The sequence below is a fragment of the Polypterus senegalus genome, chromosome 8, assembly GCF_016835505.1.
Source record: "Polypterus senegalus isolate Bchr_013 chromosome 8, ASM1683550v1, whole genome shotgun sequence".
Lineage (NCBI taxonomy): Eukaryota > Metazoa > Chordata > Cladistia > Polypteriformes > Polypteridae > Polypterus > Polypterus senegalus.
The window spans coordinates 170,168,794-170,312,972 of NC_053161.1; the positions used below are offsets into that span (position 1 = coordinate 170,168,794).

Consider the following 144,179-nt stretch of genomic DNA (forward strand, 5'->3'; position numbering starts at 1 on the left):
TATTGACTCTTTGCATAAATGTAATGTAATTGACGATAAAAGCCATTGCAACTCATGAACTGCTTGTAATTATACTTAAGTATACCATAGAAACATCTGACAAAAAGATCTAAACACTTATAGCAGTGATTTGGGACTCTCTGACCATAAAGCAGTGCTTGTCACTGTCTCATTACCTCTCCATCTTCTTACCTGTAAATGTCAAATTTCTTTCCGAAACCTTAAAAATATCTGTCCCTCTGTTCTTGCTGGATTCTCTCGGGCAAAAAGGAGCAGAGTGATTTAGAAAGTCACTGATGTAGTCCGGTGCAAGGCCATTTAAAGCTTTGTAGGTTATTAATAGAATTTTATATTCAATCCTGTAAGACACAGGGAGCCAGTGAAGGCGAAGCAGGATGGCTGAGATGTGCTCGCTGCTGCTGGTTCCTGTAAGGACTCTTGCAGCAGAGTTTTGAATCAACTGGAGCTGTGATAGAAGATTAAAAGGGGCACCTGCCAGTAAGGAATTACAATAATCGATGTGGGATGTGATAAAAGCATGGACAAGTTTCTTAGCATTAGAAAAAGGAGAGGAGAGAGCGAACACGGTAAATGTCACGGAGGTGAAACTCAGAAAGTTTCTTAATGTGGTTTATGTGGGCAGAATAAGAATGGGAGGAATCAAAAATGACACCAAGATTCCTTGAATCAGAAGAAGGTCTGATGAGATCATGTCAAGAGATACTGAGAAGGAGCTCATTTTCTTAAGTAGCGCTTTAGTGCCAATTTGCAGGAGTTCAGTTTTGTTGCAGTTTAATTTTAAAGAGTTCTGCTCCATCCAGGTTTTAATTTCACTGAGGCAAACTGTGAGCTGAGAAAACTCTGATGAAGTTGCACTTTTGACGTTGAAATAGAGTTGAGTATCATCTGCATAAAAATGATATCCCAGTCCATAGCTATGAATAATATGGCGAAGGGGAAGCATATAAATACAGAAGAGAATTGTGCCGAGGACAGAGCCTTGAGGAGCTCCCTCTGTGTCTGGTGCTGAGCTGGATCTGCTGTTGCCAAGACTAACAAAGTCTTGCCTATCAGTCAGATAGGACTTGAACCACTGGAGGGCAGTGCCAGAGATACCCAGCATGTTCTCCATTCTGAACAGTAGAATGTCATGTCTGACCTGAGTGTCAAATGCTGCAGAGGTCTAATAGAATGAATATGCTGGTTTGTCCAGAGTCTGCTGACATAAGCAAATCATTGGTTACACGTAGCAGAGCAGTTTCACAGCTGTGCTGCACCCTGAAACCAGACTGAAAGGGTTCCATCAAATTATTAGAGGTTAAGTAGTTGGTGAGCTGAGAGGCAACAACATACTGAAGCTGAAGAACTTTTGAATTTATGGCCTATTTCCCACTTACCTTTTCTGTCAACAACAACAACATTTATTTATATAACACATTTTCATACAAAAAGTAGCTCAAAGTGCTTTACATAATGAAGAATAGAAAAATAAAAGACACAGTAAGAAAATAAAATAAGTCAACATTAATTAACATAGAATAAGAGTAAGGTCCAATGGCCAGGGTGGACAGAAAAAACAAAAAAAAACTCCAGACGGCTGGAGAAAAAAATAAAATCTGTAGGGTTTCCAGACCATTAGACCGCCCAGTTCCCTCTGGGCATTCTACCTAACATAAATGAAACAGTCCACTTTGGATTTAGGGTTCTCACGGAAGGTCTTGATGATGATGATGGTCACGTAGACTTCTGGCTTTTAATTCATCAATTTAGGAACATCATGATGCTTTGAGTAGGCGGTGGTGGCGCAGGTCTCCACCACAAAAAAACGGAAAAAGAAACAGAAGAGAGAGTGTGTGTTAGTAACGGATTTTAGAGCCACCATGAATAGTTATTATGACGAATTGAACATACAGAGTATCAGGATTAAATTAAAGTGAAGTTATGAGAAGGCCATGTTAAAGTAATGTGTTTTTTAGCAGTGTTTTAAACTGCTCTACTGTATTAGCCTGGCGAATTCCTATTGGCAGGCTATTCCAGATTTTAAGTGCATAGCAGCAGAAGGCCACCTCACCACTTCTTGTAAGTTTTGTTCTTGGAATTCTAAGGAGACACTCATTTGAGGATCTGAGGTTACTATTTGGAATATAAGGTGTCAGACATGCCGATATATAAGATGGAGCGAGATTATTTAAGGCTTTATAAACCATAAGCAGAATTTTAAAGTCAATCCTGAATGACACAGGTAACCAGTGTAGTGACATCAAAACTGGAGAAATGTGTTTGGATTTTCTTTTCCTAGTTAGGATTCTAGCAGCTGCATTCTGCACTCGTTGCAAGCGATTTATGTCTTTTTTGGGTAGTCCTGAGAGGAGTGTGTTACAGTAATCTAGTCGACTGAAAACAAAAGCGTGAATTAATTTCTCAGCATCTTTCAATGATATAAGAGGTCTAACTTTACTTATGTTTCTTAAGTGAAAAAATGCTGTCCTAGTGATCTGATTAATATGCGATTTAAAATTCAGGTCTCAGTCAACAGTTACCCCTAAGCTTTTTACCTCCGTCTTGACTTTTAATTCTAATGTATCCAGTTTATTTCTAATAGCCTCATTATATCCATTATTGCTAATCACTAAGATTTCAGTTTACTCTTTATTTAACTTGAGAAAGACCCCCGTGAACCTGTGTTCAGATTCAGCAGGTTGGAAAATGGATGGATGGATGGAAGTTACTATTCATCCATTCTGAGATACTAGTCAGACATTCTGTTAGTGAATCAAGAGAATCGGGGTCATCAGGTGCTATTGATAAGTACAGCTGTGTGTCATCAGCATAGCTGTGGTAGTTCACGTTGTGCCCTGAGATAATCTGACCTAACAGAAGCATGTAGATTGAGAAGAGCAGCGGACCCAGGATAGAGCCTTGTGGAACACCATATCGGATATCATGTGTCTTTGAGATTTGATTACCACAACTCACAAAGAATTTTCTCCCTGTCAAGTAGGATTCAAACCAATTTAAGACACTGCCAGAGAGGCCCACCCATTGACTAAGGCGATTTCTAAGAATGTTGTGATCAATGGTGTCAAATGCAGCACTCAGATCTAAGAGGATAAGAACAGATAAATGGCCTCTGTCTGCATTCACCCGCAAGTCATTTACTACTTTAACGAGTGCCGTTTCTGTGCTGTGATTTGTTCTAAAACCCGACTGAAATTTATCAAGAATAGCAGGTTTATTGAGGTGGTCATTTAACTGCATAATGACTGCCTTCTCTAGAATTTTACTTAAGAAAAGGCAGGTTAGAGATGGGTCTAAAATTTTCAAGAGCCGAGGGGTCAAGATTATGTTTCTTAACTAGGGGTTTAACTACAGCAGTCTTAAGACAGTCTGGGAAGACCCCCGTATCACACCAGGAAGTGCTTCTGGGTGCTTGTGCGGCACTTCCGCCACACCAGGAAGTGCCGACGGAGGCTCATCAAGGGGCACTTGGAGCATATCCGGGTGAGCATAAAAGGAGCCGCCTTCCAACAGTCGAGGAGCAAGAGTTGGGAGGAAGAGGACAAGTCTTCAGAGGAAGGGGAGAAGGGGGCCCGAAGATGACCATTGAGAGGCCTGAGAGATAAAGGGTGTTTGGTACTGCGGCACTGAGTGCTGTGCGGGACTTATGAACTTTTAAATATTTTAAATAAACTGTGTGTGGTGGACTTCAGAAAGGTGTCTGTCTGTCTGTGGTTGGGCTGTCTCTCAAAGAGGTAATTTGGCCAGATACAGGTTGAAGTAATTTATTAACTACAGAGAACAAAACCCTTGGGTTATTGTGGCCACTTTCTTTTATTATTCTGTCATAGTGTGTGGTCTTGGCTGCAGTTAGTGCATCCCTGTAAGCCCTTTGATGGTCAGCCTGGATGTGAACTGTGAGGCCAGTCTTACATGACATTCTTTCCAGGTGTGGGCCAGTTGCTTTCATAGATCGTAGCTCTGAATTATACCTTGGAGCTGAATGCTTAAAGGAAACCTCCTTGTGTTTTAAAGGAGCTGTTTTATCGAGTGCTGAATGAAGGACTGAGTTATAGTGGTCAACAAGATCATCTAGTGTTAATGGAATAGGTGAAGACTGAAAAAGATCAGAAATGGATCCAGAAAGAACAGAGGGTGTTATAATCAGTTTGTTATAATATTAGGGTTAATGTCACTGTCTCTGTGCACACAGTTATGGATTCATTCATACAGGCAGACCAAGTATGGTACACAGGGGCTAGGCTGCATTTAGAAACCATTAGCCTAGCAGTTTGGAGAATGAGACAAACTGCAGTGTGAGCATTGTGCTACTCTTGTTGGAGGTGGGTTTGAGCTTTTACTGTCCTTGTTTGGAGACCAGAGAGGACCAGCACGTGGAGAAGACAGTATATAAGGCTTGGACTGCTGCCAAACCCTTTGAAGCCTATGGATAGATGATGTCATCCGTCCAGAAAATGCTTTCAGTGCAATGATGAAACGACTCTATAGATCAAGATCTTACCTTGATTGTCTTGCTAGGGCTTCCTTTCGTCTGTTATACCACGTAAAATCGCCATTAAAGCAAGCTAAGTATAATTCTCTCACGTGATTCTTTGTTTGTACCGCTGTAATCACTATGGGAGGGATATCGCCCTTTAATATCATATCTCTATATTTTTGATTACATAAAATGCCGCAATTTAAAAGAACTTATTCCAACAAGGGAGCTTTTGTTTCTAAAGGAAACAGAGGGACAGATATTTTTAAGGTTTCGGAAAGAAATTGGATGTTTACAGGTAAGAGGAGGGAAAGGTAATGAGACAGTGAAAAGCACTGCTTTATGGTCAGAGAGTCTCAAATCACCCTCTATAAGTGTTGCAGACAGATAATCCAGATGTGCAGATCAGGTCCATGCTGCACCAAGTCGAAACTGTCCAGTAAGGATAGGAATTCATTTCTCAGTTTACCTGTAGTAAAGTCAATATGGATGTTGAAATCACTAAGAAGAATGACTCTCTGGGAAAGTGAACTGAAGTGGGTGAATAATTCAGTCAGATCAGATAAAAAAGATGCATTGTATTTCAGGGGACAACAGACAACAATAAGTAAGACAGGACCAGATTTTGTTATCAGCTGGATTCTCTCAGGCGAACAGGAGCATGGTGATTTAGATGGTCACTGATGTAGTCCGGTGCAAGGCCATTTAAAGCTTTGTAGGTTATTAATAGAATTTTACTAACTTTTATGGTTCAGTTCAATCCTTTTTAAGAACAATTAGAAAGTGTACAATGTGACTTTTTTGTCCTTGACCCAGATATGATACACACCTGACAAAGTATAACAGCCATTATGACACAAATTAACAAAATGGCAACAACCATAAAGAAATTAACACTAGATAATCTTGTTGACCACTATAACTTGGCCCTTCATTCAGCACTCGATAAAACAGCTCCTTTAAAACATAAGGAGGTTTTCTTTAAGCGTTCAGCTCCAAGGTATAATTCAGAGCTACAATCTATGAAAGCAACTGGCCGACACCTTCAGAGAATGTCACATGAGACTGGCCTAACCGTACACATCCAGGCTTTCTCTGACCATCAAAGAGCTTACAGAGAAGCACTAACTGCTGCCAAGAACACCCATTATGGCAGAATAATAGAAAGTGGCCATGATAATCCAAAGGGTTTTGATCTCTGTAGTTAATAAATTACTTCAACCTGCATCTGGCCCAGTTACCTCTGTGAGAGCCAGCCCAAGCACAGACAGACAGACACCGTTTTTAAGTCCACCACACATGGTTTATTATCATTACAATATTTATAAGTTCATAAGTCCAGCACAGCACACAGTGCTCCAGCACCAAACAGATTTTGTTTTTAGCTTAAGAGCCAGACACTCAAAAGACATCTGGAGTGCCACACACCCCTTTCCAGTGACCTCATGACCCCTCGTGGTCTCCCAATCCGTCTACTGACATCATAGGAAGAGTCACCAGAGACATGAATGTCACTGTTTTCATGTGAACTGTTTTATCTTTGAGATTTGCTAAAACCTTTAAAATGAAAACACTCGGAGTGTGAAATTGTTTGTATACAGTACATGTCACACTCTTTTCCTGAATCTCCCAAAGAAGCAGAAGCTGCAGAAACCCTGAACAAAACCAGCTAGAATCAGGTAATATAAAATGTGTTTTTTTTTTTCAACACATCAACAAAAACACCAACTTAGACAACTAAATATTGTGACCTGATAGGGTGACCCTGGACCCAGAAAGACCCTGAAACAGCATAAGAAAAAGAAAAGAGAATAATAATTATAAGTTGACACAATACAAATTGATATAAGAAGAACAAAGTTTCCAGTACTCTTTTGGGGTGATTTACCTGAGTATCAAACCAAAATGCACCTTTCTTGTAAGAAAGGAGAGGATACTGTTTAAGGTACGGTAAGTGTTGTGAACTTTATTTGAACTAGTGTTAGGTAACACTGTGATGTCCCAGTGCCTGTCCAGAACTTGACACCAATGCCGGGACTGTCCAAACTCTCCAGCACCCTACTACAACAACAACAACAACAGCATTTATTTATATTGCACATTTTCATACAAATAATGTAGCTCAAAGTGCTACTGGAATGTCCACTCGAGTTTGCTTCTGCTGCTCCCCTCAGTGGACTTTGTGACCCCAGCTGGTTTCACAGGGCAAATCTCACTGTGGTTCTCTGACTGGAGATGTGGAATATCCGGCCACTCACTTCTTTATTGCATTACAAAAGCTCTCTAGGGAGGCATGGTGGCGCAGTGGTAGCACTGCTGCCTCGCTGTTAGGTGGCCCGGGTTTGCTTCCCAGGTCCTCCCTGCGTGGAGTTTGCATGTTCTCCCCGTGTCTGCGTGGGTTTCCTTTGGGTACTCCAGTTTTCACAGTCCAAAGACATGCAGGTTAGGTGGATTGGCGATTCTAAATTGGCCCTAGTGTGTCCTGCGGTGGGTTGGCACCCTGCCCGGGATTGGTTCCTGCCTTGCGCCCTGTGTTGGTTGGGATTGGCTCCAGCAGACCCCCGTGACCCTGTATTTGGATTCAGCGGGTTGGAAAATGGATGGATGGATCGTGCAACATGTAGTTTAATATTTAGTTTAATACAATACATAACATATCTCCTCCCTGCTAAGATAGATTGTCAATAACACAAGGATGTTTTCCATAACGCAATATAATACAAAAAATGGTCCCTTAATATGGTATAGAGATGAACTTCTCTCTTTTTTTTCAAATGATAACAAATATATCTCAGAACTCTGAAAAACAATATGTCTCTGAACTCGAACAGTCACACACTTTTATGTTCTCTATCTCAGTGGGTGTTCACTCATCACGGTAGCATAGTGGTGGTTTAGTGATCCTCACAGGATAACGTCTGACAGTCTCTGTTACCAGAGTATGCTCTATACCTGTATGTTGTGATTCAGTGGACTGTGGTGTTTTCGGTGGTGTAGCTATCTCTGGAACTTGATCATTCTTGTCATGGTGAGATATACTAGGGTTATGTGTGGTTCCACTATCACTCTGGGGTAGTAACACCAGAGGATCCACAGGAGGGTTCACTGCAGCCTGCTGAAGCTCTGGATCGGGACATGTCAGTATCTGGTCCACATGGCATTTTCATACCCCTTGTTGTCCCACATTTATCTTGTATGACGCTGGTCCAGTGTTCTCCATAACAACACCTTGGGTCCACTTCTTCTCCCCCTTCCTTTAATCACGCACGAGGACAGGCTCTCCTACATCAAACTGTCTGTTCTTGGAGCGTGGTTGGTGGCGTTCTTGTTGAGCATCTTGTGACCTGTACACTACACCAGCAACACTTAGTTTCAGGAAATCCAGCCGTGATCGCAGCTTGCATCTGATGACCAACATAGCTGGCATCTCCTTTGTTGTTGCATGAGGGGTATTGCGGTAAGGTTAACAGAAATGTATCCAGGCTTTGTTGCACAAGTTCTGCACCTCTAGAAGATTTTGAGGAATGTTTGAATGTCTGCACGAAACACTCAGCCAAGACATTGGTGGCAGGATGGTACGGTGCTGAGCAGATGTGTTTTACTCTGTTGGACTTGAAGAATGCACTGAACTCTTCAGAACAGAACTGAGGTCCGTTGTCACTCACAGCCTCTGAAAAGGCTCCTGAGCACTTGTATGGTCTTACAGGCTGTGGTGTTGTTCATAATATGCACCTCCGGGCACTTGGAATGTGCCTCCATCATGACTAGGTACATATGTCCTTCAAATGGACCTGCAAAGTCCACATGTATCCTTTCCCAGGGACTGGAGGTCCACATCTCAGGGTGTAAAGGTGCTAGCCCAGGCTCTTTTTGCATACTCTGATAAGAGTCTCAATTTGAGAGTCGATGTCAGGCCACCAGACATAACTGTGTGCCAAGCTCTTCATTCGCACTATACCTGGATGTGCTATATGGACCTCTTTCAGAACCCGGGCCAGTTTTGGAGGAATAATCACTCTCACACCCCACATAAGGCACTAAAGTTGTATTGTGAGATCATCCCGGAGCAGTAGGTAGGGTGCCAGCTCTTCATCTGCATCCCTTGCAGCTGGAAAATGCCCAGTGGTGACCATTTCTACAACACAAGATAAAATGGGGTCAGACATGGTGTGCTGTCTGATCTCGGTGTTACTGAGACGTGTAAAATACATCTACTGCACTTAGTTTCTCTTCGTGAGCATAGAGGAGTGGTAAGTGTGAAAGGCCGTCAGCATTTGCATGTAATTCACCTGGAGTTGGTCTCGTCCGATGCGAGAGATGGACGTCTGAAGTGGAGCTCCGCTAGCAGTGGTGTTATTTTTCATATTATTTGCTTATTATTCTGAGATATCCTGTATTTATTCAACTCGAGAGGGACTGCTACAGTATATGTAAGCACATATAAACATGGCCAGCAAGAAGGGGGGTTCGAAAGAATCGAAAACTAAACTACATCCAAGCTGCGATCAGCAAGCCCCAGTTCAAGATATGGCCTATCAGAGACAGACCTGGATCAGATGGGCGAAAGCACAGACTCCTCGGGACCACGGTCCGCTACATCGTCGCCGGCTGAGAGCGAAAAGGGGAGCGAAGGTGCGATCGTGAGTGCAGATGTGGGTAGCTCGCCGATTGGAGAAGATTACCTCAAACTGGAAAGGGCCGGGAAGTCCGCGGCTTCAGTTACGCAATTACGCGGGCCTGGAGCAGCGGGGGCACCGGCTTCAGCAAAGTCTGCTGCTTCATCTACGACACAAGAAGGCACAATTGAGCTATCTGAATTGAAAGTGTTGCTCGCTGAGCTCACGCAAGATATAAAGAAAAGTGAGAAGGCGAATGAGAAAGCAACGGCAAAGGCACTTGAGAGACTGAAACGAATTGAAACAGGAGATGAAACAGGCCAATGAATGGCTACGTCAAGAGATGCAACTTGAACTTCGACAGGTGCTGGGTAAACTTGAAGAGCGTATTCAGGAAAACTCGGTTAAACTGAGCACGCTTGCTGATCAATTGGAGCATCTTAAGGAGACATTCACGAATCGGATCGATAAGGCCAAACATTTAGCTGCCAGTGCCGAGGAAAGAGCAGTAAATGTCAGTTCCGAATGTAAAAAACTCGGAGAAAAACTTGGAGACAGACTGGCTGCTTTAGAAGATGGGAGTAGAAGGTATAATGTCAGAATTGAAGGCCTGCCGGAGAATCGAGAAAGTTCAAACCCTGTGAAATTCGCAGCTGAACTTTTTTCTAAAATAATCGATAATCGGGGCGACTTTAAAGCAGAATCTGAGATAGCAGCGGCTTACCGCGTACGTGGATCAAACACCGTCAGACCCCGACCAAGATCTTTTATAGTTCGTTTTGAACGATTATCATTTAAGCTAGAGATGATGGCACTCCTCAGAAACAAGGAAGATATTATATATGAAAATAACCACATTCGTATCTTCCCTGACTTCTCTCCAGCAACAGCTATTAAACACACAGCCTTCTATAACATTAAACAGTGGCTTCGGCAAGCCAGTGTCAAATACACCCTCTTGTATCCGGCAAAACTGAAAGTGGAATGGCAAGGTCATTTCTATGTCTTCACTAGCAAGGAAGGAGCAGAAAATGAATTAAGAAAGCTGATCCCGGGACTATTCTGATACATAATAGTGAGTCATGGCGGTAAATGATAATGCTAGGATTAATAATCTACTGTCTGATCTATTCGTTTTAAAATACGGGTTTTTTATCAGCATATATTCTCATATATTTTTATTATTACTTAGTATTACTAGGGCGCTATATGTTTATGTTTTATTGTGCTTAATTACTTTTTCCTCCCTTTTTTTTTTCTCATTTTTTCTTTTCTAATTATTTTATCTTTACCCTAAACGAGACTGTTCAATATCATACCCTTGGTTTACTGTTATTGCTATTACTGCATTAAGACTTGTTATGCTTATTTTGGACACATCTTTAACACCATCACCCGGGTTTATTATCTGGGGGTATCATCTTAATTTACTAAAATTGCTGAAGACTATATATATATCTTAAGTGCAAACATTTTTTTTTTTTTCCTCTTTTAAAGACTATATTGGTAACAGATATCTCTATCTTTTAACCCTAAAGCGCCACTGCATGGGGGCTTGTTGTGCTTTGGACGTGCTCTGTCTCTGGGTATGTCAGAGGACTGGGACTGTGTGAAGTGGGTTTTAGCCTCACTTGGGGAGGCAAAAAGGGAGGATGGAGGGTTAAGGGGGGAAGAGAAAGAGTGCATGTAATGCACCTTTCCCATATTGAATGGTGCAATCATGTGCGGACAGGAAGAGTGCCCAACGCTGCACTCAGGCTACAGCCATTGATGGTGAAAGCGGTAAGGGGTAAGCGATTTAAACAGAATAGCCCTCTCAGCAGCTTCCTAGACTTCTCTTCCACTTCCATCTGTAGATACTCATTTGACAAGTCTAACTTACTAAAGCGTTGACCACCTGCTAGAGACACAAAAAGGTCCTCAATGCGTGGAATTGGGTACTTATTCACACAGAGAGCTAGGATGAGTGTGACCTTGAAATCCCCACAAACTCTCATTGTGCCATCCTTTTTGCTTATGGGCACTACGGGTGTGGCCCAGTCCCTGTGCTCCACTGGAGAGATCACCCCAAGCTCAGTCAGGCGTTTTAGCTCGGCCTCCACTCGATGTCGAAGAGCATAAGGGACGTTCTGTGGTGGACAGAATTTAGGTACACTGTTGGTTCTGAGAGTCAGTCTGGCTTTAATTCCTTTCATTGTGCCTAACATTTTAGAGAAAACAGCTGAGTGTCTCTTTAACACAGACTCTAAGTTTTCTTTTTTTCTTTGCTCAATGGAATGCACTATCTTTAAGTATTTCCAGTTCAGTTTAATAACTCTCAGCCATTCTCTACGAAACAGTAGGGGTGTGTCTACTTTCACTACATACAAAGGCAACTTAGCACACTGATTATTTAATTTAACCTGCACTTGGATAACCCCTTCAGGTGCCAGCGGCTGCCCAGTGTATGTCTTTAGCATGACATCCGTGGGTTGCAGAGCCATTTGGCTCAGTGTGCTTCTGTACTGCTCCCAGGGAATCAAAGACACTGCAGCCCCTGTATCTAATTCTATTTCCATTTTCTTCCCGTTTACTATAGGCAGCGCGGAAATTCGTGAATATTTGCCTTTTTGAGACAAAGAATACAGTCCTAACTCATTGTCAGTATCAGATTTATTTTCCTCACTCTCACTTTCATTTTTCCCTGCTTCGACATGATGAATTTTCTTATTATTATTTTGCATATTTCGCTTAATGGCATTTTCCTTCTGAGTAAGATTTCCCTCTTTCCATTTCCTTTCTCTGTCCTGATTGCTTTTGGTTTTGTTCCTACACATGTTCTTAGTGTGGCCTTTTTTTCCACACTGGTGGCAGTCACGATCTTTACACCAGCAGTCATCATCAGTATGATTTAATTTTCCCGCAATGGTGGCATTTGTCACAGTTTTTAGAAAGCACCACGTTCACTTTAACAGAACCCCTTAACTGCTGCACATCGCTCGCTGCCATCTCTGCGTAATCAACTACTTTCTGAAGTGTGAGATCTTTCTCAGTCAACAGGCGCTTCTGAACAGTTTCACACTTTAGTCCAAAAACAAACCTGTCTCGTAGTGCATCTTCCAAATAATTACCAAACTCACAATGTTCCGAAAAACGTTTCAGCACTGCTACGTACTTTGCTATTGTTTCCCCTTCCCCCTGATTATGCTTGTGGAACTGGTATCTTTCCGCTATCACGAGTGGTTTTGGGGCAAAATGGGCTTGCAAAACTTACACAACACGGTTATACTCCATCTCCCCTGGCTTCATAGGCGCTACCAAACTGTGTAGTAGTCCATACGTTTTAGGTCCCATTACACTACACAACAGTAGTGCTATTCCTTCTTCTTCTGTTTTTTTATTGTTGTTTGGTAGTAGAGCAGGGAAATATGGCAAAAGAATTAAACCTCCATTTATTTTTTAAATTTATTGACGATTTATTTAGATATGTCATGATATGTCACTTCCAAGTATTCTTGAGAAAAAAAAAATACAAAATGAGAAGATATATATATATTGTGGATGCTGGGCCAGACACAGACAGGCAGACACGTTCATGTCACCCACAAACACGTTTATTTACAATACTGTATATACAATAGTCCAGTGCACCACAAAACCCCCAAAGTCCCCAAAGTCCTGGCCTCACAACGTCTTCACTTTCCTCTTCAGGCTGCCTCCTTGCCTCCTTCAGCTCAGTCCACTGCCTCCGACTCTCGCCTCGAATGAAGGGAGGCGGCCGATTTTATTATCACCCGGATGTGCTCCAGGTGGGTTCCGGCAATCACCCGCCGACACGCCCCTGTGTGGCGGAAGTGCCGGCTGCATCCCCGGAAGCACTCCGGGTGTCCCTGCTGTTCTTTCCTCCAGCACTTCCTGGTGTGGTGGAAGTGCAGAGGTCTAGGGCTCCAAAGGCATGGGGGGGCCCCCTGGCAGTGACAATGGGCCCCTACAGGGTGGAGCTACAAAGCTGTTTACCCGTGGCCCTCAAAGCAACCAGAGTGGCGGCCCCCACGTGATCCAAGGTGGGCGCATGCCCTCTTCCAGTCCTTCATGGTGCCCCTGGCACCTCTGACAGTATATATATATATATATATATATATATATATATATATATATATATATATATATATATATATATATATTGTGAGACTTGCCCGGACACCACCAGTCGGAAACCACATCTTTCAAAAAGTCACACATTTATTTAACATCAAATAAACACAGTCCCAAACATGACACACAATGCTCACAGCAATAATCAACCCTCTTTGGGCTTCCTTCTCTCTCTCTCAGTCCTTGGCCCCCTGTCTCTTCTAGGGGAGAATCGTCCTGCTCCTTCTCCTGACTATAGCTCCTAGAATGCTGGGAGGCAGTGCCTTTTATTCCCACCCGAATGTGCTCCAGGTGGTTGGTGACGATCTACCGTCAGCACTTCCTAGTGTGGCGGAAGTGCTGCCCTTTGCTCCAGAAGCACTCCTAGCATCCCTGGCAAGCACCTCCGCCATCTTGCCAAGTTTGGCGGACATAATGTTCTCCAGGGTTCTAGGAGGCTTTAAGGTGCCCCCTGGCAGTGGCCACCGGTCCCAACAAGTTGGAAAGTCTCTCCTCCTCTCCTGTGGTCTTCTCCTGCTCCAGGGCGGTTGTGTCCTCCTGACCCGGAAGCTTTTACTGCCACCTTCCGGACCTTCTAGGTGTCCCGGCCGGGTAAGAACCCCAGCCGTCTGTGACAATATATATCTAAATATACAGTATATATACTATATATATATACAGTATATATATATATATATATATATATATATATATATATATATATATATATATATATACTGCTCAAAATAATTAAAAAGATGCTTTTTTTAATCAGAGTATAGCATCAAGTCAATGAAACTTCTGGGAAATTTTTCTGGTCAGTTACATAGCAGGGGTTTATTGATCAGTTTTAGCTGCTTCGTTGCACTAGAGGGGCAACAATGAGATGACCCCCCCAAAACAGGAATGGTTTAACAGGTGGTGGCCACTAACATTTTACTTTCCTCATCTGTTTTGTCACTTGTTTTACATTTGGCTACAGTCAGTGTCACTACTGGTAGCATGAGGAGACCCTACAGAGTTTGTTGGCACAGGTAACCAACTTCTCCAGGATGGCAGGCACATCAATATGTGCCTCCCATTGCCAGAAGGTTTGCTGTGTCTCCCAGCACAGTCTCAACGGCATGGAGGAGATTCCAGGAGAGAGGCAGTTACTCTAGGAGAGCTGGACATTTCCTAGACCTTCTACCAACCACCAATAAAAAACAGAAGAAGAAGAAGGAAGCCCCACAGCATCCCTGACTTTGGCTCGCCTTTCCATTCCAATGAGTAGTTTGTGTTTGAGTGGATGACATGATGTTCTGCTGATTCTAAAGGTGGCCGAGGAGTTTGTGAGAAGCGGCTGCTGCTGAACTCTGACCTCTGCAGTCTCCTCTGAGAGTCTTCATGGGGCACTTGGAGAAGCACACTTTATATTTTCATGGAGGTTCTTTGTTATTGAGATGTTTTCATCTGCTTGAGATATCCAGTAAAAGATTACTGCCTGGCCAGGTTTGATTCCTTCTTTTTTCCCAGTAATGCAATTGCAGGTACTAGCAACCCTAAATTGGATGAGTGGGTTAGAAATTGGTTGGATGGCCAATTGAACTCTGTAGGCTTATTTTATGTGGGTCTCATCTTATGTAGAAATGACAAAGAGCTGTTTTGTGGGGACAAACACTCGATTAGAGACGAGGAGGATCAGACATGGAGGGAGCGGTAAGTGAGGCAGAAGATAAAGAGTTTGTGAATTGTGGGGTTCAGTATCTGTGGTGTGGAGTCTGAGGTCATGAGAAGAATGGAGAAAGAAAAAGAAAAAACAAAGGGAAAAAATACCAGTCAACGTGACACAAAAACATATTATCACAAAAATTCAATTAATAAAAAGAGATTTAATGATTTAAATAAAGGTGAAATTTGCATTGCTTGTATTTGCACATTCTGAAGTAGTCTGGAAATCATCTTTTAAAAATTTCAAGCACATTAATTTTGTGTATATAATAACATGATAATATAATTATGTGAATTAAAAATAAAATTTGTATCTTTTATTGTGCTTGTAGTTTACCATGCGGATGTTTTTCTTCGAAACCCACTTCAACATTTGTCTGTTTTGTAATAGAAGTTTGTAACTCAGAAAAAATGTTGAACAGTTTTAGGATGAAACATCACAAAAATCATAAGGATTAATTTGAAATCCTTGGAGCACATCTCTGGTCTTTATATTTAACTAGCTGAAATACCCAGCGTCGCCCGGGAGGGGCTCCAGTTCACCCTCTGGTGGTTGTTCTGAGTGTCAACTGAATGATAACATGCATACAAGATCCTAATTTCACCCTACACCCTACCCAGAAGGGGGTGGGTTAGGGCTTATTTCACCCTGCAGTATTTTTAGTTGACCTCTGAGAAACATGTGTACCAAGTTTCATTAAAATCGCTCCAGTCGTTCGGACGTCATCCTGGAACATACATACACATCTTGACTTTTATGTATATAGATAAATGTGATGAATTTCCTGCATAGTTATGTCCTCTTTTCCTTTATTTTATTCAGTTTGTATTTATTATGCATCTTTCATGTTTTTTATTTTTTATTTTTCAGTCTCCTTGTTTTACAAATGAAGAACTCCACTGTAAAAGTGAGGATGTGCTCATCTAGCATTAAAGATCTTAAAAATCACTCAATACATCCACAACTCCAAATGTCCTCTGTGTTTGTTTGGCCGACTGTACATTTCTTGAGTGTTTCTACTGGACAGTCACCACAACTCCTTCAAAGTGTCCACATGTCCACAGGGGTCCCTCTTATTACAGCCAAACATGCCTTAAGATTAACAAAAATATTATATTTCCTGACAAACTCCTTATAATTATATATGCATGTTTGTAATCTGTATATTATTTCATCCAGTTGCTGCCTTTTTTACCCAATGTTCAGAAATCAGCTTTTTTTATTTATAGACATCCATTATTCCAAAGAGTAAATCTATGAGATGCGCCCTGCGGTGGGCTGGCGCCCTGCCCGAGGTTTGTTTCCTGCCTTGCGCCCTGTGTTGGCTGGGATTGGCTCCAGCAGACCCCCGTGACCTTGTAGTTAGGATACAGCGGGTTGGATAATGGATGGATGGGTGAAATCTATGAGATGAATAGTCCTCCCTAAATAACTCATCTCATGGACCTGGGCTTTGTAGGCCTGTGCTGATGTCCAGTCTGTGAGGTCCAGCAGGAATGGACTGGTGGACTGTTTGCACTTCACAGATGTGTCTTTTAGTTTCTGAAGTCTGCTGTACTTTCTGGACATATCAGACTTTTCACAATTACAAACTTGTCACTGATAGGCCTGTTTGTAAGACCATAGTAGAGCAGGAGCCAATGAATGTGAAGAAGTGGACATCAGAGGGTATTTAGTCTGACATGTGCAATCTGTCATAACAGGAGGACATTGATGACCTTACTGTGTAACAGACGTGTGTGTCGACAGCACGGTTATCACCAAGAGAGTGAAGTGCACTCCTGTTAACAAACTTGGTAACACATCACAAACAAAGTCTTTACATCTGAGCAGCAGAATAAAGTGAGAGATTTGTGGAGTTGCATTGGTAGGGTGACTGGGTATAAGCAGTTAGGTGGACCATCAGTACAAGGGTCTGGCTAGTGAGCTGGTTTGATTTGGGGTCTTCTTCACACCTCCTCATCAGCTCCTCAATACTCACCTGTCTTATGGCTAAAAGACCCCCACTTCTCAATTACCCAGCTCAGCTGGCTGTCACCATGATACCCACTCTCAACACTCCCAATCCTGAGCACTCAGACTTAATCATATGGAGGAATTCAATCAAAGCCCTGTTCTCAGAGGGTCCTGTAGCAGCCTAAAAGGAGCACATCTGTGAACATTGTAGTCAAACTGTCACTCACAGCCTGGAGAAAATAGAATGAGTCTCTTCACGTTGGACATTTAATTTATGAGAGTCAGCATCATCTTTTGAGAGGAAGCTTTACCTAAAATCCTCACTCATTATGGTGGTCCAACATCATTCCAATCAGTCTTCAGTGAAATAATCAAGTCCAAAATCTGTGACTCTTCATGACGTTTACATTGCTGTCACTTTCTGTCATATTTACTGTCAGCCCCTCACTTCTTCATCCTTGTACCTTCATTATCTTATTCACTTTGCCCCTCTTTCTAGCAGAGGATGGCATCCACCGTCACATCTTTACATTCTTACATGCCATGGATCCCCTTGAACCAAAACTGAGGCAGGGCAGAGTGAAAGTCTTCTGGTCTTCTTGTCCAAAAAGATCTTGACTTCTCAGCACAGAAGGGAATGCAAATGGCTATCATGTCTCCTTGAAGGATGCTGACATTGAAAATCAAACTGTCTCCTCCATTCTAACATGATTCAGGTTATCCACTGTTTCACTTTTAAATGGCCACTTCCATCTCTCCTCCTTTTATTGTCTCCAACTTTCCTATCTTGACTCTCCTCTTTGGTCACCATCTGTCTCCTATCTCTCCAACCATCTTTCTCTTGTAACGCTTCTTCTTGAATCCTTGTTTGTCTCTCCATCTCTTCTCCTATGTCCTATTCTAAGTCCATCTGTCCACAATCTGTTCCTTGTCCAGCTGTCCTGGAGAAGACCACCTTCAAGCTGAGGTCTCACACTCCATCATCCAGGCCATCAGTAATTTGACTCTCAAATCCCTCTTATTTCCTAGTTTCTTTGTTAATTCCCAGTTGTGTTTGGTCTCCTCCATCCCTCCATTTTCTGAACCCATTCAGTCAATTTAAGGTAGCTGGGCACTGCAGCCATTCGACATCGGATTCAATGCATGAGATCCAACCACGGATGGGGTGGCAGTCCCTCACACTTTCTACACCAGCAGGCCTGAGTTCTGGCCATCTTTACATTTTGCTCTCATTTCTTTTTAAATGACTCACCTTTTCAGGCCACTGCTGTCTAAAGAGACAACGAGTGGAGGATACGGTGAAGTGGAAATGAGGGAGTGAAAGAAGACCCGAGCCTTGTGTGTGTTAAAGTGTCACATAAGTCCAAATTAGAGTCTGTTCAGTCACAAACAGAAGATGACATGAATTTTGTGCAAATGAGGCAGTGAACAAGAAATGGAGCACACACAAGTGATGTTGAGGAGCAGTAGTTTTATGAAGTTTCTGCTCAGAACACCATCAGCTTGACATCTGATGACCTGGTGCCTGTCCAGAATTTGTCACCATTGCCAGGATTGGCCTCACTCTCCATCACCCTACAACTGGACTGTCCACCCGCATTTGCTTCTGCTGCTCCCCTCAGTGGACTTTGTGACGCCAGCTGGTTTCAGAAGACAATTCGCAATGTGGTTCTCTAGTGAAACTCAGGGGTCTCTGGTCTGAACTTGTGGAGTTTGGTGAGCAGTTCAGGGTGACAGGGTGGGGAAAGATAAGTGAGTTTAAAGAAGAAGCACATAGACTGAGAAGAACACATGGAGAGTTTGTTATATGTGGACAATAGCTGAGGAGATTATAAAAGAACAAATAGAAGAATTTTATAGGGAATGGACAGGGGACACCATCACAGGGACCAGTTGATTAGCACGTTCAGTCATGCTGATAACCACCTGCTGTCCAGTCTTGTTCAGCTCCTCCTGTAGTAACCTCAGCTGAGTTTGCTCCTTCTCACTGATGTCATTAAACTGCAGCCTGTGATGAGAAACAAGTGTGAGTTACAAACACATAAGAGGACGCCACCTCACACACTGTACTATCCCAGTGATGTGGCCACTGAGGTCAACTTCCTAGAATTCTCCTCAGTGTCCCTAAGTCACATAACATGTGTGTTGACCTGCTGGTCACTCTATTCACTGTCCAGTCACCATCCTCTGAAAGCCTTTTGGTTTCATTTTATTTTAGTGAAGGTGTGCTAGTCAGACCAGGGCTCCTCCTGCTGACAATTTCTTTTTTTTAATTTTCTTTGTTCTTTTTCATTTTTCTTGTTTTTCCCAATGTTTTTATAACATTGCTCTGTTCATTTATTATTTGTTAAATTCTATATTATCTGTCATTTGTATTCAATTTAAGTTATTATTTAGTATATATGTGTGTGTCTTACAGTTTTCTCAAATTCCTGGTATTTTGTAGTTTGGTCTCAAGAGGCAGAACCACCTGTGCTCTAGTGATTGGTGATCTTTGTGAGCAATTTGCTCTTTTGTTTTTAATTATAATTATTGGGTTTAGACCTTTTGCTCTTAAATTCGGAATCTCTTACAGATTGTGCTCTTTTCAATGTTCTTAGCCTTTGGCAGCCCCTTTGGCTCTTTTGTTAATAAACCTGGTCTTTTATAAAAAAAACACTTGTGGACTTGTCTCTGCTTTAGCCAAAGTTTTCATGGTTTTCCCTCTAGTCAGACACACTTCACATCTTTTAGAGTCTTTTTTACTTTTACCTTGAATTTAAAAGCCTGGCCTCCTTTCTGAGGCCTAGTCAGGGCTGATGCCTCCTGCTTGCCTAGGGCTGGGGCTGCCTTGGGTGACATTTGTTTGGTACACTTTTCTAGAAGTATCACCCCTTCGTTATATTGTACTGTTTGAGTAATCACAACAGAAGGTGGTCTTTTCAGGTGAGATGGTGTTGACCACTCTGTATACCTGTGGTCACTTCCTGTGTTATTATTATTTTCTTTCCCACTCCTATTCACTCTAATGTCATCTTTAATTTTCTGTCCTCTGGTTTCTTCTTGCTGTCCCCTCACCACCCTGTCAACTGACATTGGCTAATCTCTTTTTTGTTAGTTCAAAATTACACCCATAACCCTGTCCACCCTCTCCTCCTGTCCACTCTGCCTGCCATCCTGAACCTCTCCTCCTTGTATCCTTGTCCCTCTGTCTGTTATTTCTACAGCTCCTGTCCACCTTTTCTGATGTTCTTTTTCTCAGGTCATCTCACACTCATCTTCTTTGTTGTTCTTCTGTCATCTCTCATTGTCTTTGTTATTATCCCTGTCAGTCACCACCGTCCAGCTCCACTTGTTCACTGCTCTTTGTCCTTCCTGTTCTAATGCCTGTACTTCCCCTATCTTCAGTCAGTCCATACGGTGCCCTCTAATCAGCTAGTCCATCAGGCCATCAGCTGTGACTTCATAACCCCACACACCTCACCCTGTTTACTTACTCCAGTGTCTGTAATTTACAGTTTGGGTTCCACAGCCCCTCACACAGCTGAGAAGCCCCTGAATCTCCCAGTTTGTTGTTGTTAAGCCAGAGATCAGTCAGTCGTGAGTGTGAAGAAGAGAGGACCGTGGAAAAAAATGAGGAACATCTGGAGGTGAGACCACAATCAGACAGGCTGTGGAGATAAAGAAAAAGACATGAGGAGGGACAAGGAGCTATGTCATTTAGGGCTCAGGATGTGTAGACATTTGTCTAATTTTGTTAGACATTCTGGTCACTGCGGAGCTTAATATACTGCTGTTTGTTAGGATGGACTCTCTTCATGTTACAATAATTAGAGGATTATGATACTTTTTCTTTTACAAACACAGGATGTGACTTTAGGAGTGGTGAAATAATGGACATAGAGGACAAGACTGACATGTGACACCTCTGCCCTTGGCTATTTAGACTTGACATACTGACCGGTGCCATTGACCAGCTGACTTCCATCCACTAAACACCTCAGTGGTGTTGAGCTCACTTTTCTTATTCTTTCTGTTAATTTGTAATAAAGCAGGAGGACGAACTTCAAATGGACTGCCAGCATCCCAGAGTCCAGTCCACTGGGCAAAGAGGTAGTCTGAGGGCCTCTTTGTCTGAGTGGACTGTGAAGAGACCCACATAACTGCTGACCACTGCTTTCTATTCTCAGCTCTGCCCATAAGTGATCTGATCGAAATTATGGCAATGGAAACCCACGGCACTTTATCAGCTGACTTCATAGGACGTTTGGGGTGACTGTGGTGTTATGGGTCCACAGCTCGTTGAGAAAAGGCCATTCGTTTTAAATAAATAATCTCCGAACCCGAGGCGGCTTCGTGAGGGGGGCGTTGTTGTAGCGAGCCGCGGGGCAGTCGTCGATGTGGGTGTTTCTCACCGTGTGCACAGGTGAGGAACCGCCCACATTCGTGATTGCTCCTGTGGCTAATGCTACAGCTGTGATGGCCCCTCACGTTTTAAAAAGAAGCGCGAGTCGGTTGTGGGAAGGAAAAAAATGGAGAGAGAAAGGAAAGGAGAGGACGGAGGTTACCGGGAGCAGGAGAGGAAGCAGGTCGGTGAAAGAGAGAGAGAGAGAGAGAGAGAGAGAGAGAGAGCCGCGAAGAGCGACGGACGGGCAGCGAATGAGCTCATGGACAGCTGCGTGGAAGCTGGGTGTTAGGCCGACACCCAGGTGTTTGTGTTGATGTCGCTCCCGCTGAGCGATCAGGTAGCGGGAGTGACCAAGGGAAGGAGACTGGCGCAGAGAGGCCATGGAAAGGCAGCGGAAGTCGGGAGACTTGGTGCTGGAATCCCCAACGTGGGCGACCTGGCCGTTGTGGGAAACCAAGTTCTCGGGGACTGGGATGAGTGCCATACCGGAGCCAGGGTTCGGGAGGTCTCCAGTCTCGTGTGTGTGTGTAGAGGAGGGCAGCTGCAGAGAGCGTCTTGCCTGCTGCTTGGCCCAAACGGGATAAGCAGGTGAGACGCTAACAGAGACGCTACCAGAAAAGCACCGGATTTGTTAGTGTTTTAAAGACTGCTTCCTAAAGAAGATTTTAACCTCTCGTTTTAAAGGATTGTTTTTTTCTATTTATTGTTATATTAACCTCCACGTTCTTATATTGGATTATTTAATGAAGAACTTTTGGAGCACTGCACTTTACATGAACACTGTTTATTTTGTTGACTGTTTTTAAATAAAAGCACTGTTTTCACTTTTAACCATCCCCTTGTTCAGATGCTCAATTATTGCCTTCACTGACTAGCTCACTCGGTTTCATTATCGACGGTGTTGGGTTCAAGGGTTCCCAAAATCAGATGGGAGCGTGGAGCCAGAACCCACATCGTCACAGTGACATGACTGACATATTTGTGTCCTCACAGTGTGAATTTGTCACAACATCAGCTCATTTCTTTATGTCCTGCCTTTTCAGTGATGTCTGTTTTATAATAGCCAGGACAGACCAGTGGACAGTAAGGAGGTGGACTAAAGATGGTGGGGTCTTTACAAGCTTTTACAAATAATACCAGAAATATTCATACGAAATGTTAAAAATGATAACATCAATGGATGTGGGTTCAAATTATGAATGCATACCAATTTCTATCAGTAACACGGACATTGGTAAGGCGTGATGTCATTTGACAAAGACAGGAGACAAATGAAGAGCAAGAGCAGCAGAGTTTCAATGTCAAGTGCCAGATGCATCAGCAGTTATTATTATTATTATTATTAATACTACTACTAACAATAATAATATTACTTGTGGTCTTGTGATCGAAAAAGTTTTTTCTAAGGTGACTAGGGATGCTCCAATCAGATTTTTTAAAGCCTATACCTATCACCAATTTTCATGCTTGCTGATCGGCCAATTCCCATACTGATTCCATTATTTTTTATCTTTATCACTTTAAAAAACTTTTTATATTAATCACCTGCATAACCATACACATAGACTACTTATGTCCTATATTAAACTGTATTTCTATAATTAAACTATAGACCACAGGTGCTAAATGTTCATTTTCTATTAACAAAATGAAATTCTGTAGGCTTATTGTTCAGTGACCATATGTAATAAGAGTATAAGTTTAATATGTCACTGTACTCTGTATAAATATACTGTATCTTATAAATCTGTCTTTTTCTACTCACATGCACAATTGACACAGAGTCAGATTTAGCACAGGGGTTCACCATATAGAAAGGCTAGTCAAGCAGTATAAGACAAGACAGACAGACACAACTACGTAATGGGCAGTCAGACTGAGGACCATTGCATACTATTTCTATGTGTCAAAGTCAACATAAAACTGTACCCTCTCTTGCCTTGTTTGGAATGGCATGATTCACCTATATTGGGGCCTGCACATGAAGAAAGAGTGTAAAGCCTTGGCACACCATTGAAGATGCTGATAGATGGATGGGAGATAATGTCATCTGATCCTGAAAGTCCCTCCACTGCAATGGTGAAAATGGCAGACTCTACACATTGGGCCCCCACTCCTGAACTGAATTCTTGCCATTGGCTTCCTTTGTCTGTTATGCAGTATAAGCCATCATTAAACAAACTGTTACTTCTCCTTTGTGATTTCTTACCGCAGTATCACTAAGGGAGGAGTATCGCCTTTTTATATTATATCTATACCAGTAACAGTGCACTGCACTGAATACACTTGATTTGAGCATTCATACTCTTTCTCTGTACGTTTAGCATTCATTTGCTCAGAGGTTGATGCGCCTGCTGCTTCCTGAACATCTCCTCTTTTCTCCACCCTAGCGGCCCGCTTCTCATCTTCTTTCGTCGGCATCTTTTCATGTTAAAACTGATTAAGTCATTGTTTGTGTTGCAATTCCTTAGTATGTTTTCCTTAATTTTTCACTTAAGCTGGCACTTAAGTCTTCAATCTGCCCCAAGAATGATTTAAGAAATGAAGAGGTAGGGGAAGTGATGGAAAATGTGGTAGGTATAAGAATGGCGTCCCTAAGCATAGTCGCATGGCCGCCCTGCTGGCCGATGCAGGGAGTTGATTCTACACTAAAATAAAATGAAAATAAAAACAGGAATAACCTTGGAGGTCAATCATCACCCGTAAAGTGGATAGTGGACGTCACGTAGTATATGTGGACCAAATTTCAGGTCAATTGGGCAAACGGTTTGTGAGCTACAGGTGATTTAAAATCCTAGACAGACAAACAAACAGACACTGTAGCGTATAGTTTTGGGTTATGTAATATGCTGCAATTACAAAAGAATTCATTCTGGGGAGCTAACGTCCCCTGGTTGGATACACCATAAAATACTAAAATAAATAAAATGTCCTTAAAACACATGTGTATTAACTAATAAAATATATACAAAAATATTTATCCATAATATATATGGCATAAAACAAAATAAAATGCTTCTTGTAATTACAAGCCGTTGTATATTCTCAAACAATCAATTAATTGATATTGGCAATTAAACATGCTTAAATGTAAATATACCAGCACTTAAAAGTTTTAATCATTTTAAATCATCAATTGCACTAGAGCTTTTTGCTGTTAAAATGTACATTTACTATAGTTATATAGGTGTTTTTTTTTCCTTCCGTGTATCAGCTAGACATTCAGCATTCTTGAGGTGTAATTATAAAATATGGATTACCATTTTAAATATGTAGTATTTATTTCTTACCAAAACTCATGACACACAACAACAAATAATAAACACAGTACAAATCTTAAAAAAACATGTTTTTTAATAAGCAGCAAAATCAAATGTGTCTTTTCTTTTTCCAATTAAAAGACTACATTTGTGTATTTTAAATAAGCATGCTGTCCAAACACAAGAAGCGTCCATTTTAATTTAAAGGACAAAATAAAGGTGTGAATTCCTTAAAGTAGCTTTTCTCGTCGTTTCTCTGTTTGCACAAGATGACTCCTCTGATGAATTTTTTTTCATTTTATTACTCCACTTTCTTTAATGTAAAGGCTAATATACCAATCACTTCTCGTTCAATGATAAAACAAGCCTCCACTGCTGCTGTTTGTTTACACTGCAGGAAGTTTGCTCCAAAAGAAATTAAAAAAAGAGACACGTAAAGGACCTCACGTAAGGGAGCACTACAACTAAATTACTAGAAAACTCAGGGGCTGAAAATATCAGTTTTGGTGATGGGACATTTTACCTTCACTGATGAAGTCTTTTTTTAGTGAAAATCGGCAGATTCTGTTCAGTGGCTAATCAATTGGGGCATCTGGAAAGGTGACAGATTAAATGCTTTCATCTCCCACTCACACACTCACATCTTATAAGACATCTGAGTGTCTGCCAAGTCATCATCATCCAAACCTTCACATCGCCAAGTCCTCTGCTTTGCCCAGCTCTGCCCTCTAGTGGTGAAGCCCTGTCACTGTCCTCCTATTTATTTGAAGCTCTCAGTTTTTCTCCCTTTTTCTTCTCCACTTTCCCTGATTCCTCCATTCCCAGCTCCTTTTCTTTCTAGATCACTACTTTTTTCCCCAAAATGCCGTGTGTTTCTGCTGACCAGTCAGTAATTTATTCATGCAGGTGAGTGAAATTTCTGATGTTTGTTTAACTGAAATCTCTGATTGCGGACTCACATTCAATCATCTGTCACACCTGCTTATTCTGAATCATAGGGTAACTGGAAGCCAAACCAGCAAGCAGTGAGCACCCCATCAAACGCCATGTCAGCCTTTCCTTATGAGCTCCAAATTCTTGTTTACATATTTTATTCACTTCAAAGCATCATCTTAGGTATATTATCTAACATTAACACATCACACCAATAGTCTTATGACTACGTAATGGACCAACCATTATTGTAAAATGTAGTTGTGTCCCCAATTATATATGTTTTTTGTTGTATTATTTTTATTTAATGTAATTATTACTCTTTAATTTTAATATGCTAGAAGCATGTGTTATCATTTATCATCACATATTATTACCATATTTCCCCTTGTGTTATATTCAATCGTTTCCTCTATTCTCATCACATATATTAAGTCAGTCATAGCTTGTTTCTGGTTTTTCTTTGCTTCTATTTATACTGTAATCGTGCACTCCAACAACAATGCACAATGTTAGCTTATTTTATTTCTGCTGGTTTTGATGTAACACATTTAAGGTGTTTTTTTGGGTCATCACTGACATCTTGGGCAGCCTAAAAGCACAATGTGGCATCCAGGAGCAGCATGGAGTCGATCATCTAACTGAGAAAAGCCTGAACTTGAATTACAGCCACAAGTAAACAAATCATTTTATGTATTTTAGAAAAATAAAAAGCCTTTTCCCTCACTGACCACCATAAGGAGTTTGATAGTGTTTCCCATTGGTTTAATGACAAAGGCAGTAACAGTCATGGAAGCACATCTGTATTACTTTCAATTTTTTTTGTTATATTTAGCATAGATTAACTAGAACTCAGTGTAACTCAGCTCTGCTCCTGGTATCCTGTGCCAAGGACGGGCTAGCAAAGAATCAGGAAAAAACTGAAATTGGCAGAATTTAGTTTATACATCTTGCCTGAAGAAGGGGCCTGAGTTGCCTCGAAAGCTTGCATATTGTAATCTTTTTAGTTAGCCAATAAAAGGTGTCATTTTGCTTGACTTATCTCTACATTCATAATGGCTAACACGGTACAACACACTAGTACTTTTGTACAATAAGTAGGGGAAAGGAGCACCATGCAAGAGTTGGGGCACCCCAAGTTATCTGAGATGTGGACTTAGACCTTCATTAGCTCCAGAGGATTACGGCTTGTTCACAGTCATCATTAGGAAACCTCAGGTGATGCAAATTGCAAACCTTTAGAAATTCTCACAATCTACAAACCATGTTCCAACAATCAGTAGTCATGTTCTCCTCTAAGCACCTGCCTAGCACTCTGAAAAATAAAAGAAAAGCTAATGCTCACAAAGCAGACCAAGGCAACTAGAAGATAGCAAAGCATTTTTAGGTATATGTTATTAAGAAATGGCAGTTAACAGGAATGGTGGAGGTCAAGTTGAGGTCTGGAAGATCAAGAAAACCTGAAAGAACTGCTTGTTGGATTGCTAGAAAGGGTAAAATTAAAAAAAAATAAACTTGTTTGACTGTAAAAGACCTTCAGGAAGGTTTAGCAGACTCTGGAGTGGTGGTGCTGTGACTGTTCTACGATGTGTAGTGATACCTGAACAAATATGACCTTCATGGTAGAGTCAGCAGAAGAAAACCTTTAATGCATCCTGGCCACAAAATTCAGTACATGAAGTTTGCAAATGAGTATCTAATCAAGCCTGATGCATTTTGGAAACAAGTCTTTTTAGACTGATGAAGTCAAACTAGAACTTTTGGCCACAATGTGCAAAGGTGTGTTTAGAGAAAAAAAAAAAAATTCCTGGAAAAGAGCACATTTTCAACTTCCTCCTAATAACTGATTGCCCAACAACCACTACCTGTCTCTTTCTGGGAACTGCTTTTGAGGTGGCACTTTGAGGATCCTCATACCTACCTACCACCTCAGAATCTTGAGAGACCCCATCCAGGTCAGCAAGGACCTGAAAATGCTTTGACATTTCCAATTCTGGGGTTGATTCCTCTCGGACAGTATACACCCTTTACCTTGCACCTTATGACTGTGATCTACCTATCTCAACCTGTCTGATTTCGAGTTTCTGCAGCATCTTAGGGGTGCACATTATCTCTCTAATGTACCCTTGGGCCAGGTTTGACAACTCTCTACTACAACGCAGGCCAAGCAACTCCTCCTCCAGTCCAATGACCCTGAGCTTGAGAAGCTGGATCAGCTGGCATTTCCTGCACATGTAGCCCTCATAGAAGAACGGCTCCTCCAAGCTGTCCTCTAAAAAGTCCAATATCCAACAGGACTTGTATTGCATTAGCCTTGTTATTAAAAGTTGACTTTGGATTACTGAAACTGTTCTTTTTTTAATTAAAATTGAATTATTTAAATGAAATAGTCAAACTAAAAAATAAACCAAACAAATAGATTAAAGAACTGCTACAGTTATTTTACACCTTCTGACCCTTTAAGCTCCTGTAATAATTTCCCCCTCAACTGCCTGCTGTTTGTCATGTGAGGTTAACTTTACTTTTCTGTCAGCTCTCCAAACTTTGTTCCCTTTCTTATTCCTTACTTAACAGCTTTCTGCTCACACCATTTGTATTCCTTCCTATTAATGAACCCTTATGCTGTTGCCCTGCTTTACTCTCCTGACTGCTAAGAACTGTAAAGTGTAGTATATTTTATTTCACACTTTTTCCTTCTTACTACGAGAAACTCGCTTACTGAATATCCGCTGCTACATACAGTAATTTCTCATTGTCTTGTCTGCTCCTACAGCAGTTTGTACCTGATCATTGTCTTAATGCTAATCGCCTGTTTACTTACTACTGAGCCCTTCTTTTTACCACTTTGAAGTCAGCCATTTGCCTGCCTTTTTTCCCCACTAATGAATCTTTGCTTCAGTTAGGTTTAACTATTGGTTACTACGATACTGGATATTTACTTACATAGATGCCGTTGTCAACTACTGCAGCTTACTGCCCTGCCTCACCAACACTAGTGTGAATATAAATAACAAGAACAACAACAAGTAGCAAGTACAAGTAACTTTTCCAAATGCTTTCCCAAACATTCAGTTGCTATTACTCATGTGCAGGCAAAAAAAAGCTTTAAAAATTCCAGCATGGTTCCTTAGCAACAACCAAAACAAAAGTTTTTAGGAGCAAAATGTATTTTTTTAATTACGTTTCACACTAAAGAAAACAAAACTCTCAGCAATTTCTCTTCTTTTCACAAGGATGACGTCAGCACATCAGTACATTTGAGTCTCAGCAATACGCCTAGTCCAAATGTCATGTAATGTTGTGTACATCTGTGATACAGAGTTGACATAATTGTGAAATTCAATGTCTTCTCTGCTGGCGTGACAACAGAATACAAATGACACCTACAGGCCCTCCAGTTCTTTAGAGTCAGTCAAGTCAGATCACTGCCAGTCATCATTCCTCTTGCCAAGCATTACCAGACTTTCTTTACATTTTCACCACTCTCTGCAACTGATGTTTCCAACCTCCTCTCCAGTCACCCCACTACTTGAACACTCAACCCCATCCTCTCAAATCTTCTTCAGGCTATCTCTCCCTCACCTATTTCTGAAATTGCACTCATCCATTAGCACTTCACTCAGCTCAAGTTCCTTTCCTACCTTGTTTAGACATGCTCTGATAACCCCACTCCTCAAATAAACAACAATCAATCTATCCTAAGTTAGCCATTACAGGCCTGTCTCTCTCCTTACCTTTCCTTCCAAAACACTTCAATGTGCTGTGTCTAACCAAGTCTCTTCTTTCCTTGTTTGCTCAATCCAAAGCAATCTGGTTTCAAAAGTAATCATTCTACTGAGATTGCTCGACTGATTGCTGTCAACCAGCTATGGTTAGCTAGAGCTAACAACATGTTGTCAGTCCTGATCCTTCTAGATCTCCCCTCTGCCTTTGACACAGTTAAGAACGAGATTCTTTGCACCACCCTCTCTGAACTTGGCATCACCAGGACTGCTGATAGATAGATTGAGTTCTAAAACTTGGGCAGATCCCACCATCTGTCCTGGCAAGGAGAGAGTTCAAGGGTGCATCAGACATGCACAGAGCTTCCACAAGGACCCGTGCTGTGTCCTGTACTCTTCTCTCTCTACATCATCTCAATTGACCCCATTATCCAATCTAATGGTTTCTCATATCTGTGTTCTGCTGACGATGCACCGGTGGACCATTCGTTGCTTCCTGAAGACAACATGGTATCGGCTAGAGTCTCTGTATGTCTTATTGGTGTTTTAACTTACATGAAGGACCACCATCTACAGGTCAACCTGGGAAAGATGGACCTTCTTGTTATCCTGGCCAGACAGACTGTTAAACTCCCCAACTCTGTACAACTCATTGTCAATAGGTGATAAGCAGCTATTTTTCTCTGACCACATTTCAACTTTCATGCAGATTCACTCTTCAAGTTCAGACCTTATCTGACTGAATACACAACACTACTTCTAGTCCAGGCTTTGATCTTGTCATGCCTGGATTACTGCAACTCACTAATAGCATATAGACAGACAAGTGTCTCTCTGCGAAGGGAATGTCAACCTTCACAAGAGGTTGACTTACCTTGGCAGCGACATTCATGTTTCTGGTGACTCTTCCTATTAACTCAGTAGATGAATTGAGAGAGCATGGTGGGTCATAAGGTTGCTGGAACGGGGTATGTGGTGCTTCGGATAACTGTGAAAAAGTCTTTAGAATCCTGTTGCTCCCTGTTTGTGAGACATGGATGCTATCCAGTGACCTGAGACGAAGACTGGACATCTTCAGTACTGTGTCTCTTCAGAGAGTCCTTGGGTACCACTGGATTGACTTTGTATCGAACAAGCAGTTTCTCATGGGATCCCAAATGAGGCACATTACCTGTATTGTGAGAGATCATCAGCTATGGGACTATGGCCATGTGGAGCAATTTCCCAAAGGTAAAGCGGCTCACAGGATCTTTCATTGCTAAGAAACCAAGCGGCGGGACCAGGCCAAGGAGACACCAAAGTAACACCTGGTTACAGCAGATAGATGATCATTTCCAGAGAGTGGGACTGAACTGTGTCTGCTTGAGGGGTTGCTAACCGGGATCCGAGCTGCTTTGTCTTGTGGTGGGTGCAGGATCACTCTACCAGTGTGTGCTTCCCAAACTGACCTGGCCTAACTACTAGCAGGACCACCCAAATATGCTATGAAGCTATTTCAGATGGTCAAAAACGCAATGGTCTGTCTTGTATTCAACAAGCCAAGACAGGCACATGTCACTCCTTTCTTCAGATTCCTAGTTTGGCTCTCTATAGCAGCACACATTAAGTTCAAATCCTTGATGCGTGGGTCAACACTTGTGTACATGGAGACACTTGCTGAGGTGCTATGCTTCTTCTTGCCCACTTAGGTCTACCAGTGAACAACATCTGGCAATGCCACTTCTGCATGGTATCAAATCTCAATTCAGACTCTTTAAGACGTCATGATGAAAAATGAAATAAAAGTACAGTCACATTGTGTCACTTTGTCCTGAGTCACCCCTTAATATGGTATAGAAGAATTGAACAGCAGCTTCTTCTGCCATTAGACTGGCCCAGCTGGTCTGTCAGGCTGGGTTGAGCATCTTTATGTTTGATTTTTGTTGTGGGTTACTAGTTGATCACTTGTTCGCACAGTGACATGCACAGCATTGTCCCCCAAGTTTGTCTCAGCTCTTCCTCTTTTCCTCTCTCCTCCTTTTCTTCAGGCTGTGCTCAGCCTTTTTCTAGTCCTCCCAGTTCTTTCTCTTGGACCAGCCATTTGAGGTCAGGCTTCAACCTGAGTTTGTCCTTGTTGTACCTAGTAGATGCTTTGCGCTAACACCCACTTGTCCATTTTAAAGACATTGAAATATGTTGACTCAAAGCCATTCTGTGACTGCTCTGTGGCCTCTTTGATGCACATGCTCTTAACCAGCCTTGACTGTCCACAGCTGGAACACTCCCTTGAAACTGGGACATCAATAGTCTTGTCAGAGAATGAGCCGAGGAATAAGGACACAAATGAGCAAGAGCAGTGCTTAATGGTTTTATTATACAACAAAGCAAAGTGTACTAAACCCAAATAAAGTGCAGTACTTCTTCAATAAATACATTGATAAAAAATAAAGTTGACCATTTGATTGTCTGCTGGCATTGAGGAAACCCCTGACTGAGGCGTGTAGGTTTGAAATGAGAAAAGAAGGATTTGTGAGGTAGGTGGTTTGGAACTCTGATGACATCAGTGAAGAACGTGTGTTAAAAGATCTAAAAAAGGCTTTACATACTAGATTATTCAGAAAGTCATGTGATAGCCTACACTTATTTTGTGATGAGATTTTTGTTTTAAATGTCCCACAAGAAACACAAGTGTGAGTTACAAACACAAGAGTGTGCTACTCCCTACACTGGAGTATCTCACTGATATGCCCAAAGAGGTCACCTTCCTAAAATCCACTCAGTGTTTCTGGATGTCTAATGCGCACGATGTGTGTGTCCACCTTTTGGTCACTAAACACACTGACAGATTTATGTCGATGTCCAGTGTAGACCTGGGGTTATGTCTTGAACAATGACGTTGGCCTGTTCAGTTACTCTTGGGTATAATAATGGTCACTTCCTGTGTCTCACACCTTACTGTCCACACTGTCTTCAATCCTAATCTTCTCCTTTCTGTGACCTTCTATTTCTGTGTATGGCTGGTTGGTCATTTCTCCTGCTGCTGTCCACCTATCCTCCTGTTTCTCTTTCAATCCCGCTTCTCCTTATCCTCTGCCTTGACCTCCTCTTTTATACATCCCTTCTTCCATCTGTTTGTCTGCTTCTCTTGTCTCTCCTTATCTTTGCTATGCTATTTTCCTTATTTCTATCCATTACTTGAGTCCAGCTCCAGCTCTCCAATCCTCTTTGTCTTCTCTCACTTTAGTCATCTCTTCTACTCCAACTGAGCATGTTTCTCCTCCTTATTCTATTTTAGTGATTTTAACAAACTTTAGCGAGGACATCAGGGGAGTGTACGAGATTAAAATAAAGAATCGACAGCACGTGAGACAAGAAATAAAACAACATTTGAGGGGCTCAGGGTAACAATGCTGTCTTTATGAATTTATTTATTAAAGGGAAATCTGTAGTTGTGTTCACCTCAAGTCCATCTGTCTGTCCACAAGGGACATTGCAGTCTGTCCTGATTAAACACAGTGTTTGTATTATGGGCAAAAGAAAAAGTCAGAGCCATAATGTGATAAGAAATAAAATTCATGAGACACATACCCACACAAACAAAGTCATGCAAAAACACACACACACATTCTCACACACACTTGTTCACTCACCTCAGTTTCTCTAATTTGCAGTTTTCACTCCTTAGCCCTTCACACAGCTGATCCACTCCTGAATCCTCCATGTTGTTGTTGAAGCTGAGGTCCAGTTCAGTCAGTCGTGAGTGTGGAGCAGAAAGAGCTGAAGAGAGAGCTGAGCAGCATTTGGAAATGAGACCACAATTAGTAAGGCTGTGGAGGAGAAGGAAAAGTAGTGAGGACATAAGGAGAGACATAGAAAGACAGAAGGACAAACAACAGAAAGGTTCAATGCCCACTTGTATTCTGACCTTTCATTGAAATGCAGAGTGAACATAAGTCACTGTCGTTCTTCACAGCCGGGGCCCTTGCAAAAAACAGTATTGTATTGTGCTTGGAACTGTGTTATGTACTCATGGGAACGGGTAAGATGTTCTCCATGAGGGAAGAAAAAGAAAATAAAATCCCTGTGTTCTTTGAACTTGTGTCCTACGTCTGTCTGTGGCAGTGCTGGCCTTTACACACTATATACCTGACAGTGTCTCCTGCCTTAATGCTGTACTGACTGATGCTAAGTCATTCAAACTGACATGTGGACATCAACACTGGATAAGAACATCAAAGAAATGAGACTGACGGCATCCTCCACTCATGTGACAAGATGGACTTGTCAATGATGTCCATGAGGTAAGGATGAAAAATCGGAAGTTTTGTCTGCCATGTACCACCCAGGACATGGCAGCTCTAGTGGTGACCAGCAGAAGGTCTGTTTGTCATTTTCCTTCTTCTTCTTTTGTCTGCTCCTGTTAGGGTTTGCCACAGCAGATCATCTTCTTCCATATCTTTCTTTCCTCTGCATCTTGTTCTGTTACACCCATCACCTGCATGTCCTCTCTCACCACATCCATAAACCTTCTCTTAGGACTTTCTCTTTTTCTCTTCCCTGGCAGTTCTATCCTTAGCATCCTTCTCCCAATATACCCATCTCTCCTCTGCACGTGTCCAAACCAATGCAATCTCGCCTTTCTGACTTTGTCTCCCAACCTCTTTGTTGTGATTAATTTTTAATCATAGGTTAATTTTGTGAAGGGAAAAAAGGAATATATGTATCACTGAAGTGTCATGGAGTCTCGGCTTTTATTTATTTTTTTCTTTATTAATTTGGTGATACTTTTTCACTTTACTTTCTGTTATACAGATGAGTTTTATATTCAACCTGAATGATTCAATACAACCAGGAGTTTCTGTTGCGTCGGTACCTGTTGAGTGCAGACACAGCACCAGAGCTCCTTCTGGATCTTTCTGCTTTGAAGAGACACAATGAGTTTGATCAAAGCTACAAGCGTAGGATGTCAAAATGGGGTGGAGGCGGAAATGATCATTTGAGGCAACAGGTAACTCAATGCATTCCACTTCCGACTGTAATAATGACAAATGTGCAGTCCTTATGTAATCAGCTTGGTGAATTACAAACCAAAGCTTGTTTTCAGAAAGAATATTGAGTCTGTCTGTGTTTATGCATTGTTAGCCTAGCTCTGGAAATCTTAATGTCAAAAATAAAGAATAAACCAAATTGTAAAATGGAGCAGTAAAATAACAAGGTCTGAGTAGTCCAATCTCTCAGTCCTCTTTAACAAGCAAGTATTGCAGAAATCAGAGGATCTTCTGTTAGATACGACTCATCCATTACATTCTCAATTCCAGGTTTTGACATTAGGCCATTGGTTCCAGGTTCCAGGTTCCAAGGATAAAAAGCAGCCAGTTCAATTTCTGTTTCATTCCAACTGATATTAATCTTCTAAATAAATTTGATTTTAATAAACACCCAAAAGGCTTAAATCATGAGATGCACAGTAGCATTTGCATCATTTATCAGTTAAGCCTAAATGTTGGTTTAATTTTTATGTCTAATATGTTCTACCAGAAGAAGTATGCTCATTGCTATATTTTATTTACAGTATTTGTACTAAATTTATATTTGATGGCTGTGTACTTTGTTATGTGTCCTTAACATCATATCATGGCCTCTTCTGTAAAACCTGATGAAAACTACATTTCCCTCTTGGAACAATAACATTTAATTGAATTGAAGACACTATGTATGATTTCTAGGATGCCATGTAACTTGCGGATCATTGCTGGACACTGGAGATCTTGATACTTAACTGTTTAGGCTGATGGACATAATGATGACATAATGGACAGTGAGGACAAGACTGACAGGTGACACTTTTGTCCTTAGTCACCCAGACCTTACATACTGACCTGTGCCATTGACCAGCTGACCCTACATCTACTAAAGGCCTCAGGAGTTTTGAGCTCATTTTTTGTAGTCCTTCTACAAATTTGTAATAGCGCAGGAGAAAAAGCTTCCTTGCAGACACAATAATCAATATAAAACACCAGGTAGAGAAAAGGTTTAAATTTTAATCCTTAAAACTAGTATTAATAATGATCACAGTGACTCATACTAAGCATGACGTTACATACACAAGAACCTCAGAAGTTGCGGCACTTCATTTGTTCATTTGATCGCAGACAGTTTGTCACATATGTTGAAGAGTCTGGTTACATGGGCAGAGAAACTGTTCTTAGATCATTGACTCATGTTCAAAATCATTCACCATTAATCCTGTCCAAGTTATCAGTTAGTGTCTGGTACAAGGCAGGAACAACACCTGGACACGTGGCAAGTTCATTGAAGGGTGGACACACACACACACACACAGACCAATTTGTCATCGCCGATCAAAGCTAACCTGAAGATCTTTGGACTGTGCAAGGAAACCAGAGAAGCTGGAGAAACCCATACAAACATTGAGAGAACATGCAAACTCCATTCTGTGGTTGGCTGTTAATTCCTACTGCTGCTGTCCACCATTCTTTCTGTTCATTTGTATGTCCAACTCTCATTACCTCTCCTAATCCTTTGACACATCCTCTTGTTTTTATTTCTTCCTTTTCTTCTGTTTTCACTTCTCTCTATTGTCTCTCCTTATCTCTAATGTCCTACACTCATTGTTCCTGTCTCTTATCTCAGTCATGCTCCAGTTTTTCCATGGCCACTCTGGCCAGCTCTTCTGCCCCCATTCAATGTTTCTCTTTCTTATTCTATTTTAGTGACTTTTAACAAACTTTATTGTTTGAAAGTGACAATGGAGGATGGGGGACAAAATAAAGTTTGAGATTGTGGGACAAGAAAGAAAGTTAAATACTGAAGAGAGAGAATGATGACAGTAGACACTTTGGTGGAGGGGCTCAGGGTAACAATGCTGTCTTAATTTATTTAATTTGAGTCCATCTCATGTCCATCTGTCTGTCTGTCCAAATCTGACACTGAAGTCTGTGCTGATTAAACAAAGAGTTTGTGTTGTGGGTGTAAAACAGTCACAGCCATAAAAAGTCAGAAGATACACAAAATAACAAACACAGTCACACACACACACACACACAGTTGCTCATACTTGTTGTTCACCTACCTCAGTTTCTTTAATTTGAAGTTTTCACTGCTCAGCCACTCACACAGCTGAGTCCATTCTGAATCCTTTAGGTTATTGTTCTTTACCCCAATTAAATTGTTAAAACCAAGATTGAGCTCAATCAGTTTTGAGTTTGGAGATGAAAGGACTGAGGAGAGAGCTGAGAAACATCTCGAGGTGAGACCACATGTTCTGAAGCTGTGGAGATAAACACAGAATTGTAAGAAACAGAAGTTTGGTCTCACTGGGCACACATGCAGGATGGGAGAGGAGAGGCCGTCCACAATGATGATAGAGAAAAAAAATTGGAAATAGAGAGTTGGAAGACCAGCAACAGGATGGGTTGATGACATCAGACAATAACTGGGAGTAGGAGAATGGGCAGCGATAAAAATGGCTAAGTAAAGAAAAGGATTTCAGAAACTAGAAAAATCTGAAAAGCACGATATGTCTCCACAGTCCCTAGATGTACTACAAAGGGTCTCTGGGTCTGGAGGACATGAGAATGAACAGACAGACTAACACAGAAGCCACACAACACAAAAGTAACCCAAACAAATTTCCCAACAGTTGTCACTGACTGGTGAAAAGTGGTCTCCTAAACTTATATTGTTCTCCACATGAATGTCCAGATAGAGCTGTTACAGTTGGTGACAACAGAGTGAGAAACTCAGAATTCTGTTTGTCATTCACCAATCAGGACATGTGGACACTTTGTCTGACTTGCAAGATGCCATCCAGAGTAGACAATGAGGACAAACTGTCGGGTTTATTGTGACACCTTGGAGTAGACTAGTCAAGACCAGACATACTGTATACTTTATAAATCAAGGACATAATGTATAGGGAGAACACTTCTGCCCTTGGCCATTTCAGATTTCACATAGTGACAAGTGTCACTGATCAGCTGACTTCTGTAAAATAAAGGCCTCAGTGGTATTGAGCTTAGTTTTCTTACACTTTCTACAAATAGTCAGCATCCCAAAGTTCAGTCCACTGGGCACAGAGATGGTACAAGTCTCTTTGTCTGAGCAGACTCTGAAGTGAACCCCGTGGCTGCTGACCACTGCTGTGCATTCCCAGCTTCGGCTATTTAGTTCAATGAATGGATGACGTGCTGACATCACCATCTGCTGGCAGAGGCAGACATGACTAGGCAAGATGTTTGGGGGGTCACATGACTGCCATTTTTGTGTATTTACAGTTTAACGCAGATTGTTTCCTTAGGACTGATTTTTCTGTTTCCTCACATATTTGTCTTTTTGCAAACGAGGCAGGTAAGGCCAGAGGACAGAAAGTGGATGGGAGAGGCTTTACAAACTTTTACAAATAATATCATAAATATTCAGATAAACCGTTAAAAAACAAAACACATTCTCAGTGTACAGTAAAGGCCATCAGTCACAGAGGCTCCACACATTTGGAGGACGTGATCTCATTTGACAAAGACAGGAGACAAATGAAGAACGAGAGTGGCCTGAGTATGAAGGAGCAGCACAGTCACAATGTGAAGGGCCAGTCATGTCAGTAATCATCATCATCATTATTATTATTATTACACTTGGCACTGTGATGGAGGACATTCCTTCCAAGATGGCAGATCAAGTGTATTTGTCCAGGACATTTTATAAGACCCCTGATTATCTGACAACACATTATCAGACAGACTTGCAGGTGGTACTACATAAAGCGCATTTATGAAATTGAGACTTAGCCGATTATGTCTTGTTTGAATAGGCAAAATTTTCTAATTGTGGCTCAATCGGTTCCACAAATGCCAAATGTTTCCAGTTAACTCAAGACCAGAGGTGTACAATAATGAATTAAGACTACTTTATTACTTTACTTAAGTAAGTTTTTCCACTATTTGTGCTTTACTTTAGTAAATTTCATTGAAAGCTACTTTTACCCCACTACATTTTTAGGTGAAATAATGTACTTTTTACTTTGTTATATTCCCCAGCAAGTCCTTGTTACTCATTACCCAGACTAAACTATTATTATATAATATATATTTTATATAATATAAATTCATAAAGAAGACCTATCAGGTGTGTTGTATATCTCTCTATTATAAAAAAAAAATCCTGTGAGAGAAAGATGGGAGACCAGACGTGATCAGAAAAGAGACTTGCCACGGAGAGTCTCACGGGGACCTTAAACATGAGACTTTGTGCCAAGAGATTGTCCCAGGATCGTCTCGCGGGGACGTGGAACATAAGATTCTTGCAAGACACGCCTTTCTTACAATCAATATCAAATAAGCCCAGAGGCAGCAAAACACTCAGTCATGTAAAGGAGGCTTTGAGCACACACAGATCCAGGGCTCTCAGAGCATATAGTGTATAAGGACAAAACGTTATAAATGAAACGTCGACGACTAAGCGAAGAAGAAAGCAGCTCAGAGTAAAGGGACTCAAAAGCATTGGAGAGAATAAAGAGCAAAAAAGAAAAAGAATAATCTAGGTGCAAATTCAGAAAATAAGGAAAGTAATTATCAGCCTGGAACAAGTGGAATTGAAACAAAGCACGTCCAATCGGGATCAGAATTAAAAGACAGAGTAAAAGGCAAAGTAGAACTTCATAAAGACGTTCACAAACGTTGGCGCTATACACATGCAGAGTAGGTTAGAGATTATGAAAGCAGTGGAATTCGATAGGCTCAAAAATAAAAACGTTAGCACGATACACATGTACAGAAAGTTCAAGAATATGAAAGTAAGAAAATTAGAAAGTATAAAAAAAAGAAAGATAGAGTTCGCAGTAGCGCAAACAAATGGACATTATTACTCGAAAAAGGGAAAATAATTACCATGGACCAGGTGTCATTGAAAAAAAAGCAGGATAAAGCGAGGTCAGAAATAAAAGACAGAGCAGAAAACAAAGTAAAATGTCATAAAGAGGTTAAAAAACAAGGGGGCCAAACACGTGCAGAGCAGGTTAGAGATAATGAAAACTGGAATTCAAAAGACTGAAAAAAAACATAGGCATGAAGCACATGCAGAGCAAGATACAGAATATAAAAGCAGAAAAAAACGACAGTGTCAAAACAAAGACAGTAAACATTGCATTAGCGCAAAAAAGATAAATTATTACTCGGAGAAATAACAAAAAGGCATGTATGTAAATATTGTAAGGTTTTGAAGTTTAAGTCAGAGAATTTCAAAAATGGGGTTTACCTCACATGCATTTATTAGTTACTTTGCAAAAACAATTATTAACTGCTGATGATGTCGATCGTTTTGTCTGTGCTGAAATTCCAAACAGAGAAACCTATCCTGAATTATGGTACAAAGTCATTAAACACACGTCTCACTGACCTCATTTAAAAGATTCAGCATATTGGGACTCCAAAGATTCCAAATATTGTTTTTACAGAAGTTCTGAAATAAAAGTGAAACTAATGAAATAGCAACAATTCAAAGAGTAAAAAAATCTTAAAAGTGTGTATCCGGAAAACCAAACACGGGGGTTGGCGAGTGAAGTGAGTAGAGGGCAAAGCCCCCTAATCATTCAAAAATAAAATCATTGTAGAATGCCAGTCTCTGCTCATTCGTTTCCCATGCTTTCATATTGACTGTTAAGACATGAACACTGGTTTTGAATTTTCACCATGGTTGTGTTTCAACACTTCAAAGATGATTTATCTATACTAATAAAAGGCAAAGCCCTCACTGACTCACTCACTGACTCACTCACTCACTCACTCACTGACTGACTCATCACTAATTCTCCAACTTCCCGTGTAGGTAGAAGGCTGAAATTTATGTTTGGACAGCCTTGTTTTACATCAAACTCTATAACATTTGAATTAGTTAAATATTTTAAAATGTTCCAAATTAACCCTCATGAAACAACCTGTAAGGTGTTTGACCTTAAATTTGGCAGTGCAGTAATATTTTCAGTGTCACTAAGTGATTCCGTTTATAAATGTAGCTGAGGTTTACTTTCGAACGCACTACAACCTAAATATTAGACACACGATGCATTTATTTCAGAACAAGTTGTATATTCTATGAGTTTTGCACTGTACTTTTCTGTTCTATGTTTTGTTTAAATAGTGTCAGAATACGGAGCAGCTGAAAGAAGAAAAAGAAGGTGCAGAGAGTAACAATGCTAAAGCAGCTATGATATTTGGAATAGTTTGGCCATTCTCTGGACCATTATATTGTTACAGGTTAATTATATTCAGATGCATTAAACTAATAAGCAATATGGGGTTAATTTCAGTCTATTTATAAAGCCGCGTCAAGGATATGGATCTGACAAAGAAAGATAAACCACACAGGAACAGTAGCACTGCTTTGACGCTGGGTGCCACCAGTCTGCAAAACCCGAGCACAGAACTTGCATATGACAGGGTATGAGGTACCGTGGAAATGTGCGTGGCTTTATGCCAAGTTTAGGTTTTATACATCGCGATTTGAACGTGGAAACATTCTTATGCAACATTTCTGTGCGTACGCACCGTTTATACATGAGGCCACTGGAGATGAACAGATATTTCAAGAGTAGAACAAAACTAGCAGTCTGTCTGATGTAACAGATTTGATGTAACAAATATGTAACAACATATCTGTAGTATATAGGGTAGAAAATTATGTGGAGGTTAACAAGTAATTTAAATGTTGAAGATGGAAATGAATTTGACTTATTACAGTTGCATTTCACAATTACATTTCAGTACATTTGTTTTAAGATTGTTTTCTAAGGACTAGCTATAGTATTATACATATTTTCTTTTTTTAAATTGTTTAAATTTTATGTTTCTAACTCTATTACAGGAGAATCTCTCCAGTAGATCTCTGTAACACAGTAAGGTCCATAAATATTTGGACAGAGACAACTTTTTTTCTAATTTTGGTTCTGTACATTACCACAATGAATTTTAAATGAAACAACTCAGATGCAGTTGAAGTGCAGACTTTCACCTTTAATTCAGTGGGGTGAACAAAACAATTGCATAGAAATGTAAGGCAACTAAAGCATTTGTTTAACACAATCCCTTCATTTCAGGGGCTCAAAAGTAATTGGACAATTGACTCAAAGGCTATTTCATGGGCAGGTGTGTTCAAGTCCGTTGTTACGTCATTATCAGTTAAGTAGATAAAAGGCCTGGAGTTGATTTGAGGTGTGGTGCTTGCATGTGGAAGATTTTGCTGTGAACAGACAACATGCGGTCAAAGGAGCTCTCCATGCAGGTGAAGGAAGCCATCCTTAAGCTGCGAAAACAGAAAAAAATCTATCCGAGAAATTGCTACAATATTACGAGTGGCAAAATCTACAGTTTGGTACATCCTGAGAAAGCAAGCAAGCACTGGTGAACTCAGCAATGCAAAAAGACCTGGACATCCACGGAAGACAACAGTGGTGGATGATCGCAGAATCATTTCCATGGTGAAGAGAAACCCCTTGACAACAGGCCACCAAGTGAACAACACTCTCCAGGGCTTGGTAGGCGTATCGATATCCAAGTCTACCATAAAGAGAAGACTGCATGAAAGTAAATACAGAGGGTGCACTGCAAGGTGCAAGTCACTCATAAGCCTCAAGAATAGAAAAGCTAGATTGGACTTTGCTAAAGAACATCTAAAAAAGCCAGCACAGTTCTGGAAAAACATTCTTTGGACAGATGAAACCAAATCAACCTCTACCAGATGGCAAGAAAAAAGTATGGAGAAGGCGTGGAACAGCTCATTATCCAAAGCATACCACATCATCTGTAAAACACGGTGGAGGCAGTGTGATTGGACTGGGCGTTCATGGCTGCCAGTGGTAGTGTTTATTGATGATGTGACACAGGACAGAAGCAGCAGAATGAATTCTGAGGTGTTCAGAGACATACTGTCTGCTCAAATCCAGCTAAATGACGTCAAATTGATTGGGTGGCATTTCATGATACAGATGGACAATGACCCAAAACATACAGCCAAAGCAACCCAGGAGTTTATGAAAATTTATGAAAGCAAAGAAGTGGAAAGTTCTTGAATGGCCAAGTCAGTCACCTGATCTTAACCCAACTGAGCAGGCATTTCACTTGTTGAAGACTAAACTTCAGACAGAAAGGCCCACAAACAAACAGCAACTGAAAGCCGCTGCAGTTAAAGGCCTGGCAGAGCATTAAAAAGGAGGAAACCCAGCATCTGGTGATGTCCATGAGTTCAAGACTTCAGGCTGTCATTGCCAGCAAAGGATTTTCAACCAAGTATTAGAAATGAACATTTTATTTCCAGTTATTTCATCTGTCCAATTACTTTTGAGCCCCTGAAATGAAGGGATTGTGTTAAAAAATGCTTTAGTTGCCTTACATTTGCATGCACTTCAACTGCATCTGAGTTGTTTCATTTAAAATTCATTGTGGTAATGTACAGAACCAAAATTAGAAAAAAGTTTGTCTCTGTCCAAATATTTATGGACCTAACTGTAACTCTGCTCTTGGAATAGTTACTCTCTTTCCTCGCCTGAAGGATCCATATTCAAAAAAATGGTTATGTGAGTAGTGATGTGTGAATTTGCAAGCTGTTTCTGTGTGTCTGTGCGTATTTGTCTAGTCAAACAGATGATGTTCCAGGCAGAAACAAGCAACAAGAGACAAGTAAATTAATATTCAACACAGATAAATTAATGTAAGGAATTCTTAAGCATAAGATTGAGAAACACCTGGCAAGTACAGGAGTTTTACTGAACAGTCAGCATGGGTTCAGAAGAGGGACATTGAGTTTTACTAACATGCTGGAATTCTATGAAGAGGCAACAATAGGATATGATCAGAGTGGAACTTATGATATTATTTATCTTGACTTTCAGAAAGCATTTGATAAGGTGCCACATGAGAGGATGTGCATCAAATTAAAAGAAGTTGGAGATCAGGGTGATGTTTGTAGATAGGTGCAGAATTGGCTCAGATACAGGAAACATAGGGTGTTGATATGAGGAGCCTCATCAGAATTGGCCGATGTTAAGATTGTGTCCAGCAGGGGTCAGTGCTAGGGCCGCTGCTATTTTTAATACTTATAAATGATTTTGATAGGAATATAAACAACAAGCTGGATAAGTTTGCAAATTGCTCCTCTACATGATAATCACCTTTTTCAACCCTCTCATACCTACACAGTATTTAATCTTTGGAAAATGTCTTGGATTAAAACACTTTGAGAACTATATTTATAGTCTTTGCATGTTATGAACAATTACGCTTTCAGTTCAACTTTCTAGCATCACAATTTATCCAGTATTTTTAAATCAGTAATCCACCTAAATAAGCACCCCTCCCACCCAGAAAAAATGATTAGTATTGAAGTCTCAGACTGCATCTCAGTATTATATAAAAACTTCTCAAAGTCTCCTCATATTATAGGTCCCAGGGTATGGTGGGAAAGGGATCTCTCCATCAACTTATCAAAAAAAGGAGTGGAAGGTAGCAATGCAGAGAATTCACTCGAGCTCCATATGCGCAAAGCATACAATTATTCAACTCAAAATTATATATCTAGCACATCCATCTCACTTAAAACTCTCCAAAATGTTTCCAGGGCAAGATCCAACCTGCGAGCAGTGCAATCGAACTCCAGCCTCCCTAGGCCATGTTTTGCGCATGCACCAAATTAACATCATTTTGGACAAAAATCTTTGAATATTTACCACATAGCCTTGGTGTCACAATCACACCTGAACCATCAACAGTTTTGTGTGGTGGGTGCACATGGGGCTTAAAGTGGAGAAGGACAAACTCATTGTAATGGCCAACACCACAATACTGGTACACTGTCTCATTCGGCTAAACTGGAAGAATCCCAATGTACCTGTTGTAAATCGGGGGTAAACTGATGTTGTCTACAATTTGAAATTGGAAAAAAGATCATTCTCACTTTGAAGATCTGTTTAAAATGTTTTTAAAATATGGCAAGAATTCATTAACAAAATAGTGTAAGTATTCATACCAGGGGAAAAGTATGGTGTTTTATTATTTTTTTTTCCCTGCATTTACCACCCCTAAATTTCTTGCGGGTTTGGCTTGAATTCTTGTTCCATTAGGTTGTTGTTTGCTTTTTCACTTTTTGTAGATTTTGAAGTTGCTTTTAGAATAAAAAATGTTTTTCTGTCTGTGACAAAGCAGTTTATAATTCACAATGCAAATATTGATGAATGCATTTTGGATAAAAAATATGGAAAGAGACAAGGCAATTACCTCTATTTTATATACCACATTTCAATGCTAAGGCACTTTACAAATCTGGCTCTTTCCTTGCATTCTTATGTTTTGAATGCAGACAGGTGAAGTGGCTCATTTAGAGTCAGACAGCATGTAACAGGCAGGAACTGAACCCATGTCACTGGCATGTCAAGATAAGACCTAGGCCACTGGGCCAAAGGACTTGTAATCAGGATTGGCAAAAATGACAAAGGAGGCAGGACATGGGCTGTCAGTCAGACTGAGAAGGTGTGAAGAGACGGTCTTGTCCGTTAAATCAGACACCGAGATAGCTGCAGCTTACCGCATGCGGGGATCGAACAACTCTAAGCCTAGGACTTTTATTGTGCGCTTTAAGAAGTTACAATCTAAATTAAATGTAATATTACTTCTCAGAAAGAAACAAGAGATTACTGTATACAGTATATGAAAATAACCTCATTCGTATTTTTCCTGACTTCTCACCCTCAACAGCTGCTAAGCGTGCCTCTTTTTATAATATTAAACAACGCTTACGTAAAGTCGATATCAGATACAGCCTCTTGTATCCTGCCAAACTGAAAGTGGAGATTCAAGGCAAACATTACATATTTACCAGTAGAGAGGAAGCAGATAAAGAGTTAAGAAAGCTGATCCTGACACTTTTCTGAAATAAGGCTGTAAGTCGCACCCTGTCATGGCATTGTAAAAAAGATATCACCGGCTGTCTGATCCGCTTGCAATGACAACTGGTACCGTAATTATACATCCTTTTCACTTCTCGGTCACTATGTGAATTTCCCCTTGGGATTAATAAAGTATCTATCTATCTATCTGTTTTTACTTTAATCACAGTTATACACGTTTAGGTATGTACGTGTGGAGGAAATTAAATTAGTAACCCTTTTCTTTTCTTTTACTATTCTAAAGAAGACTATTTAACACCATTCCCTGGGTTTACTACCTTAACATTTCAAGAATATTGAAGATTTTCTTTTTTTTGTTATGCTTATAGTATTTAGGCTGTATTGGCAATAGATATCTCTATTTTAATTCACATATGCCGTGGCTGGGGGCTTGTTTTTGGACGTGCTCTGTCTATAGGTATGTCAGAGGACTGGGACTTTGTGAAGTGGGGTTCTGCCTCACGGGGGGAAGTCAAAGCGGGGGGTACTAGGGAGGGAGAAAAAGAGAAAGAGAGCAAGATATCTCTAATCTATCCTTTTAATCCTTATAATTATAATTACCAACGTAACAATAGACTACATGGCAATAAATTCTGGGAAAATTGGAAATTAAGGTCAAAGCTGTCTCACGTTTGGTTAAGACTACAAAATTACATCAAAAATCCAGAATCAATGTTTCCAAGACAGGACAGTTAACTTTGTGAGATGGAATGTTAAATGCCTGAATCACAAATTAAAAAGAAAGAAAGCATTCTCTCACCTAACAAGTTTAAACACTAAAAAAGTATTTTAGCAGGAGACCCACTTACTAAGCAAGGATCAGTTCTGGCTGCAAAAAGTTTGGACTGGCCAAATGTTCCATTCCAGCTTTACCAAAAAAAACTAGAGGTGTGGGAATTCTCATACATAGAACAGTCTCATTTGTAGTATCAGATGTTGTATCTGATCCTGAAGGGGGTGTTTATGCACCCAATGTGGATGATAGGGAATTTATCCAAAATGTATTTGCATCCATTCCCAATGTGAACACTCATAAAATTATAGTGGCTGGGGAGTTTAATTGTGTTTTAAATCCAGACATCGATAGGTCTCCTGCCACAGGGGTGATGACATCTAACACTGCAAAGACATATACACGGTTTGTAATTGTCCACAACTTATCAGACCTTGGAGATTTCTAAACCCAAATTCAAGAACATTCCTTCTACTCACCAGTGCATCATTGCTACTCAAGAATTGATTATTTTTTTGTAGATAACAATTTCTTGCCTACGATTAAATCCTGCAAGTACAACACTATTGTTATTTCCAACCATTGTCCCTGTCCTAAACAAAATAAGGACGTATTACAATGTGCATTATACAGAACAATTTCACTTCTGATTAACGATGTTAAGATACTCTCCAAAGTCTTAGCTATAAGGATGGAGAAAGTGCTGCCTTCAGTAATATCACAAGATCAAACAGGATTTTTTAAAGGCCTACATTTAGCATCCAATCTTCAACGCCTGTTGAATGTAATATACTCACCCACAAAGTCAAACATCCCAGAGATTTTATTATCCTTGGATGCAGAAAAAGCATTTGATATGATTGAATGGAACTACCTTTTCACTACATTAGAGAAATTTGGGTTTGGCCAGAACATTTCTGCATGGATCAAAGTACCGTATACCAATCCAGAAGCTTAAGTTTGTATTAACAACATTAATTCAGTCTACTTTAAACTAGAATGTGATACCAGACAAGGATGCCCCTTGTCACCACTACTTTTTGCAATCGCCACTGAGCCACTGGCAGTTCACTGTCGAAATGCTGATCAGATGGAGGGGATTATCAGAGAAGGACTTGAACAGAAAATGATTCTATATGCGGATGATATGGTACTGTGTATATCAGACCCACAAAATACTGTGCCTGCAGTCTTAACAGCACTTACAGAATTTCAAAAGATTTATAGACTCAGAATTAATTTGACTAAAAGTGTGCTCTTTCCAGTGAACTCTCAAGCACACAATATTAGATTGGACACCTTCCCTTTATCATCGCAGATCAGTTCAGATATCTAGGGGTAAACATCACAAGTAAACGTAAAGCTCTTGTTAAGATGAATAGTGATCCTAAGCTTTTCTTTTTATTTCAAAATATTCCAATATATATCAATAAATTGTTTTTTAAGAAATTAGATTCAACCATAACCACATTTATTTGGAATTCCAAACATCCACATATCCAAAGAGCGACCCTACAAAGGCCAAAGGCAGAAGGTGGCATGGCCCTACCTAACTTTCAGTTTTATTACTGGGTAGCAAACATACAAGCTATAAAAACCTGGACATTGACACAAATAGATGAACATATACAGGCTTGGTCTGCAATAGAAATAAAATCCTGCAGTTTGTCTTTATATTCCATGCTCTGCAAATTATCTCCAATATACTACTTTTACATATATATAAAAAGTATATAGATACTTTTATCTTTTTAGAAAGGCTTTTTGTTAAATTATTTCTATAGATTTTTGTTTGTTAATTTTATTCTTATTTTGTAGCACTTTGAGATTGTTAAATATAAAGCGCGATATAAATAAAATCTATTATTATTATTATATTATTATTTATTATTATTTATTATACTAATAACCCAATAGTGTTTCACTCACTCAGAATATGGAACCAATGTAGGAAACATTTTAAGATAGAGAATCTTGGTGGCACCTATGCACAAGAACCACCTTTTTCACCCCTCACAAACATATGCAGTTTTTTAATGTCTGAAAAACATTTGGGATTAAATCACTTAAAGATCTGTACATAGACAACATCTTCGCATCCTACAAACAATTACACTCCAAGTTTAACTTTCCAGCAACACATTTTTTTCACTATCTTCAAATTAGACACTTTGTTAAACAGAACCTGCCCAATTTCCCTCATTTCACACCTTCCTCTATGCTGAAAAAAATATTGATCAGTTTGGAGGACTCAGACAGCATCTCTACAATATATAAAAACATTTTACAGTCCCTTCCTTTCAAAGATCCAAGAGGACAATGGGAAAAGGATCTCTCACTCAACATATCAGAAAAGGAGTGGAAAGTAGCAATGCAGAGAATTCACTCAAGTTCCAAGCGCAAAGCATACAATTATACAACTCAAAATTATATATTGAGCACATCTGTCTCGCTTAAAACTGTCCGAAATGTTTCCAGGGCAAGATCCAACCTGCGAATGCTGCAATCAAGTTCAAGCCTCACTTGTTCACATGTTTTGCTCGGTGGTCTCGTACCCCATTTTTGTAGAAAACTTTGTAAAAAACTGTAATTCATCTTTCTACTTTTAGCAATCCCATAAATCATGGAGCTGGTGATTTTTGTTTTGACAGAGGTCCTAAAGAAACGGAAAACATGTAAGAAGGCATTTGATCCTCCAAACCAATCTTCTGTTGCTTATTGTCTGACACAGCTTGATGAAAATCTACTTGAATGGCCGTCTACACTCATCAGCCTCACTGGCAATGATTTGATTTGCAAATTTAGAGAAACATCATTCATTTGTGTTTGTGAAATCAGAGGTGGTAGAATTGGTAGAATTCAGACAAGGTACTAAATCAGCTAGAGAATATGAAGTTACATTTGACATGAAGACTAACAAAGTTGACTGGAGGAATCTGCAATAATGTTTTTATTTTAAAAGGCTTTAACTCCAAACATCAAAGACAAGATATCCAGTCATGTGAAAAATGTTAGTTGAATGAATCAATCTTGGGTAATGCAGAGAAGCGCATCTAACTGAAAGCAAATTAGAAAAAAAACATGAATGAGGGTGAATTTTATGTTCTTTAGCAGACAAAAAAACTCCAGTAGAAGCTACCGCAGTAAGAAAAGCCAGCTCCAGCTTATTGGAATGAAAACAATGAATTGCAGAAAAATGAAGTTGACTGAGGTAGCTGCATATCACAAGTTGCAGGGAAACTAAAGTGAGAGTTGGTGGGATGGGTCCTTGTAGTAAAACCCCTTTTTAATGGTACCTGTTTGCCTCTCAAATAAAGACATAATGGCGTTCATTGATTCAAGAGAAGCACAAAATTTTATTAGCTCCTCTTTAGTAAAACAATTGCAAATAAAAACTGTTCAATCTCAGTTTAAACATTAAGTGTTGTCTGTGGATGGTGAGCTCACTTGTAAATCATCAAATTACACTATAGCTAGAGACAGAAAAGTTCTTCACAAAACACAAAAGTTCTTCATGAAGAGGACGGTGGCGAACATCAAAAGAGCCCACTGAGTCATCCAGGCGCTTAGTCACTGAAGTGGGGTATGGTCCATCACCAGGGTAAACAGCCGTCCCAAGAGGTAGTAATGGAGGGCCTCCACTGCACACCTACTTGCTAAACACTTCATTTCAAAGGTGAAATAATTATGCTCCCTGGGTAGAAGTTTTCTGATGAGAAACATGATCGGGTGTTCTTCACCCTCACAACACTATGAGAGCACTGCTCCTAAACTGAAAGCTCTTGCATCTGTTTGCAGAATAAATCCCTTCACCAAGTCTGGATTGCACAGAACCGGGAATGAGGATAAAGCATCTTTAAAGTCCGAGAAGGCTCTGTCACAAGTGACTTCTGTTTGGGGGACTGCTGCGGATGTGACCATGAATTTGCACGGTTCATGCAGCACGTTAATATGCAAAACCTGTATGGGCTTCCGCCACCCTGAAATCCTAAACTTTATAATTCACGGGGGATATACATTTTTTGATTACTGCCGGACCCAACCACTCAGCCCGACTCAGCCCGACGGAATCAACAACAGCACCTGACACCCCTTCTTAAACTCACAAAGTTTACTTGTCTTATCGTAATCACGTTTCTGCTCCACTTTCTCATGCTGAAAATATTACACTGCAATAGTGGACAGTCTAGAAACTCGGTCGACAAACCTGCCCCCTCAAGGTGTCAGATGAGTCCCTGTCCACTCTTCTTGAAAAATGTCTAACACACCTTGTGGTCAGTGGCCAAAATGTAGCTTGAAAGGGCTGAGCCCGGTAGATGCTTGCAGAGACTCCCAAACAGCAAACAGGAGGAAGGGCACTACTGTATCCGATGAGGTCGGGTCGTCATGGGCAACTTGTCGAATCATCTGTTTTACGGTTTTAGTAAATCGTTCTGTCACACCACGTCTGTGGATGATAAACCATGGAATGTAACTGTTTAATTGCAAAGCTTTTGCATAGCTGCTTCATGATGTGAGACATAAAGGGTATGCCAGTTAAAATCTCGCAAGGGATACCAATGTGCATGAACATTTCTGAGAGTGCTTTTGCAATAGAGCGGGCATCTGCCCGACACAGCACAGCCACTTCTGGGTATCTTGTGGTATAATCAACTAAAACAAGTATATACTGAAAGCCACTTTTACAATTGGGAAGTGGGCCAACAACATCTAATCCCACCCTTTCAAAGGAGACGTTTAAAATTAGTATCAGTACAAGGGGTGCCCTGGTGTGTCTATGAGCGGAAACTATATGACAGAATTGCTTACAGAACTGCTCCACATCCCGGCCCATAGTCACTCAATAAAAGTGTTTCGAAATGCATTCCCTCATCTTTTCCATACCAAGGTGAATCCCTAAAATGTGATTGTGAGAAATTTTTAAAACCTTCTCTCTATTCCCACTTGGCACTACCAAATGTTTGATATGCCCCTCACTCATGTAATCAGAAATCACATGATAAAGAAAACCATCCTTAAGTAAAAAAAAATGTGGTGTTTTAAAAATTTGGGCCCTCTCTCTCCAGATAGTAATAGTCATTTGCAACCTAGGCTTGTCTGAACGGAAAATCCAAGTTGTTATCAGCTCGTTGCAGGCGAGCAAACTCTGTCTGGATGGCAATTTCTCCTTCTTCCCTGTCCAATGCAGCAACACACTCACCTCCAACTGATATTTCATTTTTATCCGAGTCCATATTGAGTGTTTGGTCTGGGGAGGCTGTTGGTGTGTGCAACAGTGTGGAAATGTCTGCCAGCTGTCCCGGGTATTCACTTGAGGATTTGTCCCCCACCTCGCTGGACATCTCTGATTCAATTTCAGAACAGGTTCCTTGATTGACATTGTCTGCAGCAGGCACCTTTCTATCCATTACAGGGGAAGGTGCTCTGTAGGTAGCCAAGACCCGTGGGAAGAGGGCATTCCTTTTTCCTGTTAGGAATGGCCAGGGTGAGGTGTCGGATATGGCAGTCCAAACCTTAAAGTTCTTCCCTTTAAATTTTAGAGGGAGTAACATAGTCTTGTATGTTTTAACATCCCCATGGACGCAGTAGATGTTCACTTTACAGTCTTATAAAGGGCTTTCCGGAGCAAGTCACAGCAAACTAGAGGTCGCTACTGGAGTCCAACAGTGCCTAGAATTCCGGCCAATGTAATAGAGACCTTAAAATTGTCCTCCTTTAACGTCTTTGGGGACACTTGCAAACCTCATACCTGGGCCAGACTAATGGTCATGGTTTGCGCAGGTGGGAGATGGCACTCCCGAGCCAGATATCCCGTTTGACCACAGCAAAAGCAGCTGCGTTCAGTCCGCACTATGGTGTTCCAAAGATGGTGTCTTCCACCTGTGGTGCATATGACCCTGGAGGTCTGTGTTTGCTGAACTGAAATTGGGGTCAAGCCTGGTTAGCCCCCTTGTTTACAGGTGGTTTGTGCACCCTCTAGTCTTCAGGCCAGATCCAGCAGTGAGTGGACATCATTCCATACCATTTCATCACAAAGGCTCTCGTCTATCTCTGATAGGACTGCATCAATAGCAGTCAATAACTTCTCTACAATATGCTCGAAAGTATCCCTGTGGATTCAGCTTTGAATCAGGTCCACTAAGCCCTGGATTTGTCCTTGTATGGGGTGGTCCAGATCAATATGCCACAGATGAAAGTGGCGTACCTTGACCACCTGGCTCACAGCTGTGTGGAGGAGGATTTACTTGAGGTAGTCATAATCATCAAGACTTTTGAGAGAGAGGTTTCGCACAACCTGTAGTGCATCCCCAGTTAAAAACTGAGTCACAATAGCCGGCCAAGTTCCCATATCCCAGTGCATCAATGTTGTCACGCGCTTGAAGCAGAACAGGAAACACTCCGGGTCATCCAAGGGAGTCATCTTCACCAGCACATTCCTGGGGAGTGCAAAGACTGGAGCTCCCGCAGGAGCCTCATTTTGCTCCGCTGGTATTGGGATATCATATGCCTTTTGGGGTTCCATTGGTGCAAGACCCCACTTCTGGTACCATGTGACATGTGAGTCACTGTCTTGCACCCCAATCCACGAGGCTGAGTTTTAGTACTTTAGCAAATTCAGCTTTATTCAACTTAAAACAGTAACAGCAGGATTATTTATTGCAGCAGGACCTACCACTTTCCTATACACAGACACAACAAATAGGCAGAGTCGGGGCCAGGTCAGTGGCCAAATTATACTGTTCCATGCATTTATTATGTTTCTTGCATCACCCATCGGTGACAGGCACTTATAACACGATCTTGATCGGCTCGTAATTGTTTCTGTGGCGATATGCTGCTGCACTGTGAACTTGTGGTTGCCTCGACAACAGACAAGCAGTCCTCCACAGAAGCAGCAGTCGCTCTTTGCCATGTCATCCCATTGGGGGGGGTGAGGTCCAAAAAGAGTTCAGAAACCTCACAATATCAAGGAGGAAGATGAATAGAAAACCATTTTTAATTCTACCAGTGGTCACAATGTTTCTGTTAACCAACAACCTAACGGCATTTCTGTCAATCATGAATAACATTTTAAAGGTTATGTTAGGAATTTATGTGTTGGTGTATGTATAATGTATTTTAATATTCTTGAAAAATATTGAATTACACATTAAAATGTGAAGAATGTTCTCTCCAGATTCAGAAAAAAACAGCCCTTTTGTGAAATTAGAAAAATGTGAAAGAGAAAAAGTCACCTTTCTTGAGTATGTCTTGCAAATGTTTAGCTTTGGACATAAAAAAAAGTTTCAGACATCTGAATCAAAAGCCTGCAGAGAGTGTCCATATTTTTCAAGAAAACAATGCACTCCTGAAATTAATTATAATACAGTAAAACACAAACTGTTAATAATGAATTTGACCAAGTGATATTGACTTGAATTGATATTGTACACTTAATCTTGTAAAGAAATGTTTCTTTTAAATGCCCCACAAGAAACACACATGTGAATTACAAACACACTCTGCATTACCTCAGTGATATGTTACCTTCCCAGAATTCCTCTAATTGTCTCTGGACATGTCACATAGTGTGTGTCGGCCTATTGGTCACTAAGTCCACTGACTATTTAAGTGCACCTCCTCTACAGATCTGTGGCTAATGTCTTGTTTTACTGACCATTTTAGAAAGAAAGCGACCTTTTCAGAAGACTTGCCAGTTATGATGGACACCTGCAGAGCTGTCTGCCTACCTGTGGTCATCTCCTGTGTCTCACCTTACTTATCCACACTATTTTAAAATCTAATCATTTAGACTCTCCTCCTGTGACCTTTCTTGCGGTTATTGACTGGCTGGTCATTTCTTCCTCTACTGTTCTTCTGTTTGTCTACCTCACACTCCTCTTTCCTGTTCTTTGTTTCATGTCTCCCTTTACTTTACTTTTCACTTCTCTTTGCTTCTCTCCATCTCTTGTCTCTCCTTATCTTTGTTGTCCCACTCTCTCTGTTCCTGTCTGTCACCTCAGTCCAGTTGTAGTTGTTCACTCCTCTTTCTCCATTGTCACTCTGGTCAATTCTTCTGCCCCAATGACTCTCCATCATAATCTGTTTTAGTGACCTTAAACAAACTTTAGTGAGGAGATCAGAGGAGTGTTATGGAGGCAAGTGACAATGGATATGCTATTTTTCAGCCAAGGTTCCTCTCCTTGTTGCAATTCAAATGTTACTTTTTGCTTATTTTGTTCATTTTATTATTTTTACAAAGTGATTATTTAGTTTCTTTATGTTTAAATATTTCTGCTGTGCTCCATGTGCTTTGTGGGTGGTCCTTCAAGATGCAGGGCTACCTGCCCATCACCGTCTCAGGAGAAGACTGAGGAAAACCTACAGTCCCCTATGGTTCATTGTGAATGCACTTGTGCTATGATGAGTTTAGTCGCATTTGTGATTATTCTTGGGCTTTCATGATTTTTATTTATTTATTTTTTTATTTCTATTCTTGGATTTTGTGTATTGGGACATTATTTGCCTTGGATTTCCTTTGCTGTTTCAAGCAACGCTTCATGTGTTCTTTGGAGGTTTTTTGTGCTTCAGAGCATTTATTTTGAAAATAAACCTTTGTATTTATAAAGATTCTTCATTGACCTTTTTGGTGACTAGCCTGAATTTGATGGTGTCTCTGTCTTGTGGCCATTTTGATGTGTGACACTGTCTTGATTAAAAACAACTTTTATGGCATGGGTATGGAACATAAAGAGCCATAAAATCTAAAGAAATAACATACAACAAAACATACAGATACACACACATTCATACTCACTTAATTGTTGTTAACTTACTTCAGTTTCTCTAATTTGCAGTTTTCACTCCTCAGCCCCTCACACAGCTGATCCACTCCTGAATCCCCCATGTTGTTGCCATTCAGGTCCAGTTCAGTCAGTCTTGAGTGTGGAGAAGAAAGAGCTGAAGAGAGAGCTGAGCAGCATGTGGATGTGAGATGACAATGAGACAGACTGTGGAGATAAAGAGAGAGAAGTGAGGACATGTGGACAGACAGACAGACCACCTGGGGTCTCAATAAGTGACATGATGACTTTAAGCTGAGATGGATGCCCAAGTGTGTCACTGAACATCAGGCTGCTGCTAGCATTTGAACTGAAACACAATTTGTACTCAACACCAGTGCTGCCCTTAAACTTGCTACATACTTGGGCTTGTCTTCTGTCTGTCAGGGTACCCTGACTGATAAGAGGAAGTCAGCCCTCAAACTGAACAAGATTGTCACATAGCAGGACTGACCTTATTTTATACAGCATTATTTAGGACTTTCATGGTTTTCAGGAAGTTCTTTGATTCTGATGTTGTTCCATCCATATCTATCTTCAAACACTACTAGTTTATCGCAAAGCGCTTTACATTCAAATTCACACAACAGTTATTTGTTTGGTGGCAAAGGTTAATTGTTCTTCTTCTTCAATGCGAATCATAAACATTTGCTTGACTTCTTCCAGGCGAGCCACAAGTACTTTGACTTTATCCTCAATTTTTCTCATACTTTCCTATGCAATTCCATCCATTTTTGCTTGATTTCCTTTTAACTTTATATTAGAGTTGTTTAAAACACCTCCTGATCTTTTATGTCCTGCTTCAGTTTATCTGTACTGCTTTATGTTCTCTTAATATCCTTCTTTATATCTTTTTTGTCCACTCGAGTGTGATAATCAATACCTTCAACTCACACAGCCCCTGTTCATTTTCACTGCAGATTAATTTTCTGCTCAGATTCAATCCGTTTGCTTGTCTAAGTATTTTTTCCAACTGTGGTGGAACAAAGGAATGTGAATGTTATAGAAAGCCAGAGGAACAGCCATATTACATTGTGACTGAGAAGTGGTTAATAGCAGGAAAATGAATTATTAATGAGTTCAATATTAAAGTCTGATTCATTTTATAATACCCAATTTCAATAGTGAGTATTTGTTGTTACTTCACTGTTTCTTATGACTGACTGGTACTTCCAATGTCCCTCTCAGACTTTCAGAAGCCTTTATAGATTGTCCTTTGGTTCTGGTTCTGTGTCTTGGACAGACAGAGAGACATAATGACCCTTAATTAGCTCATTTCTGCCTTGACATTTTTGTAGTGTTATGATCAGGCCTTTTTTCTGCTTAATACTCACTCATATGGCAGTCTGGTCATAGGTGATGGTATATAGCACCAAGGTATTTGGGAATGATGAAATGACTTTGAAGTTTAACCACTCTCACATCTTTAATCACAAGAAATATGTACAAAATAGCAGTTTAGAACATTTTTTTCCTGCCTGAAGGAGAACGTGTCTGTGAGTAAAGTAAAGGAATGTCACAATGACAGTTGGAGATTCAGTGGAGTAAGCAGATGCTTTTGGCTCATCTGATTCTGACAGCAGCAGGAAGCTCGTCAATTCAGATATCACACCTACTAAACCTATCCTCCTGATTAATAAGTTTGATCTTTTTACATCAAAACATCTACTCTATGATATTATTTTGGTCAGTCTTTAGTTTCTTTTTAAAAAGTCACCTGATTAGCTTTAAGACTCGCTATTTCTGCCCAGAGGTCAGTGAGATGAACCTGCATATTAGCACTGAAAATGAAAGTCTGCTCTAAAAGTACAATTGTCAAAATATCATATTTGGAGGGTTTGGCATTGAAAAAGCCATTGGATAACTATAAAGGCTTCTCTTTGTTTGTACCAATTAACAGACCAGACCTTGAGATTGAACTTACATCCTTCAGTTAAAATCTGAACACTAAGAGGAGGAAGTGCTGACAAATGAGTGGAATCATTTTAATCAATTGTTTTATTTAGTTAGTCAGGAAAAAAATCTGTGTGTGTGCACTTATTAGTTTTGATGAGAAAACCTACACAAAGTGTCTGGAATGACACATTGACAAGGCTGAAAGGTGATATATTGTGAAATGTCACTTACAGCACATCTACTTTTCTGTGACTCAAACTGATTTATTTCATTTCTTTTATTTTCTTCTGGTAAGATTGCTCTTACACTGATGCCCTGTGTCTGATGTCATTTGAGTATTGGACAGAATTCTAGTAGTAAAAATGCACAAATTTCTAGGAATGTGTAATCAGTGAGACCCACAGGGATTCCTCACCTCATTATCTCAAATTGATAGTTTTCACTCCTCACATCCTGATCCACCCCTCAGTCCTCCAACTTATCATCATTCAGCCACAGAGCAGTTAGGTTTGGGGATTGTAGAGCAGAGAGAGCTGAGGAGACAGCTGAACAAAAGCTAGAGGTGACAAGACAGGAGTAGAAATTTTAAGAGAAGAGAGGTAATTAAGATAGAAGTGACAAACAGAAAGACAAGCAGAGGGGGCTCCTCCATGTAGACCAACAGTGTCTCAAAGTCTAAATCTCATCAAACATTCTCAGTTATGAAGAATAAATTCAAACCTCCTCTACAAGTGGCTACTTACAAACCTGCTTCAGTAAAGGCTGTTTTGGAAGTTGCTTTGAATTAAAGCATGATGTAAAATGTAAAATTTAAAGGCAATACATTCTAGTAAATCAATCCAGAAAAAAGTTAGTTTAGGTACTGCATCATTGACTTATATACTGTAATGTAATAAGACCTTAACAATGGCTACTCTGCAATCTTTAATTTTTATTTTGGAGTAAGAATGCATGTGAAAATCAGAGGAAGGATTAAGAGCATGATCTCATCAAATGTTAACAATGCCTGTAAAAGAGCTTTGATATGCTGGTCAAATAACTTTACTTCGAATTTGAGGAATTGACAGGTCTTATATTGAAGTATGCGATATCCAGAGAAAGTCACCTCTGACTTTTCCCAAAGAGAACTTATTTAAGTAGACCATATGGTACATGATTAATAAATGCATTTTTGTAGTACCTTAAAAAATGTTATCTTCAATCCCTGATGGCAGGGAGACTTTATCAATTTCTGAAGATCCATAATTCTTCAGTGCAGATCTTCATATCACATAATATCACCCAAAATAATACCAGTAGTAGTAAGACCCTGAGATAAAGAATGTGTTGTGTGAATCTCACAGAACACATTTCTTCAGCATTTTAAATGTCTCTCACTGATCATTTCTTGATTTTGAATCCAGATGTGGGTACATTTTTTTAGAAAGCTGCTTCATAAATAAAATGTATTATTATTATTATTATTACTATTATTATTATTATTATTACTATTATTGAGGTTTCTCTGCAACCACACTGATAGTTGCTTGTGTTATCAGAAATTACATCTCTTGGCTGTTTATCACCTTTAATTACATCTTTAAGATGTGTTGTTAATTGCTCTTAATATTTATCACAGTGTGCTGTTTTAATGAATAAATGTCATTTAACAGCTTTTGTCTGCTAAAGTGTTTCCATTGGTCTGATAATATGGCTGATTAAACTAACATTAACCATATTGGCCCAATTATTGCTGTTTTATTGCTTTGTTTTTAATAGCATTCACTTCTGTTTGTCCACCAGGACCCTGACTGGTGTCCACTTTATCGCTAGACTTATCTTCTGATCAGATTGCTTCTAGCAGCAGTGTGACCTCTTGGCAGAACAATTCTTTATTAAATCCTCTCTTTGCTCAAGCGAGTCATTCAGAGTGCCATCTAAGTCAGCAAAAAGGCCACTGTCCTCATGGTCACACCCTGATCCTAACAAGGACCACTAGGTACTTGGGCATCTAAATCACCAAGAATCTCTCCTAGATTCTTTATAACATACATGAGGTCAAGAAAGCTCAGCAGATGTTGAAATTCTTTAGGAGGCTGAAACAAGTGAGATTCCCCACTCCATTGAGGACATTTTTCAAGATAGATGTGAGAAGAAAGCCCTCTGCAGTGTGAGAGGTTCTCCACATCCCTGTCATGAACTAGTCACTCTCTTGCCATCTGGTAAAACATATCGCTCCATAAAATCAGGAACAGCCAGAATATGCAATAGCTTCTTTGCATAGACAATAAGACTGCTAAACTCTGTAACATGCATAAAACAGTCCATTTTTATACACATAATTATTTATTTTTAACTGTAGTATTTAATTGACTATTTTGCATTTTTAACTCAGGTATTGGTTGGACTTTGTGCATTTACCACTGTCTTTATACTGTTTTTATCTACTTTTCTGTGGTTTTCCCTTTCCCTGATTGCACATTTTCTGGCCTGGAGAAACACAATTTCATACCAGTTTGTTTTAGCTATGGCTGAAATGACAAATAATCTGAATTTGAACCTTAGGGATAATTAAACAAACGTTGGCTTAATCTTTCCAAACAATCAAACTAAACTCTTGAAAGTTTTATTACTCACTTGATACGTTTGCAGCAGATGAACCCTGTCACCAGTCTGTTGATGTACTCTGGTGTGAGCTCTGTGCCTGATAGATTGAGCTCCTCTAATTCTCCACAGTAGTTGATGACAGAGCCCAGCACAGCACAGTCCAGAGGAGACAAAGTCATGTCACTAAAGTCCAACATTAAATCCTTTCCAATGGCATCTCTTATTAATTTCTTATTCTGAGTCTCATACAGCCAATGACACACTTGTAGAGCTTCACTTTTATCTTTACCCTGTAGCACCTGTTCAGCTTTCTGCTTAACCCACTCCAGTATCCTGTTTGCTGTCTTCCTCTCAAACTCTCCCAGGATTTCCCCCAGAGTTTTAAACACAGAAGGCCTGGCCAGTCCTGTCAGGAATCGAGTGAAAATATCAAATCGGTCATCTTTACATGATTTCAGCTTCATAAGCATGTCCTCCATATCCTCTGATGGACTGAGTTGGAAGTAGCAGGCGGCCATGAACTGCTGTATGGTGAGGTGGTAGAATGTATATGTTGTGTGCTCCAGAGTGCTTTCACTCTGAAGGATTTCTTTGAGGAACCCTGAAAGGAACGGAGTGGACAAGACGACTGTCTGGAGACCAAAGGTGGACATCTCAAACTTGTCATAAAACACAAGAATTCTGTTGGCCACCCCATAATAAGCCATCTTTCCTAGTTTGACAAGAATCCCACGCTGGTCTTCAGCTTCCCGCTTATGATTTGTCAGGATGTTGTGAAGGAACATCACAAAGAGCTCTGTGACAGTTCTGGGGGCAGCTCCTCGCTCTTCTTCAGGTGTCATGAAGTGGCTTTTCAGCACAGAGCAGATAATCCAGCAGTATGAGGGGTTGGAGCACATGGTGTACAGCATGGCATTCTCCTCTCCATACTTAAAAGCCTCAGAGCCCTTTATCAGCATCACCAAAGAACTTCTTAAAGTACATCAGCCTTTGTTCAGGGAAGAACCCCAGGATCTCTGCAAATCGATCAACTCTTTCCATCTCCATGGCCTCCAAGGCTGTTGGTCTGGTTGTGATCAAAACTGTACAGCCTTTCAGTAATGTCCTTTTGATCAGGCTTGTGACCAGGATATGGACAGGAAAGTAGTCATCTGGGTTTGAGCAGAGCCTTTCCTGTGTGAAGTCCAGTTTATGTTTGTACTCATCAAGACCATCAAATATAAAGAGGAGAGATTCAGGTTTCTGCAGGATTTCTCTTAGTCTGGGGTCATTGAGATATTTATAGTGCCTCACAATCAACCTGGTCAGAGGCATCTGAGGTTCTGTCTCTGTGTCTAAGAGGTTGAGCTCCCTGAATTTAAACAGAAACACAAATGAAAATCTCTGGTACTGAGTGCCTCTGGCCCAGTCAAACATGATCTTCTGGACCATGGTGGTCTTCCCAATTCCAGCCACTCCACTAACTACTACCATGTGAGGGGCAGTCTCACTTCCTGGATTCCTCCTTAAAAGCTGTTCATTCCAGATTCGCTCACATTTCTCTTTTGTCCGCTCCTCCACCAGCTCTGCATGAATCTTCCCCATCTTCACAAGTTCATGGTGAGTCTCACTGTAGGTCTTTTTGTACTGACCAATGACCATCAGCTCTGTGTATCGAGTCTCAATGCTCACCGCACTGGTGCATGGATCACCAAGAGAAACCTGATCCTCTAGAGTTCTTGTAGATTCATAAACACTATCTCTGTGTATCTTGTAGAGATCTGAAAGTCAAAATGAATAAGTGAGTAAACTGAAGAGTAGAAGAATGGACAAGCTAATGACTAGAAACAGGAGATCAGTGGGTTACCTTTAATAAGAATATCAATGGGAAAAGGCTGGAGACTGGCCTGAATGACCTTCCAGAGGTCTGGTCCTGCAGAGACAACAAGAAACAGAGGAGACAATCACAGCAGTGAGAGATCAGATTAACGCAAGTTTAAGTTATTGTACTGTGCGGGATACCATCAGAAAAATAACATAAAACACTAAAAGAATGCTGCTAATGTGGATTTTGGAGCAGACCAGCAATGTGTATCCATGTTGTAAGGCTTGTAATTAATTGTCCAGGAATGAAGACCTGGGAGATGACAGACTAGACATATTTAGGCACAGCAGACATATTGTGTTTCTATTGTGCTGAACAAAACACAAGGTGTGATATTAGAGAAAACAAGAACTGTCTACTGAGGCCTCATGGGAACGATAAGCTTCATGTAAATTTGATGGTGAAACTTCTGAAAAAAACACAACATGGCTAAATATCCAGAGGGGGAATTAAATCTGGTAATTCCAGAATGATATAGAAAAGTGAAAATGAAGATGCAATTTTAATGTTTACACACATGGACCTGAAGGGGTGCTAAGAACAAATATATTACTGAACAACCAGATAATCTGTTGGTTTGTAAATTGGAGAACGGCAGTAGCCATGTGAAAATGGGCGATCATGAAAGGTTGCACTTAGGTAACAGTGGCATCCCAGTTTCTACATCATTATTGTGGCACCACAAAGTTTATTGTGTTTACTTTTCTTTCTCTTCTCTACTTGCTGCAATACATGTTTAGACTACTTGTGCCGTGAGAGGTTCTATGTATGTATGCTGCTAGACTGAAATGTCAGGGCCTCCATGGAGGATGTCGCGATTAATTAATGCGTTTAAAAAGGAACTCCGTTATACAGTTAGGAGGAAGACAAGAGAAGGAAGGCGTTCTGCATAAGTAATCATATTGTAATAACTGGACAGTACTGTGTCAGTAGCCATATCAGAATATTAGGAAACTGACGAAGTGGACTGAATACCAGCATATGGTTAAAGAAATACATGCATATCTGTGGGAAAGCATTTAGAACCTTTTTGACATCATGGATCAAACTAATGTGCCAGCAGGAGTTCATAGGAATGGTCATTGAGCTCATCTTCATTTTTACCTTTTTCTGTTTATATATATTTTTTGTGGGACCACTCGTCCTGGATGACGTTCTTTTTTTCCTTCAGCTGGCATTGGACTTTCTTCTTTGGTCTGCTGCACAATCTGGAACAGGATTTTGTTGTAATACAAAGAGTGAATCAGATGATTCAGGGTTTGTGTTTTGTGTAAGTGGCTCTGTGAATTATAAAGAGTTACAGTGGTGTGAAAAACTATTTGCCCCCTTCCTGATTTCTTATTCTTTTGCATGTTTGTCACACAAATTACCCCAAGAGCGCAGAGACGACTCATCCGAGAGGTCACAAAAGACCTCAAGACAATGTCTAAAGAACTGCAGGCCTCACTTGCCTCAATTAAGGTCAGTGTTCACGACTCCACCATAAGAAAGAGACTGGGCAAAAACGGCCTGCATGGCAGATTTCCAAGACGCAAACCACTGTTAAGCAAAAAGAACATTAGGGCCCGTCTCAATTTTGCTAAGAAACATCTCAATGATTGCCAAGACTTTTGGGAAAATACCTTGTGGACTGATGAGACAAAAGTTGAACTTTTTGGAAGGCAAATGTCCCGTTACTTCTGGCGTAAAAGGAACGCAGCAATTCAGAAAAAGAACATCATACCAACAGTAAAATATGGTGGTGATAGTGTGATGGTCTGGGGTTGTTTTGCTGCTTCAGGACCTGGAAGGCTTGCTGTGATAGATGGAACCATGAATTCTACTGTCTACCAAAAAATCTTGAAGGAGAATGTCCGGCCATCTGTCCGTCAACTCAAGCTGAAGCGATCTTGGGTGCTGCAACAGGACAATGACCCAAAACACACCAGCAAATCCACCTCTGAATGGCTGAAGAAAAACAAAATGAAGACTTTGGAGTGGCCTAGTCAAAGTCCTGACCTGAATCCAATTGAGATGCTATGGGATGACCTTAAAAAGGCGGTTCATGCTAGAAAACCCTCAAATAAAGCTGAATTACAACAATTCTGCAAAGATGAGTGGGCCAAAATTCCTCCAGAGCGCTGTAAAAGACTCATTGCAAGTTATCGCAAACGCTTGATTGCAGTTATTGCTGCTAAGGGTGGCCCAACCAGTTATTAGGTACAGGGGGCAATTACTTTTTCACACAGGGCCATGTAGGTTTGGATTTTTTTTTCTCGCTAAATAATAAAAACCATCATTTAAAAACTGCATTTTGTGTTTACTTGTGTTATATTTGACTAATGGTTAAATGTGTTTGATGATCAGAAACATTTTGTGTGACAAACATGCAAAAGAATAAGAAATCAGGAAGGGGGCAAATAGTTTTTCACACCACTGTATATGTAATGTGACACATGTTGCTTGTTACAACGTGATTGACAGAAACAATTGATTGATTGATTGATTGAGAAACATGATTGTGTATTCATTATTTGTGGTATAGGTGGATGGGGTTTAGGAACATATGTGTAAATGTATGAAATATGTATCTATTTGCAGGTTTAAATGAATTGGTTTGGCTTTGTAAAATTTGGAAGTTTTGTTTTTTTTATTTTTCAGTTTTTTAGTTCTGTTGTTGGCTGTTTTTTTATCCAAGAATCTCTATAAAGTTCTGAGAAAGAATCAAATTTACATAGATACAAACAAGATAAAATGAGAGGAATGGAAGGAAGTGTTGGCATTCACAGCTATCAAATAAGCATCTCCATGTCAATGGTGAACTTGACAGCAGTGTACCACAAAGGCCTGCAAACAGTAACATCATGTTTTGTGTTCCTGTATCTCTCCCTCCATTTCCCTTCCTTGTGTGCACACATTCAATTGCTCTTTGTCAGGTAAGACTCCATTAACTCACCGGCCTCTGTCACCTCTTCCAGTATTCTTGTCATGTTTGGTGATGGAAATCTCACAAGTTCTTCAGCCAGTGCCTCCCACAGGCTCACCAGTAATGTTTTGTCCTTCTTCATTATGTCACTGATGAAGGTCTCCACACCAGCATGACCCTCACATTTTTCTTTGGCTTTGAATCTCTGAAAGACAAGCAAGTGACCAGAGGATCAGCTTAGAGATGACCACTGAAAGAAGAAGTGGCAGTGCAGTCAGTCTTGTTTGATGATCACATAATAAAAGGAAGTTCTATTATGGATGGACAGGAAGTTTCAAAACAATTCTCCTGAGGGAGACCCACCTACCTTGGCCTCATCGTTGGTGAGGATGTTCTTGGTGACCAGGTTCTGCAGGATACTTGTGATGTCGTATTCAAACACGTAGGTCAAGTAGGGCTTGTAGTATTCTGTGATTTTGAGGAGATCCTCATGAGAGAATGTTTTTATAACATTAGGAAACTTCTGTGTCAAACCTGAATTAGAAATAGAAAAGACAAAAATGAAGAGCTGCAGGAGCAGTGGAGGCTCAGGGGTCACATGTCAGTCTGAGATGACCACTAGCTTGCCTCATCTATTTAATAATTAATATTAAGAATTCTTTACATTTATATAGCGCTTTTCTCAATACCTAAAGCACTTTTCAAGCACACACAGGGAGGTGTGCCCATGACGCAAGCCCATGATCTCCTTTCTGTTAAACAGCAGTAAGCAAGTATGAACAGTGGTCATCAAAGTTTATTTTGATGAACCATTTGTTAATTGTACAAGACCCAATGCTTTATGTCTTTTTCTTAAAGCCTGTGGCAGGAGACTGCACTTCTTCTGGATTTCTGACTCTTTTTTCTGGTGTGACCCTACCTTTTGTTTTTAAGTAGCACAACAGTCTGCAGACCCTCTTTCCAAACATTACTGATGAATCATCTTAAGTAAAACACCATTAACATACTCGGTACCTTCAGCAATTTTGATCAGATCCTATCCAAACTTGTGACCCTGAGCCACATGTATAAACAGTGCATATGCCCAAAATGTTGCATACACCCGTTTCCAAATTCACTTCGAGATGTATAAACACAGGATCTTTATAAACAAAAAGACTTATTTTCACATAAATACACACACACACACACACACACACACAAAACCCACAAAAGTTAAAAAGGAGTTGCAATCCAAGCAAACAGGTTCCAAGGAAAAATTCCTGCGGTGAGAGTCAGGTAGCCCTGACACTTGGAGAAGCGCCCAAAATACATGGTACATAGGAAGAAAAACTTAAATATTAGGAAACTACATAATCAATCGTATTAACATAAACAAAAAAAAAGAGTGAGATTTGAACTGCAGCCAAAGGAGGAACCCTGGATGAAATTTGAAACCAATGTGTGTCAGATATTACTTTTTAGGTTATATTCTGTGCAACATATGTATGTTTAGGGACCACATTACTATGGCTAATACTGTTTTCTCTTTCCTCCAGTCCAGTTGGAACAAGAAGACCATTGAAGAGGCCTAGCCACTCCCACAGCACCCCAAGTTGACCACACCCCTTCCATCCCTGATGCCATACATACAGTTGTCCCTAAAAGGATGGCATACATTTGGAACCCAAATGAAAGAAAGTTGTATACTGTATATCTGCCAAGCTGTAACCAACTGCTGAGAGAGCCCTTTCAGTTTGTTGTTGTTGTTTTTAATGTGCTGTTTTGTTTTTGTTTTATGAGTTTATGAAAAGGGTGATTTGACTGGTGCCCAAAGGATCTCTTTTTCTCACCCTCGGTCTGTTCCTCGGTCACACCTGGGAGATCTGTCTTTACACCAAAGCTAGTGAGTCCCCACATGTGGAGAATGGAGGAGTGAGGTGTTCTACCAGTATCATTCAGAATAAGTGCTTAAATGGATAGTGTGTGTGGGTGGGGGGGTGTTTCTGTGGGGGTTACGTTTAATGTGTGAGATTGGGTCAATGCATAATTTCGTAAGTACCGGTCAGTGCGAAATAATACATAATGTATCTTTTTTTGTTTACTTAGTATTGCTTAATCTTATTTGAGCTACATCATTTGTATGAAAACATGCTATATAAAAAATGTTGCTGTTCATATTTCAGCTTTCATATTTTTATGAATTATTTGGTAAATTTTATTATTTTTGTTTTCAATTGTACATTTTATTCACTTAAGAATATTTTTATTTTTATATATGAGATTAGCTATATTGTGTGTACTTCTTTAAATTATGTTTCTTGTATTCTGTGTGCAGAACCAAAGGGGACAGAGCCTCCTGACACTACTTCTGAGGAGCTGCCCCCGGTAGCAGTAGCAACAACTTTATTATGGCTTCTTTCAGCATTGAGGTTGTTTTTGTCTGGTGGCTTGTGCTTTTCATTTTGATTTTGAGTTTCTTGGTTTTTACCCCTTGTTGGTTAATTAATGTCCTATACTGGTTTATTGAATTTGGATTTATTCACGTTTTGCTTAAAAAAGAAAATGTATTTTGTTCCTTTTATTTCAGCTGGTGCCTGTATTTTCTGTGGGATATCTTGTAAATCATTATAATAAATATGTTTACATTAAGCAAACCATGTTTTGTTTTCTTGGTCAGAGGCTTTTCAGTTTTCCTTTGCCCTTTAAAAAATGTGTGCTGCCTTTTAAGTCTTTATTCTTCTTTTGGTTTTGTGTAGCCATAAGCCTGCAATTAGTGTTTAAGTCTAGGCGACTTGAAGTGGTGAGGTCTGGTCTGTTAGTTCAGACTTGTAATGGAACACAAGCATTGGTTTTTGAGGCTTAAGAACAGACAGGGTCACATTATCAAGAACTGCACAACAGGCATCTTTCTTTAAATTGAAATGTTTATTTGTTAGTGTCCACCAATTTGACTTGGGGTGTCACAATGGTGGATATCTCTCCTTGAAGCTAGATTCACTATTCGATTCTGTGTTGATTACTACACAATTTTAAGATACATAACAAGGTGAATCAATGACATTTGATGACATCTACTATATAAACTCACATTCCTATGCTTTACTATATTGCTTATGTGAAATTTGATAAACTGTATAGCTAGTCTATCCCTATGCATGGTTTATTATTTCTCTCAGAATTTATAAGTGCTATGGGTGGCCATTTCTTGTGTAACTAAGGTGTCTGGTACCTGTCGGGTTGTTAACAACATCAGCAATATCAACTTAGCTCTCATATTGCCCAAAATGACATAAGGAATGCCTCAATGGGCTTCAACAGAAATGTTTTAATTGACAGCCCATCCCCCAGCCTTGGCTGTCTAACACTAGAATTACCAAAGCCTACGAAAAAACTCGTAAACCTGGCCGACCTTAAATCCATTCGCACCTCTCTGTCAGAATCTTTTGTATTGTAAATTTTGTCGAAAAGCACAAGCAGCCTGCTATCCCATCCTCCCACCACAGCAGAAATGGCAAAACACTCTCCCAGCTCAAGCTTTGTTTATCTGGAAGTGAGGTACCGGGACCTGTATAGTATAAATAATACAAAGTATATCATTATTTGGAACACATGCATTTCATGTGTGTTCCATGTAAGTGTAGCATGACAGTAATGTTTTAACACATACCTAAATACCTTTTTTTTCATGTTTTAGTACTAACAACAAAAGTTTGACATGAAGTATATAATGTGTGAAGACTGAAGTCCAAACATCAAATAAGCACTTTCACAAAAGGTACAAGTATAACAAAACAAGTGCGCTTTTCAAGACTATAACCGAAGAAAAATCACGGTAGTGTACTTCGACTGCTTTAGTAGTACAGCGGTAAGAACTACTGACTCATAATCAATAGCTCGCGGGTTCAAGCCTTACCGCTCCACAAAATAAACATTTTGACTAGTGAGGTGCTATTGTTACTATTATACAATAAAAACATACATTTGATTTGATTCTGTAACAGCCGGTGGAAATGTATGGTGCTTTTAAAGGTTAGCAGTTTTTTTATCCAGTTTTACTCTCTCAGTTGCGTTCATGCTCCCCCTGATCTGACGCTGCCATTTTCAAATAAAGACGTGCTAAAACATAAGTGAACTCAGAAAAGATGAGGGTTCTACATCTGAGAAAGAGAACAGAGGCCCTTCCCGTAAGAAATGACCACTCACATAAAAGAACAACGCAGCTGCACCAGGCGTAAAGGCGAAAGATGGCACCGTCAGTCTGCCCCATACCTCTCCTTCAAAGAAAAAGCATGGCTTACAGAGCTCACCAAGGTAACGTGCAAAGTCCAGTTTGTGATTATGTTTTGTGATGGTCTTTATATAAAAACATTTATATGTTACTTATATAAAAGCCAGATTGAATGTTTTTTACCTCGATTTATTTATATATCTTCCTACAGCATAAAGTCACAAGTAGACTGTAGAGCTTCCTCTGTTTGATCGACACGGGCAAGCTGATAAAGTACATGTGTAATGAAGTGACTTTAGTTGCATGTGGAAGCTCCACACAACTGTTATTACGGTTCTGCCTTTGTTCAGAAACGGTTGCATAAACTGTATGACCTTAGTCTCGGAAAGTCTTTCTCTAGTGGGGCGAATAGGATCTTTTCCTGAATAAGATCAAATACAGTTGCGTAGGGTGCGACAGGAGCTTCCACTATAAGAGTGGAGAATTAGAGTCCTTCTACTGATTGATAAAGATGAAAGAAGGAATAATGATGTGTTTTCCAAGATTTTTTTTTTTTTTTTTACATTGGTCTAAAACATTGTTGAAATGGGTTCTTTTTTTTCTACTCAGCTGAATTTGAATTGAATGTGTTGAATTCCACTGCTGCCTTTATGTTTAAAAAGTATAAGGAGGATTAAAATGAATACATTTCACAGCAAATGGCATGAATTATTTTAAAAGGGCAAAAAGTGACTTAAAATCTTACAGTGTTCAGAGGATGGACATTTGACAGGCATCATTGGAAATTTTTATTAAATACATTGTAGATTTTCAATAATTTAAACCTGCAAGTAAAATAGAGAAGACACTGCCACCGAAACCAGCACCAACATCATTATCATTCACAATATAAAGAGCTGATCAATATAACCACTAATAATAAACACCAAAATATTTTTAACATCAAACTAAAGGAACAGTGTGATGCCAATCAAATATTTAAAGAAATGGAAATCAGTGAACATGGTGCTTAAATAAGCAGAAAGATCTTAATGCAAAGTAAGAAAAGCTCAAATGAAAGAGAATGAGAGACCATATGAAAAGAATGAAAGGTGAAAAAATGCTGCTTTTTTGTTTATAAGGTAGAATGTTAGAGAAAAAAATTGAGAATAATAAAATGGTATAAAAGAAAGTGTCTTCGGTACCATTTAAATTGTTAAAGCAATTGCTGAAAATACATTTTACACTTAAAATCAAAAATATCTTTGGTATACAGTGTGTAGAAAGGGGCCCGAGTTCTTCACTCCAATGCCTAAATTAGTATAATTTTAATTACTTTAATATTTTGAGTCTCGGGTCACTATGAACAAAACATTATTAATTAAGTATAGCAATACACTGGTCAGGTAATAACAAATAAATAAAGGTAGATTAAGTTACCTGTTACATTTGTTCCCAACTCAATGGTTTATACTAAACAAACTTATAGAAAAACACCAAGAAACTGGGTTATAAAACAATGGTAAACTCCCCTTTTAATTATAAACCAACAAAACACAAGTAATAAACTGGAAATAATCAAAAACTATATTACACTATTAATAATAAAAACACATTCACTCTTATCACACTATTTAAAACAAAACGTTGCAGGCCTGATTCGTAGCTTGTGAGCGTTGACAAAAATCATCGGTCCCTTCACTCCACCAGGAGCAACAAAACAAAATAAAAAGTACCCTACTTGGCAATGTGGTTATCAGTCCATCAAATCCTTCCGACCTCTCCTCCTTTATCCACGAGCAGGGAACCGCTGCTGAGCTAATCCTGAAAGCGTCTCCAAATAAACGAACGTCCACCAGAAGCGTGTTGAGCTGCGTTAGCTACTGCCTCTTCACCTTGCTACTTCTCCTCGCTGAGTTAACGAGTGGTTCATTGCCGGATAGACACTGCGAACGTCTAATCGAAATTCTCCGTTTATATCAGCAGTTCATATTCCAGCAAATTATCGTGCTGATAATTTGTCTCCCCAAACTTTCTGCTACACCAACTCGGCATCCTGCTCTCTCCTTCTTTTTTCTTTTTTTCTTCCCTCTCTCACGGTTCTTCCACCACCTTCCGTTCTTTCTACCCATCCGGTTATCAAAATAAAAGTCTGCATAACCAGGTAACGAACTGCTATACTAAAATGAACAGTTTAAAACATAACATTTACATTTTTTTACATCAGTAACTTATTTACGTAAATCACTTAGTTAAGCACATTTTTAACCTGGGCTACACCCTCCCCCTTTTAAATGTCTGGTGTCCCCAACAGACTTAACTATTTACTCATAATAATGGGTAAGGTGGCAAACATTCACATTTCTAACTGTTCCCAATTTTAATTACAACACCTCTGTGTATGATTGTAATAGGCTGATCTCTGCCTTTCCCTGGCTCATCATATGTTAACTTAACTACTGGTTTCACTGCTCTTTTGGGACGTGACTCAGTCTCTCTAAGTCTTCTGGAATTACTAGGACTTTCTGTCTCTTTTATAGCTGGTGCCCCAGTAGTGTCTGGGTCTTGTTCCGACTCTTCTTTACTGGAAAGACTGTCACATTCAGAAGCAGAATCCTGGCTAGACTCTTGTTCTCTTTCATTTAGGGGTTCTTCCTCAGAACCATTCTCCTCATGGCCCTCATCTGACTGTGACTGAGTAACCACTTCTTCTAAAACAACCGAGGATTCAGCAGAACTCCTTGGCTTTTGCTCCAAATTCCTTGATTGTGTATAATAGGGTCTACTAGGTTGACAGTATTCAGAGTCAGAGGATAAGTCTGAATCTTGGAACTCATGTGAGGTTTTCGGAACCTCTGGTATGATTCGCTTTCTTCTCTTATAAGTCTCATCTCTGGTGTCTGGCTTGACAGGAGAATCACTATCCACCTCTGTCCTTGGAAATCGTACAAGTTGTCCTATCGGGAGAATGTGGTCTCTGTGAATTGTTTTGATGTCTCCTTTTCCCCTTTCAGGTTTAACCCTATAGACAGGAAGATTGGGCATTTTTCCCATTACTGTGTATGGAACAGAACTCCATCGGGTTTGCAGTTTGTGTTTTCCCTTCAGCCCTAAGTTCCTAATTAAGACTCGGTCACCAATCTCCAGAGACTGGAACTCTTTTGTCATAGGCCCTTTTATTTCTTTGATGACTCTTATCAGCTGCCTCAGAGGCTAATTGGAAAGCCCTCTGCAAGTCTTCCTTCAACTTTGCAACATACACTGAGTGACTATCTCCCTTTCCTTCGGGAGATGTACCAAAACACACATCTACAGGAAGTCTGGCCTCTCTACCAAACATCAAAAAGTAGGGTGAATACCCTGTGGCATCACATCTTGTACTGTTGTAGGCATGGACCAAATATCCTACATGTTGGCTCCATTGTTGTTTCTTATTTTTACACAAAGTCCCTAACATGGAGAGTAAAGTTCTATTGAATCTTTCCGGCTGGGGATCTCCTCGGGTGATAGGGAGTAGTCCGTGACTTCCTAATTCCCATCATCTTTAAGAGATCTTTGATTACACGACTTTCAAAATCTCACCCCTGATCAGAATGGATTGTAGCAGGCAGGCCATAATGCACAAAGTACTTGTCAACTAGGATCTTTGCCACCGTATGTGCTTTCTGATTCTTTGTAGGGAAAGCCTGGGCATAGCGTGTGAAATGATCAGTGACCACTAAAACATTTCCCAGGCCCCTGGAGTCAGGTTCTATTGAGAGAAAGTCAATACATACAAGGTCCATTGGCCCAGTACTGGTGATCTGATGTAAAGGAGCTGCCTTTTGACAAGGGGATTTACGAAGAATACATTTGCCACAGTTCTTAACATGCTGCTCTGCATCTTTTGACATTTGGGCCAGAAAAATCTACTCCTCAACAAGTCAGTAGTTCGATCAATGCCAAGGTGTCCTAAATCATCATGCAATGACTTTAGCACAGTTTCACGAAACTCCTTTGGTAAAACAAGTTGTATGAATTGTTCACCTGAAGGTCGTTTGCTTCTCCGATGAAGTAAGCCATCCTTCAGGATCAGTTTGTCAGCTTCTCTTTTCAACTGAGCGAGCTCTGGACTATTAGTGGTATCCTCTGGCCAGGTCTGTTGCAGAATTGCTTGAATAGCAGGTCCAATCACATTATCAGCTCTCTGAGCCCGTAGAAGTTCTGGTTTTGACATGTGCTCCAGTGACTTCAATTCCAAGCGCATTGGGAATGCATAAATGTCAGGAACACAATCAGAGGATGCTCCCAACTGATCCACATACCTGGGTGGACTGTCTAAAGATTTGAAGAGGCAGACCCGTTGACAGATGGACTTCACCCTCCTGGGATATGGCCTCCCATTCGGTAATGTCAACATCATTTGGAAAGTTTCTAGAGAGAAGGTCAGCATCTATGTTGTGCTTACCAGGTCGGTACTGTACAGCAAAATTATATGTGGATAAGGCGCGCCATCTGTGTCCAACTGCATTTAGTTTTGCTGTTGTCAGCACGTAAGTCAAGGGATTGTTGTCCGTACGTACTGTGAATTTAGCCCCATACAGGTAATCATGGAATTTGTCCACAACAGCCCACTTGAGAGACAGGAACTCAAGCTGGTGTATCGGATAGTTCTTTTCAGATTGACTCAACTTCCTACTGGCAAATGCCACTGGTCTTAATCCTCAGGGTGTTCCTGGTAGAGAACAGCTCCAATTCCCTTTAAGCTAGCATCCACATGTAGGATATATGGCTTGTCAGGATCAGCAAATGCCAGCACAGGTGTATGGGTCAGACAATATATGATCTTATAGAATGCATCAGTACAAGACTGGTCCCATCTGTTGCCAAAGGGCTCCGACTCTCTCAGGTAGCTCTTGATAGGATCTTTGTTATGCTTTCGGCTCCTTTGTGTTGGGGCATAACCTTTTGTTAGTTCAGTTAGTGGCCGGACAATAGAAGCATAGTTGGCTATGAACCTCCTGTAATAACCACAAAAGCCTAAAAAGGATCTCAAGGTTTTCAGGTCAGTAGGCTGGGGCCAGGTGATAACGGCCTCAATCTTTTCTGGATCAGGAGAGACACCATCTGCTGACACAATGTGTCCAAGATACTTCACCTTGGACTGACAAAACTGACACTTATCAAGGGAGATCTTCAGACCAGCCTCTTCAAGTGGTCGAGCACTTTGAGAAGTCTCTCCTCATGTTCTTCCAAAGTCTTTCCGAAGATTATCAAATCATCCAGATACACAAGAACTTGGAGCAGGTTCATGTCACCAACTGTTTTTTCCATCAATCTTTGGAAAGTAGCAGGGGCTCCAGTTATTCCCTGGGGCATACGTTCAAACTGGAAAAACCCCAGGGGGCAGATGAATGCAGTCTTCTCCTTGTCTTCCTCAGCCATGGCTATTTGATAATAGCCACTCCTCAAATCAAGGACAGAAACCACTTGCTTCCAGACAAGGAATCCAATGCATCATCAATGCAAGGTGTTGTATACTGATCAGGCACTGTTCGGCTGTTCAGTAGTCTATAATCAATGCACATCCTTATAGTCCCATTTTTCTTTCTCACAATCACTATTGGTGAAGCATAGGGGCTGCGAGACTCTTTAATAATGCCCGCACATAGGAGCTCCTGGAGGTGCTTTCTCACATCATTGATGTCTGCAGGAGTGAGGCAGCGAGAACGCTGTCTAAATGGTTTGGGGTCAGATAGCCGAATGGTATGCTCTACCCCTTTAGCTAATCCCACATCCCAGTTATTCAAGGAGAAAACGTTGGGTCTTTTGGACAGCTTCTGCTTCAACCGTTCTTTCCACTCCTCTGAAACAGGTGAGTCCCCAAAATTAATCTGGCTGACATCCAAACTTGCTGATGGTGTCTTTTCAGGAGGGACAGCAGTAACACTTTCAGTGAGATACATATGTCCCATGACTGTTCCCACTGGTATGATCGCCTCCCTAATTGACTGGTTCTGGATCAAAATTCGGAAACTGTTAACATTCACTTCATGGGCTGGCACGACCATGGACTGCAGTAACACGCTGGCAGGAAGTGGAGCTAAGGGAGATGAATCAACCATCAGTATCTCTTTCCCTAATGGACGATTAAAATCAACTTTACAGACAATTGGCTGGTCCTCATCCGGGTGAATAGTCAAAGATCCGGGGCCCTGCCATGTCACCACACCAACTTTGTCATCTTCATCACAGGTGAGTGAGACAGGATCAGTAACAGCAATCTCATTGATGCAGTCAGCCTGTATTCCTAGAGTTTGTGTGATATCAAATCCACGGTCTCTGCACTGCTTTACTAAACTCCTGACATGACTGGTATTTGTGCCAACAATAACAGGGGTCTGGTCCGCAGTCCTAGGACTGGGGCAAATGAGTGCAAGAACAGTTACAGTTTTACAGGTACCAATAACTTCAGCTGGGTACTCAAGGTCCACTACAATGTAACCACAGTAGGGATAACTATCCTGTGATTCACTCAAACCCCAAATAGCCAGTCCAGACACAGGACGTATTGGGACATCACACAGGTGTTCTTGATACCATGCCTCAAAGATGATGGTAACCGGGGAGCCACTGTCAAACAGAGCATCACAGGAATGACCATTAACTTTTAACTGTACTATGCTAGGTGGACCAATCAAACCATCAGGTATTCCTGCCTGTTCTGGTGCGATTGCAAAACTTCTTTTAACTATGCAGTGTTTTTCATCCCTTGACGGGTTAGTCCTAGGCTGACTCTCCCTAGACGGTTTCAGGGCATGAATTAGTTTTTAATGACTTTGCTCTGATTCTCTTGATTATTGCACTTATTTGCAAAATGTCCATTTTCCCCACACCGGTAGCAGAATTGCTCCTCAGCTAGTCTGGAGATTCTGGGGGAAGAGCTCACTACTTTAGGGAAACTTCCACTGCTGACACCGTAGTTGGGTTGGCTGAACTATCGGCTGGTGTCATTTTCTTATTTAATTGGATCTGTAGTCTCTTTACTTGTTTCTGTAAAGCACGGAGCTCACCTACGTGTGTATCGGCTGAAAACATACTATCTGAGCACTCTTTCTGAGTTTCAGTCGATGAAATTGCAGCAGATGTAACTATAGACTTGAGCTCCTTAAGTTCCGCTTTTAAGCTTTGAATCTCAGCTTGTTTTAAATCACTTGTCTGTTTTGGCTGTACCGGATGCACAAAAGCGGTGAGTTTCCTCCTGGAAGCCTCATATTCTTCTTCAGCGTATTTCACTCAAGAGTTGTAGAAAGGTGGGTGGCTCAGTCTTTCTCTCTCTTAAACGCAACTGAATTAGCATTAGGTCTGCGCAACGGCACCTCTCAATAACTGCTCCAAACGTGCTCTATCCATATTAGCATGGGGAAGCCCACTCTCCGAACAACCTTAGAGAGAGACCGTTCTAAACGTCTGAGGAAATCTGACAATTTCTCCCCTGTTTGCTGCTGCATCAGTCTAAAAGCAAAATACAGATCATCCCCTGATTCTGCAGTCCCAAAGGCACTTTCAAGAGCTTCTAAGTACTTTGTAGGGTTAGCATCAGGATCACTGGTTCGTACAGCCTTTGCTATTTCTAGTGCTGGGCCTTTTAAACTCTCCATTAAACGGCGTTTTTTCTCCTTAGCTGTATATTCACTCTCCTCCACCATAAGCCATGCTTGCTCAAGCCAGTGGTCAAACTGCTCCTCTCCTGCTGGGACAGGCTGTGTTCCTGAGAAGATGCGTAGGCGGCGATATCCACCTTCAGACGAGGGTCTATGGGTCTTTTCTAAGAAGTCACCAAATGCCTGTATCACTGAATCAGCTGAGCCAGTGGGCTTCTGTGCACCTGGCAGTAGAGCTTTAATGTCCTCCATAGTTTTCCCCTCAGCCTGCATTAGCAACTTTAATTTGGTATGAAAGTTTTCATCTGCAGCTGGGGCTCTATCTATGATAACTAATGACCAGGCCTCTCCACCCTCAGGAGGATGCACCTCAGGTGGGACACTTTCGGCAGTTAGGGCTTTTTGCTTTCACACAAGACCATGAGGCTGTTCAGTTCCAAATTGAAAATCCTTCCCCTAACACGTACTCTGCCCAAGCACTTAATAGTCCCAAGAGTCTCTTCAATATGTGCTATTTCCACATCTTCAGGGACAATAACTAACAGTCCATGAGCCTCACTCAATCCTTCACCCCTGCACCATTTCTTTAACTCAGAAACTAACTCAGTTTTCTCAGCCATTACTTAGCGGAATTTTTTTTTCAAAACTAAACCAAACAAAAAAAACTCACTGGTTACCCAAGACACAGTTGTCTCAGCGGTGCCTCCATTTTATGTAGCCCGTCTACTCTAACAGTGTGTAGAAAGGGGCCCCGAGTTCTTCACTCCAATGCCTAAATTAGTATAATTTTAATTACTTTAATATTTTGAGTCTCGGGTCACTATGAACAAAACATTATTAATTAAGTATAGCAATACACTGGTCAGGTAATAACAAATAAATAAAGGTAGATTAAGTTACCTGTTACATTTGTTCCCAACTCAATGGTTTATACTAAACAAACTTATAGAAAAACACCAAGAAACTGGGTTATAAAACAATGGTAAACTCCCCTTTAATTATAAACCAACAAAACACAAGTAATAAACTGGAAATAATCAAAAACTATATTACACTATTAATAATAAAAACACATTCACTCTTATCACTCTATTTAAAACAAAACGTTGCAGGCCTGATTCGTAGCTTGTGAGCGTTGCGACCAAAAACCTATCGGTCCCTTCACTCCACCAGGAGCAACAAAACAAAATAAAAAGTACCCTACTTGGCAATGTGGTTATCAGTCCATCAAATCCTTCCGACCTCTCCGCCTCTATCCACGAGCAGGGAACCGCTGCTGAGCTAATCCTGAAAGCGTCTCCAAATAAACGAACGTCCACCAGAAGCGTGTTGAGCTGCGTTAGCTACTGCCTCTTCACCTTGCTACTTCTCCTCGCTGAGTTAACGAGTGGTTCATTGCCGGATAAACACTGCGAACGTCTAATCGAAATTCTCCGTTTATATCAGCAGTTCATATTCCAGCAAATTATCGTGCTGATAATTTGTCTCCCCAAACTTTCTGCTACACCAACTCGGCATCCTGCTCTCTCCTTCTTTTTTCTTTTTTTCTTCCCTCTCTCGCGGTTCTTCCACCACCTTCCGTTTTTTCTACCCATCCGGTTATCAAAATAAAAGTCTGCATAACCAGGTAACGAACTGCTATACTAAAATGAACAGTTTAAAACATAACATTTACATTTTTTTACATCAGTAACTTATTTACATAAATCAGTTACTTAGTTAAGCACATTTTTAACCTGGGCTACACTTGAAACTCTGATCAGGTTCTAAGAAAATAAACATTCTTTTGATAATTATAAAATACAAAGGAGACAATTTCTCTCAAGAACAAAAATGCTACAAGTTGTGGAGTATGTGAGTGTGTGTGTTTGTGTCCAAATGAAAACAGAATTATATTCAAAGTCATAAGACAATTACTGCATGTGATATATGACTTCTTTTCTAATCCTTTCCTCATGTTGTAAGAAATTTGTACATTTTAAATGTGAAAAGTTTATGTACTGAAATTACATAAGCAGTTTTTTTTTTTAAACAACATTCTGAAACTTTGTTAAAATTCTAAAGGATAAAGCAAAAAATTATGTGTTAACTAATTGAAATTAAGAGTGTATATAGTGGGGAGTCACATGGTGAGCATTTGTAGCGCTACTGCCTTGCAGTAAGGAGAGCAGGATTCACATCCCAAGTCCTTCCTGCATGGAGTTTGTGTGTTCTTCCTGTGTTTGTGTGGTTTTTTTCCAGTTTCCACCCACCTTCCAAAAACATACAAGCTAGATGAATTGGGGACACTAAATTGGCCCTAGTGTGTGTGTGTGTGGTGTGCATGCGTGTGTTTTACCCCACAATAGACTGTCACCCCGTTCAGGGTTTCTTCCTGACTTGAGCCTATACTGGCTGGGATACTGGCTCCTGCACCCCTAGTGATCCTGTTCTGGATTTAGCGGGATAGAAAATGACATGACATGAAAATAGTAGCTTAAAGAAACGTCTTGGTTATTTGTAAAGAATGTGTTTTAACCTTAAAAAAACATTTTTTCATTCAGTCTTCCATGCTGAATTGAATAAGGGCACATGGATATCCATTTTTGGATTGATTTAAAATGATGACGCTCATCTTTTTATTATTTTTTAGAGTATTTTCCCTAACATTACACAGGAAGGGTAAGCAAGTCAGCCGCATAGTAGTGATCATCATGTAGTGTGGAGCAGAGCTCCCTGCACCAAATGACACACAACATTTAATCCTCAGCAGTCCACTGTATTTGTCCTACCTGAGACCTCAGCATGTTTTCATCAGTAATTTATAAAAATAGTTGATTGCTGGCTGATATACCTGAGAAATTCTGTGCTGTTATTTTTGTGTGAAAAAGGTACAGAACAAGCGGCTCAATGTGATGAGAGGTTGACTTAGCAATTTCAATTGGCCAACTGTTTTTCTGTTAATCCTCTCAGCCAATCAAAGGCTTAAAAAATGTATCATTGAATCAGTGGTTTCAATGAAATGAGATGCACTTGTTAGTGTAGGTTCTGCGGGCAAATTTAATTTAATTGTAAAAATAAGCCCAGTTCTTCAAACAGTTATGCCCAATCAGGCTGATGAATACCGAATCAGGGGACTAATGAGCTACTGGTTTAGTTAGCTCTATATTGCATTAGCATCAAAGTAGTAAAACGCTTAAAGTAAACTTTTATAAGGTTTTATCATGGCTCTTAAAAAGAGAGCATAACCAAGGTCTGGGAAGCACACAATAACTGTTTTATTTAAACAATAAATAAATAAGATTAGAGTTTTTATTTAGCTTTAAGTAAGTGTTGCTCAGCTTCTTACTCCCCGTCTCCTTGCTCGCATGTAGTGATTTATATATAAGTTTATATATAGAGTGTTAAGTGGCAGCTCTTCTAGCTTTATGAAGTTATTTATTTGCATAATCCTCTTTTTCTGACCTTATATTAATTGGAGGTTTGGGGATACAAATGTTTAAACTGATTGTTTTACTTTATTATTGGTAAAGCTTGGAAGATTTTAAATAGATTTTTTGTGCTCAAGATAATTTTTTCTTCCTTCGATACTCTAAGATAATTTTCTATAATTATGAATCACATTTACAATGACTGTAGTATTTGAACATTTTAAATATACAGTCTTAGTCTGTTCGTGTTCTTTTTTTTAATCTCTTTGTTTGTAGTTAATTTTTAGACTTCATCTTCAATTAAAAATGCCTTATATCTCTGAGGAGCATAATATTTCATTGCACTATGCACATCAGAGAAAATGACTCTATTAATATAGCAGTGTTTTTATCTTTCTCAGTGGACACTCATAAAGAAACTTTGAGGAACCTTAGTGTGAGTTTCATTTCAAGTTGGCCTGTTTGTTAGATTTTCCAACTCCTCTTTTGCTTCTCGACTTGATTTTGTTTTGCCTTGTCTTTTGTACTGGCATCTTAAAATAATCCAGAAACTGCTTGTCTCACTACACTGAATCATCATAATTTTGTAAACTTTATAGATTTTGAGCTCTATCATTTTTTTACTTACCGTATAATATTATTATGCTATTTATATTAATTTCATAGAGCCGTATCAATTGGGTTTCTTTTGGCCACTTCCACTTGCCAATTATTATTTTACTTAATAATGAAAACTGACCATCCTGAGTCCAATTACAGTTTCTGGCCATTTCTTGTGTCACACAGTCTATTTATGCATAACCTGTAAGGGGCTGGAGTGGTATAATACTGTAGATCAAGTATTGAAACTAATGTTGACAGCTACAAGCAGTCAAGGTTCTTTATTTGCCATTTGTGCATAAAACCAATAGTCAAGGCACATTGGAATTCTTGTGCATAGCTCTTTCAGAGTCATAATAAACATTAAAAAGAAAATAAACAGTAAAACAATATAATAAATAATATGAATTATACCAACACTATACAAAAAGGTGGTAATATCTACACAAAAAATACAATTACATTGCAGATATTTTGCAGTTAAAATATTATACATTTATCACTCCTCATTTACATGACAAGTGAAGTGAGGTAGTATGGGGTTATTTCACATGTTCAGTAATTTTTTTTTGCCATCAGTCTAACTGTGGCTGGGAAGAAGCTATTGAAACACCTTGTTCTGTGAGTGATGATGCTGTCCGCTCTGCTGTGTCTCAGGTTGTACGTACAGTTTTTGTGTCTGAGCAGAGAGTGAGCTGGATGGAATGAGTCCCTGATGATTCCCTGTGCTCTTTTTCCGACAGCAATATGAGTACACAGAGTCCATGGAAGGAAGATTTGTCCCTATGATCCTCTCCACAATCTTTATGACTCTTTGCAAAGCCTTCCTCTCTGCCTGTGTGGTGTTCCCATACCAGACAGTGATGCCTGTGGTGAGAATGTCCTCTATCAGTTCTCTGTAGGCCTGGGTGAAGCCTAATGAAATAAAGCCTTTGCTAGGCTTTTTTCACTGTGGCTGTTGTGTTGAGAGTCCAGCTCAGGTCTGACGTAACCTGCAATCCCAGGAATCTGTGGCTGTCGGCCCTCTCCACCTCAGTCCCTTTGATGATAAGAGGCTGTAGAGCGGGAGGATTCTTCTGATATTAGTTCTTTGGTCTTGTCTGAAGTACCAAAATTGTTCTTTACAAAAGATGTGTTGCAATTTGCTAGGTGCTATAAGATGGAAGTCTGAAATATGACAACAAAGGTGTGCGGCCTCCAAAATAATGTACTAAAGCAAACTGGGACCCTCACTAGGCAGCCCCGATGAGACTCCCCCAGTCCAGATTACTTTAAACTAACTATAGCTTTAGCTTAACTAAAAAATGGAGTAACTGGATAACTGTTCACCAATAAATACAGTATAATGTTTAAAAATACATGAGAACAGGAAGAAACTATTGATAAACTCCTGCTTGTGACTAAAAGGCAAACAATTATCCCCTATAAATAAAAATATTTAATGAAAGAATAAAGAAATAATAAGAAAAGCTTAAAAGAACAAAATGAAGTCAACAAAAGACAGTCCTAAGGAGAACAAATCCCAATACACAAATCTGAGAGCAGAATCCAAATAAAAACTAGTAAAATAGAAAAAAAAAGTAAATCCTAATATGAGGAACGATGCTCTCAATATCCTCCTTCCAAACTGAATGCACCATTTCATTCCACAGTCCTGAGTTAAACAGCCAGAGAGAAGTCTCAGGAGTGACAATATCAAGGTGGCACATGGAATGAATGCCACTTTAAGGTGACAGTACACAATTATAGGCATAATAGAAAATAAAATATGGCAAATAATAACTCCAAAAAAAACAAAATGAGCAGCAAAAAACATAGGTTCAAGCTGAAAAATAACTCTAGGGAGGCAGTTTTTCTTTTATTAATATTTACGGAAAATTATTCCATCCAGCAATCTCTAGCAGTCCAAGTCGCCCCTGAGACTCAAAGTTCAGGCTTTGGAAATTTCTCTATGGCATTCAGCACTGGTGTTGGAATGAGTACTCCTCACAGCTATGTCAGGGATCAGTTCACAACTGCATTCCCTTATGCTGTGCCATACAGGGATCGCTAACCTGTATAGCTGAATCTACACCAGGCAGTAGTCCTATTCCCAGATGCCACAAACACTTCTTGACTTCATTAAATGGTGATCTAACTGTGCTCTCGATACCTTTGTTGAAGGCTCCAAGGTATTAAGAACCCACTGTAGTGTTTTCACTAGTTGAAGTAACTATTTCAGTTGACACAGGTTGAGCTGACACTTAGGTGGTTTTGCCTGCAGTCGGACTGGACTTCATGTGTTTCTGACCACCCATCATGAGACAACTGGTATCTGCACAAATTTGTGCATGTTTCATTGGGAACACTGATGTATGGTAGAACTTGGAGTAGCCAGTGTGTTCTTCTACACTGCAGTTTCCTGGTTAAACAACTTAAGCGCAAAAGAAATACAATGCCTCAACCAACTTATCAGGAAAGTCTGCTCCATCACAGGGCCAATCTTGGACACACTGTGGAAAAGAGGATGTTGTCAAAATTGGACACCATCATGAAAAATCCCCTCCAGGAGGCACTGTCGGAGCACATTCAGCCACGGGCTCATTTCACCACAGTGTGCTAAAAAGTGCTTCTGGGGGGTCTTTTCTCTGCACTGCCATTAGGCACCTCATTTTTTCCTCCAAACAACAAGTCTATACTCTGAGTTAATTTTGCAGTTGAAAGTTAAGTGATGGTATTTCTGCAAAATAAAAAATAAAAAAATTACTATCTATCTATCTATCTATCTATCTATCTATCTATCTATCTATCTATCTATCTATCTATCTATCTATCTATCTATCTATCTATCTATCTATCTATCTATCATATAGTGCCTTACATCTATCTATCTATCTATCTATCTATCTATCTATCTATCTATCTATCTATCTATCTATCTATCTATCTATCTATCTATCTATCACCTGTATTATTTCTCCTGTGAATCCATTTCTTTGTTTTTATGTTTCTGCCCCTTGGGATTAATAAAGTTTATTTACTCTACTCTAATAAAAGGAAATGTCCAGAAGTGACACTTTCTTTTTTTATCTATTTTTTTTTTTTTTCAGTTTTTAATTTGCTTTACTGACAGACACAGAGACCAACAAGTGCAGTCAGCACAAGCACATCTTACATATTTTCTTCCCACATTTATCAAACTAGCTATCAATCGGTATTTTATATTTTGACTATCAAGTTTTATATTCTGAGGAAAAACTAACTGGTTCTGATCTGCTACATTACAATCATTTTTGTTCAGTATTAAAAAATAAGAAAAAGAAAAATAGACTGTGATAACTGGATCCACTCCCAGCAAAGTCTCCCACCTGGGAACTGGGATGGTGACATGCTGGATGTGTGAGTCTTTCTGATAATGAGGCAATGCCTCAGAGAAGACATCTTGCTGTGTGAGGTGCTCTGATCTGCTGGACATTGATAATTCTGCTGTTGATGCTACTGGACAGTTCTGACTGCTCACTTGGAACTTAGGCCTTCCCATGACCTACTAACCCTCTGGTCTGGCGTATTATCCCACACCACTTTTGTTGTACACACTGTCTTTCTGAGGTACACCTGGGTGACTTCCTGCATTTATCTGCTTCAATACTGGTGAGCAAGTGTTTAGGTGATAGATTAGCTGGCATCTCTTGCTGATGTGGCCTTTCACAACCCTCAATCTTTGAAATCAAGCATTAAATATTAGTGGAATCACATCCAACTGATTTTTACAATTTGCTTGGGTGAAATTGTTTTCACTATGAACTCAATGCAATCTAAAGGTATTTGTTTTTAACTGGTTGACTGCCTTGGTCTACTGCTACCTAAACCTTACTCATGTGCCAGTATGAATGACCAAGTGTTCATCTACAGAAGATTAAATATATCAACTGTCTTTCTAGTGTTCTCTTATATGCTTTCTATGGCTTTCTCAACTACCTTTATTAATGTTGCACAACAGCTTAATGACTAAAAATTAACTTTTAAAGATTTTTAATGGCGGAGGCCTTGTGTGGCTTATTGCTGTCTTACAAGCATTTACAGAAGTATCTTAGCAATTCAAAGTATTTTGGCCCCTTGCTATTTGTTTATTTCACAAATTCGTTGAGTTTATTTTATCTTTGCTTTTTTGCGGGTTTTAGAATTCCCAGAGTTTTCCCACACAAACAGAAACCTTTATGTCACCTCAAACACCGACTGCTGCTGACATTGTGCTCATTTCTCAGTCTGAATGTTTCTGCAGTCTCCCACATATTGAGCTGTCTCTCTGCACCACTCCTGTTTGAGCATTTTGTTTTATTTATTTTTATTATGCATTAATTCCCCTCTTTAAACCTGAATGGATGCCGTAATATTAATTTAACAAACACAAATAGTTAATTTCACCAGTCAATGTCCACACTAACTCAGCACTCACTGATCAGCTCATACAAGGACCACTTGACCCCCTGCCCCCCCATGCACTTCAGTGTCATATGAACTTTTCTGTAGAGCAGCTGGAGGTAAACACATGACCTTCTAACAGGAAACAACTGTAAAAAGTGTCAGTCAAGAAAGAAATTCTAGGAAAGAGATTGCAGTATTGTGAGTGATATAGCAAGCAGTCCATCCACTGAACATTAACAAAGCAAATCATATAAAAACAAAAACCCAAACAGGAAATGTGAAGTGTGTGACTTTAAAGATTGGAAGATTTTTTTAAACTCAAAAAGAAAAGTTGCACGTTTTTCTCACCAGACAGAGCAGCAATCTCTTGATCAGATCTTCTTTTCCTGGAGAACAGTTTAACAAATTTGTCACTCAAGCCATGGTCACTCATTTTTAGATTTTCTGAGTTGAATGTCACGTTGTCTCCTTTGAAGTTTGATTCTCACCAAAGTTAATAGACCTCTCAGCTGGCAGAGACTTTGGAAACAACACAGAAAGGACATTAAAAATATACATTAAGAAATAAACAAATGAATTAAAGAGCTGAGCAGGGGAACAGCAGACTTCAAGTCCTCATTTATTTGGGCACAACACAGTGAAAGGACCTCTTTCTCCTGTAAGTGTCCACAAAATACCAGACTTTTAGACACGTAATAACCTTAACTCCATTAACCAATGTGAACCTCTGAGGGGGTTAACCTCCATTGGACCAAAGGCCCAGAATTAAGCCTGGAGATGAGGCACCTTTGGGACACATGAATTCAATGACTGTGTCCACTTTAGGGTGCTCCAGACATATGTTGTATATTTGGTAACATGCAAGCATGAAGTAATAGGAGGTTGTTCTTACATCAAAGCACAAGATAGATAAAATAGATTACTTATAAAAGTTTGATTATAAATTTCAACCAAAAGATACCTACCATGTTGACCAAAGTTTTACTTAAAATTTTAAATAAGAAAAAAAAAACATAATTATTAAAGCTATTGGTCAGATGTCCACAAATAACAATACATAAATATTTGTAGATTCTTCAGTTTAAATGGAAGCATAAAACCCAAATAAATTCATCTTTAATCAGGTCATTTTCTAACCCTCTTAGTCCTGAACAGGGTCACGGAATAAAACCCAGACAGGACGCCAGTCCATTGGAGGGTAAGCACACACATCCACACAGACCCCAAACACACACTACCACCAATTTAGGATCACCAATCTACCTAACCTGTGTGTCTTTGGACTGTGGGTAGAAACTGGAGCACCCAGAGGAAACTCACGCAGACACGGAGGGAACATGCATACTCCAAACAAGGAGGGTCAGGGATTACAAACTGTGGTCTCCTTACCACCATGCCACCCTAAATCTTTAGTATTAAATGAAACAGTGGGCTCTCACAAAAATGACCCTTCAGGATGAATGGAAGCAGCCCAGCATCTAACAAGACAGTGACATGGAGTGCTGACACTGAGAGTGGGCATTCAATGCAGATGCACTTCTTATTAATCACAAACAAAAAAGAAACAAAGTGTCTCTGCTTCTGTCTGATGAAACGAGGCAGATCATGTTAAGCTCATGTATCTCTGATAGTTTTCAGTTCTTTGACAAGAATATGCTAATTTCAGTGCTGACCTCTGGAAGGTCACTTTTGATTTCCTGTGGTGCTAAATTTTCACACAGATGGTGCACTGGTGACAGGGTCACTTGTTAGCCAAGAAGCTCTGGTAATCAGAATGTGCCTCTAAAGTACCAAATCTTTATTAATAATTCCTAATTATAAATTAACTTAAACTTCTTAGCACATTTTGTATATTTGTAGAGTTGCTATTTCTTATAAATAATAGAAAAGAATGGTAGGCATATTTTAAATTAAATAATGTAATCTTTTGACTGCACTGTAATTGCTGGTATCGCTTGCAATGGCACGATAAAGGCCCATTTATACTTGGCGCATTCGTGTTGCTGCAAGGGTCTACTAGGATACACGTGAAATAAAATTCATGAGCAGTCCAGGTGTACAGACCCTTGTGTCCGTGAGCACGTGCCTTCAGAATTTTGTGACCACACAGTCCTGTGCACATTGACTGCGCATGTGCTAGACGAGAAAACACGTGCTCATTCAACCAAGGAGCAGTTGTGTGAAGTGATGCGTCGCTACAATACATTTTACAATACATTTCAATATTAAAATCATACAGATGTAATAGTTGTCTGGAATATGTTTGTGTGTCACTATGAGTTTGCACCTTTTCCCCATTCCTGAGAATGGCTTAATCTGTAAGGCCGTCCAATGGGAAAAGGGGAGGGGAGCACCTGGCTTGGAGGGTCCAACAGACTGTATGGAGGGGAGTCAATGGTATGTAAATAGGTGGTGGGAAAAAGGTGAGGAGAGAGAAGGAGTGCCGAGCCAAAAGAGAAGCAGACGCTATAAAAAGGAAAAGGCAAAGAAGGAAAGAGATCGACCCCACACGGAAAATGTCAGGTGAACCCGGTGAAGGTATTTGGAAGAGGACCTGACGGGCCAGCACAAAGGACTGTTAATCTGTACGTTTCCCAGAGCATGAGGTATGGTTCGGCGCATCATTTCCCAGCACAGACTGTAAATGGTCATCCCTAACAGATAATATCTGAAGGACTACAAATACATTCATTTTTTCTTTTTCTCTTCTTATATTTATGTATTAGGGTCATATGTGGTTGAGTGTCTTGTGCTATGATTTGTGTGGGGTGGGAAGCGCTGCAGCGTGACAGTATGTATATAGGGTTTTTTGTTAAGTATGTGTACTTTCTTCTAATAATCACTTATAACTTAACTCTGCATTCACTGGTGTGTTTCTATACTTAGGGTGGTGTAGTAGAATATTAGAACAATCTGGACGAGAACAGGCCATTCAGCCCAACAAAGCTCTCCAGTCCTATCCACTGAATTCTTTTAAAAATAAATCAATAAATATAAAAATATATACACGTACAAAGAAGCTGGATTAGTCTACAGTGAAATCTACATTGAGCTAAAAAGGTTTTTATTGAAAGCAACAAAAAGCAGAAATAAAAAGAGAAAGAGCTGGCAAGTGTAAGAAAGTAACATTAGAACAATCCACAGGAGAACAGGCCATTCAGCCCAACAAAGCTCACCAGTCCTATCCACTGAATTCTTTTAAAAAATATAAAGTCGAGTTTTGAAAGTCCCTAACGTCTTACTGTCTACCACACTACTTGGTAGCTTATTCCAAGTGTCTATCGTTCTTTGTGTAAAGAAAAACTTCCTAATGTTTGTGTGAAATTTACCCTTAACAAGTTTCCAACTGAGTCCCCATGTTCTTCATGACCTCATTTTAAAATACAAGTCTCGATCCACTGGACTAATTCCCTTCATAATTTTAAACACTTCAATCATGTCACCTCTTAATCTTCTTTTGCTTAAACTGTAAAGGCTCATCTCTTTTAATTTTTCCTCACAATTCATCCCCTGTAGTCCTAAATCAGCCTAGTCGCTCTTCTCTAACTCCCACATTTCGAAAAATCACTGTGGGGTCCCCAAAGCAGGTAGAGGGGTGCGGTCCGTTCCGTTAGGTACGGTACATAATAAAGTTTTCAGTCGTCACCATGCTGTGGTCGAGGCTTTGTAGTGGAGGCTTTTTTCAAAAATGGCAAATCTGTAGCTGCGACACAGAGGGTGTTTCGCACGCAGTTCGGTTTACGTGCTAATGAAAGTGTTCCAGACTGGAAAACGATTTTGCTGTGGGTTCAAAGAGTAAGGGCAACAGGATCTGCACTGAAGGTTTTCAAACATTGTCCTCACTCCTTGGACCAACTAAAGGAGGCTATTCAGGAAGAAATTGAAAGAATTTCCGAGTGGTTTCCATGCCTGAAGATGGCACCTGCCTTTTCCATTCTCTGTGTTACATATTGCACGGCCATATCAGGCTCACTCTTGATATCCGGAGGAACATTGTGTCTTATGTATTGAATGACTGGGAAAGGTTCAAGGTGTGGACTGATGACGGTACAGGAGATAATTATATTAGTCAGGAGCACTAGAAGAGTGAAACGCTTAAGCCCTTTACCTATGGTTCTGCATGTGAGTTGATGGCTGCCGCTGAATTGTTCGGTTGTCGATTTCAAGTGTACCGAAATGGCCAAATATTTTACACCTTTGGACAACCGGCAATGCCTCTTAAACATCTTAGATTGACAGGTGATGATTTCAGTAGTGGACACTTTGATGTTTATGAATGTTTAAACTCTCAAAAGCTGGATGTGATTTTATCGCTGAAACTGGTTGTGTGCTTACAACGCTTGACAGATGTCACTTCAATACAACAAATCCTGCAAATACTGTCATAATTGAAACAAACCATGAAACGCAAGCCGATTATGACAGCAGCAACCCAAGCTGTGAGATTTGAAACAAGATTACTGTTCACATGGCCAACTGTACGTTGCAATAGTAAGCTCAGCACACAGCTTAGTCATATTACAACCGGAGGGCCGAACTAACATTGTTGTATACAAGAAGATCCTTAAATAATTATTGGTATATTTTCCCTCAGTTTAAAAAGGTTTAATTTTCTTCTTAATAAAAATTTTAAGGCAGTACTTCGCCGCTGCGAATCGTGGTTATTTTGCTAGTAAAAGTAAAAGACAAGACAACTTCACAAAACCATGACAGCAGATTCTGTATTTTAGTTCTACGTGTTATTACATTAAACTTCATTTAAGTGTCGTTGACATTATTAACAGTGGCACAATGGTGCCATGATAAAGAATGTAGAACTCCTTCCTTCTCAGCAAAAATTTAAACCCTCAAAGAGTGTTGAGCAAGTGACATTCTGTAACAGTAAAAATATCTGAGAAATATGCACAAGGGTGAAGTAATGCAGTTCCTGAAGACCTTTGGGATGTAACAACATCCACTTTGCCACTGAAAGCATCAACTTCTAAAATTAAAGGTAATTCTAGGTCAGGATAGTGAAACACTGGGACTTTGTGAATAAAAATGCTTTATATAATTCAAAATTAACTTTTTATAGTTTTCGAAGTGATTGACTGTACTACAATTTTTGATAAATCTCTCATAATAATCAACAAATCTTTTAATCTGCTTATTGCTTTCTTGTTGTAACAAACTGAAAATGGCTGATTTTTTTTAATTGTCCATGGTTAAGCCAGCTCTGGATATTTTTTGTGCTTCACATAAATATGGTTTTGGTGCTGTTTTGGTACGATTTCCTTGACATTGTTCATATATCTTTGAAGATCTGTGGCCTTCCATTTTCTGATTACATTCCTTACAATAGAAACTGACAGTTTAAACCTCTGAGATAGCTTTTTGTATCCTTCCCCTAAACCATGAGACTGAACAATCTTTGTTTTCAGATCTTTTGAGAGTTGCTTTGAGGATCCCATACTGTCTGTAACTCTTCAGAAGAGAGTCAAAGGGAAGCACAACTTGCAATTGACCACCTTAAATACCTTTTCTCATGATTGGACACACCTGTCTATGAAGTGCAAGGCTTAACAAGCCAATCCAACCAATCTGGTGTTGAAAGTAATCAGTATTCAGCAGTGACATGCATTCAAATCAGCAAAACTACATTTTTGCACAGCCAGTTTTTCACATTTGATTTAATTTCATACAACTAAATACGGCTTCACTAAAAATCTTTGTTTGGAAAACACAGCAGTACTCAGATGTTCCTAGGATATGAAATACATACCACTGTTATCTTTTTTGTTGAAAGTAGAGATAATCATTATGCAGGCTGAGAGGGGTTACCACAATTTTTCATATGACTGTATAGGGTGGTCCAGATCTAATCATGCAATTTTCATTACACTATAACTTATTAAGTTTATTACATAACAAATCATCCGTAAAATCCCGGACCATCGAGAAGTGTGTGAACTGACGATACAAAGAATTGTCTTTGCACCAAACCAGAATCATCCCCGCATAAATCAAAGTCATCCAGACGATCTGAATCTGCATTATTAGATCTGGACCACCCTGTATATACAGTGCATCCGGAAAGTATTCACAGCACATCACTGTTTCCACATTTTGTTATGTTACAGCCTTATTCCAAAATGGATTAAATTCATTTTTTTCCTCAGAATTATACACACAACACCCCATAATGACAACGTGAGAAATGTTTACTTGAGGTTTTTGCAAATTTATTAAAAACTAACAAAATACCCGCACTTCGCAGTGGAGAAGTAGTGTGTCAAAGAAGTTATGAAAAAGAAAAGAAAACATTTTCAAAATAATGTAACATGATTGTCAATTTAATTGTTTTGTGACTGTAATGAGTGTTGCTGTCATCAAGGATTAGATTATCATTATTTCTTTCAATAAGGTTCGTATTTGGAGGATGTGTTGTGTTCAAGTTACATTCCGTGTTTGTCAACCGTTGTAAGGATAACAGGTTTCATTCATCGAAGTGTTCACTACACAAATCAGTACTCGTGAATCTAAAATGTTTAACAGGCATTCCCAGTATTAAGTTGTGGATTTGCCTGTGAATATTTAGCGGCAGCGTGTCTATGAACTTAATTTAAACTTAATCTTTACACCTTGCTTTCCTATTGATATGTCTACAAAGGCTTGTTCAGATTCAGAGGGTTGTTCCTTTCTTACTGCATCAATAAACAGCTCATCTTCCTCTTTATCTGAGACATCACACACTGCATGCACGGGTTTATCTTTCCCAGTCCTGCAAACTTTAGCGAAGTGGTTCAATTTACCACATTTTTTACACTGTCTTCCTTTACGTGGACATTGACTTTTTCCACCGTGTGGTTTGTTTCCGCAGTAGCTGCACTTATGAATATGCTTGTATGCGTCACTCACTTCATATTCTTTTGCTGCCTTCTCAATTGTGTACAGTAATGCGTTTTTTGTTCAGCGCTCTTTGGAGCTCTTGCTTGTTGTCTGCCTACTGCGTTCACAGTCAGTTCACGTGAGCCGCTCGGAGTACATGCATCAAAGGTTCTCAGCTGTGATTTTGTTATCTCGTGCGATCTTGTGATGTCTACGGCTTTATTTAATGTTAGCTCAGACAAGGCACATAAAAGTTTCTCTCGCACTTTTGCTGAGTTTGTGCCAAACACTATTCTATCCCTGACCATCTCATCTTCATCTGCATAAGCACAGCCCTTCAAAAGCAATTTTAACTTCATTAAAAAGTGTTCAGAAGTCTCATTTATATCTTGCGTCTTCTCACTAAACTTGTATCTCGCGAATATCGTATTCGCCTTAGGCATGACAAACGCCTCGTAGCAGCAGCGTGTCTATTGGATTGCTGCTGATGAACGACCTTATATGGGCAGGCACTTAATTACGTGGGAGGCGTGGTTATGGAGGACGAAATATAGGCAGGCAGGCAGCCAACTATGTGGGAGGCGTAGTGATGGGGGACGCAACTCCGCCTCAAACGGCGACTGAGCTGCAGGCTATGGCCATATATATGTACGTAAATAGGATTCAGTTATGACCGTTACGCGTAGAATTTTGAAATGAAACCTGCTTAACTTTTGTAAGTAAGCTGTAAGGAATGAGACTGCCAAATTTCAGCCTTCTACCTACACGGGAAATTGGAGAATTAGTGATGAGTCAGTGAGTGAGTCAGTCAGTTAGTGAGGGCTTTGCCTTTCATTAGTATAGATTAAAAAAACTGAGAAATCCGATGTACATAAGTATTCACAGCCTTTGCTCAACACTCGATGCACTTTGGCAGCAATTACAGCTTTAAGTCTTTTTGAACATGATGCCACAAGCTTGGCACACCTATCCTTGGCCAGTTTCTCCCATTCCTCTTTGCAGCACCTCTCAAGCTCCATCAGGTTGGATGGGAAGCTTCGGTGCACAGCCATTTTAAGATCTCTCCAGAGATGTTCAATCGGATTCAAGTCTGGGCTCTGGCTGGGCCACTCAAGGACATTCACAGAGTTGTCCTGAAGCCACTCCTTTGATATCTTGACTGTGTGCTTATGGTCGTTGTCCTGCTGAAAAATGAACCGTCGCCCCAGTCTGAGGTCAAGAGCACTCTGGAGTAGGTTTTCATCCAGGATGTCTCTGTGCATTACTGCAGTCATCTTTCCCTTTATCCTGACTAGTCTCCCAGTTCCTGCCACTGAAAATCATCTCCACAGCGTGATGCTGCCACCACCATGCTTCACTGTAGGGATGGTATTGGACTGGTGATGAGCGGTGCCTGGTTTCCTCCAAACGTGACGCCTGGCATTCACACCAAAGAGTTCAATCTTTGTCTCATCAGACCAGAGAATTTTGTTTCACATGGTCTGAGAGTCCTTCAGGTGTCTTTTGGCAAACTCCAGGTGAGCTGCCATATGCCTTTTACTAAGGAGTGGCTTCCGTCTGGCCACTCTACCATACAGGCCTGATTGGTGGATTGCTGCAGAGATGCTTGTCCTTCTGGAAGGTTCTCCTCTCTCCACAGAGGACCTCTGAAAGAGTGACCATCGGGTACTTGGTCACCTCCCTGACTAAGGCCCTTCTCCCCCGATCGCTCAGTTTAGGTGGCCGGCCAGCTCTAGGAAGAGTCCTGGTGGTTTCGAACTTCTTTCACTTACGGATGATGCAGGCCACTGTGCTCATTGGGACCTTCAAAGCAGCAGAAATTCTTCTATAACCTTCCCCAGATTTGTGTCTCGAGACAATCCTGTCTCAGAAGTCTACGGACAATTCCTTTGACTTCATGCTTGGTTTGTACTCTTACATGAACTGTCAACTGTGGGACCTTCTATAGACAGGTGTGTGCCTTTCCAAATCATGTCCAATCAACTGAATTTACCACACGTGGACTCCAATTAAACATCTCAAGGATGATCAGGGGAAACAGGATGCACCTGAGCTCAATTTTGAGCTTCATGGCAAAGGCTGTGAATACTTATGTACATGTGCTTTCTCAGTTTTTTTATTTTTAATATATTTGCAAAAACCTCAAGTAAACTTTTTTCACGTTGTCATTATGGGGTGTTGTGTGTACAATTCTGAGGAAAAAAATTAATTTAATCCATTTTGGAATAAGGCTGTAACATAACAAAATGTGGAAAAAGTGATGCGCTGTGAATACTTTCTGGATGCACTGTATTAAAATGTACCAAGCAGTTATATGGGAATAATGTATTTTTTTCTTTTTAACAATATTTTCATCTTGATTTTCATTCTGCTTTTCTAGGTGTTCTAATTGTTTAATTAATCCATTATTTACTAATTAGTGAATCTGATCCTAAAGTAGTTGCAGCCTTTGATTATTCCGTTTTGTTTGCCAGCGTGTCTGCTTTGTTCATTTTTAATTGTCATTAATAAGATTCAACAAAAGGGGGAAAACTGCACAGATTAAAGGGCAAAATATAATGAAATCAACAAAAGAAAGTTAAGCATTTAAATCTCTAGCAAAAGCAGAAATATTTCTAAATGTCTTATAAATTTAAAAATCATGCTGCTGTGCTTTTCTGAATGTATAATGAAAGAAAACAAATCCCAGAGAGATGAAATGAGTGCTATCAGGTATTGTCACTGATTAGGAATCTGGTTGAAACAAAAACCTGCAGCCACAGTGGGTCCCCAGGACTGAGGTTGGGAAACACTGATCTACACTGACATTCCTTCAACCCTGCTGATGTCTTTCCTAACTACTTTGGCTCTGAGGTAATTGTAGTCTCTACTGGTCAGCTTACAGCCCCCATCTCCCACCTTCATTGAATTATTTTTCCTGACTTGCCAACTTGATTGTCTGGGTATATGTTACATTTGAAAAACCATGCAAAAATCATCTACTTTAATTTGGGTGACACAAAAAATCTGGTTGGATGATGAATGGTGAGCTCTTCACTATGGCTGCAATGGGCTACAGGCTGAATGTGGGAGGCTGAATCTGTTTTATCAGGGAGAGAAACAACAAGCCTGGGGAGATATCTGAACATCTGACATTTATTTATTTATTATCAATCTTTGCATAAACAGCATATGCTCATAATAGTGATCTGAGTTTGTGGAATGCTGGCAAGCCAAAAAATAAGAGAATCAGGAGACAAGGAGTAGTCTAACAGCAAAAATTCAACAAGGGAATCAACTGCACCAACACCACAGACAAAACAACAATCAAAAATTCAGATAAAAAAATACATGCAAATGTCAAACTAGAAAAGACTTAGTAATTGGAATTCTTTTCGAAAATGAAATTGTGAAAAAGAGTTCTGCAGGCACAAACTTGACTGAGGAAGTGTTTCCTAGGACCACTAGTGTTATTACGCTAAGCTACACAAGATCTGAGGACAGGCACCTAGCAATTCAGAGCACTGCTCTAACAACAGAAAAACAAAATGGAGACCAAAATATCCCAAAATAATTTACAAAAACAAAAGTCAACATTATTTCAAAATAATAATAATAATAATAATAATAATAATAATAGCAGATTCATAATCTATGGCTCAGAAAACATCCAAAATGAATGCTAGATTATGGAAAAGGCAGGAGGGAAAATGCACCAAACATAAATAAATAAACAATATCCCCTTTTGTGCAAAACTGAGTGTGAACACCTCAGACACAAATGAGGCATCAAGTGAAGTATTTAGTGAAGTATTTAGTGTAAACTCTTTCTTTTTCTTTTTGAAGCGTGAAAACACACAAGTGACCCCCACTGACTACAGATGGACCCTAAGTCTGTGTGTGTGTGTACTGAGTGCTCACTGGGTGCTTTTTGTGTCACCTGCCTTCTCTTCTAATAGGTTGTCTGTTTTTTTATTGCTCTACCATTTTGCTTCCTGGATTCATTCTTCTCTGTTAATACACAATTTTAACTACGATCACAGAGTGAAGTTCAATTCTGACTTACCTGCTCCTAGTTTGCCTTAATATTGTGAAGTCAGAAATTATTCATTTTCAGATTTCACATCTCTCAAAGCTCTGGAAGGACATCGGTGTTGTGTGTCAAAGGCAAGCAGCTGCATGAAAACTGAGTCTTCAAAGCTTAACAGTGTTAAATAATAGCACTCTACTATCTTTATTTTCTGTTTCATTTTAATACAGCAGTTGGATAAAAGGAACAAAACTCGGCTTACACAAACAGAACACACCAAAATAAACGGAGATGTAAAACAGCAACGACAAGCTACTCAGTGATACTGCTGAAGATAATCAACAACGGTCATATCTAAACATTTTACACCCACAAATGCAAATCCTGACAAGAACAAAGTATTGTGAAGAGAAGGACATTTCATTTTATATGACATTCAAGAGAAATCTGTTTTCGTCACAGGAAGGACGACAAGAGTCCTAAAGTGTACATGAGTGAGTACTAATCAAATTATACATTTCTGCGGCATTGGGAGAGTGGCCACGGGCACAGGTGGAGGATACCACTGGGAGTGTCTAGTCACAAACCTGCACATAGGTGGCTCAGGTGTGATGGCTGCTCGTTATAGACCTGGAACTACTGCCACATCCATGTCCTGCTTGAGTGGCAGAGCAGCACTGCTCTCTTCGAGAAGAAGGCGAGGATAGAAAAGATTCCTCAAATAAATGCTAGTTCCATCTCCCCCTACTGGTAGGCCGCGACCAGTTGGATATCCAGTTTGCAGCTGAAACCTGAGCAAGAGTAAGAATAATCACCAAGAGTGGCCACCACTTCATTTGGCCACAAGGAATGTCCATACCGCCAGCAGCCATATCACCCTGTAGCCCTAGACTGGTTGCCCACGGAAGCTAAGCAGGGTTGAGCCTGGTCAGTACCTGAATGGGAGACCTTCTGGGAAAAACTAGGTTGCTGCTGGAAGAGGTGTTAGTGAGGCCAGCAGGGGGTGCTCACCCTGTGGTCTGTGTGGGTCCTAATGCCCCAGTATAGTGATGGGGACGCTATACTGTAAAAAAGCACCGTCTTTCGGATGAGACGTTAAACCGAGGTCCTGACTCTCTGTGGTCATTAAAAATCCCAGGATGTCTCTCGGAGAGAGTAGGTGTTACCCGGCATCCTGGCCAGATTTGCCCATTGGCCTCTGACCGTCATGGCCTCCTAATCATCCCCATACACTGATTGGCTTCATCACTCTGTCTCCTCTCCACCAGTAAGCTGGTGTGTGGTGGGCGTTCTGGCGCACTATGGCTGCCGTCGCATCATCCAGGTGGATGCTGCACACTGGTGGTGGTTGAGGAGATTCCCCCCCTTGTATGTAAAGCGCTTTGAGTGCCTTGAAAAGCGCTATATAAATGTAATAAATTATTATAAATTATACCCTTCTCGACAGCACAGACGGTCATGAGCGAAGGACAGCAATAATTGCCAGAGAGCTATCTCGATACAATGTCGATATTGCTGCACTCAGCGAAACACGTATTTCTAGTTACTCACAGTTTACAGAAGCTGGAGGTGGCTATACCTTTTACTGCATTGGACAACCAAAAGGCATACCTAGACAGGGTGGGGTTGGTTTTGTTATTAAACAGTTCATAGCTACGAAGCTGTCTGCTTCACCAGTTGTCATCTCAACTCACCTGATGTCCATGACATCGATCTGCCTCTAGGGAAGAAAGCCACATTGCTGTCCATTTACACACCAACAATGACAGCAATTAATGAAGACAAAGAAGTACTCTATGCAGAGCTGACCAAAACCATTTCTTCTGTCCCATTTAAGAACAAGCTGTTTGTGCTTGGAGACTTTAATTCATGTGTAGGCTGTGACCATAAGACCTGGAATAGAGTGCTCGGGCGCCATGGTGTTGGTAACGAGAACTCAAATGGTACCCTGTTACTGGAGTTGTGTGCCAAACATGAACTGGTGGTTGTGAACACAGTCTTCCAGCAAGCAAACAAGCATAAAACAACATGTATGCACCCTCGCTCAAAACACTGGCACATGCTTGATTATGTATTAGTACGGAATCATGATACCAGAGAAGTTTGTTTGACATGGGTCATGCGTGGTACACCATGCTGAGCAGACCATAGCAGACCATACATTGTTCCGTCTTCATGTTGACAGCGTCGTGTAACAGCAGTGAGGAAACTAAACGTTGCTTCAGTTAAGAACCCAGAAACACAGCTGAAGCTACAAATAGAACTTACGTCCAAGTTGGCTGACACTGGTGAAGGCTGTGGTGACTGGGACCAGTTTAAGAACACGGTGTATAGCTGTGCTGCAGATGTGGTCGGTTTCTGTAAAACGGGCAACAAAGACTGGTTTGATGAACAGGATTCTGAAGCCCGTGTGCTGTTAGATAGAATGCATGCCACACATCTACTCTGGATCAACAACAAACATTGCACTGACCAAAGACAGCCATATGCTGCTGCAAGAAAAGAGGCCCAAGCCCAGCTTCGTGCAATGAAGGAACGGTGGTGGGCAGTGTGGTGTAGTGAGTCCACAGCTCACGACAAAAGGGCCACTTTTAAATAAATAATCAACCCACTCGTGGCTTAGTGAGGGGGCGTGGTAGTGTGGCGGGTCTCGCGGTGATTCGCAATGTGGGTGTTTCTCACCTAAGTGCACAGGTGAGAAACTGTCGACATTTGTGATTGTTCCTGAGACTGCTGATTTGCCACAGCTGCCATGCCCTCTTGATAAATAGAAGCTTGAGTCGGCTATGGGAAAGAAAGAAAAGAGAAAGAGAGGGAAGAGAAAGAAAGAAAGGAGGTTGCAGGAGAAGGCAGGAAGCGGGAGAGAGAGCCAGTGTGAGAGAGTGAGAGCAGGATCGAATTAGAGAAAGAGGCAGCTGGGAGGTGAGCCCACGAAGGGAGTGTTTGGCGAACACTCGGTGGGGCTGAAGGAAGCGGTTGCTCCAGCTGAGTGAGCATGGAGCTGGAGTGACCTGTAGAGGAGATGGCTGGCCGCTGAAAGGATCGGGAGTTGAGGAGGCTTTGGGCGTTGAGTCCCAGTATGAGCGCTATGGCCGCTGGTGAAGAACCCCAAGTCTTGGTCCGGTTTGGTGCCCGAAGTAGCCAGGGATCGGAGGGCTACCGGATCCGTGTGAAAGGCAGCTGTTACTGCAGGTAGGCGACTCTCCTGTTACGAAGCCGAGATGGGTCAAGCAGGGGAGCCACCAGGTAAAAGAAGACACCGGGCTTTGTTGTGTTAAAGGATTGCTTCCTGTGCTATTTTAACCTTGTTGTTTTCAGAAGATTTTTCTAATGGATTTTAACCTCCACGTTTCACAACTGTTTTTATGGATTATTTATTTGAAGACATTTTTGAATGCATTCCACTTTATTTTAAACACCTTGTTTTTGTTGATTGTTGTTTTTAATAAAAGCACTTGACACTTTTGCACCATCCCTTTGCTATGTTGTTGCCTCACTGCTTAACTCATCGGTAACATTACCGACGGTGACAAGTTCAAGGGCCCCTGGACAGAAGATGGGAGAATGCAACAAACCCACATCGTCACAGGCAGCTAAACCTATGGAACTTCAAGGGGCAGCAAATCGTCACAACATGAAAGCATTCTACGATGGCCTGAAACCACGCGACTCTGGCAGTGTACCTGTGCAATCCAAAGATCGCAGTTCACTGATTATGGATCAGAACAAGATCTTGGAACATTGGGCCAAACACTTTCAAGCAGTATTAAACCAAGAATCCTCATTTGATGAGAGTGTGCTAGCTGAAATACCACAGTGGCAGATAGCTGACAACTTTGGTATACCCCTATCTGAGCATGTAGTCTTAAATGGCATCAAATGCATTGCGTCTGGAAAGGCACCAGGAGTAGACAGTCTCATTCAAGAAGTGTATGAGGGCCACCAGCTAGCACGCAAACTAACACAACTGTTTGTACAGATCTGGGGACAGGAGACAGTACCACAAGATTTCAAGGATGCACAGATTATTCACATATTGAAACGTAATGGGGATCGCTCAGTATGTGATGATCATCCAGGTATAGCCTATTATTTTTCCCTGGCAAAATACTTGCACATGTGATCATGAACAGATTATACACACGTGTCCGAAAATGGTATACTGCCTGAGAGTCAGTGTGGCTTCTGTCCTGGGCGTAGCACCACAGACATGATATTTGCTGCAAGGCAACTTCAGGAGAAGTGCAGCGAACAAAACAAAGATCTGATGGCTGTGTTCATTGATCTCACCAAAGCCTTTGATTCTGCAAAAAGAAAAGGACTTTGGCTCATTCTGCATAAAACTGGCTGTCCCACAATCTGGTGAATATTGTCTCTTCATTTCACGAAGGCATGAAAGCTTGCATCACTGAGGATGGCAAAATGTCACAGGAATTCATGGTCTCCAATGGCACAAGCAGGGCTACATGCTTGCCCCACTCTTGTTCAGCATCTTCTTCTCATTTATGCTGTATATAGCTTTCAAAGATTGCAACATTGGTATTCCAGTACAGTTCAGAAGAGAATCTTAGCCTCTTAAGGGCCAAGTCCATAATGCTATCATACGTGACCTCCTATTTGCCGAAGATTGTGCTCTTATGGCTCATTCTCTGGATGACCTACAGGGCTTGATGATTTGCTTTGTCAGTGCAGCCAAACGTTTTGGTCTCACTGTCAGTCTCAAGAAGACAGAAGTCATGGTTCATGCATCTTCCAGTAGTCCCCTCCAACAACAAGCAGTGGACTGTTGATGGGACAGCACTTGTATATTTAGATAAGTTTACTTACCTAGGCAGTGTCCTGAGCAGTTCTGTGGGCAATGACCACAATATTCCTTCAAGACTTGCCAAAGCCAGCGCATCTTTTGGTAAACTTCAGAATCACCTCTGGAATGAACATGGAGTTACACTGTCCACGAATCAGGCAGTATATAGAGCCGTTGTCCTAACGACTTTATTATATGGATGTGAAACGTGGACACTGTATCGCCACAATCTGAAGAAGCTAGACCAGTTCCATCTACGCTGTCTTTGCAGAATCATTCATGTGAAGTGGTAAGACATGGTCCCAAATACAGAGGTGCTGCATAAAAGTGGTATGCATGGCATCAAGCTAGTCATCAAAGCTGAACAGCTGCGGTGGGCAGGACATGTGGTGTGCATGGCAGATGCTCAGATCCCAAAACAAATCTTCTTTGAACAGTTGTCAAATGGCCATCGCTCATTCGGGCATCCTTTATTCCGATACAAGGACACGCTCAAAGCCAAACTGAAGACGTGTGGTCTTATGATACAATTTTATCAACTTGCTCTGAACCAGTCCACTTGGCGATGAATCTGTCATGAAGGTGTCCAGCAGTTTGAGATGAGCAGTTTGCACAGATGGAAGCAAGGAGGATGCAAAGGAAAGAAGCAGCAAGACAGCTAGCCAGTGATGTTTTTACCTGTGACGTCTGCAGCAAAACCTGCAAATCCTGAATTGGCCTACACTCCCACAATACTACACACTGATGACAAGATCTGTCATATTGATGGCTCAGTCCATGATACATTCCAATCAAAATCAAGTAGATTAGTGGTAATTGCCTGCTACAGAGTCAAATACAAAGTTAAAGGAGATAAAGTCAGTTATTAATATTCATGTTTGAAAAGAAACAAAAACACTTTTTATTAAATGGCCATTGTCAGCTTTCCCTTTATGATTCTATTGTCACTCTGATAATAATCCTCTTCTTTTGTCCAGGTAATGGTACTGATTTTCCAATTTGGAACCTCAAATTAAAAACTTTAAAAAGCCCTGGTTTAGATATTTAAAGTGCATGTGTGATGCTATCAGCCTCTCTCGTTTAGATGTTTAAAGTGCAAGTGAAAGTAGCACCCATCTGATTCATTCTATTCAGAGCTAAATCATCAGCAGAGAAGACAAACTCTGTCATTGATCATTCTCTCGATCATCATACAAATACAATGTAGTGACAACATATTTGAATTAGAATGCATTCATTGTTGTGGACAATTTGTTATTGGAATAGTTTTAAGAAGAATATACAAGGAGATTCACTCAAAAAAGGCCCTGAATATTCCGTTGTAACTCCCATTAGGATATAGAATATACTGTATATATATATATATATATATATTGCATTTGGCATATATACCTTGACATTTATGTAATCGTTTGCTTTACATGCGATGCTGGAAGTGGTTTCCGTTTTCTGCCAGACACATTTCGACATGGCGCTCCATGTTCCTGAACGTATCAGCAAGCATCATGGGGGGAATAGCAGCACATTGGATGTTTTCCTTCAAATCTTCCACAGTGTGTGGCTTGTCGAGATAGATAGAGCCGACCCCAAAGGAAGAGGTCTGGTGGTGTCAGATCCGGCCAAAGCCCCTTTGAAATTAGCCTGTTGCTGAAAAATGACTCCATTTCTACTCGTTACCGACACGTTGTTCCATCTTGCTGGAAGTAACCTTCCATTAACTCACGATCATTCAGTTGATTCTGACATCGTTTAAACGAATTGGTGACCCAATAGATTTACACCATGAAGACGCACTGCTCAATACTGCACACCACCATCCTGATGAGAAGTTGAGTAACGGAGTGAAGTGGTACAGGCTGAATGCACCCAAAAAAAAGGTGAAATCTCGTGACTGCTGCCCGTTGCCTACCTCAACACTCCGACGCAGGGACATCTGAGTAAATGTGCTTTGAGTGATAAAAGGATGTCAATCTGAAATGTTCTAATGTTTTAGTGGGGATGTTAATAAATGACTTCCTTTTATAATGTACTTATTGGGATTGTCAACATATCATCTGGGTGTTTTACATTTGCAAAATGAATATTACAGTGGTGTGAAAAACTATTTGCCCCCTTCCTGATTTCTTATTCTTTTGCATGTTTGCCACACAAAATGTTTCTGATCATCAAACACATTTAACCATTAGTCAAATATAACACAAGTAAACACAAAATGCAGTTTTTAAATGATGGTTTTATTATTTAGGAGAAAAAATCCAAACCTACATGGCCCTGTGTGAAAAAGTAATTGCCCCCTTGTTAAAAAATAACCTAACTGTGGTGTATCACACCTGAGTTCAATTTCCGTAGCTACTCCCAGGCTTGATTACTGCCACACCTGTTTCAATCAAGAAATCACTTAAATAGGAGCTGCCTGACACAGAGAAGTAGACCAAAAGCACCTCAAAAGCTAGACATCATGCCAAGGTCCAAAGAAATTCAGGAACAAATGACAAATGACTCCAGCGAACCACATTATCCACAAATGGCAAAAACATGGAACAGTGGTGAACCTTCCCAGGAGTGGCCGGCCGACCAAAATTACCCCAAGAGCGCAGAGACGACTCATCCGAGAGGTCAAAAAAGACCCCAGGACAACATCTAAAGAACTGCAGGCCTCACTTGCCTCAATTAAGGTCAGTGTTCATGACTCCACCATAAGAGAGAGACTGGGCAAAAACGGCCTGCATGGCAGATTTCCAAGAAGCAAACCACTGTTAAGCAAAAAGAACATTAGGGCTCGTCTCAATTTTGCTAAGAAACATCTCAATGATTGCCAAGACTTTTGGGAAAATACCTTGTGGACTGATGAGACAAAAGTTGAACTTTTTGGAAGGCAAATGTCCCGTTACATCTGGCGTAAAAGGAACACAGCATTTCAGAAAAAGAACATCATACCAACAGTAAAATATGGTGGTGGTAGTGTGATGGTCTGGGGTTGTTTTGCTGCTTCAGGACCTGGAAGGCTTGCTGTGATAGATGGAACCATGAATTCTACTGTCTACCAAAAAATCCTGAAGGAGAATGTCCGGCCATCTGTTCGTGAACTCAAGCTGAAGCGATCTTGGGTGCTGCAACAGGACAATGACCCAAAACACACCAGCAAATCCACCTCTGAATGGCTGAAGAAAAACAAAATGAAGACTTTGGAGTGGCCTAGTCAAAGTCCTGACCTGAATCCAATTGAGATGCTATGGCATGACCTTAAAAAGGCGGTTCATGCTAGAAAACCCTCAAATAAAGCTGAATTACAACAATTCTGCAAAGATGAGTGGGCCAAAATTCCTCCAGAGCGCTGTAAAAGACTCATTGCAAGTTATCGCAAACGCTTGATTGTAGTTATTGCTGCTAAGGGTGGCCCAACCAGTTATTAGGTTCAGGGGGCAATTACTTTTTCACACAGGGCCATGTAGTTTTGGATTTTTTTTTCTCCCTAAATAATAAAAACTGCATTTTGTGTTTACTTGTGTTATATTTGACTAATGGTTAAATGTGTTTAATGATCAGAAACATTTTGTGTGACAAACATGCAAAAGAATAAGAAATCAGGAAGGGGCAAATAGTTTTTCACACCACTGTATATACTGAGACCTGTTTATACTGAAAACTAATAAGCCATTTTATACTGTAACTAAAGCGAACTGCAGTCTGTTACAGAGGAATATAACAAATCTGACAAACAAAATCAGACCGTTAAGTCCTTTTGTCGTTTGTTTGTTTTGTTTAGCAAATAGCTAAGCTGCCCCAAGGTCTCCTCCAGACGTGCCTTTCAGGTTTCTCCTTCAACTCCATGTGTTGCTGGTTTGTTTTGAGATTCTGATCAAATCTTTACCTTAAGAAGTGATTGGTGTTCACTGGAAATTATTATGTGGTGCTATCAGAAAAGAAGGACAGTACATTTATTTGTTCATTGCTTATTTTGTTTTGTATTTTTTCTTCATTTAGAGCTTCTCTGCACATCTATCATGCATTTAGTTTCTTTGCCTTTGGCTTTACTGTTTTTTATACTGAAGATTGTTACTATGATTACAATATGTACAGTTACTGTATGAAGCACTTCTAAAAGCCACTCCTTATGTTTAACTTTGGTTAATGTTCACCTATCTGAGAGCACTGGATAAGTTCCAGCCTCTTTGTTCATCTCTTCTGTATGTTTTCTGAGATTTTCTTAGTTCCTGAATCTGAAACACAGAGTGTTGTTTCTATAAATGGTTTTATGTTCTTGCACTCTTACCATGACCCCAATGTAAATTCTTGTTACATTATCATAAATTCTTGTTTTCTGCTTTACTTTCACTTACAAATAAATGTGCATTTACCATTGTAATATGTTTCCCGAACTAAAAGGCAATAAACATGTTGAAGATTAAATGTTATTTTCCTGTATTTTTTGTTTGCAGCAGGAAAGTACAAACATATGACATCTTTATACAGATACAAGAAAATAACCCCAGAGACACCAAAATGACAGTTATTGTTATTATCTGTACACCCAAGTATAAGAATAATGGACTGTAACAGCACAGCACATTGTAGTTATGTAGGATTGTACATTTACTAGAATTCAAAATGCTTACAGGCTCTGGGGATAAAAGAGTCCTTAAGTCTCTTGCTGTTTACCCTTGTGAGCTGAAATCTGCAGTCTGATGGCAACAACGGAAACTTAGGAACAGAGGACGTTGTTTGTGTGACGGAATCAAATCAGCTCTCTTCTCTGTTGTACAGCTCAGTGACAGAAGGCAGCTGCAAACAAATCTATTGGCTACTCATTGTGGTAATCGTTTTAGGTAGATTGATTCTTGATATTAAAGATCCACAAGGAGCAAATAGAAGTAATAGTCATTTCTTTACCTTCTAACAGATTTGTTCAGTTTGGAGATCAAAGGTCAGCATGTTATTAAACAATGGACTCTAGATACCTAAGAGCGGAAGGGATGAGAGGAACACTTAAAATGTACAGCTATAAAGTCTTAGAGATATTTAGCTGTCAAAAACAAAGGACTGCACCATTGAACAAACCCATCAACAGTAGGACCGTCTTCCTTTCCTAGTAAAGGGCACACAATAATGGATTTTGAGATTTAACTGTCTTTGTATGAACTCCTGCAGCCATTTGTACAGAGAATAAATCAAATGGAGACAGAAGCCTGATTCGAGGAAACCAGTGAATGAAAGAAGGTTATCTGAGAAACAGCCATCAACACTCTTTGTCTTACTCAAACCCACCAGTTGAGGTCCTAACTGAACTGATAAATAACCTGTCATTTAAATGAATAAAATCCAGAGTGAAGTAAAGTGAGCAATATTTTAAGCCACGTGTTCTATCCACACCACGATTTACTGTCTCACCATGTAACTCTCTAAGGACGTGAGTGAGTTATGTCTTTTCTAATGTCGTTTGTATTTTATTTGATGTTTTTCTATAGAGCAGGGGTTTCTTAATCTTTTTAATCTGAACACGCAAATATAAAAAAAAATTACACTCATGTTGAGACCCAAAAAGAGGATGATTACCATAATGATGGAAAACCCATTCATAGACAAATAACTTTTGCCTTATAATAAAGAAGCAGTAAACATTTTGATTTACATGGAAACACATTTCTCGCGTGAATTAAAGATAAAAGAGCAAACCAAACATACTGATAATAAAACAATAATTAATTCAAAACATGGCTGCCTTCCAATCTTTTCTGAGATATTAACTGAAAGGTCCTTTCCTCCACTGTACTTTAGGATCTTTTAACACAACATTCTTTGAGATGTTTTTGCATATTGTTGAGATGCTGTCTGAGTCTTACAGACTGATCAGTATTTATTCTGGAATAGAAATGGGTAGAAGGTGAAAAGAATTGGGCAGGTTTCTTTTAGCAAAGCTCCTATTTTAAAAGTAGTGGAAAGATTGTGTTCCTGGGAAGTTAAATTTGAAGGGTAATTGTTCATAAGATGCAAAACCGTTGTCTATATAAAGTTCTCTAAGTGTTTAAATCCAAGACATTCTCCAGAGATTAAATACTGTGTAGGTTTTAGAAGGTAAAAAAATGTGATTATCATAAAGAGGTGCAACCAATAAAAAATTCTTTGACTTGAAAAGCATCCTGCATTGGTTCCATTGTCTAAGTTCCTGTGGGACAACTGGATTATTGGTATATTGATGATAATTATTATTTAGGGGCCCTGTAGTTAGGATATGGCGGATTGGATAATGGATGGATGGGGCACAAAGCAAGAAGTACAATAAAATTGTATTTCCATTGTTGACCAGTTTTGTGTAACTTCATCAATTTGTGAAGATTTCCAGATCTTTATAGCTTGTATACTGTATTTGCTGTCCAATAATAAAATTGAAAGTTATGTAGCGCCATGACACCTTCTCCTTTAGGTATTTGTAGGATCACCTTTCTTGAATTCCAAATAAATGAGGTTAAAACTGAGTCTAATTTCTTTACAAAAAATATCTGTTAATGTATATAGTGGTGGTCCGAAATAGAGAAAGAAGCTGGGAAGGATGTTCATCTTGACAGTATTGATTCTCTTTACTAATATGAGATGGAGGGTAGATTATCTGTTCACATTTTGTCTGATATTTTCCACGCTGATAGTAAAATTGTGTTGAAAAAGACCTTTGTATTTACTTTGTGATTTTCACCCCTAGACATTTAAACTGTTCTGATAAATAAACAGATGTCCAGTCTAGTATGGTGTGCTCAAGAGTTCACTGGAAAATGCACACTTTTATTGAAATTGATTTTGAATCCAGATATCTTTTGAAATGCCTTTAAATGTAGTAGATGTAGTACATTTTAAGCAGTGCTGCTACAACCAACACCAGTGCATTCAATGAAGAGTGTGTTTGCTCAACCTTTATAGAGCTGAGGGTAGAGCCCAACCATGAAAGACAGGTGGCCCCGACTCTTGCGGCACCATCCACATGACACATAACGTATAGCAGAACAAGTATAGACACATAGAAACTAAATGATACACAACACTTATAAAACACTAATGTAAAAGTATGGGAAATCAAGACTGCCCAACCAGACAATCTTTTAACCTCTTTAGCATGTTTTATGATGATGTTGTTCTGTCCACGCTACTGACAACAAAATAAGCTTTGAACACAGAGAATGGCATCTGTGTGACAAAACAAAGTTGGCCTTCTATCTAACTGGTTTGTGAAACAGTACAGTGAGAGAAGGCAGCAGCAAGCAAATCATTTGATTAGTCATTTTGTAATTCTTAATATTAAGGGTGTCATTCCCATATTAAGGTCTGTTTGAAGGAATACTTTTATTCTTTACTCTTACTGGAGCAGCATGGTAGCGCAGTAAGGAAACCTGGGTTCGCTTCCCAGGTCATCCCTGCGTGGAGTTTGCATGTTCTCCCCGTGTCTGCGTGGGTTTCCTCCCACAGTCCAAAGACATGCAGGCGAGGTGGATTGGCGATCCTAAATTGTCCCTAGTGTGTGCTTGGTGTGTGTTCGTGTGTATGTGTGTGTCCTGCGGTGGGCTGACGCCCTGCCCAGGATTTGTTCCTGCTCGGATTGGCTCCAGCAGATTCCAGTGACCCTGTGTTAGGATATAGCGGGTTGGACAATGACTGACTGACTGACTTTACTCTTACTTATTTCTTGTATGCCTCTTTATCTTTCAGGAGACTTTAAATATGACCTGAAATGAAAGGAGGTCTTAAACATATTGCCTATGTCAGGGATGCCAGGGGCAACGACCCAGCTGGGACGCCGTGAGGGACCGGATGTGGGTCTGCGCCCACCCTGGATCACGTGGGGGCCGCCTTCCTGGTTGCTTTGGGGGCCACGAGTTGAGGGCATGGAAGCCCCACCCTGTAGGGGCTCGTGGTCACCGCCAGGAGGCACCCCAATGCCTTGGGCACCTGTTGCCTCAGCACTTCCACCACACCAGGAAGTGCTGGGGGGAAGAATTAGAAGGATACCCGGAGTGCTGCCGGGAGGACAGCCGGCACTTCCGCCACGCTGGGGCGTGGCCAAGAGGGGAATGCCAGGAACCACCTGGAGCTCATCCGGGAGAATATAAAAGGGGCCGTCTCCCTTCATTCAGGGCTAAAGTCGGGTGGAAGACGAACGAGGCAGGAGCAGAGATTGTGGAGGCGGCCAGAAGAAAAGGCATTGAGTGGCCAGGACTGTGTGTCTTGGGTTTGTGCACTTTATTCTGTGTCTGAGTGACACCTAACTTTATAAATAGTTGTAAATAATAAACGTGTAGTTGTGATGAATAACATGTCCGCCTGTCTGTGTTCGGGTCGGCTCCACACCTATAAGACCTCAAGAGCCCCATAATTGTTCTCAACTTTCCAAACATGCTCGGTTTGTTTATCGTTCAACGCTCATACTGCCACAATTCCACCATATACTGTATTAGTTGGATACATAGTTTTCTCCCTTCATCAGATACAATTCTACCCAGATAATAGATCTCCCAACTTAACATTTCACATTTGTTGGGTTTCAATTGAATTGTCTTAAGTACTAGTTCCTTTAATGATCATTTTTAATAATAATAATGATCATTATTTTTAATTTTGAAGATTAACATACAGGATGCAGATCTTTTCGCTCTAGCCTTTCAGATATCTCCATAGAAAACTGGAAGGTGGCTGGTGCATTCATCAACCCAACTGTAATTGGAATCCATAATGAGAGTTTAAACATAAAGTGAGTTTTATTTTTCCACCAATCCCTGTGCAATGAGGTCTTGGAGTTAATCTTTCATTTGCTTATATATCAGCTTAGGGACTGACAAGTATGTGAGTAATACAAGTCAGTATCTTTAATGGAAATACTCACTTGCAGCTTCTTGATGCAGACTGTATCATCCTATTTAGATTAAAAAAAAAAAAAAACAGAGTACTTTCTTTCTTCCTTCCGCCTCATCAACATTACCCACACTACACAATCACCTTACCATACTTACTCATTCAGCTCAACTTAAATGTGAGCACTTAGCCAATCACAGCCAGTTATTAGGCAGAATGTTCAAATATCATCACATCCCCTTTTCGTCAGGCAGGAAACAACACATCTAAAACAAATACATCCTATATATATATTGTGACACTAGAGGGCCCTGTCGCTCCTCAAACCCGGGACACCAGGTAAAAGCACATTAAGGTAATTTAATTTGTTTCTTTTCTGTAATACTGCTTCTAAGCACCCAACTACCATACACAGACAAATAACCGGGGCCGGCTCTACGCTGGGGCAAGAGGGGGCAATGCCCCCTTAAATAAATGTCCTGCCTCCTTAAATCAAACTTTTAGAGGTTTAGAAAGAAAATAATAGATTGCCCACAAACTGAATATGGACAAGATTTACTACAGTAGCTGAAAAATCCACTGGAAAAGGCACAAATGAGATGATAGGTTTCACCTCTTGTTCGCTCTTTCCCTCCGTGCTTTTTTTGTCCGCAGGCTCACACAGCACTCAGCAGAGATCCCCCACTCACCCTCCCCCCAGCTAAACATCCAATCACTGTTAGTATGCAAATGACCCGGTGTCAGGTTTCTCAGTAGGCAGGGCAGAGCAAAATGAGCTGCGCAACGGCAAGAGGCTTTGAGGAAGCAGCAAATCTCTGTCATCAATCACAGCGACTCGTGAGATAATTAACAACAACTAAAAAATACATCTATATTTGTACAGTCAATGGGGGACTAGTCCAGTGTTCTTCTCACAGTTTCAGTCTGGTAGAGAAGTGTTTCTTTCTCGATCCCACAAGCATCACCACTACATAGAGCCGACTGGAGGACCTGTGTCTGTCTGTCAGACCCTGACACAAAGCCCCACCCCAGCTTTCAACTAGTCTGCACTCAACAGTTTTCTCGTTTCATATACTGATGCAATCACAGCGATTTTAGTAAAGCTTATTCACTTTCCACCCCAGCTTCCAGCAGCCCACAAAGGGAAAGTTAATGCTGTGAGATGCATCCTTTTTCCAAGCTTTTAAAAAGTGTGGCGCTGCCCCTGCCTGTACCAATAACAGTAGCAATGATGCTGCTGCTGCTACATCAGAGACGGGAGCTAGCATGTCTACTCCTGTGGCATCAACAGGCACTGCTTCTCCTGTACCTCTGCCAACAATTGCTGCCCCAAAACATCCCACTCAGCTACCCAGTGACTTAAATGGCAATACACTATCCCAGCCAATACTGGTAGTTACCCCAAACGTGTATTTGGTGGTACAACATTAAGATCATTCAATCCTGCCTGGTACCGCACACAACCATGGCTGGAGTACTCTGTTGTGGGGATGCATGCTTCTGTTTTCCCTGTCGAAAATATGGCAGCACTGTTAATGAGAGGGATGTAGTTTTTACCTTAACTGGTTTTAACAACTGGAAAGCAGCACTTGATCGAGACAAGGGGCTACAGAGGCATGTGTCCAGCCACAACCATGTGCATGCTTCAACCATCTGGACTGAGCATAAAAGCAGAGAGGCCACGGGGGACTGTGGATTCAATGTTGGTTGGTAAAACACAACTTGAAAAAAACCATTACTATGTCAAGAGTATTGGTAGTGCTCTAAGGTTTCTCTGTGTAAATGAGTTGGGGCTCCGTGGGACTGCAGAAACCTTGAGACATGATGCAGCGAGTAATGATGATGACATTGCTTCAGGTATTTTTCTAAAACTGATGGAATATACCTTAGAGAAGGACAAGAAGCTAGCATTGCTAAGGGTATCCCAAAAAAATGCAAAATACACATCTAAGGATATCCAAAATGAAATTATCCAAACACTGGCTGACATGGTGCTTTGAGAGGTCAGGAAAAAATATGAAAGTGCTGATTCTGAAAGGTTTTGCCTCAAAAGTGATGGGACCAGGGATAGGTGCAATGTGGAAAATGTGTCTGTGATAATACGGTTTGTCAGAAATTCCATGCCAGAGGAGCATCTTATTGGGTTGCTTGACTTGCAACAACTTGATGCAGAGTACATCACCTCTGAGATACTGTTACACCTTTCTGATGCTGGCTACAGTGCTGACAGTATACTTAGCCAGTGTTATGATGGGGTTAGAGGTGGGGTACAAGCTCTGCTCCAAAAGAGGCTTGACAGATATGTCCCATACATCCACTGCTACAACCACCAACTGCACTTAGTGTGCACTTGTGCATGCCATGCAGAGTGACCAATTTGCAAATAATTTTTTTAGCCCATCTAGTTCATTCTACAACTTTTTTTACCACCACTATGTGCTCAATAAACATGATGCACCTTGTCTAAAAAGGCTGCTTGAGATCAGATGGACAAGTCACTATGAGGTGACAAGGTGCACTGTGGACAATCAAGAACAAATCCTTAGTATCCTATCTGAGATGACAGAGGATGATGATGCTGCAGTTGACCTGTGTACCGAGGCATCAGGCCTGCTATGCCAAATTAAGAGGCATCACTTCTTTGAGATTGGAAAGTTCCCAGTGCGGGTGCTTGGTGTCTTGAAACCAGCAAATGCTATTCTACAGTCTCAGTCAGTTGATCTGTGCAGTGCTTCTGAGGTTGTTAGTGCAGCACTGGACTCCTTAAAAACCATCTGGGAGGATGAATGTTGGGGAGTGTCATCTCCTGCTGAGGATGAGTCACATCCAACAAAGAGAAGGAGAACAATGAGCAAACACCTGGGTCAAAGTGTTGTGCTCTCAACTTTGGGCCATACAGACTCTGGTGACCCTACCATTTCCCCCCATCAGTCTCTGAAAAGATCCCTGCTCAACATCCTTGACAGGGCCATTTCAGAAATGGAAACTAGATTTTCACACAAGAATATTGACCTTGATGAGAGCCATATCTAGTCTTGCACCCAAATCTAGCATTTCTAGATCCCTCCCTGTTGCACCCTCTGGCTGTGATGGATGGCACTGTAGCAGATGTTGTAAGTCTGAAAAATGAAGTTCTTGTGGCAAAACAGATGCTGCTCAAAAATGTTCAAAGGAAACAGACCTGTCCACTGTGTGTAAACTCCTGCAGGAGTACAAGGAAGCCTTTCCTGAGTTGCATAAATTGTATGTAACAGCCCTGGTAATTGGTGTGTCTTCAGCATCGTGTGAGAGTTCCTTCTCCACTTTGTCACGTGTCCTAATCCCCTATCGTGCACCATGTTACATAAAAGAAAGAGGAATTTGGTGATCTTGGCCCATGAGAAGTCCATAACAAATAACTTGGATATGATGAATTTGGAAGAGTTTTTGCAAAGGGAAACAGGAGACTGTTGTTGTAGAGTGGATTGAGGAGAAAGGAGAGTGGAGCTGTTCAGTTGCAAACAGAGAGTTCAGTTACTTGCAAAACAAACAAGCTTAAAATAAAACAAAAAGACAAAAAAATTCAAAGTTCAAATGTTCTCTTCTAAATCTGTTGTGTTCTAGAAATTACTTTGAGAATTGTAGGAAAAGACATGGCGAATTGTTTTTTTTTTTTAATTACTATGCCAACCCTTTTTAGTTTTGTAAATATTGGTTATATTGAAAGGTCTTATTTTATTCTTATCTTATTTTGCAAATTTATTTGAGAATTAGGCCATCTAATTAAGATACATTTTATGTTGTTGGTTGTAAAGATCTGGATGGATATTTTATTTTATTCTTTATTTTTATTTTTTACTCTATTTTTCAGTTTTATTTTTCAAGACTTGGTGAATTGTTTTTTTTTTGTTTATAACTTGGCCTACCCTTTTTAGTTTTGTTAATATTGGCAATAGTGAGAAGTGTTATTGTTGGGTTTGAATATATTTGATATAGGCCATCCAATTAAGGTAAATGTCATGTTTTTAGTTGTTATAATCTGATAAGGAATATTTTATTTTATTTTTTGTTGTTTTATTTTTCAGTTTTCCTCCTGAGGGATTGCCACCTTATCGTGGTCAGGGGGTTTACGTGCCTCAGTGACCCTAAGAGCTACACCAGCAGAAGCTTAGCCTTCAGGTGGGGCACCCAAGTTGGACAGGTCTTAGGGTAGAGGCCTGACAAAGTGCAATCCAATTACATGACAAAACAGTTATCCAGGGCACCCCCACTCCCACCACCACCCCACCCCTTTCCCACCTCCGTTGCCACCATGTGCCCCCTTCACATTTCTGTCTGCCCCCTCATATATGCCTGTCTAGAACCGGCCCAGCAAATAACAATAGTAAACTTCAATAATTATACACAATTCTCTCCTCCACACCTCCCAACAAGCTCTGTCAACTACCTCCCAACTCCGGCTCATTTGCTGGGTTCCCAACAGTCCTTTATAGTCCATGACCTGGAAGTGCTTCCGTTTTTCCTCACATGTGACTTTCCAGCACTACTGAGTCAAATGGAGGGCTTGAGTTTTCTTCAGCCCGGAAGTACTTCAGGTCTTCCATCCCCTTGACTTGGGAGTAATTCCGGCCTATACGAGAAGCAAAAATCCCCCTGTCTCCCTGCAGCATCTTCTAGCAGTACACACGGTACCCAGCAGGGCTGTGAAGCCAAACTCCATATCCCATGGTGCCCTACGTGAATCCGGGGCACTGCTATGCTGCAGAGAAATCACCATCTAGCGTCCTGGGGGACACAGTGTCCCAAAGTAGCTGCGTTCCTCCATCCTTCCACTCTTTGGGCATGCCAGACTGGTTAAGCTGCTGGGCGTCCATCACATTATATATATATATTTTGTAGCATGTGGCCGGGGCTCTTGTCCGGCTGGGACGCCTCCACGCTGGGAGGACTGGGGGAGCAAATGTGGCCAGAGCGTTACCCCTGGGATGCTTGTGCCAGCATGGACCACAGGTGGCATAGTTGGCAGGATACCTGGCTGTCTTCAAGGCAGGGACCTGCATTGTAAAGTCTTGTGGCAACCCGACACAGTAGCGCGAGGGGCGCACACGAGGAAGCACAGCAGCACAAGCGCACACACAGCTTCGAAAGCACGCGCTTAGGTCACGCTTGATAAAGAAAAGAAAAAAAAAAGAGAAAAAGAAGGGAGCCGCTCAGGAGGCTCGCTAAGACACTGCTCCTACTCTGGGGAAGAAGAGATCTAGGAGAGCAAACAAAGCCCGGATCGACGTGTTGCGGAGACAGGCCACACGGAAGGCGGAAGCACCGGGAGACAGGGTCCGCAAAGAGGTAGGCGCCAGCCCCAGGGATGATTTGCCCTGGGAGTGTTTTACATCCATTCCATATACCTACCTCTTAGATGGCGAAATACTGGATCTAAGTAAGACCCGGCACTTAAAAGTTTCTCTCGCAGTTTCGCCAAGTTTGTGCCAAACACCACCCTGACCATCTCATCTTCCTCTGCATAAGCACAGTCCTTCACCCGTGGATATTTAGCGGCAGTGTTTCTATTGGATTGCCGCTGACGGACGGCCTTATATGGACAGGCACTAAATTACGTGGGAGGTGTAACTCTAAGTACCGAGAGGTCGTGGGCATGAGAGAGAGCATCAGCGTTGGCATGGAGAGAACCCTTACGATGAATTATCGAAAACTTATAAGGTTGAAGGTCAAAAGACCACCTAGTGACCCATGGATTCGACTCCTTGTAAAGGGCCATCCACTGTAAAGGAGCATGATCCGTCACTAGAGTGAACTCCTGGCCCAAGAGGTAGTACCTCAACTGCGTAATCGCCCATTTCATTGCAATGGTTTCCCTTTCCACTGCTGCATACCTGGTCTCCCAATCCAACAGTTTCTGGCTCAGGTACATGACGGGGTGTTCAACACCATTAATGCTTTGGCTCAGCACGACACCTAGGCCTGTGTCTGAAGCGTCCGTCTGGAGAATAAAAGGGAGAGAAAAATTAGAAGCTTTTAATAATGGTGCTGAAGTAAGAGCCTGTTTTACATCACTAAATGCAGCGTCTGCCTTGTCAGTCCATATCACATGATTAGGAGCCCTCTTCTTTGTAAGATCAGTCAAGCGCGCCACTCTCTCTGAAAACCGAAGTACAAACCGTTGGTAGTACCCAGCCAACCCAAGAAAGGCTTGGACCTGCCTCTTGGTTCGCAGATGGGACCATTTTATAATGGCATCTATTTTTGAACACTGTGGTTTCACAGTACCCTGACCCACCAGGTAGCCCAAATATTTAGCCTCTTTCAATCCAAAGAAACATTTCTTGGGATTAATACAAAGCCCGGCTTCTCCTAGATTCTGCAATACCACAGTGACCTGCTGTACGTGTTCCTTCCATGTGCCGGAATAGATGACGACATCATCCAGATAGGCAGCACTATACGCATTATGGGGTTGGAGCACTTTGTCCACCAGATGCTGGAAAGTCGCAGGAGCCCCGTGTAACCCGAATGGAAGAACACGATACTGCCAGTGTCCGCTAGGAGTGCTAAACACGGTCTTGACCTTCACAGAGTCCATTAAAGGAATCTGCCAGTACCCTTTTGTCATGTCAAGCGTGATCGAAAATTCAGCTTGTCCAAGCCTCTCGAGGAGGTTATCCACGCAAGGCATGGGATAAGCATCAAAAAGGGAGACCTGATTAAGCCGACGGAAGTCATTGCTGGTTCTGGTTGCCTCTCCTTCAACGGCTTCAGTAAGTTCACATGATAAACCCGCTCACTTGGTCTACGATTGGGTTGTTTCACCAAATAGTCAACCAATCCTTTTCTCTCCTTAATTTCATAAGGGCCTTGCCAATGGGCGAGCAATTTAGAATGGAAGGTGGGAACTAATACCATGACGCGATCCCCCGGCTGGAATTCTCGGAGTGTCGTGCCACGATCATATAGGGCCTGTGCTGCTTGTGCCTCTTCCATATGACTTTTTAAAATAGGTTGAATTCTCCCAAATCTATCGCATAACTGTGAGATATATTCCAAAATATTTGTAAAGGGAAGAGCATCTCCTTCCCATTCTTTCAAAATATCCTATATACCTTGGGGTTGTCGTCCGTATAACAATTCAAAAGGAAAGAACCCCGTAGAGGCTTGTGGGACTTTTCGATAGGCAAAGAGAATGAGGGGGAGGAGTTGATTCCAATTCCTTCCATCCCCGTTGACCACCTTGTGAAGCATCTGCTTGAGAGTTTGATTAAACCTCTCCACTAGACCGTCGGTTTGAGGCAGGTACACCGCAGTCTTTAAGTGCTTTATTTTCAGTAACTTGGCTGTTTCCCTGAACATCTCTAAGGTAAAAGGTGTTCCTTGGTCTGTTAGGAGTTCTTTAGGAATACCGACAAGCACAAATACTCCTACTAGTTCCCGTGCGATTGCTTTAGATGTAGCTGAGCGCAAAGGAACAGCTTCCAGATATCGGGTCACATAATCCACGAGAACTAATATATATTTATGTCCTTGGGCTGAGGGCTCTAAGGGTCCTACAATATCGACCCCGATTCATTCAAAGGGGACATCAACTAAAGGAAGGGGAACGAGAGAAGCACGGCCCCTCCTAGGAATTTGCCATAATTGCCATTCTGGACAAGAAATACAAAAACTGCAAAGCTCCTTGTTAATTCCCGGCCAATAAAATCTGAGCTTAATCCACTCTAAAGTTTTTTCGGAGCCTAAATGGCCTCCAAGGAGGTGGGCGTGAACTAATTCACAAACCTGCAGCGGGTAGGTTTGTGGGATTAACAGTTTCCGAACCTCCGCCCCAAGTTCCGCGACCCAATATGACAGATCATTTTTTATTACAAAGTGAGGTCCTTGTGGCATGGGCTGGTGTGTGCGTTAGCCGTTGACAAGGACTACTGCATTTTTTGCAAATTTTAGGAAGTCATCATTCCACTGCTCCCTTTTAAAAGAAGCCGGTTTTTGTCTAAACTGAAAGTGAATGTCGGAGAGAGGATCCGGTCTGACATCAAGGGGAGGGGAATCCTCCCGACTCGTCGATGCGTGGGTGGATGACGTATTTGCCTGTGACGGTCCAGGAATCTCCCATCCTCCTCGTGGGCTTCCATATCTCTCTCCGCTGGCTTTGTACACAGCTTGGAGACAGCTTGAGACGAGTTATCCCCATCTATAACTAGGCCTAAGTTTTTATCGGGAGTAGTCAATAGTTAAACCGATTTTTATTTTCCGACCAGTCCCACCCTAGAATCGCTGGAAAGGGAGGATTGGGGTAAACCGCCATGGGAATTTTTCTTAGCGATCCTCCCTGACTTACGAAACACAGGGCGGTATTGTACATCCGGGTGTCTCCGTCAATACATTTAATACTGGTCTTTTCTTTAATTCTTTGTCACGGTAAGACATAACGGCAATCAACAATGGAAATGTTGCTGCCGGAATCAAACAAGGCATTGACTTTGTAACCATTAATGACTATGGGTCCCGTATTCGATAACGTCAGGGAGTTGGCAAGAGCACACAAACCATATCCCCCCTTCCACCTACATGCTGCCTCGTTCCCGGGTAGGTTGCATGCCCGGCAGCCCGAGAACTCAGAAACAGGCTTCAATTTATGTGGAAGAGACTTATTTTGTAGGATGTAATTTCTAGAGGACTACTACTACTACTACGGACGGTTCTGCTCTCCCAAATTTCGAGACTTGAATGGATGATTTGACGAGCTTTATAAGCTCTTCCATAGAATGGAAATCTCCCCAGTCCGGCTGGGCAAAGTTTTTTGGGTGGCTCTTTAAAAAAATAAAGCAGGCTACCTGCTGGTCTATTTGGCAGGTGTATAGTTCAAATGGCCTTAGCCATAAGCCACCTGCTCCCAGAGGATCATAGCCTATGCCTGGATTGATCTCTCTGGATCAAATTCACAGTTTTTTATTATTTTTGCATGCTAGACTGGGGATAGCCCATATTTATCTGGGACCTCATCCCCAATGGGCTGGTCAGCTCTCTCCTCCGAGAAAGAATAATAAGCCCTTTTTGTTTCATCCCCAGAAACCAGCCTACATCTGTACGTTTCCTTCACACTCTCACTTTGGTAAGTTATAAGCCCAGTGCTGTATTTGAGGAGCGGAGCCTGTACTGAGTCCTTCCTGACCCCCAAACACACCCCCAGGAACTTGGCCATGGTACTTTCCTACCTGGTTGATTTCATGTTCGTGTCCCGGTTTCATCTGGGACTTCATCCTGCCGACTACGTCACTGTGATAATAATATGCCAAAGACATCATAAAGGTTTGGGGCAGCCACCCGTATATTGTTTTTTTCAACTGCAAAACTTTGTTTTTGAAGCACAATGTGCATAGAACAGAGTCTACAACAGAACTGGCTATAGTAGCCCAAAATGGAGGCTTTAAAGGTTTGGAGAGAAACTGATATCACCAAAGGGGCCGGAACCAGAAGTGACATCATCAAAGGGGCCGGCTTCAAATGTGATGTCATCAAAGGGGTCGGCTTCAGAAATGACATCATCAATGGGGCCGGCTTTGGAAGTGACGTCATCTGAGACGCCAGAACCTTGCAGAATTTCCCGGGAAAGGTCTGTAGGGAACTGAGAAAGACAGTCATCGCACTCTGCCGCCCCCTGGTCAGATGTTTCATTACACTTACTCAGACCCTTTAGCTGCCTCCTACTCGCACGTGTGTGACAATATATATATATATATATTGTTGTGATGTAACATTTTGCATATAATATGATAAATATTTTGTATGTCTTTATTGGTAATTTAGGCAAATCAATGTAATTTAGTGTTACATTAGTGAGTATTCATGTTTGCCCCCTTTAGGAATGGGTCTCTTTGAATTTGATGGGATAAGATGTGCCTTAAACCAGTTTGGCAAGTGTTTCTCTGCTAAAGTCTTTCAGCTCCTGCAAGAAAGCTAAGCTTTACCTCAACAAATGGTTTTGGGGGGGATGGCAGGTGTTAAGATGTTCTATTCTCCCATTGGTCTGAAGTATGGCTGATTGGAATTGGCTTGGATCAGAAGCTTTTAAGTACCATGACGTCCTATTGGCTCTAGGGGTTGGACAGAATATCTATAAATTTACTTGCTTAACCTCACACTGCCTCTCTTACTAACCTCTGGTGATGAAGAAGTATCTCTCTTACTAACCTCTGATGAAGAACATCACACTATGAACTGACAAGAACAACACAATAAAGAGCACAGCTCTGCAGCCATATTGAACAAGCATGTGGCTGAAAGCTGACTACAGATGATGCCTTAACTGGAGACATTAAATAACTAACAAGTCTGTGTGCCGCCTGAAACTACACGTCACCATTTAATCAGGTTGTATGGTTGCCAATATTCAAATTTACTTTGCATATTGTTATTATTTATGAATATTACCAATAATGCATCGTTTAAATTGTAATTTAACTCCTGCTTATCTTTTACTATACCTAATTGACTGAGGTTATAGATATAGAAGGGAAGGTGGGGAGAAGTTATATAAAATAATACCTTATAAACAGTGGTAAGTCTGTGGGATTTCAGGTGTTCTGACAGAGGCTACATCTTAATAATACAAAAGGAAAAGTAGAGCAATATATGACTCTACCAAGACAAAACATATATATATATATATATATAGATTTATATAAAACTGCTCAAAAAAATTAAAGGAACACTTTGAAGACACATCAGATCTCAATGGGGAAAAGAAATCCTCCTGGATATCTATACTGATATAGACTGTGTAATGTGTTAGGAACGAAAGGATGCCACATTGTTTGATGGAAATGAAAATGATCAACCTACAGAGCCCTGAATTCAAAGACGCCCCAAAAATCAGAGTGAAAAAAATATGTGGCAGGCTAGTCCATTTTGCCAAAATTTAATTGCATCAACTTAAAATTGTACGCAGCACTTTGTATGGCCCCTGTGTTCTTGTATACATGCCTGACAACATCGGTGCATGCTTCTAATGAGATGACAGATGGTGTTGTGGGGGATCTCCTCCCAGATCTGGACCAGGGCATCACTGAGCTCCTGGACAGTCTGAGGTGCAATCTGGTGGCATTGGATGGACCAAAACATAATGTCCCAGAGGTGTTCTATTGGATTTAGGTCAGGAAAGTGTGGTGGCCAGTCAATGGTATCAATTCCTTCATCCTCCAGGAACTGTCTGCATACTCTCACCACATGAGGCCAGGAATTGTCGTGCACCAGGAGCCACTGTACCAGCATAGGGTCTGACAATGGGTCCAAGGATTTCATCCAGATACCTAATGGCAGCCAAGGTGCCTTTGTCAAGCCTGTAGCGGTTTGTGTGACCATCCATGGATATGCCTCCCCAGACAATCATTAACCCACCACCAAACTGCTCATGCTGAATGATGTTACAGGCAGCATAATGTTCTCCATGGCTTCTCCAGACCCTTTCACTTCTGTCACGTGCTCAGGGTGAACCTGCTCTCATCTGTAAAAAGCACAAGGCACCAGTGATGCATCTGCCAATTCTGGTATTCTATGGCGAATGCCAATCGAGCTGCATGCTGCTGGGCAGTGAGCTCAGGGCCCATTAGAGGACATGAGGCCTTTGGGTCACCCTCATGAAGTCTTTCTGGTTGTTTGGTCAGAGACATTCACACCAGTGGCCTGCTGGAGGTCATTTTGTAGGGCTCTGGCAGTGCTCAGCCTGTTCCGCCTTCCACAAAGGAGCAGGTATCGGTCCTGCTGATGGGTTGAGGACTTCTATGGCCCTCTCCAGCTCTCCTAGAGTAACTGCTTGTCTCCTAGAATCTCCTCCATGCCCTTGAGACTGTGCAGGGAGACACAGCAAACCTTCTGGCAATGACACGTATTGATGTGCCATCCTGGAGAAGTTGCACTACCTGTGCAACCTCTGTAGGGTCCAGGTATCGCCTCATGCTACCAGTAGTGACACTGACTGTAGCCAAATGCAAAACTAGTGAAGAAACAGTCAGAAAAGATGAGGAGGGAAAAATGTCAGTGGCCTCCACCTGTTAAACCATTCCTGTTTTGGGGGTCATCTTATTGTTGCCCCTCTAGTGCATCTGTTGTTAATTTCATTAACACCACAGCAGCTGAAACTGATTAACAACCCCCTCTGCTACTTAACTGACCAGATTAATATCCCATAAGTTTCATTGACTTTATGCTATACTCTGATTAAAAAGTGTTCCTTCTTTTGAGCAGTATATATATAGTGCATCCGGAAACTATTCACAGCGCATCATCTTATTCCAAAATGTGTTAAATTCATTTTTTTCCTCAGAATTCTACACACAACGCCCCATAATGACAACATGCAAAAAGTTTACTTGAGGTTTTTGCAAATTTATTAAAAATAAAAACACTGAGAAATCACATGTACATAAGTATTTACAACCTTTGCCATGAAGGTCAAAATTGAGTTCAGGTGCATCCTGTTTCCCTTGATCATCCTTGAGATGTTTCTGCAGCTTAACTGGAGTCCACCTGTGGTAAATTCAGTTGATTGGACATGATTTGGAAAGGCACACACCTGTCTATAGAAGGTCCCACAGTTGACAGTTCATATCAGAGCACAAACTAAGCATGAAGTCAAAGGAATTGTCTGTAGACCTCTGTAAAATTTCTGCTGCTTTGAAGGTACCAATGAGCACAGTGGCCTCCATCATCCATAAATGGAAGAAGTTTGAAACCACCAGGACTCTTCCTGAAGCTGGCCAGCCATCTAAACTGAGAGATCGGGGGAGAAGGGCCTTAGCCAGGGAAGTGACCAAGAACCTGATAGTCACTCTGTCAGAGCACCAGAGGTCCTCTGCGGAGAGAGGAGAACCTTCCAGAAGGACAACCATCTCTGCAGCAATCCACCAATCAGGCTTGTATGGTAGAGTGGCCAGACAGAAGCCACTGCTTAGTAAAAGGCACATGGCAGCCTGCCTGGAGTTTGCCAAAATGCACCTGAAGGACTCTCATGCTGTGGGGATGTTTTTCAGTGGCAGGAACTGGGAAAGATGACTGCAGCAATGTACCAAGACATCGTGGATGAAAATCTACTCCAGAGTGCTCTTGACCTCAGACTGGGGCGACGGTTCATCTTTCAGCAGGGCAACAACCCTAAGCACACAGCCAAGATATCAAAGGAGTGGCTTCAGGACAACTCTGTAAATGTCCTTGAGTGGCCCAGCCAGAGCCCAGACTTGAATCCGATTGAACATCTCTGGAGAGATCTTAAAATGGCTATGCACCGACGCTTCCCATCCAACCTGATGGAGCTTGAGAGGTGCTGCAAAGAGGAATGGGCGAAACTGGCCAAGGATAGGTGTGCCAAGCTTGTGGCATCATATTCAAAAAGACTTGAGGCTATAATTTCTGCCAAAGCTGCATCGACAAAGTATTGAGCACAGGCTGTGAATACTTATGTACATGTGATTTCTCAGTTTTTTTATTTTTAACAAATTTGCAGAAACCTCAAGTAAACGTTTTTCATGTTGATATTATGGGGTGTTGTGTGTAAAATTTTGAGGAAAAAAGTGAATTTAATCCATTTTAGAATAAGGCTGTAACATAACAAAATGTGGAAAAATTGATGTGCTGTGAATACTTTCCGGATGCACTGTATATATATATATATATATATATATATATATATATATATATATATATATATATATATATATATACATTGTGAATGATGGAAAGGAGGAGACAACACTCTTACAAAAGTCTGGCGTCTTCCTGCCCCATATAGTGTGAGGTCTGCTCGTCTAATCAAGACTTTCTTATACATAAAGAATACTGCCAGGACAACATGTTGGTATAGCAGGCAGATTTATATAATGGACAAACAGAAAGTACAAAGGTTAATGAGAAAATCCAAGGGAAATCTGGGTGATGTAGGAGCGTGGAACCGGAAGTGATGTCATCAGACTGGGACAGGGGTGTGCTTGTAAATACAGAAGGGAACTCGAGTCTGTGACTTCTTATGGTCTTGTTTGTTCTTCAGTTTTCCTGTTAAACAAAAGAGAGAGTAGTTAGCGCTCTGTTCCAAACCTATTCCCTGCGAGGTATCATGCTCTGCTGAGCCATTCAGCTGCTCCCTACTCTCTCATATGTGACAATGTATAAATTAATATAATTACAAAAGGATAGGAAAAGATAAGAAATGAGGTAGAACACAAACATTCAACATAGAACCTTATTGCACATGAAACACTATTGCACAAAATGTCATCTATTGTACTGTAATCAGTAATCAGTCAGGTGGCATTCAGTGCCCTAATAGCAACAGGGTAGAAAATGCGATTCTGTCTATGAGTCTTTTTTTGATGCTTCTGTATTTTCTGCTTGATGGCAATAGTTGGAATATGTCATGAGCAGGATGTGAGGAGTCTTAAGATGTTTTCCGCTTTTCTGAGGCAGCAAGAGCTGTGCAATACATCCAGAGAGGGTAAAGAGTAGCCGATGATCTCCTGGGCAGTCTTTATGATCCACTGAAGTGTTCTCCTCTGTGCTGTTGTGCAGCTGGAAAACCCCACGCAGAGGCAGTAGCACAGGATACTCTCAATAGAGCAGCGATAGAAGGACACCAACAATTTTTGGGGCATGTTATTTCTCCTGAGGACTCTCAGGAGATAAAGTCTCTGCTGAGCCTTCTTCGCCGGCTAAGCTGTGTTCACACCCCAGGAAAGGTCTTTCATGATGTGGACTCCCAGGAGGTGGAAGTCTGACACCCTCTCCACAAAGTCCCATCTGATGTATATTGGTTTGATGTCTGTTTTCTTTTTCCTGAAGTCCACAATGAGCTCCTTGGTCTTAATTGTGTTCAGAAGCAGGTTGTTGTCAGTACACCATGGTGTCCGCCGCTCCACTTCGTCCCTGTAGGCAGACTCATCCTCCCCAGAGATGAGCCCTACCACAGTGTTGTCATCTGCAGATTTGACGATGGTGTTGCTGTGGTGGGCGGGGGCACAGTCATGTGTGTGCAGCTTGAAGAGAAGGGGGCTCAGCACACAGCCCTGAGGAGAGCCATTGCTGATGCTGATGGCTGAGGAGATGTGAGGGCCCACCCTAACCTTTTGTGTGCGGTCTGTCAGGAAGTCTTTAATCCATAGACAGGTGGAATACGGGAGTCCCAGGGCTAGCAGCTTGCTCACCAGTTTGTGAGGGAGTGTGGTGTTAAAAGCAGAGCTAAAGTCAATAAAGATAAGACGTGTATAGCAACATAACAGGTTTACATCTATATTAATACATAATAGCTCTTAAAGATTGAATGTAACCCACTAATTATTAAAGGTAGGTTCTACATTAAACAGATTATAAACATTCTCTAGTTTACTGATGGTATTTACGGTAATAATAAACACTAAGTGATGTAAAATATTAACATGTGTTAACATTACTAGACGCATGTGTGATGGTTGTTTTTCAACTAGTTACATTAATCAAAAGTCAAAATATCCAGCTGAACAACCAAATGGTTATCAGAAACACAGAGACAGATGAAACATACAAGTACATGGATGTAGAAGAAAGTGATGGTATTTATAACACCCGGATAAAAGAGATGATCTAGAAAGAATATTATCATGGAGTCCATCAGATTCATAAGACCAGTCTCAGTCAAAGAATATGGTCACTGCTAATAACACTTTAGCTAAAAGCTAAAAAAAATGGATCAGAAGACAAGAAAGCTCTTAATAACTTGAGACTTATATCACCTCAAGGCTGATGTTTAAAGACTTTCCATTAATAGACAATACATTAGAGAGAATGATGTTAAACAGAAAAGTCTGTCCTGAAGAAATGAACTGCAGCTGTGAGAAACTGAAACTGTGAGGACACAAAGACATCAGTCATGTGACCACCAAAGGTCCTGTGCTGTTGATAAAGTGCTGTGCAATTCCAATCCCTGCCAAAAGATGTCAGCACTTCACCTATTAATTAGATCAAATGACATGAATTGAATGGGCACAGCTGGGAATGGGCAGCATTGGTCAGCAGTTGTGGGGTCTCTTCACAATCCAATCAAAGAATCCCTCAGATCACTACTCTGTCCTCTGGACTGATCTTTGGGATACTTACATATTTTTTGAAACACATCCTCCTGCTTTATTACAAATCAGAAAAGGAAATAAGAAAATGAAGCTCAACACCATTGAGGTCTTTAGTGGACAGAGGCCAGCTGGTCAATGGCACCAGACAGTATGTCAGGCCCGAATGGCTGGGGATAGAAGTGTCACATGTTGATCTTACTCCCCATGTCAATTATGTTGTTGATCTCAAAGCCAGGTCTAGTCTTTTTCCTTGGAGGTGTCATAATAAGTGCCAGAGTGTCCTCATCAGCTGATTAGTTTAACATTAGGAGAGCCCATCAAGACAAATAGCTGATTAATGAGCTCTCTGATGTCCATCAGTAACCCTTCATGTCTGACAGGTGTCTTTAAGTGACATCCCACAAATCAAACAAAGTGCAAACATGTCCTGAATCCTGCATAAGTGACAGAGATACAAGTCACTCTGCTGTAACTCAAGTTTGGGTCTGCCATCATGCTAGCAGTCTGCTGCTCAGTGACACACCTAAGTGTTCACTTCTGCTCACAGTCATTATATCACTTTGTGAGACCCCAGGCTGTCTGTCTGTACTTATATGCACAATTAAGATAGTGGGATCTGACATGAATGAACAAAGAGAACTGGAAAACAAAGACATGTAGACATTTAGACAATAAACTGAAGAGACTGACCTGAGATTGGTATGAGAAGGAACTGAGTTGGGACTTTAACAAGGTAACAATGACAAATATGAACTGAACGATTGTAAGATTAATGATGACAATTAATGTAGACAGTGATGACAAGTTCTGTGTGTGACAATGACTCTCCTCACCTTATTAAACATGCATTTCTGGTCGCTCACAGTCCTCAAGACAGGTGACAATCACTCCTCGTGTTGTCCCATCGACAGTTAAATGAAATTCTTACTGATATGTCTAACCAACAGGAAACAAATGGACATTATAAACAAGAAAAGAGCAACGCAGAGAAGTGTATTTAATGGTGTGAAAAACACACATTCACTGAGCTGACATTCTCCTTACTTGTTTTATGAGGCCATAATCTGAAGAGAAAAAAAATTAAAAAACAGAAGAAGAGTTAAAAAATAGTGAAAGAAAAAGATCTCCATGTGTGTCTTGTCACCACATGATGTTTGTCCTCCCTGTTCTTCTCTATACAATCCTAGCGATGTTTGTTAATTTTTTTCTCTATGTGTTTCATTATGGTGGATATTTCTGGCAGCTCACTTCCATTTAGTTTTTCTTCTCTTCTTGCTTATCTTTGACATTTTGTTTCATTCCCAAGATACTTTTTCTTCTGTCCTGAACAGTGACACAATAACGAGACTTGAACAGATAAAGGTTTGGGGCAGCCACCCGTGTAATATGGTATCCCGGCTGCAAAAGTCGTTTTTATCACAATAATTAGCACTGAAGTGCATACAACGGAGTCCAAAACAAGACTGAGGGAAAAGGGGAAAAGGGCAGGCTTTTAAAGGGGAAGACAGGAAGTGAGGTCATAAGGATCGGGCATGTGTTCATCGCTCATTGGATTAGGCCCGGACGTGACATCAGGGGGGCCAGAGCTGGTAAGGTCTGTTTCCATTGGTTCGGTCCCGGAAGTGATGTCAAGAGAGCCAGGTGGAGTCTCCCAGGAATGGTCTACAGGGAAGTGAGAAAAAGAGTCAGTGCACTCTGCCACATCCCGGCATGCCTCCGAACTGCCTTCATTTAAGACCTTTAGCTGCCTCCCATGCGCACGTGTGTGACAACAGTGCTTCACTAAGGATGGACATCACGGTCAGAACAGTCAGTGAAGACTAAATCTTTGCCACAACCAGCAGGAAATTAGTTTTATTTACTTTTGTGTGTTTGTCTGTGCGTCCACCTGTTTACCTGACCTTCTCTCACTCTATATTCACGGCCTCAGGTCTTGCCGTCTCACCTCCACATGTTGCTCAGCTCTCTCCTCAGTTCTTTCTTCTTCACACTCACGACTGACTGAACTGGACCTGAGTTAAAACAACATGGATGATTTAGGAGTGACTTGGCTGTGTGAGGGGCTAAGGAGTGAAAACTGCAAATTACAGACACTGAGGTAAGTCAACAACATTTTAGTTTATGTGTATGTGATGATTTTATTTCTTAGAACTTCATAGATTTGACTGCTTAACACTTGCGTTGGTTCTGATTAAACGGACCAACTGCAGTGTCTCATGTGCACAGACGGATGGATGTGAGGAGAACACATACTTCCTATGTGTAATTCTTTACATTGATTGACATTAAATTTCATCTGCCACAAATCTGCCCAAGCCTGTATGCTATCCAAGTCTTTCTGTAAAGATATAACGGATTCCAAATTATCTTCTAATCCACCAGTCTTGGTATCATCTATAAATTTAACCAGCTTGTTACTTATATTCCTATCTAAATCATTTATATATATATTAAAAATAGCAGTGGCCCCAGCACTGACCTCAGTGGAACACCACTCTTAACATCAGTCTGTTGTTTTATTTCTTGTGCCACAATCCCAATTGTGTCATTGTCCCTGTCCTCCATTGTCACTTCCATCCCTCACAATACTTATCTGTTAACTGAAGTTTGTTAAAATTCACAAAAATATAAAAAGGAGGAGAAACATGGATAGTAAGAGTAGAAGAGCTAACCAAAGTAATTGTGGATAAAGAGAGATGGACACTGGAGCTGGCCTGAGGAGACTGACAGGAATAAGCAGAGAACAATTATAAAAATAAGGAGATACAGAAGAAGGAGATGAACAGAGAGAAGAGAAAGCAAGAGGACAGGGTGACGGAGTGAGAAATAAACAAATGAAAAAACACAATAAAAGGTGGACTGCAGCAGTAGAAATGACCAGTCAGCCATGAACAAGATGAGGTTACAGTGAAAAGAAAGAGACCACATTAAGACTGAATACAGTGTGGACAGAAATGTTTCAGTTACAGGAAGTGACCATAGGTGAACAAAGGGCTCGCTAGATGTCCATCTTATAGACAAGTAAATGTCTGTCTGAAAAGGCAGTAAACTAAAATTGTAACCTTGCAGGTTTTCTGTGGTTGCTGAGCACAATTAGTCAGTGGTCTCAATGATCAACTGGCAAACACACTCATCATGTGCATTAGATGTCCAGAGGCATTAAGAACACCCGATCTCACATATCCTTCTTTTGCTGACTTCACTCCTGTTCTTGCAAGTCAGGATCTTCCTTAATACCAGCACACAATCAAATGGCTGACTAAAGATGTGACTGTTCTAACCATCACTACAAGGCCATTATTGTCATACAGTATGTCACACTATCCCTGGTCACGCTGGTTACTCCATTATTCTGTTTATACTTGCATACAAACTTTAACTGAAATAATCAAAGCAGGTCAAGTGTTGGTGGACCAGAGAGGACACAGAAGAAGGAAGGCTTTGACTCAATGGATATGAATTTCCTTAAAAACTGACAAAATAACACTCATGAGTGACGGATATCATCACTTCACGTATTAGCTTTGTGTGAATATGTAAACATTACAGCAAAAACAATTGTGAAGTATGTCAAGAGCAAATCCGTGTTCAAGCCAGACCTCATGTGACAGGAGGAACAGAAGAAGGCTGAAAACAACGAGGAGGAAAGGACAAGAGGATAAAAGATCTGAGACAAGCTTGAAGGACTATCCTGTTTAAATGGCTACTCCCTAATGTGGACAAGTGAACAGTCATTGACTAGAAGAAGAAAACATCCCATGGCTCAGTCAAACCATATGGGCCATATGGGCCAATTCAATGGCCAATGAGACCTTCATGAACCAGTTGGTATGACATCGGCTACGTCACACCCTCCTTCATATTCCCATCCTATAAAAGAAGGTCTAATTTTTTCAAATACAATTCCTAAAACACTACAGGACATACCATGGAAGTGGTATTAGGAACAAAAGGAAGTTGATGGAATAATACAGAGTAGCCGAGACATTCGAAAGTTCGAGTTCAGAAAGTCTTGCAGTGCCCGAAATAAAAAACAAGTGGTCAGATATCAAAGTTGATGTAAAAAGCGAGTCACAGCCCACCATTTGTTTAATCTGTTTCAGACAATATTACAAAAGGTAATCAGGCGGTGATGGTGCTGCTGTGCCCAGCACATCTTTAGGCATTGGCTGCTCACACACCTCTATCTCAGAAACCTTTTGACGACCATCTAGCTGCATGTGATGATGGACCTGGAGTCACATAATGAATGCTGTAAGAGATGTGGCCACTGAACTAAAGAATATAAGGGCTGCACTATGTGATATTGACCACAAATTAAACAAATCGGTTAGAAAAATAAATGCTGAATCTGATTACCTGTTTTTAAATTCTGCTAATTACATTCAAATGAAGTTGTAACGCAATCTGATTTGGCTGATCATTTGGTGGGTAAGGGTCAGGTTCATCATAACACATCTCTTCATGTATGGGCAAGCCACAATTGTGTAACACATTATACAGCATGCTACATGCTTTCACAAGGTGACACACTTTCTGTGAACTATAGAGCAGCATATTAATAGAGTGGAAATGCTTTCTGTTTACATAAGTAATTTCATTCTCTGAAGGCACCTTTATAGTGTTGCGTTGCCACCAAATGGCACAACGGATCGATTCTCTGCTCTTAATGTGACTCTTTGAGTTGACTCGCTATCCTTAGAAGGACTGCTTGCCTTTTGCCACACTAGTTGGAAAAAACACATGTGACTGGGTGGAGTTGCTCTTTTTATAGGCTCTCCTGCTATATAGTATATGATGTAATGCCATCTCACCATCTCATACTTTTGGTGATTCATCCCTGGTTGATGTAACTTGTACAGCGTTGTTTCAATAGCAATGTGCATGCAGTTGACCACTTTGATTACATTTAGTAAACTGGACATTACTGCAAATTGTGCTTTGATGTTTGCCAGTTAAACAATTGATAACAAGCGGATAATACCATCCTATACATCTGGCATGACATGAATCAGTGATGATTGTGAAATACCCAATCGGTCAGCAAGTTCACGTTGAAAAGCTCCTGTGGCTCAAAGCCCAAGAGTGGACGGAACTTAAAAAGGAGCAGGTAGAGCACAATTCCTCAAAGTCTGCCTTTATAAAGCCAGCACCAGTTCAGCACACAGCGCCAAGAGGATACCTCTTGGAAATCGAAATTGAAATCAACTTAGAAGCCAGTCATCATCATCATCATCTCTAAATATGCCTCTCTTCTTATTCTTCCATTTGAGATGCCTTCTAACAGCACTAATGCAGCTATGGTAGTTGGAATAGTTTGGCCATTCTGTGCATCATTATATTGTTACAGAATGATTAAAATCAAGTGAATTAAATTTGTAAATGATATGCAATTAATTTTGATGTATTTCATAAATCCCATGTCATGGATGACAATTTAAAAAAGAAAGGGAGACCACACAGAAACAGTAGCATTGCTTTTTGGATGCTGGGTGCCGCCAGTTTGCAAAACCAAGCATAAACTTGCGTACATATGGGGTGAAGTGGCCTTGAAAATGTGTGTGGCTTTACAACAAGTTTAGTTTCTATACATCTCAAAGTGAGTGTGGAAGCAGGTGTATGTAACATTTTTGTTCGTAGGCAATATTTATACATCAGGCCACTGGTCGCCTCGTCATTCTCCTGAATGCCTGATCACCACGGGTCCCAAGGCATTTAGACGTCCTGATCCTCATCTCTGGTAAGGTCTAGTCTTTATCCTTAAATGTGTCACAATAAATCCACACATTGTCTAATTGTCTAATTAGTCTGATATCAGGAGAGTCCATCATGACAAAAAATTGAGTATGAAGCTCTCCAATGTCCAACAGTTACCCACATGTCTCGCAGGTGGATAGAATTGTACAAAAAATGCAAAACACATTATCAGTGGCGAATGACAAATAAAAACCTGAGCTTGTCAACCTGTCCCCATTACCATTACCGATACCCTGTGACTTTATAAGTCTTCCACAGTGTCAATGTGTACATATCACACTTAATGATTTCTCACCAGTTAGAACATCATGAAAGCAGGAGTCACTGTTAGGTGTATAATGCCTTACTTTATAAGAATAGCAGTGGTCTCAGGTTCAAACTGCATTTCAGTGAAAGGTCAAAATGCCAGAAGTAATTGAGCCTTTGTGCTATGTGTGTGCTTCTGTCTGTCTGTCTGTCTGTCCCTGCTCATGTTCTCACTTCTTTTGTTCCTTCTTCACAGCCTGTCCTCATGTCGACTTACATCCAAATGTTGCTCAGCTCTCTCCTCAGTCCTTTCTCATCCAAACTCATTATTGACTGAACTGAACCTGTACAACAATTACCTGAATAATTCAGGTATTTATGTACTGTTGGAGGAGCTAAGGAATGAAACCTGTAAACTAATGAAATTGAGGTGAGTAGATGTGATGTGGGCGTGTGAGGTTATGAGTTCACACCTGATGGCTTAATAGACAGACTGATCACATGACACCACATGGACTGAAGGAAAGAGAAGTATAGGGAGTGGGATGAGACAGGCAAAGAAATGAGGACATGTGGAGCTGGACAGGGGTGACAGACAGTGGCAACAACAAAGATAATGAGTGATGATGTCAGAAGACAAACAAAAAGAACAAAAAGGCAGAGGAGTGTGAGATGGAAAGAAGAAAACGAAGAGTAGAAAGGGAATACAACAGCCATAGAAATGATTGTCCAACCATAGACAGTGGGATAAAGACAAAGGGAGAGTGGTGACAGGATTAGAATGGCCAGAAGTTTAAACAAGAGCAGAAACTGGATAGGGTTATGGGGGTTATTTTGAATGAACTAGAAAAATGAGGGTCAATGTCATTGAACAGAGAGCTGAGGAAAGAACAAGATGAAACAATTGAAGATTTGAGAGTGAGGAACAGTGTGAGAAAAAAATAATAGAGAGACTAAGCATTAATTAACAGAGAGGGGCCCTGGAAGTGACCACATGGGAACTGATGGGTCAACGTTCTTTCTGAACTGGAAAACAATGAGATGTAACCAACAGGCCTTCAGAACATGGTGACCTAGCTGGTCAGTGGACTTAGTGACTGTCAGGCAGAAAAACAAAATCATGTGACTTAGTTGACCTCAGACACTGAAAAGTATTCTGGGAAGACAAACTAAGTGGGTGTGTGATTTAGATATTCCAATGTGTGAGATGGTGCCGTGTTGTGTTTGTAACTCACACTTGTGTCCTTCACAGGCTGTCTGGAAATAGATCGGATGGTTGGGATGAGAAGAGGAATCTGGATTCACTACTGGAGGAAATAAAGAGAGCTGGACGACAAGTGAATATCAGAATGTGAGGGGTATAACCCACAAGCATTTTCACCTCTGCTCTCCTCATCAGTGGTTTTCAATAAATAATGTAATGAATGCAACACAGTGTTCTTAAGGTATACTGTTCAAAGACTATGGTTGTTTAAATAGGTTCTCCATCATCTATACAAAAAAGAATAATTTTTATCTGTTTATAATATTCAGGTATCACCTACCACTAATTCCCATAACCTTGGAGTTATCTTTGACAGTCAGCTCACATTCTTTATCTTTGTAATATTGCAAGACTCCAACCATTTCTATTTCTAACTTTCTTGCTTTCATCGCCTCCCATTTAGGTTATTGTAATGCATTTCTCTTTGGTCTATCAGGATCATTCTTATGAGAAGTTCCAGTGTGTGCTAAACTGTGCTGCTTGGATTCTTACCCATACACCTTTGAACTACCACATCACCCCTGTACTGGCACCACTGCACTGGAACCCGGATCAATTAAAACTCTTATTCTTAAATACAAAGCAGTCCATGGCACAGCCCCTCATTACATCTGTGACCTTGTTAAAGCCAGCATTACCTTGCACTCTTTCCATTCTACTAGATCTTTTACCCAGAAGCACTATAAAATTAGATCCATGAGGGAGAGAGCTTTCCCTTGTTATGCTCCCCATTTATGGAATGCTCTGCCAGCAGCCATCACAATATACCTGACACTTGACTGTTTAACGAAACATATGTAGACACGTTTATTTTATATAGCTTTAAAGAATTTTGACATTTCATTTTACTGTTTGCATATTGTTTTTTCACTTTGTCATTTACTTCTTAGTTTATACAATTTATTCTATTTTTGTTATGCCTTGTACTGGTTTGGATCAAGAATCTCATGTCATAAATAAAATACATTAATTAAATATTATTAACTGACTTCCAGTGACGGTTTCCCCAGTCCACTCCTTTTAAATTCTCTTTTTTTTTCAGCTCTCCTCCACTGGTGTGATTTCCATGGATGTCCAGTTTGTTTTAGGTAGATGTGAAAACATCAAGACCAAAACGTTTTTGAAAAGGGTGGTCTACATGAATTACTTTTCATTATGGGTGAAATTGTGTGTGCTGTTGTAGTCACACTAAATGTGTGTTGTTGGCAAATTAGGAAATCTCTTTAATTTCATCTTGCGATGAGGGATAACATGGAACTTTAAAATACAATAACAATAAATATGCACATAGCAACAAATTGAACATAGTTTAAATAAAACTCACACAACTACCAGTCAATACAATACAATTTATTTATATACCCAAGAAGTGCCGCAATGGGCTTTAACAGGCCCTGCCTCTTGACAGCCCCCCAGCCTTAACTCTATAAGAAGACAAAGAAAAACTCCCAAAATAAACCCTTGTACGGAAAAAAATGGAAGAAACCTTGGGAAAGGAAGTTCAAAGTGAAACCCCTTTCCAGGTAGGCTGGGTTGCAGTGGATGTCAAAAAAAAGGAGGTCAATACAATACAATATACAGAACAGAACACAAGTAATCCTCAATACAATATAATAGTTCAATAGAAATATTACAAGTACAGAGCAGAATTTAACAGTAGATGATATCACATAATAGGATTTGGATTTGTTCAGAGTCCTGAAATCTCGGCCATCAAGCTGCCTCCCCCTATTGGCCATTTCACAGCTGAGTCAGTGCTGGGCCAGCCAATCTGATGAAAGGACCCCTCTACCTGACGATTCCTGTGTTCCTCCATCAAAGATGACTTTACCTTAGGCAGGCAAAACCACTTGGCAGTCAATTAATCAATCAATCAATCAATCAATCAATCAATCAATCAATCAATCAGAGCAAGCCTAATTTAGGCTCAGAAACACTTCCATGACTGAATGGATAGCAGACAAAAAGAAATAATAAAAAAAGTGGCGAGAAATAAATAGCAGTACCATGTGAGACTGATGATCAAACCCAATGATCAAAAATCTTACATCATGAAAGTGATGCATACAGGTGGGGTCTCCACTCAATGTGACTGCTTTCCCAGTGCAAATCAGATATAGAGACATCTTAAGTTGGACATATCTAGTGAATGCTCATCAAACATTCTAAAAAGAGCAGTATTAACAAAATATTTACGAGAGTTAAGACAGTAGCTTTGTTATCTGAGATAAACTAAATTATGGTCATATGGGTCTACTGGAATGAAGCTGAAACCCATCAGTGGATTCCCACAGCAGAGCTTGGCTTTTTTTGCATACTCACCAACTTGAAACATGCCCTTTTCAGACCATGCAACGTCAATTAAATAAAATAAATTTTGCGCACAGATCTGTGTTTGGTAAATAAGCTCAGTAATTATGAAACATATGTGTGCAAATATAATTGATTTTTTTTTTCCCAGGGAAAAAAAAAAATTCCTAATGTAAGAAGTTCTCAAAATGGCCACGGGGTGTTTATTGATATGTTTAGTTTACTTGAACGTTTACAGTGTGAAATATCCCAAACTAACTGGAAATTGAAACAAAATAGATGGACTGTTAGTGTGAAAATGCCTTAAGAGATAACACGATTGAAGTGTTTAAAGTTATGAAGGGAATTAGTCCAGTAGATCAAGACTGTTATTTTAAAATGGGTTCATCAAGAACACAGGGACACAGTTGGAAACTTGTTAAGGGTAAATTTCGTGCAAACATTAGGAAGAATACCAAGTAGTGTGGTAGACAGTATGACTTTAGGGACTTTCAAAACTGCACTTGATGCTTTTTTTTTTTTAAATGAGATGGCTTTGTTGAACTATATGGTCTGTTCTTTTCTAAATGATTCCACTGTTCTAATATACTAACACTGTATTTCAAGACTGTCAGAGAAAAGACAATTTCCCCTTGAGGATTAACAAAGTATATCAAAAAAATTAAAAACACAGTATCATTAACTGTATTGAGATTTGATAGTGTAGATCAGGGGTTGGCCACCTTGTCATGCCGACCCTATGTAACAATGTTATTCCGCATGCCAACATAATTCTACCAATTTTGTTATATAGTATCAAAATTGTTCCAGTTATAATGGGCTTCAAAAGTATATAATTTATATACTTTTGAAGCCCATTATAACTTGATCTTATATTATTGGTCATTCAATATTTTAAAATACATACGATCATATGTGAAAAGAATGTTTTGTCAATTCATTTTTATAACTATATTTCGTGGCTTTACAATAAGATAGATAAGATAAGAACTTTTTTCATCCCGAGGGAAATTCTTATGTCCTTGGCATGTTCAGTGCAACAAGAGAAATAAAGATAGTGCAATAAAGATTTAAAAAGAGAAAATAGTAATTGTGCAAATATACAAAAATATGACAGTTGTGCAAATGTACAAAAAATACAACATCATATAACAAGTATATGACAGTTGTGCAAGTATACAAAATATAATAGATTATATTAATTATTTGACTAAAATAAGTTATTTGTTTCTTAAAGCCAGAAACAGCTCTTTTTATAGCTTCACTTTTCTCATCAGTTTTTAAACGTGGACTGATTTTTAGATCGATAACGTCTTTGTACCCTTGACGTACGACACACGACACTTTCGCAGCATAACGCACACATTTTAAAGCACCACGGCCTGCACTGAGCACATGGTTTCAATTTACATTTCAGTAGCATACACAAAACGCAGGTGAGGGCACAAACGGGTGCACTGTAATTAAAATATAATTTTTTACTATGTTTCAATTCAATCAGAGTTCCATTGAAATCGTTCCACGTGTCACGCTTGGCATACGGGGCCGTAGGTTGCTGACCCCTGGTGTAGAGAAATTCTTCTTTGCTCTCGGCTCGGTTTTTATGTCTGAACAGATTACAGATAAACAGAACAGTCACCTCAGTGACCTGAGTGCTCACAAATAAGTAAATTCATCTTATTTGAATGGTACAGATGGTTTATACAGATACAAGAAAGCTAATAGGGTTTTAAGGTAGTTGAGATTCTCACAAATCTTTGCCTTAAAAAGTGCTTTGTGTTCACTGGAAATTATTATGTGGTGTTATTAGAAATGAAGGACAGTGCATTTATGTTGTGTTTGTTTTTTTTACTTTATTTATAGCTTCTCTGCACAGCCATTAAGCACATAGTAATTTAGTTTAGTTTGGCTTTACTGTTTGTTATACTGAAGATTGTTATTATGATTATGATATATATAGTTATGAACCACTTGTAAAAGCCACTCCTTATATTTAACTTTAGTTAATGTTCACCAATCTAAGAGCACTTGATAAGTGCCAGCCTCTTTGTTCATCTCTTCTGTATGTTTTCAGAGATTATCTCAGTTCCTGAATCTGAAACTTCAGAGTGTTGTTTCTATAAACAGTTTTATGTTCTTGCACTCTGTACCATGACCCCATTGTAAATTCTTATTATTTGAATGGTATACGGTTTGACCTTTGCTACATTACATTTACAAATAAATGTGCATTTTCCATTCGAATATGTTCTTCAAGCTATATGGCTGTAAATATGCTGAAAATTAAATTTACTTTTCCTGTATTTTTTGTTTGCAGCAGAAAGATACAAACATAAGACATCTGTATACAGATACAAGAGAGAGACACCAAAATGACAGCTATTGTTATTATCTGTACATACAACTGTAAGAGTTCTACAAATAAGAATAATGAACTGCAACAGCACAGCCCATAGTGATCATGTAGGAATGTACATTTGTTAGAATTCAAAATGCTTACAGGCTCTGGGAATAAAAGAGTCCTAAAGTCTATTGCTGTTTACCCTTGAGAGCTGAAATCTGCAGCCTGAGGGCAACAAAGGAAACGTGTTTGTGTGACGGAATTCAATCAACTTCCTTCTGTGTTGTACAGCTCAGTGATGGAAGGCAGCTGCAAACAAATCAACTGGCTACTCAATTTGTCAATCCTTTAAGGTATGTTGATTCTTGATATTAAGGATCACAAAGAAACAAACACAAGCAATAGTTATTTCTTTACCTTCTAACAGTTCTGTTCTGCTTGTACATCAAAGGTCAGCCTGATATTAACCATTAACTCTAGATAGGGTAGGAGATGACAATAACACTTAAAGTGTACAGCACAGCTGTAAAGTATTAGAGATATTTAGCCATAAAAGGCAAATGACTGCACCATTGACTCATCACTCATTAACAGTAGGATTGCCTTCCTTATCTTGGAATAGACACACAGTGTCAGATTTTAAGATTTAGCTGTCCTTGTCTGAACTCCTGCAGTCATTTGTATAAAGAATGAATCAAAAGGAGACAAATTCTAGATTCGAGGAAATCAGTGAATGAAATAAAGTTATCATAGCAACAGCCATCAATACTCACTGTTTGTCTTACTCAGCTCAAGCACCAAGCTGAGGTTCTAAATGAATTGATAAATGGACTCTCAAATACAATAATGAAATCAACAGTGAAGTAGAGGAAACAATATTTAAAGCAATGTGTTCTATCCACTGTCTCACCATGTAACTCTCTAAGGATGTGAGTCTTATATGTCTTTCTGAATGCAGTTTGTATTTATGTTGATGTTTTTCTATAGAGCAGGAAGTTCTTAAACATTTTAATCTGAAGACCAAATATGAAAATTACTCTCATGCTGGGACCCAAAAAGAGGATGTTTACCTTAATGACAGCAAAGCAATACATTGACAAATAACTATGGCCTTATAATAAAAAACAGTAAATGTTTTGGTTTCCATGGACACATATTTCTCACATGAATGAAAGAGAAATGAGCTGGGAGAAATCAAACATATCTCTCTATTATATAAAAAAAAACCTTGGTTTGAGACGAGACTTTTTCAGAGAGATAATTTCATGTCCTGCAAGACGAGACTTTGTGCCAAGAGATGAAGTGAAAATCTAACAGGTCCAAGTGGGGGCGGAAATTAAAGACAAACAGTAGAAGAACAAAAGACAAAGAGTAGAAGACAAAGTAGAATGTCGTTAATGCAAGTGCTAAAATTTGAAAGTCTCAAAAAATGATAGTAAAGATCACATTAGCACTAACAAATGGAAATTATTACTTGGTGAAATAACAGAACAGCAAAAAGAGATCCAATATATGGACATAGGTGATATGACAGAAGTATTTAGATATTGTTTGGCTTTAAACTTTAAATCGGAGGCTTGTAGATCGTGTAATTCGTATTGCCATCTGGCAAAAGTTGTGTTTCTTCGAAATGAAGAGGCTTATCTGCGACAATTAAAAGATTTGGTGTTTGGTGAAAGTGAAATCGACATACGCGAGCGGCAGAGACGCAAAGTGGCTGGCGCACCCAAGGTCCACTGACTTCTCATTCATGTAAATGCTATTGTCAGACACAGTTCCTGCGAGGTTGGAAATAAAAGACAAAGAGTAGAAGACAAAGTAGAACATTGGAAAGAGGTTCGAAAACAGCGGCACGATACACATGCAGAGCAGGTTAGAGATTACGAAAGTACTAAAATTTGAAAGTCTCAGAACTGATAGTAAAGATCACGAAAGTGAAATCCACATACACGAGATGTAGAGACACGAAGTGGCTGGCGTGTAGCCCATGCCTGGGGGTTGGTGAGCGAAGCAAGTTGATAATAAAAAATTAATTCAAAATATGGCTACCTTCCACTCTTTTTCTGAGATATTAATTGAAAAGATCTTTCCCCACAGTACCCTAGAATCTTTAAAAGCAACATTCTTTTAGATGTTTTTATACAAGTGTATATTGTTGAGATGCTTTCTGAGTCTTCATACTAATCAGTATTTCTTCTGGAATAGAAGTGGATGGGGGTATGGAAAATTAGGTAGGCCTGTTTTAGCAAAATTTCTGATGTCAAAAGTAGTGGAAAAATTGTGTTAATGGGAAATTTAAGTTGAAGTGTAGTTGCTGCAAAAACATTATCATATACAGTTCTCAAAATGTTTTAAACCCAGCTGTTTTCCAGAGGTTAAATACATGTGCATTTTAGAGGTTAGAGAAAGGCGATTATTGTATAATGGAGCAACTAATAAAAGCTTCTCTACCTTGAAGAGCATCCCACATTGGTTCCATATTCTGAGTGATTGGTGGACAACTGGATTATTAATATATTGATGGTAACTAGTATTTACTGAGGCTCAAAGCAGGTCATGCAAATAAGTACAAAAAAATGTTATTTCCATTGCTGGCCAGATTTGTGTAATTTCAACAATTTGTGAAGATTCCCAGGTTTTTATAACTTGTAAAGTTCCCACTACATTAATTAGTGCCCTGCCACCTTCTGCTTTATGTCTTTGTAGAGTCACCTTTTTAATGTGTTGATGTCTTATATTCCAAAAAATGACATTATAATTGAGTTTAATTTCTTAAAAGAGTGATTTGTTAATATATACAGGAATGCCCTGAAATAGAAAAAGAAGATTGAGAAGGATGTTCATCTTGACAGACTCTTTGATTTTTTCCATACTGATAGCAAAATTGTGGTGGAAAAGATCTTTGTATTTAATTGTGATGTTTACCCCCAGATATTTAAACTGTCCTGATAAAATGAGCGGCTAGAAATCCGGTCTATAATGGTGTGCTAGAGACTTCACTGGAAAAAGCACACTTTTATTTTATTTATTTTTTATTTTATTTGTATTATTTAAATTGATTTTGAGTTCAGATATCTTTTAACATGACATTGAAAAGAAAGTGCTCTGTGAAGCATTAATGCCATTGTTAATAGGCAACATCTCATCTCATGATTGCACGCTACTGCAATAAACAGTATTTTTTAATAGGGGACAGCATGTCACTCATATCAGAATTCATACTTGGGCAAACCTGGCTACTTTTATTACAGTATCATGTGGTGACCCTTCACAAATATGATCGCAATACATAATTTAAGAAACACTGCTATAGAGAATACTTCCTTCTCCCCAGTAAGGTTTCATCCATTTTGTTAATGTCATGAACTTGGTGTTCCTTAGCTAAAAGAATCCCGTAATATACCTCAAAATTCCTACTAGAGGGGGGAAAGGACCATCAAACCCTGGCTAGTAATGAAAAGGACATACATAAAAACATTTTTTTTCCTTTTCATGTATTGGTGCTGGTACTTATCAGAAACATGTACTACATTTTTCACATTATACTTTAACCTTATTTTATAAGCAATAGTCCTCAGCTTTTCCAAACATCTGGGAATTGCTGCACTTGAAATATCTCTGCAGTCGGAAGGTTTTGGAACAAATGGTGCATTGAAAGTCCTGTGTGGAATGCGTTTGTTCAATGGAGTGTGTGTTTAAATGTGCTTTGAGATATTTCTGGAGTGTGAAGGCTGTGGAGCAAATGTTGCATTGAAATTAGGGTGTGAAATGCGTTTGTAAATGTTTTTCAGTAAGTGGATAGTGGGATTGTGACATCACATCAGTGTGGCAATCACGTGTTTGTGAACTTTGTGTGCACATACCGACATTGTCAATAGATGGCACCAGAAGATTATCACGTGTGTATTTGAGAGGCAAGAGAACTTTGTAATGCCCATGATCCAAAGGACCGCTAAAGAGTAGGGATATGGAAAGACATTGGCCCAGATTGTAAACTCGAGGAGAGGAATGACGACGTTGTCAGAAGTGAATGAAGATAGTAGCTGGAAGCATTTGGGACATCGCCACAATTTCTGCCTCACCACCATAAACTCCGGAAGTATTCATGTAGTCAGCATATTGTTGTGCAGACTGTTGAATTTGTATAACATTGAAAGAAGTGTTGTTTTCATGAAATATATTTGAGGCGGTGGCCATGGTAGGCAAATGAACAGTCAACGTGGCTCACAGCTGCATGTGGACTGTAGCACAGACCAAAGCGAGTGAGGATGTGTTTGGTGACGTGTTGGGGGCGGGCACATGAGCAAGCCTCTCGAGCGAGGGTGGACGCAGGAGGAGTGTTAGAGTTGGCTGGCGGGGCTCTGTCGTGCATTCCCCATGGTTGGGCGACTTGGTCGATTATATATATAGAAAAGCAGCCGGAACCGAAAAGAACAATGAAAAGTCAATGTGGCTCAGAAGTGCATGTGGACTGTAGCACAGACCAAAGCGAGTGAGGATGTGTTTGGTGACGTATTGGGGGCAGGCATATGAGCAAGCAGTGCACATACCTCAAGAGTGAGGGTGGACGCGGGAGGAGGGTGATAGTTGGTGGGTGGGGCTCTGTCGTGCATTCCCAATGATGTGGGAGGAGGGTTAGAGTGGGCGGTCGGGGCTCTGTCATGCGTACCCCATGGTCGGGCGACTTGGTCGATTATATATATAGAAAAGCAGCCGGAACCGAAAAGGATAATGAAAAGTCAATGTGGCTCAGAGGTGCATGTGGACTATAGCACAGATGAAAGCGACTGAGGCTGTGCTTGGTGAGTTTTTGCGTGCGGGCACATGAGCAGGCAGTGTACATGCCTCGAGAGCGACGGTGGACACGGGAGGAGGGTTTCCAAGCGTTTCCCATGGTCTTAGAGTTGGCGGGCGGGCCTCTGTGAGTTGTGGGCCTGGCCCTGTCGTGCATATCCCATGGTCTTACAGTTGGCGGGCGGGCGGGGCTCTGTGAGTTGGCGGGCGTGGCTCTCTGTCTTGCGTGCGTCTTGTGTGCCCTTAGTGAATTATATATATATAGATTCCTTTTAAAGCATTCATTTACCTTAAATAGTCTTCGATTAATCTCAGCTTTTTTTCATCACCATGTGGAATAAAAAGATAGCCACATTAGACAATTGTCAAGTAGAAGGTCTTTTATTATTGTATAATGATGGATTCAACGTCTTGTCAAAGATAAATCTTAAGTAAACTGGTATATTTCAAGTTGTCAGAGCATTCCCCTTATACCATACATGACTGTATTTGAAACAAAGCTGGTTTAACTAGAGGCAGGGGATGTAAGAAGCCTTTTTTTGCCCCTACGAAGTTCATCGAACTAAAATCATGTTTTTAAAATCATCAGCTTTAGCTCATGCTAGTGACCTCGTAAATGGGAGCCAACCGCTCAGCACGCTTGTATAGCTCACAAAATAGCAGAGCTAATTACTCTTTCTTCTTAAACTAATGATCAAATATTCGGTTTGAAATGTTTTGATACATCACGGCAGTTTTTCAAATTGTAATCACTCCACTTTTTCATGTGGTTATTTACTTTATTAATTTTGGCACACATGTCCTTATCAGTCTAGTTCATATTCTAAACTCCAATATTTAATGTTCTTCCTGAATCAGGAGGAACACAGCCCTGACTTTTAGTGCCAGATAAGATTCTAACAATAACCGGCTCATGTTAATCAGCCTCATACTATCCGATGTTCAATAATGTTTTCCCCAACTCTTTGCCATCCCGTGGAACTGCCTACATAGATGACAGTTTAGCTAGTGTGCGGTGAGCTTGATGTGATCCCTTGTTGATCCGGTCTTAAGATGTTTTTTAATCTCCTCTGTCACTTAGTATTTGTACATTTTAGTTTGTACTGTCTTATCTTTGTGATAGGGGCGAGTCAATGTTTCATTTTGGAATAATAATGTCTAGCGTAACTCTGCCCCTGACTATGATCCATGCGCAAACCCTGGTCCTTGGACTCGTATTCAAGACGTTTGCAGACACTTGTTGACTCTTGGAATCACAGTTCAAACTTACGTCCCTTGACCCTGAATGCTACTAAAACCAAGGATGCTTTTTCACAAACAGAGGGGAAAAGCAGTTTTCAATAACATCCGTCCTATGTCACCTGGACTACCTAAAAGAAAGAATAAAACCTCATAGTTTTAGTAAAATTTTAATCCTTGTGCTAACGCCTATAATAGATATAATGTAACTATTCACTAAAAACATTTTCCATCCTGATTGGCCTAACGTGTCCAAAGCCTAATCCTCAGCCCTGCAGTGTATAGGCCCCTATAACCTCCTATAACCGTTCTTATTTTCAGGGTCTCATAACTGCTGTAAAATGGAAGGCTATTACCAAGCATTCACAGAATTTCTAAAACGCTGTATTATACAAAGACCCCTGAGTACCAAAGTGTTTATAACCTGTTGATGAAAATGCTGATTTAAAGTAAAGCCTGAACAAGATAACTGTTTTCTAATCATCATATAAAATGCTTAGTAAATAAAGAGAGACTAAATACAATTTATAACAAAAATGGAACACCGATGGACGGCTGAATAAACAAGGGAATCTAACTTAGCTTGAAATGCCGCAGAGTGTTTTACCAATAAAACCCTACAACAGTGGCTCTCAAACTCTGGGCTGACCACGCTAGGGGCAAGTAACAAAAGGGGACTCAAGATGTGAAAAAAAAAAACAAGAATCGAAAATATGAAAAATACATCTATTGAACCCAAAACAAATTGACTTAAACTACCTTCTGATACAGAAAAATAAATATAGAGATAGATAAATGTCGATACAAGTAGGTATAATAAAATATGCAAATAAAGTGTCAGGAGAATAAAATATGATTTTTTCATGATTAGCAGGCCAAAGAACTGGCCATTTGAGAAAAATAATCGTACATTTGTGTTGTAAGCAGAATCTGAATGACTTGGGCTGGCAAGAAAACATATAGGGTAAAAGATATCAGATGTCTCCGGTTCCTTTAGGGACTTTATACTGGCTATTCTCATTTAAAAGGAGTACAGAAATTAAGTTCTATGCTATGTTTGGGGTGGATGTGATCAGAAAGGCACTGATGGTTCCAAAGAACTCTTTGGAAACAAGGCTTTTTCTTATAACGTTTTAAAATCGGACCTTTACAAAGATGCTTTTAGACGCTTTATTTTCTAAAGATGCTTAATTTTCATGTTAAAGCAACCGGTCATTTTACTTGGCTACTGAACATGTATTTTTGTTCACTAACGCTTTAGTGTTTCATTAAGAATTACCCGAATATCTGATCATTAGTTTAAGAAGAAAGAGTAATTAGCTCTGCTATTTTGTGAGCTATACAAGCGTGCTGAGCGGTTGGCTCCCATTTACGAGGTCACTAGCATGAGCTAAAGCTGCTGATTTTAAAAACATGATTTTAGTTCGATGAACTTCGGAGGGGCAAAAAGGGCTACTTACATCCCCT

The 144,179-nt window shown here is 40.4% G+C and overlaps 1 protein-coding gene across 1 annotated transcript; it reads right to left on the bottom strand.

The window, feature by feature from the left end:
• Positions 1-18,677: 18,677 nt before the first annotated feature.
• On the bottom strand, positions 18,678-95,173 carry LOC120534504 (NACHT, LRR and PYD domains-containing protein 3-like). The gene is given in 12 exon segments (XM_039762106.1): positions 18,678-18,899; positions 20,368-20,541; positions 32,823-32,999; positions 36,266-36,463; positions 54,671-54,844; positions 59,189-60,103; positions 60,105-60,918; positions 61,005-61,070; positions 63,958-64,132; positions 64,295-64,461; positions 84,522-84,692; positions 95,086-95,173. Coding segments are annotated over 11 exon segments (3,099 nt in total). The 5' UTR covers positions 84,607-84,692; positions 95,086-95,173; the 3' UTR covers positions 18,678-18,745.
• Positions 95,174-144,179: the final 49,006 nt, after the last annotated feature.